Here is a 144,179-nt window from a genome sequence, read left to right as displayed (position 1 = left end):
GCTACAGAGCTGGAGAGATGGCGGTGAGGCCCAGAAGGCCCTGCAGGTGGGGGGAGAAGAGGCAGATGCAAACAAAGACACCAAGATGCAAACAAAGACACCAAGATGCAGAGAAACAGACACAAATGGACAGCGACAGAAGAGAGACATAAGATGTGGCAGAGAGAGAAGCCAGAGACACAGCCAGTGACAGAGGCAGATGGAAAGCGACGCAGATTGACAGAGACAAAAACAGAGAGAGATGACTGAAATAGGTAGAAACAGAGACACAGAGAATGGGCCAGAGAGGTGAATGCGGAAAAGAACAAAGAGACACAAAAGATTGTTGAGCTCCAGGGTGGAAGTAGGGATGTGTCCAGGGATGTGTGTGTGTGTGTGTGTGTGTGTGTGTGTGTATGTGTTACCATATAGCTCTGGTTTTTAAGCCACATTATCTTTCATTGAGATGGACACAGGAAAGTGAGTGCTGAGATATCTTGAAAGATAAGAAGAAGATGTGTCCCTTTTCAAGCAAGTGGCTGGGGGTTGAGGCTAGGCGGTAAGCTCAGGAAACTGGCAGGGGTTTCCTTGGAGATTTCTTATGCCGTGTGTTTGGCTCGATAGCATTGGCTCTGTCGGCTGGAGGAGACTGCAGGGTCTGAACTGTGAGCACATCCCCAGCTGCCTCCACCCCACCTGTGCTGCGTGCTCCAGCTCTGACCCTGGAGGGAAGAAAGAGGGGCAATGCAGCCCCTGCTCTGGGCAGGGGTGGAGGGTCCCAGGCTGAAAAGAGAGGCAAACTCCTGCCTTTGGGGAGCCCTGGGTTGGTGCCAGGCTCGGTGCCAGGACCTGGAGTCGCGGTTGAAGAGAAAAACCACGTGCTCCCTGCATAGGTTGTAGTCTAGTAGAGCAGAGAGACCCCAAACAAACGGCAGTTACATGATGACAAATCAGGTTAAATGCTACAAAAGAAAGGAGCGTCATACAAGAGGGAATGATGGTAATGGGGGCCTCCTTAGACCGTGTGCTCAGGAAATCTCTCCAATTGGGGGATATCGTGACCAAGACCTTCCCGGTGAGGAGCCGCCAAGAGGAAGCCTGGATGTGGCATGGGGTGGGGAGTGGGGAAGCAGGGCCCAGGAGGAGGGAACGGCCCCACAAAGGCCACAAAGCAACACCAAGCTTGGGCACTGTACCAAGTCCTAAGGAGGGCCTGAATGGCGGGAGCAGTGAGCCAGGGGGTGTCTTGAGTAAGATGGGCCAAGTGGGCAAGAGCCTGCAGGGCAAGCCCTCTGAGGAGTGTGGATTTTATTCTAAGGACAGTGGGAGAGACGTGGGTGAGTGGTATCCATCCACACGTGTCAGGCACTGAGCTCGGGGCTGGCACCCAGTGAAGGTGTCGGGATAGAAGTAAGAGGGCTGCAGAGCAGAGGAAACCAACACATCTGATCAGGTCACTCCTTTTCTCAACTCCCTTCAGTGGCCCCCACCACCCTCAGAAAAAGGTCCAGACTCCTTAGCAGGGCTGGCAAGACCTTCCCGCCCTGTCCCCCTCTTCCTCCCCATCTACTCCCCTCTGGCCATTCCTCTGCCTCAGACTCAACGCTCGGTGCTGTGTCCTCCACCTGGAACCCCCTCCCCGCTGCTCTCTCTCTCCACCTGCCCGACTCCCAGCCAGCCTTCAGGACGTAGTTCCAGCCTCCTGCCACGGGTGAAGCTTTGGCTGAGCCTGGCGCCCTCCTCAATGAAACTGGCCACTCCCACCCCTGTGGACCTCACAGCACAGGTGCCCAGGAACACTTCACTGCCCGCGGCTGCTTGTGGCCTGTATCCTGGATGGAGTCCTCAAGAGCAGGTCTGAGCTAGTCAGAATTCCCAGGTGAATGACCCACCCGTGGTCATGGAGCTGATTAGAGGTTGAGCTCTTGGTCCAGAGGGGCTGCTCCAGCTCCCCCTCTCCAACACCATCTCAGGGTAATCGGAGCTGAACCCCAATTGGTAGGGAGAAGAAACTGGAAACCAGAGTCTAGGAGGTTAGCCTAAGAAATCCTTCCAGCCTTTTGTTTTGTGGCATCCATGAAAATAAGCTGGGTCACCAGCAGCTCTCCTGGAGAAACTTTGGCCAGAGTTCTCACTGATGCCACAACTGCTCGAACCAGCATAGTCTGATCTGGAAATACAGCCTCAATATGTGCCAGGGTTTCTAGCTGTATGCAAAGGATGCAGGCATCATTAAGTTGGACAAAGTGATCCATTCAGCTCTTCATACATAAAATTTTAAAAACATTTTTTTGAGGACGTGAATACAGGTCAGAAATCAGAAGAAAGGGCAGGTAGGGGTCGGGGCTCCCAGCTGGGAGGGGGGTGACCGAGGGGCAGGGGTGTGCTGAGATAATTGAGGTAATTGAGGCAGGGACCTGGAGAGAAGGTCGGGGAGGGAAAATGCTGCCCACCAGCCCTCAGGTGTGGATAACTCAGGGCAGCGTCCCGGGTGGGCCAGCAGGAAAGTCTGCCTAATCCTAGGAAAGTGAATCTGCCACAGATAGATTCTTTTTATCCAATTTGCCTTCATCTCCTCCAGGACTGCATGTGTTACCAGGGCAAAGGCCAAGAAAAAGCCTGTCCCCCCAGGAGGTGACCTCTCTGAGACTCTTGCTGTGCTTCTATTTCAAGGAAGACATGGGCATCGGTGCCACAGCATCCCCTTGGGAGGACCTGGGGGTGGGCAGCGGGGCACAGAGATGAAAAGTCAGGCAGAGGCGGGGAGAGGTCAGGAGAAGCAAGGCAGGGGCTAAGTGAGCCTGGGAAGAAGGAAGTATCGCAGAAAATGGTGAAAATTCATGAGGCTCCCAGCCCACTACCACTGGGAGGCAGCACGAGGAGGGTCCATGGAGGGCCTGCCCCTGAAAGATGGAAAGCTGGGAGAGAGAGGATTTGGAGGCCAAGGCTAACTGCTCCCATGGCTGTTGGCTCCTCTCTCCCTGAGCACTATGGGGGGAAGGGGGGGTTTCTGAAATCCAGCGTGGTTTGGGTCTCCATAAACCAGTTCCCAGAGGACCACACAACTAAGCAAGAGCCCTAGATGGCCAGACCACCCCATCAGCATCTACTGAGTCTGGGACTGCACTTGGTACCTGGAAAGAAGGTCCCACTCTGCCCTGAGCCTGACAGCCAAGACAGCTGCCTTCAGCCCCATGTTGGACAGCAAGGCAAGCAGGCCTGAAGCGGGAGGCAGAAAGAGGGTCAGGGGGCCTGAATGGAACTGCCTGGCCTAGAGGGATGTGGCGACCTCACTTCCAGGCAGAAAGATGAACAGGAACAGAGAGAAGCCAGGGGGTGGGGTGAATAGAGGAAAACATAAGAGGCAATGGAAGCTGCTGTAACAAGCAAGTGCCCACATCTCAGTGGCCTGACCTATAAAAGTTCACTTCTCCCTCAGTCACAGTCTAATGCAAGTGCTGCTGTTGGGGTGGCCTGCTGCGTGACCAGCTGAGGCCCAGCCTCCGTCAATCTTGCGGCTCTGCCTTCCTTTAAGATCTCTGACTCCTCCCTGATCAGCCAACAGACAGGATAGACACTCAGGAAGGTGCACCCAATTTTTGATCTCTGCCTGGAGGGGCCCCTGCATGTGTTCCACTGGTGAGAACTAGAAACACTGCCCCACCCAAACACAAAAGGGGTCTGAAAAATGGGGTCACTGGCTGGGTAGCTGCTCCTCAGCCAAAAACTCCACACCATGGAAAGGGGGTCCTGAATTGTGGAAGATTGCAGGCCAGCTCTTCCTCCAGTACTAGTATTTCTTGGACAACTGTTTTGGGCCAGGCCTTTTATAAAGTGTGATTTATTCTATTCTTTATAACAACCCTTGAAAAGTAAAGACTGTTAGACCCATTTTATGCCAGGAGGGATGGAAGCTCATAGAAGTTAAGAGGCTTAGCCTGAGGGGGTGAGGTCTGGATTTTAACCCAGGTACTTGCAGGTCAGGGCCCACGCAAGACATTTCCTTTTGCTGCTCACCAAGCCAGTTATCTAGAAAATGACAGAGATGGAGACAGACAAAAAGGAGGAAGTTGGCGGGGGTGCGGGGGGGTGAGGACTAAAGGGAGGGAGGACAAGAAAGAGGGAGGTACAGATAAAAGGAGAAAACTGAGATTCCCACAGAGGGGGAGGAAGTAGGGAAGATTGAGATGAGAAAGAACTGGAAGGAGATCCAGGAGGGCCAGGCCCCTCCCCTCTTCATACCTCGTCTGGCTTCCGGACCACTCAAGGCCACCTGCTCTGTGAGCTTTCTCTGCAAGCGTCTGCTGTTCCCCATGGACATGCATTCGAATCCTGCCTCTGAGTGTTCTGGCACTAGATCTTGAATGGTTGATCGCTCAGTGAAGATGCAGTGCATGAAAGTGCTTTATAAACACTGACGGAAATGGTCCTGGGAGCGAGGCGAGGGGGCGGGGCGGGGGGGTCGGTTTTGCCCAAAGGAGCAACAGGGTGGGAAGAGGCCTGGGGACTGGGCAGCAGCACAAAGCCCGGCTGGAAGAGAGGGGAGGGTGGAAATAAGGCATGTAGAGGCCACAGTGTCTCCCTGTTGCCCTGTCAGGAGCAGCTTTCCTGACAGGGAGGGTGACTCATGAAATGAAAAGTGAATGGATTGCTGAACTGCTTTACTTCCCTGGCTGTGTCATCGCGGTTGGCATGGGGCTCTAATGAGGGACCATGCATCGCTTGACCCTCTCACCCCAGCAGATGATAGAGGGTGACTGCTCCCCACTTGCAGGCCCTGGAACAACCCGCCGCTGCGCGCTGCACAGCTTGTAAATTGTTATGGCCCATTGAAGAGCTCGCCCTTAAATGTCACTTACCCAGGAATTAAGGTGAAGACAGGCAGAGGGACCTGCCGTTGGCACAGCCCGAGGTGGGGGCTGATGGGGGGTTCAGCCTTTTCGGGAAGGACAGTTGGACACAAGGTCCGGGGTTAATCAAAAAATGCCCCCATCCGCCGGGGGATCATTATCTCCAATAATTATCCCTGCTCCTGGGGCAGGGAGCAGGGACAGGCTTGGAAGGCTATCATCTGAGTGGACTGGCTAAGAATATAGACCTGAACTGCGGTCCCGGAGTCCCCATCCCCATCCCCACCTGCCTCCTCTCTCTGTCTCTCTCCCCTCCCTCTCCCTCTCCCTCCTCCCTTTCCCCATCCCTCCCTCTCCTCCACCTCTTTCTTCCAATTTGCTCCCTCACTCCAGGTGTCTGTATGGCTCAAGGGTTTCTCTTTGTCCCACTGGACCCTGAGGGCAGAAGAGGAGGATCTTAATGAGTCTGACCCAGGCCAGAGGGCCCTGGTTGAGGGCACCACTCCAGAGGGATGGGCCAGCTTCACTTTCTAGCTTCACTTTCTAACTTTGGGGGCAAGGAGAGGTCAGCTTCCTGCTTCTCCCTGGAGGCCCTTCTCTGGAAGAAGGTAGACCATGAGACCTGAGACTGTGGTACCTCCCAGTGATGACCCTTCACACCTCTTCTCTCTCCTGTAATCTTTTTTTTTTTTTTCATTACAAAACAAATCCACATTCAGAAAAGGTCATGAGACAAATGTTCCACTTAACAAATTATTTTAAAGCAAACTCAAGGTAGCCACGGCCTCAGCCAAGGACCAGAATATGGCCAGCACCCAGTGACCCCATGGACCCTTCCCCATCCACCTTCCCCTACCCTCAGGTCCCAGGCAATCACTTCCTGTTTCTCTTTATAGTGTGTGAGCTCCTTCAACAATACGGTGTAGTTAGGCGTGTTTCTGAACTTTACATAAATAGAATCATATGTTATGTATTCTCTGCATCTGGCTTCTCCCAGCCGCCCTGATGGTGTTTGTGCGTCTCTTCCGTGTGGTTGGTGTGGTCACAGTTCATTCATTCTCATTGTCGTGGAGAGATTGTCGTTGGCTGTGTGCCCCAGCCCAGGTGTCCCCAGCTGCAGCACCTTATTGCTTTGGGGACAAGGCTGTGACAATCCTCACAGCAGCCTGAGGCCTGGTCACAGAGGGTCCTCTGCAGACAGATTGCATAGTGAGGAGTGCTGGGGCTGAACTGAACCTTAGCCTCCGGGCCACGCACCCAAGCTCTTACAACCTGCTGGGGGTGCTGCGTGCTAACAGGGAGCCTAGGGAGACTTGGCCCCCACAGAGAGAAGTCCTAATGGCATCCCAGGCATTGGCACCAGTAGCTGGTGAGAGAACTTGAAATAGCATTTGGTGCCCAATTGTTGCCTGGTAGATATTTGCTGAGTGAGCGAATGACCACCTTCCTGGGAGCCCTCAAACCAGGCTGTTAGGTGGCCAGCCCTTCTTGCCTTCCTCCCAGCTGCCAAGCAGCTAGCTCTTGGCACTTGCATCTCTTTCTGAGACTCTGCAGGCCAGCAGACCCCTCCCAGACTCATAACCTCCCTCCTGCCTTCCCTCTGGGTGAGATTAACTGCTCTACACTTACTAACTGCTCCCAGAGCCAGGAAGGAACGATATGGATGCCACCTGTCACCTGTTGCTCTCTCCCACCCCCTCCTGCCTGCAAGTTCCCCTTAGGTCTAATCTCCATCCCCACACCCGACTTTGCTGCTTTGCTGGCTCTGATGAAGTTGAGGGAGAGGAGAGGTACAGCAAAAATAACACATCAGTTGAGTTTGCAAGGCAGTTTTCAAGGGAAAAAGCATTTCCTAACACACTAATTGAGTGCGGATCGTTATTATCATCCTGTTCTAAGTATTTTACATTTTTAACTCATTTGACCCTCAGAACCACCCCTGCAGTAGGTACTATTATTTTATTTATTTATTTATTTTTATTATTTTTGGCTGTGTTGGGTCCTCGCTTCTGTGCGAGAGCTTTCTCTAGTTGCGGCAAGCAGGGGTCACTCCTCATCGCGGTGCGCGGGCCTCTCACTATCACGGCCTCTCTTGTTGTGGAGCACAAGCTCCAGACGCGCAGGCTCAGTAATTGTGGTTTACGGGCCCAGTTGCTCCGCGGCATGTGGGATCCTCCCAGACCAGGGCTCGAACCCGTGTCCCCTGCGTTGGCAGGCAGACTCTCAACCACTGCGCCACCAGGGAAGCCCAGTAGGTACTATTATTATCCCCACATTATAGAGAAGGGAGCTGAGAAGTTAAGGAGCTTGTCCAAGGTAGAGACGCCAGATAAAATACAGAATAAGCAGTTAAATTTGAATTTCAGATAAACAAGGAATGTTTAAAAGTATAAATATGTCCTGAATGTTGCATATTAAATTCAAATGGGCATCTTGTATTTTTGATTTGCTAAATCTGGCACCCCTAGTCCAAGGTCACTGAGCAAGTGATGGTGGAGTCAGGATTCAAACCCCAGCTTGCCATTGCCCTCCGCTCCTATGGGATCTGCACTAAGGCCTGACAGCTGGCAAGAGAAGCAGACGGATTTGAGGCTATTTAGTAAATCAAACCAGCAGGGCTAGGAAACAGATTTGACATGGAGGCTTTAAAAAGCCCAGTTTCTGGCTCCTGTAGAGTCAGAGAGGAGGCTTCTTGCCAGGGATCACTCCAGCAAGAGGAGGCAGAGCCTCCAGAGGCCGAGGCCAGGGGCAGGGTCCATGGGGGAGTCCAGGTCACCTGGCGGAGTGCCGATGGTCACACCCTCTAATCCCTGTTCTCCACCTAATCACCAAGGGGGTGGCCCAGCCTGGCTCAAACCCAGGCACCTCAGTCCTCCCAGCTCTCCAGTGGCCCCCATTTCCAGCCTTAAAACCCATACACAAACCACTTCATCTGACTGCCAGGATGTCACCAGGGCCTGGCCTCTGCCCTCTGCCCTCTGCCTTCCATCCTGCCCTCCCCCTCCCCCAGGGCTAATCGCCTTATTTAGATGTGATGTAGCCACAAGACTCCCCAACTGTAAAAATTGCAAAAATGAATGTGATGGTGTCTGAGGCTGCAGATGCGAATATAGGCTTTTATTTTGCACCAAATAACACATTTAATTACTTCTTGGAGGGGAAGCCTGTTTGGCAGATAGTGAAGGCAATGCTAATAATAGCACTTTGCACGGAGGGCCTCAAACACAGAGGAAGAGCCATGAAAGGGTCCCGTTTCTGTTCCAGACAACTTGAAAGCTCCACGAACACTCATGCCTCCTCAAGAGCAGAGGGAATTGTGAAGAAAATGCTGTGAGTTTTTGCTTTTAACTCACTGTTTTTTTGATCCTTTCCAGCCATCAGAATGTAGGAGCCCTGGAGAGACTGGGGTGGGGGTCATCGTCTGGTGGAAAGAGAGTGTGGAGGGGGGAGCACACTCCCTCTTCTCCGTCCTTCTACCCCATCTCAAAGGGCAGGGCCAGAGGGAGCCCCCCAAGATAACGCCTACCCTGGCTGGGGCACAATTTTGTGCGAAGAGCATAGAATAGTGAATCAGGAGAATCTGTTTTGCCAGTTTGGGCAAATTGCGCTCCATGTCCAGGCTTCGGTCCTGCTGTGGGGTGTTGGGCCTCATGTTCCCCACCTGTTAAATGGGGCCTTATGATGCCTACAGTACAGGGATGTTGTGAAGGTTAAGTCTAGGGTCACATCTACCATTAAAAATCTCCATGATTTAGGCGGCAGAATGCTCCCCTGAGCACCTGGGGCGCCACCACCCACAGACCATGTTCCTGGTGTGCCCGGCTTCTCAGCTGCCCAGGGCTATTCCCCGGGCAGGCTGCAGTCAGTCCCGGCCTGTCTGGGGGGTGCTGGGCTGCCATGCCTGCAGGCCTCACTGCAGCCAACGGGCCCAAGTGGGGTTGCCTCCCTCCCTGGCAAGGGGGTCAGCTGGAGCTTGAGAAGATGCTGGTCCCCAGGAAGATGTCCATCAGCATCCTGGAGAGCTGGCTGACGGCCCGCTACCTCCTGCCCAGACTGAATACTGGGGCCCCAGGGACTGTGTTTCCAGCCCAATTCTATGTGTATTTGCCTAGCCAGTGGGGGAAGGAGCCGAGCAGAGGGTCAAGGGTGTCCCAGATTCTATGCAAAAACTTACTAAACATCCACTGGAAGAATAATCACACACACACACACGCATACACGCATACACACACACACACACACACACACAATCTCTATGATTTAGATCTAGCTTCTACCACTCAAACATAGAACTAGAAGTTGCCTTAGAGCCCATCAGGTTTGACTAACACCCTAACCCATTTTACAGATGAGGAAACTGAGGCCCAGAGAAGGGGAGTGCCTTGTGAGTTGTACAGTGCTGGGACCCAAACTGGGCTGTCTGTCACCCATGCAGGGCACTTTTTCACATGTCTCCTGGCTTGCTGCTGTGTGCTCTTGGGGAAGTCGCTACACCTCTCCAGGCTCCGTTTTTGCCTTCACTGTAGAATGAAGGCCTGGGATTAGATGCCAAAACACTGTAGGGGAATGAGCCAGAGAGGCCTGGACATAAATCCTGGTTGTGTGACCTGGGAGAGTAATGTCAGCCCCCGAGCCTCAAACACCGTCACCCTCACCAACACTGTCACCCCAGCTAGGGCTTGCTGTGTGGAGACCCTATTTATTCTAAGTTGCTTTTCTTGGACAAACTCATTTATTCCTGACAACAACCCTGGGAAGTGAGTCCTATTATTATCACCAATTTATAGATGAGGCAACCGAGGCCCACAGGGGTTAAGTAACTTGCCCAAGGTCATGCACCTCTTAGGGGTGTCACTGGGAAGGATTTGATGTCCATTGTGTACACCAGTGGCCGGCACATAGTGGGCCAGGCACATGGTAAGTATCAGTGCCCCAACCCCACCTCCAATCTAGTCAGTACCTTCTAGGAGTCTGTCATTACAGCCAAGACTCACAAGAGTCAGGAGACCTTTTACACACCATATGGCTATAGAATTAAGTGTTGTAACCAAAGATTGGAAAAGAGATTAGGGTACTCAGCTCCTGGAGTGGAACTATTAAAAAAGAAAGAAGCCCCTCAGCTCTGCATTGGAGGAGTGGGAATGGGGCCCAGGCCTCCTCTTAGATGCTGGGCAAACACCAGGCAAGGGAGCATCCCTAACCAGCTCAGCGTGTCTGCTGTCGGCCATAAGGATGCAGATTATTGGCGCTGTGGTGACGGGAGAACCGAGGAGTAACAAAAGGACCTCTTTAGAGGGGGATAAGGAGGCAGGTTTATTACCCTCAGCAAAGAGGGATACTTGGAGCCGGCATACCCACCCTGATGACAGGTGACAGAGCCCACCTCACCAGGCCTCGGGGCTGCGACCCTCCACCAACCTTTGGTCACAGGTGAAGGGGATGAATCAGACTCAGCAGGGCCTTTGCTCCCCATCCTCGTCCTCCTGGGGACACGTCTACCACCCCCACCACAATAGCAGAGGTCAGAATGGACTTCCTGACCTCCATCCTCACCTATCCAGGCAGAACTGTTCCCACCTTCCTCTGTCTTTCCTGATGCAAGAGTTGACTGCCTGGGTTCAAATCCCATTTCTGCCTCTTGCTGGCTGTGTGATCTTCGGCAAGTTACTTCACCTCTCTGGGCTTCAATGTCATCATCTGTGAAATGGGTATAATGACAGAAGCCACCTCATGGGATTGGTGTGGGGATTACATGAGGCTTGTAAAGTGCTTAGTCCAGTGTGTGACACTGAGTAAGACCTCAATAAATGTTGCTTCTTATTATTATTAAGACCAGTTTGGCTCTTACCATATTATAATTTGATCATGAGTCTGTCTCCCCAACTAGACCTTGGGCTCTGGACCTCTCATGTCCTCCTAACAACCTCATAACATAGTTATTATTGTCACCATTTCAAAGATGATGACACAAGCTCGGAGATATTAACCAATCACACAACTGGTACCAGCCAGCGGGCAGATCTCAAAGTGGACTTTATGGCCCTTACACTTTGCTCTCAGGGCCTCAGCCTGGTGACCTCCAGGGGCTCCCAGTTCTGCTGTCTTAGCCTGTGGCTTTGTGCTGGCCTGTTAGGCAATAAATAATTAAAGATGCCACCCTGGACTTTAGGCAGGAAATAGTTAAAGAAAAGTAACCTCAGCTCCGGAGGGCACAGAGGCCAGAAGCTGGGTTTGCTGGGCTCTGGGATGTGGGGTGCCAGGAAGCTGAGATGATCTGAGTTGTGGAGGGCAGCTGCCGCCACTCAGACAGGAACACCAGCCCAAGGCCCTTCATCATCAGAAACATGCTGCTGCTGAGAGAGGTTGTGCACACACGGATCCAGAGACACACACAGACACACAGGCACACACACACAGAGTGATACACACACAGACACATGGGCACACACAAACACTCACACATGCCCACTGACTCCCATAAAGCTGTGTCAGAGGGAACCATTGTGTCTACTTTCTAAGGAGAGAGACTCAGTATTGTGATGGAGATGCCTGGGGGCGCCTTGTCATATAGGAGGGATTTAGGTGATCATGGAAAATACAACTCGAAGACTGGCACTACAGTGAGGGGAGGTGACGTCCCTAGAGTTTTCCTCAGCAGGAGTTCAATGTGAAAGGGTGAGGGGTCAGAGAATCTTAGGGTTAGCAGATCTGATCTCCCCTGACCGACGTCCATCCAAACAAGTCTATGTCCCCACCCTTCCCCTCCACCTGCAGAGGCTTCAGGTTTTAGTGGACATCAGATCCACCTGGAGGATTAACTTAAAAATTCAGATTCCTGGGCCACCCCACCAGAGATTATCATCCCCACTTAGCAGGTGTGGCAACTGAGGCCCAGAGAAGCTAGATAACTTGACCAGGACCATGCAGCAGAGCCAGAACTGGTCCAGGAGCCAAGCTCTGAACCACCATGCTAGGCTCTGTCTCAGGTACCTGTAGACCCAGGTGCGGGCATCATTTAATCCCTGCAATGAATCCCTTGGGGGAGCAAGATGGGGAGCAAGGGGCCAAGCTGGGCAAAAAGGGTCAGGACCCCAGGCTCAGAGGCAGGAGTTCCAGGCAGGGCTCTGTTTCCACTGGGGGCTGCAGACTCAGAGAAGAAACTGAGGCGCAGGTGCAGCTGTGTGGGCTGACTCGACCAGGCTGCAAGACAATTACCTGGTAGTCGAGGACACTGGCTCTGCAGTTCGCAGGGACTGTGTGACATTGGGCAAGCGACTTGGCCTCTCTGAACCTATAGAAAAACTGGGATAACAATGATCCCCACTACACAGGGCTGATATGAGGATTAAGTGAGCTAATGCACATATCCTAGCACCAGGGAGGGCTTGTTTCAATGGAAGTTTAGCCTCCTACAGACTCAGCCATGGGTGACCCCTCTGGCAGGGGCTGGGTGCACAGCCTAGAAGCTGCCTCCTGGCCCACCCTGGGTCACCTTGAAGCCAGCATGACTCACCTTCCTCTCCAGGAGGAGAGAAGAAAGGAGGCCAACCCTGGCTCCAGATGCAGCCAATCCAGAGCTGCTAATAGAGTTTCTTGCCCCCGCCCTGGGCTGCCATCTGTGCAGGGCTGGATGGACCTGCCAGTCTCAGAGGGTGGTTAATTTATGACCCTCCCTGCTCCTCCTCTACACCAAGCCAGAGGGGCCTCAAGCCCCAAACCTCAGCCTCTCAGCAGGAGAACCAGGGGAAACAGAATCTAAACAAGTTCCAGCTTGAATTCCTTCCTTCCCAGGGACAGTTAGCCAAAGGGACATGGAGGTGAGGCCTGCTTCCTTTGACTCCATCTACCAAAGCCTTGGCCTCACATCTACACCTCATTAATCCACACACTTTACCAGGAGACAGAAGGGCAAGCCAGCAAGGGCAGGGGCAGCCTGGGTCCAACCTCTGGTGCTTACAAGCTATGCAACCTTGGACAAATTGCTTGCCCTCTCTGTGCCTCTGTTTCCTCATCTATAAACTGGAGATAATAATAGAAACCACCTCCCAATGCTGTTGTAAGCATTAAATAATAATAGACAAAGATTTCAAACAATCCCAGGCACATGGTAAATGTCAGTTGTCATTATCAGCTGCTGGTCCTTCTGGTGTCCTTGTGGGCTCTGGAGGGTCTAGATATAAATAGTGAGGCAGAAGGACCACACAGTGGTGAAGGGGAGGAGCAGGGGGTGTCTGGAAGGAGCGGCGGCAGAAGTGGTGGGAGGTGGGGGGCCTTTCTAAGGGAGAGAAGTCTGGGCTGAGGTTGCCCAGCCTGGCTCCCGCTTCCCCTCCTTCATTCTGCACTTTCTTCGCACTCTGCTCCACTCCTGAGGGAGAAACAGACACAGAGAACTCATCTGCTGTCAGGTGTCCCCCCCTCACAAGGCCGCCGTCAGGCTACCACCATGCCTTTAAGGTCTCTGCCTCCTGGATGGGTTGGCCTAGGACTTCATCGGGACGGAGTGATCGCCGCTGTTGGGGAAAGTGGAGTGTGGAGTAGGAACCAGAAGGCTCTGTTGACTTCAGGAGTAGCCGGCAGGAGCCCCGATCGGAAGGCGTCTCGTCCTAACTCTACATGGGGGTGAGGCTCCCTCACATGTGGTGTCTCCCGACTCAAACTTCCAGCTCTCTGAAGAAATGGTCACTCTTCTCTCCCCTCATTCTGGGGCTCCCTGAGGCTGGGGCTGTGTCTCCCCTCAGTCTCCTTCCTGGGTGTCACCTCACTTATCTCCTGGAACAAGACTTTGGCCTCATGGCTGCTCTAGGGAGGGCATGATGGTGTTCCATTTACTCAAAAATTGCTTTCATCCTGTCTGGGTAGGTGGGCAGCAAGATAGAGAATTAAAGTCCTGGCAGGAAGTGGAGAGACCCAGTGAGAGCCACAGAGTCCGTGTTTCGGTGGTGAGGGCTGATGGAGGTCGTGTCCAGGCCACACCTTCTTTTCTGGTCCTGCCCCAGGCTCAGCCAGCAGCTTTCACAGGCCTGTCCCTGGCTTCAGGCGCAGGGAGGAGTGTGGATGGCTCCCCTACGCCCAGCCCAATCCCAAGTCCCAGAGGGAAGCTCCTGTGCCATGGGGGCCAGAAGGTCCATCTCTGCACACGAGCTACACTGCTTGCTTGAGATTGAGTTTCTGCCCAACTAGTGTTTGTTGAATGAATAATCGCAGACATGCCGGCCAGTTATTCCGCAGCCTAGATGGCTCACCTCTACCGGCCTCCATCTTTCCATGTCCTCCAAAGTCAGCCCACATTCCCAACCTGCTCAGCCGCAAACTCTCTCTACCTTCTCTGACCCCCTGTGGCACACAAGCGTGGCCCTTGAGTCCAGTCCCCAACCTTGGCACTTATTGGACTCACTAGAGGAGTTTTCTAAAACACTGATGCCTGGGCTCCACCACCAGGGATTCTGATTTAGTTGGCTGGGGGTGGGGCGGCAGGACATTGATTCTGTTTAATTCCCCGGGTCGTTCTGACGTGCCGCCACTGTTGAGAACCAAAGGACCAGGCTGTGGTCTCCTCCATAGAAAGGAGGAGCTGATTTTAACACTAAATCTCAGTGCCTAGCACTGTGCCTGGCTCATAGTAGGTGCTCTATAAATGTTTGTTAATAAACGATTTCGTGACAGGTGAGCCAGTTCCCTTTCTGGAGGTGTCTGAAGGTAAACAGGACTGGAGTCGGTCTTCCTCTCCAGCAGGTGAGGCAGTGATTAAGAGTTTATCTCTGTTGATTGATAGACTGAAAATTCTATCAATCAACACAGGTGGCCAAATTCTGCCACCTCTTTGGCCTTGGGCAAGTTGAACCTCAGTTTCCTCATCTGTAACTGGGGCTAATAACACCCTCTACCTCACAGAGCTCTTTTGAGGAGGATGGAGAGCAAATCCGTAAAGGCTAAGCTCAGGCTGTTTGTGCTCATCTGGGTCCTGGCAGGAAACAGATGGTTTATTCAAACCACTGAGGAGAGTTTACCAAAGCAGGTGTTTGCAGAGATATGCGCAGGGTTGAGGAAGGCAGCAAGGGGGTGGTGCAGACCCCCAGGGCTGGCAACACTAGGGCACTGTTAGCACCCCTAGGCCTAGAGGGGTACAGAGAGGAAGCAGGAACCCAGAGACAGAGCTACACTATAGGAGAGGGGCCAAGACAGGCGCCATGAGCACTGAAGGAGTGGCCCCTGCATCCTGAAATACCTACCTCAACCCCACTCTCTCCCCCCTTCATCTCCTAGTGGTGCCTCCCACTGGGCAATGCCAACAAGAGGAGTTCACTTCACAGGAAGCCTGGGGGATGCAATCCACAGAGGTAGCCTCCCAGGGCACAGGGCAGGGTGGCAGAGGGCAGAGAGTGCATTTGGAGGAGCAGACAAGATATCCAGCACCCTGACATATGGTAAGCGCTGACGAAATTTTATTACTGTTATTACTGTTCATGTGGCTCACGTGGACTATGGCATCCAACCTTGCTATTTAACAGTATTGTAGGTACGCGTTGGGTCTCCTGAGCATAGCAGATGGTCCAGGGGCCGGGCCCAGCCCCATCTGCACACAGCAGGTGCCCTGTACACACTGGAGGGAGGAAGGACCGAAGGAAGGAGTGACAGCACATCTCCATGTTCAGCCATGAGCTTCAGCTTGCTTGACAAGCCACAGAAATGGTTTTGCGATAGCAAGCTCCATTAAAATGGAAGCACGGCGCTCTAGTATGCAGATGGGGCCACTTTATTACTCTTTAATCCGTTTACAGAAAGCCCATATTTGGTGTACACCATTTTGCAAATAGTAACAAATGGGCATGTTTGCTGCCTCCAAAGCTGTGGAGTCCCTGGGTAAATAGGCCGAAACCGTGTCTGAACACTGCACTTGGTGACTCTTAATAGAAACTGACATGCTCCTCAAAATGTGTGGGAGGCTTGGAGGGAGGACCCAAAGTGTGGTGTGTGTGTGTGGTGTGTGATGTGTGTGTGTCTTTGGGTGACTCATACCCTCTCTGGACTCAGTTTCTTTTTTTTTTTTTAAAGACACAATTGTACTTGAACATTTGTTATTATTATTATATTTTAAATTTATTTATTTATTTATTTTTGGCTGTGTTGGGTCTTTGTTTCTGTGTGAGGGCTTTCTCTAGTTGCGGCAAGCGGGGGCCACTCTTCATCGCGGTGCGCGGGCCTCTCACTATCGCGGCCTCTCTTGTTGCAGAGCACAGGCTCCAGACGCGCAGGCTCAGTAGTTGTGGCTCATGGACCTAGTTGCTCTGCGGCATGTGGGATCCTCCCAGACCAGGGCTCGAACCCGTGTCCCCTGCATTAGCAGGCAGGTTCTCAACCACTGCGCCACCAGGGAAGCCCTGGACTCAGTTTCTTGATCTACACAATAAGTGACCTGGGCCAGATGGTCTCCACAGCATTTGCAGCTTTCCTATGCCACGGCTTTGTGATTTCTCTACCACCCTAGAAACTACAAACCTCTCTGAACCGCCAGCTTTCCAATTAATTCCCAAGGGAAACCCTCTTCACTAAATGAAATAAAACCTACAAATTACCAAATGCATTTTGAAAATGGGTCAAATCGAATGAAGAATACTTAATGGAGTGTAACTATTCCAGTGACAGTTCAGATAGTTACACTGTAGCCCCCAAAAGCAACAATATTCATAAATCCATCAGGACTCTCAAATCCCAGTTTCACTCGTTATTAGCTGTGAGATATTAGGAAAGTTACTTAACCTCTGTGCCTCAATTTCCTCATCTGTAAAGAGGGGATAACAATACCCTCCTCGTGGGGCTGTTGAAGGGATTAGATGATTCTTGCAAACCATTCAGGACGGGATGTGGCACCAGCAAACAGGGAATTGACCCGGCCCACAGCAGTGAAAGCACCAAGTCCTAACCATTAGGCCGCCAGGGAATTCCTGCCAGCTCACCCATTGTTAACTACTGTCATTCTTATTATGCACGGTAGTGTATTTCTATTAAAGAGAAAGAATTTAGGACAATCTCTGTTACATAAAGTTGCCCATGCAGCAGAATCTGTCCTGTCCTGAGGAAGTGACCTAGACCCCAAGTCACTCTCCATCACATCCACCTGGCTTACTTACCTCGCAGCACTCATCACAACCTAAATGTCCCTTCTCTCTCTCTTTTTTTTTTTTTGGCCACACCACGCGGCATGCAGGATCTTAGTTCCCCCACCAGGGATGGAACCTGTGCGCCCTGCAGTGGAAGCACAGAGTCTTAACCACTGAATGGCTGGATGGCCAGGGAAGTCTCTAAACTGCCCTTCTTATTTATCTCTCTGTTTATTATCTGTCTCTCCCCACCTAGGTGTGGGGTCCATGAGGGCACAGACCTTGTTGGTCTTATTCATGGCTGTCTCCCCAACGCCTAGAACAGCATCTGACTGATTCTCCTAAATTCTTCTTCAATGAACAACTACATTGTTCGTTGAAGTATTCTTCATTGAAGAAATTCTTCTTCAATGAACAACTACATTGGCAAAGCATGTGGTGTTGGCCAGATGTGAGGGTGAACTCTGGAAACCTTGGTCAAGGTCGGGTCCCAAGGGAATGCCACATACATGCATCGCATGTTTTAACACACATATCCAACCTCTAAAGTCTCAGTTCATGGAACTGTCCATTAACTGGATTTTTATTTTGACTTTAGGATAAAGCAAGATCAGAAAAGAACACAAAAAAGGAACAAAACAACATCCTGTTCCTTGGGGTAAAGTCCCAGGCCCAGCACCCTTTAGGCCATCTCCTGGGCCTCCCTTGGAAGGCCTGGGGTGGGGTGACTTCTTGTCTTGGAAATGGGCTCCCAGGGAGCAGAATCTCTCTGGTGAAGATGAGGCACCCTTTTGGGGGTCCAGGACTTTAGAGTTTACAAAGTTCTCTTGGAGCCCTCATCCCACCTGATCTCTCCTTGTGAGAAGGGAAAGCCCCAACTCCTGCCAGGTCTCATCCTTCCCCCCGCCACGCCCCATTTTACAGATGCAGAAGCCAGGGGTGGAGGCAGGACAGACTTGCCAGCCTCCCCACAGCCTAGCCGGGGCTCTTTCCAATAATACCTCAAGGCCTCCACAGAAAGAATATTCATCACCTTGCTGACTAAAGCAAGGAAACGGCTTTGTGCATTTCAAATAAATTTTCAACTACAAAGGGAATGAAACTAAAAGGAATGCGCTACTCTCTGTTAACCAGAATATTCTATTAACCAGGAACACACAGCCCACCCCCAACACTCTAGCTGGAAGCATAGATGGATGACCTTAAAGATCATCCTGTTCAGGGCTTCTCAGGATTTTAGAAGTTATGTTTCTAATTGATCATCTAGCAAAGATTCAGGACCCAGCATGAGAAAAACCAAGAGCCCACATTTCCTAAGAAGTGTTTAAAGGCATTCTGTTATTACAGTAATAATACCCAACACCTATCAGGTAGGCCTTTATTGTGCTCCAGACACTGTTCTAAGCCCTTCAGATCACAAACTTATGATATATCATGTTCTCCACTTCAGAGATGAGGAAACTGAGACACAGAGAGGTTAAGGAACACATTGAAGGTCACACAGCGGGTAAGTGGCAGAGCCAAGATTCACAGCCAAGTAGTCAGGCTCCTGAGCTCACACTCTTCACCATTACATCTTACTGTCTCTCCAAGGGGAAAAACATCTTAGTAAATGTTAAAGTAAAAAGATACAACAATATTGGTAGGAATCAATTTTGTTGACAAAGTTTGAAATCACAAAGATAATAGTTAGTAGTGAAAAATCATGATTATCCCATTGGGTGTAAAACTTTCCTTTTACATGATCTGTGTGAGACTGCAGCAGACAGCACATCACTTTGGCTGGTGGACATGGCAGAAAGTGTGTTTGGGTCACAGTGTGATCCACTGTGATTACTTCTGCATCCCAGGAATGCCACACTCATCTTGCCAATGTTTTCCTTTTATATATTAAAAAAAAACAAAACAAACAGAAGTCCAGAAACGTTAGGTGACTTGCCAGAGGTCACACAGCAAACTAGCAGGAGAACCTAACCTATTCAGTTCAGTGAACATTTGTATAACATCTGCCACATGATTGAGTTACGTTCTTTGCACCAGAAGCCAGAGAGGAAGCCAGAGGCCAGATCATGGTGGGCCAACTTGTCAGCCAGTCGAGGGCTAGAACCAGCTCCTTCCATCGCTCCAGCCACAGCTGGAGTCTATTTTCTGCCTAAGTGCAGCTGCCACAGTGGGGTAGTCACTCAAGGGTTTTAGCCCTTGGTTCTCCTCAGGTGAGGAAAAAGGAAAGGGCAGATGCCTACTGATCTTTTTATTTGGGGGCCAATGAATCCCTTTCACTTCTCAGAAACTTCCAAATAGCCCTCTCCCTTCCAGTAGTTCTAGGAGAATGAAAATTGACTTCCACCTGCTTCTCCTACCACCATTCAAGCAAATCACTCAGGGAGAGGCCAGGGATAGCATCTTTGTGTGCCTGTGGCTTCCTCCTCCCCCTCGTCCTCCTCACAGGCCCCGGGGATATTGATAATCCCCATCGGTGATGTCGTCGATGTCCCAGGACTGGGTCGGGAGGAGGCCAACTGTCCTGCAGGGAGACTTGAAGACGAGGTCTCCAGGTAGGTGGCCAGGAAGTGAAGAGAACAGAGGAAGGGGGCCAGGAGCCCCTCTGAGGGTCTGCGGTGGAGTCTTTCGAGTGAGGCGGTAGCAGTTATTACAGCTAATTTCCTTCCCCTTGCTAAAACTGCAAATCCACAGGGTTTTCACAGCATATTTGTGTATCTGGAACTTTCAGCTCGCCTCCCCTCGGGGACCATAAGAGACGCCAAGGAAAGAAACAACATGGTCCTCCGTAATCTCAAAGCCAGTTCCAGAGTTAATAATAAATTAAGAGCTGCAGGCGGGTGGAGGAGGAGTCAATAGGGAGGACCCACTCCGTGCTGGGGCAGATCGGCCCCTCCAGGAACATCTAGGAATCAAGAGAAATAATGGAGCACTGGGGTCTCAGATGCTGAGGAGGCTTCTCCAAGGCCACAGGCCCACTGACCCTAGATCTTTGTGGCACCAAAGCCAGTGGGTCCCCATCCCCCGACGATGGCTGGGTGGGGGAGGAGAAAATTGAAGAGCATTCTCTCCCACGGCTTCTTTCTCCCTCCCAGTGGAGGGTAGGGGCACTGAAACAGACCCTCTTGGAGAAAGGCAGGCAGCTGTTTTATTTTATTTTATTATTAATTAATTAATTTATTTTTGGCTGCATCAGGTCTTTGTTGCTGCGCTCAGGCTTCTCATTGTGGTGGCCTCTCCCGCCGCGGGGCACAGGCTCCAGGCACGCGGGCCTCAGTAGCCACGGCATGTTGGCTCAGTAGTTGTGGCGCACGGGCTTAGCTGCTGCGCGGCATGTGGGATCTTCCCGGACCAGGGCTCGAACCCGTGTCCCCTGCGTTGGCAGGCGGACTCTCAACCACTGCGCCACCAGGGAAGCCCCGAGGCAGCTGTTTTAGAATTGGTAAATTCCTCTCTCTGGCCGACTTGATGTACTCACCTCTGAGAAAATTTCTAGACCAGCAGCGATGCCAGTTGGAAATCCAACCATCCCAAATACCTGTGCCATTTTATTATTCATTGTTTTGGTCATAGGAAGACTATCTCCCAGATTGTAAGCTCCCTGAAGACCAGGGGCTCTGCCATCAGACTGGAAGCGTAATCAATTCTTGTCAGAGCTAAGATCGTAGGGGGACTCGGAAGCAACAGTGTGAGGAGGCCAGGAGGGTTTAGCCCCAAGAATATAGGGTGGGGTATGGACAAGATGACTGCCCTGAAGTATCAGAAGGGCTGTCCTGTGAATCCTGTAGAATCCACTCCTTGTATGTGCTGTTCCCAAGAAGAAGAGCTAGAATTAAGGGGAGATGATTAGGGGACTGGACTTTGGTTCCAGAAAAGGACGAACTTTCTAAGAGAGTGGATCGGTGAGAGATAGTGAGCCTCCTACTATGAGAAGAGAAGCTTCTGGGGAGGGCCCCGGAGCACCAGGTGGCCGCTGGACCGGGCAGCCTTTAAGATCCTTTCCAAACCCAAGAGGCAGTCAGTGATGGTGGATGTTCTAGTCTCCCCCACCTCCACAGTAGGGCTGCTCCTCCTAATAACCCCAGGGAAGGGCCAGAGGCAAATGAGCAGGAGGACACAGGGACCCAGCTCCAGCCAGGGAGGCCACTAAATCAATCAGACAGGCAAACAGCTGCAACAGAGAAGGGTGAGCACAGTGATGGCTGCTGCAGGCCTGCAAGACAGCCCCGATGCCTGCAGCTGAACAGACAAATAAGTAGAGAAGTAAGTCTTCCTTGCTGACCAGGGTAGTGTTCTGTCCTCACTGCAGCAGGGGGTCGAGGCCTCAGCTCACCCAGAGCACTGCAGGGGACCCACCCACTCTTCACAAGGGAACCTGGGTCGGGGCAGGGAGTGTGACTTGTTCACAGTCACACGGCTAGTGAGGGGCAGGGCCCGGAAAAGCCCTAGGGCTCCTCGCTCGCAAGCCAGAGCTCTTCCTCCCGCCCCTGGCGGCCCTCACAGCACCATCTGCTCCTGCAGCGGCTGGGATTCCTTTTAAAAATATGTTCATCTTAGGCAGGTCCCAAAGTGGACAGAGGTGATACGTATGTTCTCTGCTGGCCCAGGAAGAGCAGGCAGAATGAACGCCTGACATTTCTGGGATCTATCCCAGTCTTCACATTTCCTCTCACAGCCACATCCTCTCCCAAGCAATTTGGGAAGTATGGGCATCTGTTATCCACCTCCCTGTGCCCCTGTGCTTCCTTCCAGGAGCCCCTCCACACCCAGTTCCTCTAGCTGCTCGGGAAGGACTGAGAAACTCCTCTGCTAAAAGACAGTGGATATTCAAAGTATTGCCCCTCCCAGGAGAATCTGCATTTTAAGTCAGGCTCTGCAAGAGTAGAGAGGTGGGGCTTAATCTGGAATCTAGACATGGACATTAAGGACTTTCAGGCTGCTGGCGAGAGATGTGGGGCTTGGAGATGCTTTCCCAGGGCTCCTCAGCTACTCCTTGATGGGAGAGGAAGGTGGAAGTGGCGGGTTACGATCCAGGAGGGGAAGCAGATAACAAGGACCCTAGGCACACTTCACAGGGTTGGGGGCAGCCCCCTTCAACAGGTATGTCCTGAACCAGGCATGTCCTGCAGGGAACGATTACCTCTCCCTGTTTGTTAGTAAATCCTAGAGAACAGGAACTAGGATGTTGGCACTGATCCACATCTGGACAGATCAACCACCATGACCCACTGCAGACTGTCCACCACCCCACAAAACAGACACCCCCAGCTCACCAGTTTTGGTCTCCTCCTCCAGCTCATTAACCACACACTGTCTGGATTCCAGAGACTGGATGCACTGACCTCTGGGGGTCCCTACAGAAGGTTTCTGGCTCCATCAATCCCAAGGAGCTGGAAAGGCAGAGCAGATTCTCTGTAGGGGACTCCTACAGACACCAACAAACCGGAGCTCATTCACAGGCTCCTGAGCAGGACGGTGAGCAGGGCCCCCAGCTCCTGTCCCCTCCCCGCCAACACACACACACCCGGCCCAGGGCAATTTCCCCAGAAGTGCACTCATGCTGGGCCCTGCCAGCCTTGGCGCCAATTGACTGGATTTCAATCAGAAATCCATCTCCCTTAAGGACCGCTTTGGATAAAAGCAGAAGTAACCTGCAATCTAGATGCTGATGCCAAGCCATAACAGGGGAGCCGGAAGGAGGCCAGCTGCCCGAGCCCGCCCCCGGCCCCCAGCGAGGATGAAAGTGGGCCTCGGCTGCAGCAGACTCCGTTTCCAGGGACCTAGGGAAGGGGCGTAACCTGATCTCCTTCCCTCCCCACCACTGGCCGAGGGTTAAATAGCCAGCCTCCGAGAGCCAGCTGTGCGGTCTGGACGCGCCCTCCGCGCGGTTCCCAGGACGCACCCGACAAGGGCTCCTAGGACGGCTAAGAGGGACCAGGGGTGTCCTTCGGAGCAGGAGGAGCTCGGGGCTCAGCACTTCTCCCCGCTCACCCCCAACCTCATCGCCAGCTGCCATTTCTGTCACTCGTTCCTCTCCCGGCCTATACTGCGGTCAGAAAGTCGTCACTCGGAGAGAGGGTGGCTGCTCCATTCCTCTCCCCACCCAAGACCCTGCACCGTGCGAGCGGGGGCGGGGCTGCAGGGAAAGGAAAGACCCCGTGGAGCGCTGGCGGCTCTGGTGCGCAGCGCTGGCAGCCTCCCTGGTAAATAATGCACGCCTCCCTGTGCCGGTTGCTAGCAGGTAGTGTATCAAAGTAATATCGCGCCGCGAATTGCAGTGTAATCGCCGTAATTTAGGGCCCCGTGGGTGAGCCCGTTTCGGAAAGGCTGCGCGCCCGGACGGGCAAGGTGACTGGAGCGTCTGCGCCGGCTTTGACCTCTGGATTTCCTCCAAGCTAAGTGAGGCCATAAAAAATTCAGAAGCCCAGGCTGTCTCCTAGCAAATGGGGTGTTGGCAGAGAGATTGTATTATCTATCTAGAACCAGCGAGACGGATGCACCAGCCGGGAATAAAGCGATGTCGCTGTTCGCGCCTAGGTAGGCCGGCTGGGTGTCCGCGCGCAGCGCCCATCCTCTCCCAGGTGGCCGAGCGAGGCCCGGGCAGTGTGTTGGGGGCGCCCGGCCCAGAGCGAGGAGACGTTTTCATTAGGACTTGGGCGGCCCCTGCCGCGAGCCCGCGGATCCGTCCCTGCCGTGGGCTGCTCAGCAACCAGATCCTCCCAGGACCAGCTGAGCCGCCGTCGCTCCTCCCCGCTGCGCTAGGAAGTTGTTCGGGCATTAATATTCCTGCCCAGGTCCTCCTGAGGGGCCTGCTGCCCGCCTCCCCTCCCCCAGCCCCGCCAGGGAAAGTCGTTCTGGGGTGGAGAGATGATAACAGGAAATGCATTTGCAGGCTCCCTTCTAACTTCTTGATGGGAGCCAGCTGGAAGCGCGCGAGCTGTGCTGTCTCTCTGCGCTCCGCTCCTGGTGACCTGGAAGGTGATAATCATGAGCTTCTCTCAGGAAAGACAAAGAAATGGAAAAACCTATCGGGCCCTGCAGCCCTGTCACATTGCATTAGCAGAGAGCCTTGTGTCTGTGGCCCCAGCTCGGTGCCAGAGGGGCTGTTTTCTGTATCTTCAGAAGCTCTCCATCCCACGCCTTATTCTCGGGACCCAAGAGTTCTGTTTCCTCCTCACCCTTCTCCGAATCATTTTCATCTCTTAGTGAAGACATGTGACTCTTGCCGGGGCAGTGAACTTGGGAGCCAGTAGGGCCCTAGAAACCAGCAGTTCTGGTTAAACAAGCCATGGTGCATCCTGACAGCAGAACATTCTACAGCTGGCAAGAATGAAGGAGATTTGTGTGTGTGGAAAGATGTCCAGGATATATTGTTGAACAGAAAAAGCAAGTTGCAGAATAACATGTAGAGAAAGATCTCATTTGTGTTACATTTTAAATAAAGGCTATATATATTCACATGCTTGCATATGCAGAGAAAATGTCTGCGAAGATAAAAAAGAGACTGTTAATGGTTGCCCCACGGGATAAGGAGGAGAAAGGGACTTTAACCTCTCACTCTTAAATTTTGTTCTGTTAAAATTTTTTTTCAAAAACAATTACATTACTTTCATAATTTCAACATAAATCTTTTCCCCAAAAAAAAGAAGAAAAGAGAGAAAAGAAAAAGAAAAAGAGACCTCCAGTCCAATCACTTCACTTGAAACAGGGCCCAGTGAGGGAAAGGGACTTTCCCAGGTTGCACCATGCTCACAGTCTGGCCTCAGGCCCTGTCCTACATGTCCCTATACCAGGGTCCTTCCCAGGCACACAGCCCTGCCAGCCAGGCTCAACAGGCCCACAAGGGAATCATGGACCCCCTTCTCAGAGCAAGAAGGACCTCTGACAGGAGTGTGACCTGATCTGAGGGAGCAGTCTTTGATTCCAAAGACAGGAGTTGGAGGCAGATTTGGACACCTGGCTGGGTAGCACTTGTCCATGACCCTGCCCTCCTCCACGCCCCACAGGCCCAGTCTTCTGATACAGGTAGCTTCTCTTGGTCAGGCCTTAGGAGGGGTGGGGATTGAAGGGCCATGCCTGGGGTGACCAACCATTGTGATTTGTCCAGAACTGAGAAGGGTTCCCAGGATATGGCACTTTCAATGCTAAAATTACGACAGCCCCAGGCAAATTGGGACACGGTCACCCTTGCTGTGCCAGCCACGTCTGCAGCAACCAACGGACAGTTTGGCAAGGACACCCCTTGTCAACTCAAGGGTGAAGATTCTAGAAGGTTGTCTCAGGCAAGGACAGCTAGTCCCTGCTCTGACTTTTCTGAAAAGTATGAAGCTGCAAGGGTTAATTTACATCTTGTCAGTTATGATTTCCCCTCAGTCCAAGCACGCACACACGCACACACACCACACACCTCCTTACCTCTCTTAGTCTGTCTAAAGGCACGTCAGCCAGGGGCCAGCAATACCCCCCTGTGTCTCTGAGCAACATAATCTTCAAGAAATTCTAGAGCCTTTAATTACACACAGGGCTCATCGCAATTTCTCATCTCTCCCTCCCCACCTCAGGAGACAAAAAGGAAATTTCACACCCTAGTGAGCCCAGCTCATCTTTTCCTCTTTGATGCCAGCCTGGGGTTAAAAGTCAGGGACAAGCGACACACGCCTCCTCTGAGTTCTGATTCCTTCGCTGATTTTGAGATTCCAAGCATGCATCTTAAAGATCTAATCTGATTCTGCCATGCCCGCCTTACCAGCCGATTAATGGCCCCGTGGCATCCGCACTGCAGCACCCAGTATTCTGCAGAATGCCACCTTCCACACCCCTCCCACCTGCCTCTGGCCCCCTCCCCGAGACTGGTAGCCCAGAGGAGAAAGGGCTAAGGTTAAGAAGATGGGGGTTGGGGGGAGTGTCAGAGAAGGAACAAGAGATCCGAGTTCAAGTTTTTGTTCTGTCATTAGCTAGCTGTGTGACTTTGGACAGATTGCTTCTCCTCTCTGGGTTCCTTATCCATAAAATGAAGGCATTGACCTAAGTGGTCTCTAAAGTCCCTTTAGACCTAATAAACCAGACTTCCTCAGCTTAAATCCTGGCTCCCCCTTCTAGCTGGGTAAAACTAGGCAAGTTACTTAACCTTTCCATGCCCTGGTATCTTCACCTACCTCACTGAGTTGTAGTAAAGGATTAAATGAGTTAATTTGTAAAGTGCTTAAAACAGTGCCAAGCACGTGCTAAACCACTTGTGACAGAGACATTGGTGCCCCTGCCACATGCCCGCAGCACTCACTAGTCCCATGCGAAGCACTTGGACTTGCTCCAGCTCCGAGCACTGGTGTTTCTCTGCCTGACAGCTTTCTCCACCCACACACCCACTCCCAGCCTGCTTGACCTGAGCTCCAGGCAGGCTGGACGTGCAAGTGGTTTAAGTGCCCAGAGCAGCCTTCAACCGGTGATGGTAAGGAGTTGGCATATATATACCCCAGCAAGCTTGTCCCTGCTGGACCTCTGGGAGACTGTGTAGAATAACTGAGGCTTATTCTACAGTCTCCCAGAGGTCCAGCAGGACTGAGCCTGGGACCCAGGGTGGTAACTGCTCTTCAACACACCCTTTATTAGATTTCCTCCTTCCCTGTCTCCCTTGCCCAGGGCTTCCCAAGATCACCCTCCAAATAAACTACTTGCACTCAAATCCTGGCCTTAGTTATGACTCTGTGCTAGTGCACCTCAAAGACATTACCTTCACTCCTAGCAGCAACCTTATGAAGTGAGTGTGATCATTCCACGTCACAGATGTGGAAACTGAGGCCCACGGAGGCCAAGTGCCCTGCCCATGATCGCACAGTAGGCAAATGGCCCAGCTGGGATATGAACCCAAGTGTTCAACTCAAGTTGACTCCATGGGCTCTAGATCTCCATCTGCCTCCCACTTCTCCCTCTGAGAGGCTGAATCCTGCTTCAGAATGGACACCTCATTCCTTCAGAGCTACAGCCGCAACTCCTTTGCTGCAGGCAGGGAAAAGGGGTGCAGAACCAGACCATCTGTGAAATTGCCTCCCTGGCAGAACTGAGAGGCCACCCAAGGACTCCTCTTCCAATCACACGGGCGCCCACTGAGCCCTTGGGTGGCATGGTCCTGGGCAGAGCAATCAGCCTCTTGGTACCACAGCCTCAGTTTAAGTGCAAACATATGGGGACCCTTGGGGGAAAGTGGTCTCCCCAAGGTGCTGGGGATGTACCCAGACGTTGCCTGCCCTGAGGGGGCATCATCCTTCTGGGCCCCCAGCCGAGGCCCACCTCTAGGCCTCCAGAAGTGTGTGGTGCCAGCAAGAGCAAGGGGCCATATGCCTGAGACAGGGGAAGCTAAGCCTCACAGTCACCCCCAGAGGAGGATCTCACTTCAGACTTGGGCTCATTACGGTTCCTGATGTTTTAAGTCAGGTTTTATACTTATCAATAGCTTTTATAGACACATGGTTCCACATTCACAAAAGCCTTCCTCCCTTCTCTGCACCCTTCTTCCCCTCCCTGGAGAGAACAGCCACTGTCGCTGATTTACTGTGGATCCTTCCAGAGATAGTCTACGGATAGACACGCACACAAATATAGCCGTTACAGCACACCGTTCTTTTTTTCTCCAGAGCAATGTGTCTTGGAGATCCTTCTATAGGAGTATGTAAAAAACTTCCTTGTTCCTGTTTACAGCTGTCTCGTATTCCAGTGCATTTATGTCCCATAATTGATTTAACCAATCCCCACTGGATGGCTATTTTGAGTTATCCACAATCTTTCGTTAATACAAACCTTGTACATGTGTTATTTTGCACACTTGGAAGTATATCTATAGGAATAAATAGCTAGATATGGAATTGCTGGGACAAGGGGTATGTGCACTTATGATTTTGGAAATGCTGCCCAACTGACCTCCAAAGATGGTGAATCACTTAAACTTCCACCAGTTGTGTGCCCTGCAGAGAGCTAACTGTGCCAGGCATGTACATGCATTGCTGACTTTGACCTCCTGACAGCCTGGGGAGAGTCTTGTTTGATGAGAAAATTGGGAGAGATTCAATTTTGCCCAAGATGACCCAATAGACCTTTTATTGAACATTAATTACTTGCCAGGCTCTGTGCTAAGTGCTTTACATTTGTTATCTTATTTAACCCTCCCAATAACACTATGGGGTGGTTACTCTTACCACCATCATTCATTTTACAGATGAACGAAGTGTTGGAGTTCAGAGAGGCTGAGAAGCTTTCCCAGCATCACACAGCCGGTAAATGGCAGAGCCAGATTCGAAATTTCTCAGTGTGGCTCCAGAGCCTGGGCTGTGGCTGCTCCCGGGAGGCTCTCACGGACTCCCTGTTTACTGCCTTATCATGTGCCCCCAACTCCTCTAGGCACTGTGGGGACGGGGCACAAGCAGAGTCCCCTTGAGGCATTAGACCGATCCTTGAGGAGCCAGAGACTGATAGAAGGTCAGAGCTCGAAAGGACTACAAAAATGCTTTTCAAAAGGGGGTCTCTGCCCTGGGGCAGGAAGGGAGAGGTTGGAAATGTTAGGGGGTGGTTCTGGTTGCTTCGATGCCCGGGGGGCACTACTGGGATGCTAAACTGTCCCTCCCTGCATGGGAGGGTCTCACAAAGAATAGACCCCCTGAAAATGCCCACAGCGCCCGCATTGAAAAACTCTGGGACCTTTCATTCTTCAGATGAGGAAATAAAGGGAAGATCCACTTGGGGAAGAAAAAGGAGTAAGGCCAATCTGCTCGGAGGCAAAGTCAGGACTAGAAACTGCTCTGCTGACCCCCAGGCCAGGGCTCGGCACGCTGAATGCTGCATGGTGCTGCCTCCTGCACACACTTAAACAAAGAGAAGCTGACCAAGCAATTTAGTGTGGGGGTGGGAGGGAGGGGGGGGCCTCATTTATTAAGCACCTGCTGCATACACATAATCATTAAGTTCTATGATAACCCTGTCATCTTGCAGTCCCCAGCTGGAGGGTAGTGCTGGGAGTTGGAGAGCATGAAGGTCAGTGGAAGCAGCTTTGGGAGAAGCATGGACTGCAGTGAGCTAACAGGGCTGACTATCGGTTTTGAACCAGGATTAACTTGACCAAATTTGTGTTTTAGGATACTAACTCTGGTGGCAGTGCTTTGCACGTGCTGTTCCCCTTGCTGGAATGTCTTTCCCAGGCTTGCAAGCTCTCTGTGAAGCATTCCCTGACCCCTGGGAGTTTGACCAGGTGCATCCACACTCCTTTGTTGGATGGGAAATGCCCAAAGTCAGTGGCTGGATCTTTTTTTTTTAAATTAATTTACGTATTTATTTATTTTTGGCTGTGTTGCGTCTTCGTTGCTGTGCGTGGGCTTTTCTCTAGTTGCGGTGAGCGGGCTTCTCACAGCGGTGGCTTCTCTTGTTGCGGAGCACAGGCTCTAGACGCGCGGGCTTCAGTAGTTGTGGCACACGGGCTCAGTGGTTGTGGCTCGCAGGCTCTAGAGCGCAGGCTGACTAGTTGTGGCACACGGGCTTAGTTGCTCCGCGGCATGTGGGATCTTCCCGGACCAGGGATCAAACCCATGTCCCCTGCACTGGCAGGATGATTCTTAACCACTGCGCCACCAGGGAAGCCCCAGTGGCTGGGTCTTATCTTTGGATCCCCAGGCTCTGGTCCAGTGTCAGGTACATAGTGGGAGCTCCATAAATGCTTATGGAATGAATGAATGAATGAATGGACTGATGAAGGCCTGACTGAGACAGTGACAGCAGGCAGAAAAAGGAAATATGAAGGCAAATTGAAGGAAGATGGACAGGGCCTCTTGACTGGCTAGATATAAGAACAGCTTACATTTATATAGCACTTACTGTACAACAGGCACCATAAGGGAGGAACTATCTTTTATCCCCATTTGACAGATGAGGAAACTAAGGTTCAGTGAGATTATGCAGCCAGTAAGTGCTTGAGGTCACAGCTAGTTAGTGGAAGAGCCAAGCTTTTAAACTCAGACAGTCTGGCCGAGGGTGCATACTCTTAACTCCTCATCTGTTGATATTTTATATGACTTACAAGGGCTGAAACAAGTGAGTAAAGTTGAAACCATCCCTCCTGGTAAACTAGGATAATGATGCTCAGAGACCCCAGGTCTTCTGACCTGTAATCAGTGGCATTATCCCCGCCTGTTCACCTCCCTCCCATGCATCACCTCGAACATTCCAATAGGACCCAAGCTTCAGTCCCTACAAAAGGTACATCCTGCATGCACCTGAAACTATCACAACACTGTTAATTGGCTATACTCCAATATAAAATAAAAAGTTAAAAAAAAAAATGCCTGGACAAAAGGGACAGAGTCCTCACCTTTTCAAGACCCAGTGTGCAGAAATGGGGGCTGGGGAGCCTGCTGGAGTGCCAGCAGGAGTCAGAGCCCCCCCCCCCCAGTGGCTTTTTGCTGCCCCAGCAGGCTCTGGGCGGACAGCCAGTCCAGCCCGTTGTGCCATCTCTCTGCGGCGCCTCCTTCTTCACCCAAGACACACTCCACACGCTCAGGTTCCTTTGTGGTGGGGGTTTTGATTAATTTTATTCTAATTAATTCAGTAATCTCAAGCTGTTTGCAAAATCTGCACCGAGCGCTGCTCTGTGATGGATCTGCAGAAGGGGCTGCAGACAAACACACTATTCATTGCTCCATTGGTGCTATATATATCTTACGGCTGGGAGAGGGTGGGCTGGGGAAAGGAGCAGGAACGCTGCCTGCCTGCTGGCTCTCAATGTCACTTCCCAAATGCCCTCTCTTTCCCGGGCTGGGCTTGCTGACTATGGTCCCACTTCTGCCTCTTCTTTTTTTGTGGGGCCTCAGGTGGTTTGCTTAACCTCACCAACTCCAGCACCCTCACCTCAAAAATGGAGATGAAACACCTGCCCTGACTACCTCATAGGCGCTCAGAACCAGCTAGAGTATGGGGACAGGCTTGAGAAACTGTACAGAAAAGTGAAGGACTGCTGACGTCATTACTGGAGAGGAGAGGGTGACGGTTAAGGCTCAAACTAGATTTCCTGCCTCGACCTCTTTCTAGCTGCATACCTTGGAGAGGTTACATCACCTCTCTGTACCTCAGTTTCCCAATCTGTAAAATGGGGGTGAAAAATAGCACCCACCTCATAGGGTTCTTGTAAGGAGTAAATGAATCTGGGTTTTTAGAACAGTGCTTGGCATGGAGTCAAGCACTAAACAGAATATTATTACGGTTATCTTTGTCATCTTCATCCCTTTAAAATCTTCCCCATGCAACACAAATGCTCAGTTATGCAAGAAGCCTTTTCTGATTAACTTGTACCCCAGTCCCAAAGAATGCATCCTTCCCTCATTTCTCTGAATGTGTTGAAGTCTTCACCCATAATCTCTGTGTCTTCTTTAGGTGGTCCATTTTCCTTCTTCCTCAATGGAACACCCCAGGTTACAGGGCCCATCTTACCCTAAGTCTATAGCTCTTACCATGGTGGGATTAAAGAGGCTTGGTCGTTGGCTGTTTCAGAAGCCCCGTCCAAAGGGACTTAGATGCAGCAAGATGATTAGAAGGGAACTCATCCTAAAGCTGGGTTTGCTAAGTATACACAATGATTTTACTTTAAATCTAAATAAATATAGAAAGTTTTCTTAATTGAGGCAATGTCAATTTTCTATGTGAATGATGATTGTCTTTTATACAGAGGGACATATGGAAATGGTGGAGGAGGAGCCCTCCCCATGCACCCTTGGAATCTGTACTAGTACCGTGAAGAAGAAAACCAACCAACAAACCAACCAACCAACAAGGTGACGGAATGAGAAGGGAGGTGATGCTTTAGATGGGTGGTCAGAGAAGGCCTCTCTGAGAGGGTGTCATCTGAGCCAAGCCCTGAGAAATGAGAGAAAGCCCATTGTGTGACCATCTGGGCAACCAGCACTCCAGATAGAGGGCACAGCTGTGTAAAATCCTTGAGGCGGGAATGAGCTTGGGGTGTTTGGAAGAATGGGATAGTGGCTGAGGGAGACAGCAGGATAAATTAGAGAGGTGAGGCCACAGGTCCAGATCAAAAGGCCTCATAGGCCAGGGTAAGGAACTAGATTTCATTCTAAATGCGTTGGCAGCCCCGGGAAGGTTTTAAGCAGGAAAGTGACACAACCGTATTTATATTTTTAAAGGTCACATTAGCTGCCTTTCTAGAATTCATCTATCCATCCTTCCATCCATTCATTAACAAGATTTACTGCACACCTACTGTGTGCCAGTCTGTGCCAGGCACTGGTGGTTCAGAGTTAAGCAGGACATTCATTACCCTCCCCTCATCGAGCTCAGCTGATGAGAAAATGAACACAGACATGCTTTAAAGGCAGGGTGGCAAGTGCCACAGTAGAGCTGTGTACAGGGTTTGTCCCTGGAGGAATGGACTGGGGCTCTGGGATTGGGAACAGGAAAAGGTATTGGTTAGAGGAGTGGTTCTCCAAGTTGAATGGCATCAGAATCCCCTCCAGGGCTTGTTGAAAACAGATTGCTACTGCATGCACCCTCCCACCACAGATTCTGATGCATTAAGTCTGGGGTGGAGCCTGGGAATGTGCATTGCTAGCTGGTTTCCAGGTGGTGCTGGTGCTGGTCCAGGGACTGCACTTTGAGAACCACTGGGTAGGAGCCTTTTAGCTCCTGTGAACGAAAAGTGCTATTTCCAGGAATCTGTTTCAGCACTTGGGACCTAGACAGCTCCCAGCATCTCCCTTCAAAGTTTATCTTCCACCCATGCCTGAGACAAGGGAGCCCATTGAGAACAGCCATTTCCCCACCATCTCCCTCCACCTGTTGTCCCTTGGATTCCACTCACAACCCCTCTTTCCCCCTCTACCTCCTTGGGAGGCACGTCTTCAAAGTTTGTCCTGAAACTGAAGGAGGAATTTCACTCTCAGTTGCCTTCATTGATTCCTTTCAGGATACAGAAGACCTGTCACCACTGAACCCAGCTCCCAGCCAGCCAGCCAACAGCCCTCATCTCCCTCCTTCTCAAATCAGTGCCCTGGGCAAGTCCCCCAGCCTTCATCTTCTTGTCACAGTTATTCACCTCACACCCTGGTGGTCAGAGTCTCCCCACCCCCTTCCTCTCTTCCTGCCCCCTGCCTTTCTCTGTGCACTGAATGTCCCCTTCTCTCCCTCACCAGCCTCCACCTGTCCTCACCCCTTTGCCCATCCCCTCTGTGCTAAATTTGGCAAGCTCTCCCATGAAAACCTAAACAACCAGATTCCTGTTAACCTTAGCCTTTAGTCCGTCAAATTGACAGGACTGAGGCTTCTAATATCAATCAGAGCCCCTAATTTCAAAATTTACAAAAATTCCCCGATTGGAGGTTTTCCCAACTATCCTTCAAGACCAGGATTCTCCTTGGATTTTCAGCAGTCATCTGATCCCGCTCCCTTCTCCTGCACCAGATTGTAAACTCCCCAAGAGTGAGGAGCTTGGCTTGGCTACTCAACTCTGAGATAATGTGCTCAGCACAGTGCCCAGCACCGACTAAATGCTCAGTAAATGGCCCCGTTATTGTTACTGTTATCATGACTGCATTGTTGTTGTTATTGTCACCTACTCTCCTTGTGCCTTGCTCAATGCCTGGCACACAGGGTCTCAAAGTCGTCCAGGTAAACACATAACAGAATGCAGAGTTGCCATTCTCACCTCGCGGTCTCACCTCCTAGTGCCTCATTCGCCTGTGACAACTCCTCTCTCATTTGCCTTTTGTTTTTTTCTTACTGCCTCTGTGTTCCGAGCCGGAATATTTAAATGATTTTTGTGCCATAACTCACCACCCCGAACACCCAGATCTTGAAGGCCTGGGAGATTAGTGTCAGGAGATTTGGTGGGTAATGGGTTCTGGGCAGTAGAAAATGGCCCCCTTTACAGAGATACAATTATACAGGTTACACTTCCTTGGCTTCAGACACAGCCACGGACCTCAGGAAACCTGGCATCAGCACGGATGGTGCATAGGGCCACATTATATAGAATATTCTCCACTTGCTGTAAACAAGCTGTTGACAAATATATAAGAAACGAGATGGTTTTCTTTTCCTTCTTTTTTTTTTCCCACTTTAGCCAAACACTGCAGGCCCTCGTGAATCACAAAAGTTTTGAGATATTACTCAGGAATGTAGGAGGAAAACTCCATATTTTCCCCTGTCAAAGGTTTGGTTTTCTTTTTATTTACTAGCATGCCACTGGGTAAATTGAACCCTGAAAAACATTAAAAGGAAATAAACATATCTCTCAGCTGCTCACGGACCTAGCGCTCGCCAGGGAGCTGGGTTATCAACAAGCCTCCCCAGCCAGGGATAAACTTGCAGACTGGAGGTGGGGTGGGGTTCTGGGGGCCTGCAAAGCAGGGAGCCTTCAGGTCCTCCCTCCAGGCATGTTGGAGCTCCCTTCCCATCCACCGGCCTGCAAGACCCATGAAAAAACACCTGCATTCAGTGTCCACAGTAGCTCTGGGCAGGCAGAATGATTCCCTTTTATCCCCACCTTTCTAGTTCCTGTGCTTCTCACCAACCCATTATACACATACACACACACACACACACCCCAGCAATGACAAACAAACCAGAACCACAGGAGGAATGTCATCTCAGAGTCATAGCTGCATGGTTGAAATCAGAGTGTGGGTTGCCTGAGAGCATTCTTATGGCCTGTTTACAGTCACTGAGAATCAATACTTACTTTTGGGAAAGAAAAAAAATATATATATATATATGTATATACACACACATACACACATATATATATATCTGTGGTGGATGGAAGGATCTCTCTCACTCTGAAAACCATGACAGATGAGTTTTGTTCGGCCTTTTATGCATTTTAAAGGTGCATTTAAACTCACTAAATTAAAATCTGGGTCAGTGGTGGCACCCATCCAGCCCTGGCCTGGATGCCTTTCTTTCTCAGCATGGGGGCAGCCAACCAGGGCCTTGTTCAGAATTCAATCTCTCCTGAGTGGTGTGACTGCTTTTTTCTCTCTCTGCTCAGTTTCCATGATGAGAAAAACTGGGTCCTCTCCCCAGGGGAGCAACCTGGGCGAGGTGGGTTTATAGGGGTGAAGGCAGAGGCTCCACAGCCCTGTGGTCTTCAGAGGCCACAGCTCCACCACAGTTGTGACTCAAGGCTGATTGGGATCATGGCAAGCAGCCCACACAGGCTCCAGGAAAACAAAATATATTCTGACACTCATTCTCCGGCTCAAGAACATGCAGTGGCTCCCATTTACCCACAACAACTAAGTAGGCAGGGACTGCCTGGAGCTTTGGGTTGGAAAGGACTCTAAGGCCCCTGTGTGGCTCAGCAGGGAGAGTGCAGTGATTGACTAGTGATGTCTGCCATGAATAGAGGAAGGAGATTGGAGGCACCCATACTGAAGAGCTATCTTCCCTGTCTTACAGAATTAAGTAAATTCTGTAAGCAGCAGAATTTACTGCTGCTCTTCCAGACCTCTTCACTGTCAGGCTTCTCAGTTCCTCTCCAGGGTCATTGCCTACTCCTCTCCAACAAGGCCACTCTAGTCAAGCCAGGCCTCACATTGTACCTGGCATGTGCCACCTCAGTCCAGCCTCTGTGCCTCAAGCTGGTACCCCTTCTGCCATCTCTCCATCCTTTGTGTATGAGTTTAATTCCTACTACTTCTTAAGGTCCAGCTCAAATCCTTTTCTCCCATTAAGCTTTCTTAACTGCTTCGGTCCACACTGGCTCTCAAGGGCATTACCGTATATCGAAATGTTTGAGTGTTAGATGTGTTTCCTGTTTTCAAGAGCTCATCTCCCCAACCCGATTGGAACCACCCTTACCCCAACCACCATTGCCTCCAAATAAGAATCACATCTTAATTTCTTTTGCATTCCTCACAGCACTTCATGCGATGCTTGCCAGGACTCAGCCTGGCCACAAGCACTTGCTGATTACGAGGCCTTCCACAATTTTAACTAGGTGCTTTGAGATCTCTGGAGTCCTAGAAACCAAACCTATGGGGCCAATGATGGAGTCAAATGGGCCTGCCCTGGACCGGTTGTTCCCAAGATCCAAGTTCTATCCCTGACTCACTGTGTAATCTGTGGCTTGGGCATAGCTTAACTAAATTTCTGGGCCTTGATGTGCCCATCTGCAAAATGGGCAGCCACTTTCTGCCCACCAGACAAGGGGCAGAGTTTCACCCTCCATCCTGCCACCAACTAGCTGGTGACACAGGGTCAGGGACCAGGTCTCCTTGAGCCCCAGTGTCCTCCCCTTTAAAATAATATTCTCAGTGGGGAATAGGTGTCCAGGAAGGGTTTGTTCCTTTCTATTTGGTCCCTGAAGCACAGTAGAAGAAAGAGGTGAAGAAGGGGGAGATGGAGGAGATGCAAGCCCCAGCATCTTATCTTTGGTACCACTCCCCTTCCTCCAGAGCTCTTTTACTTTCTCCCCCCTCCCCCCAGACTAGGAAAGGGTTTGGGAGACAGACATGCTTTACAGAGCCCACAGGATGGGGGTTAGGGGGACCCCTTAAGCCCCCACTGGCTGAGGGGGGTAAATGCCTCTGAGGCCTGAAAGTCAGTCATAGGACAAGCCAAGGGAGATGAGGGAAGGCTCAAGGCCCAGCAGACTCCCTGAGGAGTAGAAAGGGGCTGAGAAGACAGCCCCTGTCTGGACCGTCAAAGAGGGACAGAGAGTAAAGGTCACCCAAGCCAGCGGGGCCCTAGGCCTGTTAGTCACAGGCCCCTCCCAGTCAGCTGCACACAGGGCCTCCTGACTCCTCACAGGGACCACAACCCCCTTCTCTCCCTCCATGCACACACACCACAGCTGCTCTGCCCCGCCCTCCCCCATGTGACCACCACAAATGGTGATTACAAAAATTACGGGGAGATATCTGTGGCACAATTCAGGGCAGAAAGCAGGACACGGCACAACATGTGCAGTAAGAGCACCATAGTGTAAGAAAAGCTGAGAGGCTGTAGCCAGTAGAGGCTGAGGGGACAGGCTCTGAAGCCAGACCACCTGGGTTTAAAGCCCAGCTCTGTCTCTTCTAACCTGTATGACCTAGACAAGTCATGTGACCTTACCATGCCTCAGTTTCCTCATCTGTAAAATAGAGATGACTAATATGGGTACCCCTTCGAGTGAGTTCATCTTCAGAAAGCATTTAGCACAGTGCTTCATATCACTACAGAAGCCACTGGGATGTAAGCTCAAAAGGGTGCAGACTTTTGCGTCTTTTATTCGCTGCTTTAGCCTGGCGCCTAGAATAACACCCAGCACATAGGAGGCATCAACAAACATGTGTGAATGAATGAATGGGGGTGGGGGAACAACACACAGATCAGTCAGAGGCTGCCACACACCCACTCTGCTGGGGGAGGCAAACACACACTGTGACTGTCTACGTGAGTCTGTCTTTCCATAAACGCTGAGCACTCGCTGAGCACACAGGGATGAAGGAAGCCCTATGGCAGAGACTGCTAGTTATTTTCCTTCCATTCTCCCCTTCCTTCCTAGTCCTGGAACTTCTGGCTGGTCACACAGCCAAACAGAATAAAGACTACATTTCCTAGCCTCTGTTGCAGCTAGACAGCCATGTGATTAAATTCTGACCCATAGTGTAACGGGAGGTGTCAAATGATAGCTTCCTCCTTGATAGCTGACACACACTCTTCCCCCAGTTGACTGGAAAGTAGATGTAATGGCTGGAGTTGGAGCAGCCATGTTAGACTGCAAGGGGACCTTGGTCATGAAAGTCACCCATCATAGAGCAACAAGATAGTAGAAGCCCGGGTCCCAGAGGACCATATGGAGCAGAGCCACCTTATCAGCCCTGGACTCCAGACTTTCAAGAGAGAAAGAAATAAAACTTCTAAATTGCATAAACCAATATTTGGGGGTTTACTATCACCTGCAGACCATCTCAGTCCTAACTGATATCGACCCCCTCCCTGGAAGCTCAGTCAGCTGGGGGAGGCACGGAAGGAAATAGACCAACTCTGCCGAGTGTGGAGGTAATGGATATGCACAGGGTACTGTAGGAAGAAGTTCAGAAGAGGGAGGACCAGGCCCCAACTGGGAGGGGGATGTGGGGATCCAAGAAGGCTTCCTGGAGGGAGTGACCCCTAAATCGAGTTCCAAAGAATGAGTAGGAATTTTCAAGATGGTGAGATGTAGGGGGAGAGGGGTGAATGTGCTGTAACTGAGACATAGCACATTCTCAGCATATATGCTGAGAGCTTGGGGAACTCTGGAGAGAGAGATAAATTTTGTCCTGAGAGACCAACAAAGGTTTTCCAGAGTGAGCGGAGCCAGACTCTGGTGAGAAGGACTTGGACAGGCCAAGGCTGGGAGGAAGGGCATTCCTGGCTGAGGGACAGCAAGTGCAAAGGCAAAGAGGCCATGACCGAAGGACAGGGATGGTCTGGTGTAGGTTGAGCACAGTGTGCACAGGAATGGGGGAGGAATAGTGGAAGATGTGTTGTGAGTGTTTTAAACCCTGTATGGGGTAAGACTCGGAAACTCTGTACAGATGCCTAGTGTGTAACATGTATAAACTTGCTTAACCTCACAACAGCCCTATGAGACAAGTACTCTTATTATCTCCTTTTGCAAATGCAGAAACCAGGCAAAGGTAGATTAAACCTCTTGCTCCAGGCTTCACAGCAGGGAATGTTGGGGCTGGGATTGGAGTCTGGGCAGTGGACTTCTCAGCCTGGTGCTCCCCTGAGACCCTATGCACTCTCGCAGGGCCGTGGCTTCACAGAAGCTACTCTCAGCCCTTTCCCTCTACCCCCCTGACCCCCACTTCCCTCCCCATCTGGTATCGTCTGCGGGCAATATTAGTGCCTGGCTGGCTTACAGCAGTACCAGGAGATTTTGATCTTGGTCCTGAAGGAAAGCAAAGAGAAGGGGCTCCAGGGAAGCCTAGGTAAGTCCAGAGCAGCCAAAGAGAAAGGCACATCTGAAAAGCAGACCCCAGATTCATTCAGACAGGGTCCTCCTTTCATTTTAGGGGTAAGATTTCCATCAGGAAACATCATGTGTCGAATCCTGTGTATATGATAGGAAGATAACAGATATCCATATATTAGTGTGTTTCTTATGTTGTCTTATTTATACCTCCCATCAATTCCATGAGGTTGACACGCTCACCCTCATTTTACAGATGAGACAAAGCACAGAGATGGTAAGTAACTTGCCTGGGTTTGCCCAGCTCATAAACGACGGAGCTGAGAATTGCGCCAGGTCTCTGTGACCCCCAAGCCCACACTCAGAGTCGCCTGGCTCTTACAAGTTGCCTGTCAGAGATCTTTATATCCATGACAGAATTCTGTTCAGGCACTGCTGCCTCTTCCCTCACTACCCTCCCCTCCCCCTACCATCATGCTACCACAATCTGTAGTCAACATAGGCCTTGAAAAGGCGACAAAGCCACAGACCTCCTCAGAGTTTTTTTAAAATGTAGTATTACTATGCAAGAGCTGAGAGTATTGTTGCTAGAAACACCTCTTGCTTTACTCAGTCCTGGCATGTTCAGAAAGCCCATCCTAAGACATAAATCTGAGTGACTTCGGGCACCAAAGACCTTGGACTGGTTCTCCTCCATCCCCTGCCTCTGGGAAGGGCGCCTCTTAAATACTGCTGAGCAGGAGAAGGGCCACTCCCGAGATGGAGATGTGCGCTTCCCTCCCTTTGGCCACGAGTCTATAATAACCTCTCCACAGGCAGAGGCCCAAAGCCGGAGTGCCATGCTGCACAACTCCAGGGGGCGCCATTCCCACAGAGAGCAGCGTGCCTCGGTCCCTGGGGCTGCTGCATCAGCCCACCTCCTCACGGACTGGCCTCGGCCTTCCAATGTCCCACTGTCCATCCCCTCAATCCTTCCGGGACTTTGTGCTGGTCCGAGGCCCGCCCACTCCAGGCTGTGTGGCATCTTTTTTTTTTTTTTTAACATCTTTATTGGAGTATAATTGCTTTACAATGGTGTGTTAGTTTCTGCTTTATAACAAAGTGAATCAGCTATACATATACATATAACCCCATATCTCCTCCCTCTTGCGTCTCCCTCCCTCCCACCCTCCCTATCCCACCCCCGTGTGGCAGCTTAAGCCCAAACTTGATTCTGACTGATGGCTGGATGCTGGGCAGCCCACACGTCTGGAGTTCTTCCCGGGAGAAGCCCCAAGTACAGCCCAGTAAATCAATAAACAAATTAATAAGCAAACACTGCTGTCTACTGAGCAGGACTGGGACTCCGGGCGAAAAGATTTCAAATCAACGACAGATGGCCACAGGGCATGCCGGGAACCAGGGCACCATTTCTCGGTGGAATTTTCAAAGCCCCCGTTGCTCCCAGGACTAGAAACAAGGTTGGGGGCAGAGGCCAGCAGGGAGCAGCAGGGGGACAGAGCCTGTTGTCAACAAAAATGCCTTTCCATCCTCAGCTTCATCTCTCATCCTCAGCTGCTCCAGTTCACTGTTTCCTGCCGAGAGCAGGGCTCCGTGCGCAGCTGGCAGGAGCTTTGATCTGGGTACCAGGAATGATGCTGTGGGTGACAAAGGAGCCACGAATCACACGAGGCACCAATTAAGGGCGTTGGCCCTTTATCGCTGACTTGCAAGTACACGGCAGCTTCTGCTCGCTTCTCTGCTGGTCTGGCAAGTGGAGGGAAGCCAGGTGGATGCAGGTGCCTGTGGTAGGGAACTGACCCCTGTGGATGCCACCCCCATCACCCCATTTGTGAGGGAGTGAGCAAGTAGAGTGCCCACGGCCTCAGATCGGGGCAGCCAGCACCGGGTTCTCTAGGCAGGGAGGTCCTAGAAGAAATCTCCATGCCAGCCCCCTCCCCCCGGGTATGCAGAGGCCCAGGGGCCAGGGTCAGATGTGAACAGAAATGCCTGGACAGCTGAAAATAGACTCAACCGGACCCCAGGAGAACCTCCAGCCAGGAGGCCTGTGGCGCCCTTTTCTGAGAGTCTCCTGAATGACCTCGTCATCTCTTTTGTGCTCACAAATGCCACCCAATCGCAGCGAGGGCAAACCCGCTGCAGCTGAATAATAAGGCAGAGAGAGTGTCTGCCTGGGGCCCTGGCCTCTGGGCTGCCTGCCAGGGCTGTCAGGCTGCCCAGACTTCAATACCAACAGAGTTAAGGGGCAAGAAAACAGCTCCGGTAAAGGCTTGGAAGCTGGGGAGGGAAGTGACCTGTCTTGTGAGGCGACAGAGTTCAGTTGCCCAGGGCTTTCCTACACGAGGCTGTCGTGGGGCCCATGCAGGCGGGCTCCCCCGCCGGCTGGGCACGCATGGTGCCTGTAGTCAGCAGAGCCAGCCTTGTGGCGCTGCCCTGTCAGGCTGCCCACGGCTTGTGCTGCTAAGGAGCCTGGGCCCACCATTTCCTTTGCGGTCATCGGGGAGGGGTCTTCCTGAGCTGCTGCAACTCTTGGCAAACACTCTTCAGAAAGGGGGGAAGATGCCCCCCTAAACGCTCCGGGACCCTTGGAGAATTCTGATCATGAAATGCACGTGCCAAAAAACCTCTGATGACCCATTGATGGCCCAAAACAATGTCAGAAGTCACGAAGAGCACTACGTTCCTTTGCTGATTCCAGCAATCCCTGGGTGCCTGCTCTGTCTGTCCCAAGCACCTTTGAGGAAGGTGTCCAGGTGGTGACAGTAAGCAAGACAGATGTGGTTCCTACCCTCTCTGGGCTGGCAGTGAGGAGGGGAGCCTGGCTCTGAGATTCAAAAAGTGGGCTAGAAAAAAAAAAAAAAAGTGGGCTAGGGTGGGCGGCGGGTTGGGGGGGGAGATACTCCCTAGAGGGATGGTGGGATCTCAACTGAGCCTGGAAGGCCAGCTGGGCTGGAGGCAGGAGTGCATTGCAGAGGGTGGGGAGGGGGCTGGCTGAGGGCAGAGGTCAGGAGGAGCCAGTCAGCCAGGGAGGGAGAAAAGGAGGCTGGCTTGCTGGAGGGAGAGGGTGTAGGGCAGACATGCACCTCTCCCTCTTCTAGGTTGGGTGAAGGCACAGAGGCCCAGCCCCAGGCCCTGACTGTGGCTTCCCAGGCCACTTGCCCTAAGGTGCTGCTAGTTTGTCACCCCCTCCCTCCCTCACCAATCACCACATGAGAGGAAATTGGAGAAAGTGAGAGAGAAAAAGAGATGAGCTTCGAGGGGACAGGCTGAGTCTGCTTCCTTCTTGGCCCCAGGGAAGCCAAGAGAAGCCACACAGCTTTGGGTCAGAGCACAGACCCTGGGGCTGAATCCTGGCTCTGCCCCTTACTAGCCGTGTGGCCTTGGGTGAGTCACGTCCCCTCTTTGTGCCTCTTGTGTTTCTCCATTTGGAAAAAAGAGGTAAAAATAGTACCAGTGTTCAGAGGGTTGTTGTGGGGATTAAATGAGTTAGTGCATATTAAGTGCCTTGAGCAGCTCCCAGCTCCTGGCAAGAGCCAGTAAGTGTGACTCATTTATTACCCTGAGAGAACAAGGTGTCAGCCTCCTCCAGAGGGAGGTGCCCTGGGCTGGGCCACTTCAGCTGGTACAGGGACCGGGAGACCCGAGTGAGAGGAGGAGAAAGGGAGAGAAGTAGCCCAGGAACAACAGGCTGCTCCAACCTCCTGAGCGAACGATGGAGAAAAGTGGGAACCCACGGGGCCCAGACGTGCATGTGTGTGTGTGTGAGATTTACACACAGGCAAATGCACTCATCTCAGGTGTCCAGCTTGATCAGTTTTTACACACTTCCATCACATCAGAATGTTCCTTCAGGGACATTGGTCCTCAACACGGTCTTCATCAAAGCAGGGAGCCCACACCTCCAAGGGGACAGGAAATAATCTATTGCGGCACAACTTCTATCTCTTCTATCTTGTCCTTTTCAATTTCCCTCCTTGTATGTACTTTATAATGTACGTAATATATTAGCACAGTTGTGCATGTTTAGAATTTATTAATAGATGAACATACATTTGCTGGGGATATGAGCTTACTGTTTCCTGCTTGTCCCTTCAGCCCGCCTCAGCCCAGCCCTCAGGATCCCTGCCCTGCGGAGTCGGGTGGGATTTGGCTAATGGGAGGGCTAATGGGAAGAGGAAAGTGCAGTTGGGGAATTTATTCCGATGGCTCCTTGCCTGCAGGGCCACTTCAGGTGGCTGTGTCCCTTACTGGGAAGCTCCTCACAGGTCGGCTGTCTCCCTCCAAATCTGGGTGTACCACTCTCTCCCCTCCCCTGTGGACCGAGGGGTGGTCACAGCTCTGCTTACTGCACTACCCCTTACGGTGCCTCTACACCCACACCTTTATAAAGAATCTTTTGTAAATAAACCTGCTTGAATTACCCTAACATAAACAGGACATCTGTTTCTTGCTGGGACCCTGACTGATATACGGGCACAATCTCAAATAGGTTTTACCCACAGGGGTGTGTGATCAAAATATTTGGAGATCACTGTTTACTGCACAGTATGGTGCCCATTTGTGGATCAGGACCCATCAGGGCAGTCTTCCTCTTCCTGGGGAAGAAGCAAAGGCAGCAGTTTTCAGAGTTTGCTCTCTCCTCCAAGTTTGGAAGCAGCAGGCATTTAGATAGTCTGCTTTACAGGGTGGAGTTGACTGGACTCCCACTTGTGGCTTACCAGGGATTCTTCCCTCTGGGAGACTGATGGCCAGGGGGTGGTGACAGCGCCCTCCTGTTCAATGAGGCTGTCTCTCTGGGTCCCGTTTCCTGTTGGGGATTCAGCTGACTCTCAACTGGCTGGTACTTGATTAGTTCGGCGTCTTGGGAGCAATGAGATGACAGCCTCACCCTGGATGACATGAGGAGAGTTTAATAAAGAGCTTGTTTGCAAAGGTGCAGGCAGGGTTTAGGGAAACTGGCAAGGGTGCTGCAGTACCCAGGGCTGGCGAGAGTGGGGAGCCCCTGAGAGAGCAGCAGTGTGGGAAGGGCTGCCTGATGGTGGGTAATCACGGGTAGAGGGACATGGCCAACCGGTGGTTACCTTGCAAGGAGGAAGCTGGGGTAATAAATTCCCTGTCCTCACTCCCCTCCCTTCCTTAAGCCCAACTGGAAGCCAGAGGGCAAGGGAGCCCTTAGATGCGTCCAGAGAGGCAGTCGTCCAGGCCTGGGAGCAAGGCGCTGAAAACTCACATCCCAGGGAGCACGAGGAAAGTCAGAGGAAGACGTCTGCGCTTCCCCCCCAGGCAGGGCAGGGTAGGCAGCTAAGCAGTGACCCGGCTAACTTCAGGCCCGAGCCACCAAAGGGAATCCAGGCAGGAGGCAGGAGGAGGGGTGCTCACTCTCTCTGAATCCTTACAACCTCAAAGAGAGGAGGCGAGGGAGACGGGAGGCCATACATAAAAACACTGGTGCCTCCAGCAAGCCATTTAGGAAGAGCTCCAAGCCTTGTTCACTGCAAAACACACCAATCAGGTTCTCGCTTCCTCCGGAGCAGGGGAGACCTGAATGAGAGGTGGAGCGAGGTGGGGAAGGGATGGGGGAAACGGGGGGAAGGGGTTCTCTCTCCCTCCTCCTTGGGAAAACTAAGAACCTGCAGACCCGGCTCTGCATCTGTCTAACTGAGCAGCTCTGAGCAGGATCCTGCGTTTCTCTGGGCCGCAGTGTCCTCCTCTGGAAAGTGGCAATAATAACACCCACTTCCTGGGGTTCTTGGAGAAGTGAATGTGACACACGTGTGAAAGCATATGTTCCTCACCAGAAGAAACGGCGGATGGTGGGCAAGTGCCATTTGATGGAATACCCAAAAGGAATACTCATCTCTAAATGTGTCTTGTTGAAATAGCAGGACATTTCCCTCGCCCCCTAAGGGTTTTCTGAACGTCTTCATGGGCACCCCGCCTTGTGGGCTCCTGGAGCACAGGAGGGGATGGAGGCTGGATGTTGGGTTGGAGATCAAACAAACACAGACATGAAACAACATGAGAACTCTGGGAGGGACAGGCAGGGTTTCGGGGTAGTATAGGAATTCCAAGAAGGGGGAAATAGGGCCAGGGGAGCCAGCATGGAAAAGGTCAGAATTCCAGGTGAGAGGAGTCACCAAGTAAAAGCAGGAGCCTGGAACAGGCAGGGCAGGGAGCTCTCTGTGTGCTGGGCAAGCTGGTGGGAAGGGCCAGATACGGGTCCTGGAGTCCCTGATCTCAAACACCACACCATGTGACTTGATAACCACAGATGTGGAGACCCTATCTCAGAGAATCCCCTCCAAACCTTTGCCCCTCCTGTTCCCTTTCTGCTGCCCGCTCTGAGCAAAACCCCATCCCTGAATCCATCTAGCCATCTGCTTTCACCCTCCAGCCTGCTGACGTCAGCAAGAGAAAATGATATTTTCTTGTCAGTCTTGGAGTCCCTACAAATAAATTTATCCATTCACTCATTCAACAAATATTTATTGGGCTTCCCTGGTGGCACAGTGGTTAAGAACCTGCCTGCCAATGCAGGGGACATGGATTCGAGCCCTGGTCCATGAAGATCCCACACGCCACAGAGCAACTAAGCCCATGCACCACAACTACTGGGCCTGCGCTCTAGAGCCCGCGAGCCACAACTACTGAGACCACGAGCCACAACTACTGAAGCCCACGTGCCTAGAGTCCATGCACCGCAACAAGAGAAGCCACTGCAATGAGAAGCCCGTGGACCACAATGAAGAGTAGCCCCCGCTCGCCGCAACTAGAGAAAGCCCGCACACAGCAACGAAGACCCAACGCAGCCAAAAATAAATAAATAAATTTATTTTTAAAATATATATATTTATTGAACATCACCTATTTATAGCCACTATTCTAGGCCCTGGGGGATACATCAGTGAATTCTGACCTTTCCAGTGCTGCCTCCCCCCACCCAATTTCCCAATTTTACGTTCTAGTATAGAGAGACAATAAACAAAACAAATAAGCAAAATACATAGTAAGTACTATGGAGGAAAAGGAAAGAGACTTGGGAGGGGGTTCGATTTAGAGAGAACAGCCAGAGAGGATCCCACCGAGAAGGTGACTTCTGAGTAAAGACCTAGAGGAGGTGAGAGGGAGCCATGCAGTCATCTGGAGGGAGAGCATTCCAGGCAGTGGGAACAGCAGGTACAAAGACCATGAGGTGGGAGCATGCCTGGCATGTTTGAGCAATAGCAAAAGGCCAGTGTGGCTGAGTCGATTGAGCAAGTGAGAGTAATATGAGGTGGGGGGGAACCCAGTTGTGGAGGTCCTTGTAGGCTGTCCCAAGATCCTCTTTCTCAGCTGAACCCTCAACACTGTATTTGGTTTACCTCTTTCAAGCCACACTGCAATTATTTCAAAATTTCAAATCCCCTATACTGATTAGGGTGCAATTGGCCACAAGTAATAGAAAAACCAACTGGCAGTGGCTCAAAACATAAGGACATATATTATGTACTGGACAAGTATCTGAAGGTAGCGGGTCCCAAAACTTGTTTAGCAGTTCACAGATGTCATCAAGGACCCAGAGGCTCTTCCTATTTTTTCATTCTGCCATCCTCAATGTGTCTCCTCAATGTGACATGATGGATGCTGCAGTTCCAAGCCTCACACCCCTTCCCAACAGCTTCCCAAATAGAAATGAAGGAGTCAGGCAGAGAAAAATGTATGTGTAGAATGAGAAGACAGGAAGACTTTCTTCACTCATATGTCTCTTATCATGGAAGAAAACAATTTCCTAGAAGTCCCAGCATATTATTCCTTATATCTCATTTTCAGAATGAGGTCACATGTCTACTCCTAAGCCAATTACTAGAAGAGAGAAACAGATGGTCATCATTGATTTGTACCAATCATGATTAATCTGGGGGCTGGACACATTGACTCCTGGAGAAAACTGGGCTCTCCTAGCAAAGGAGGAGGAATGCTGGGGGGTAGGTGATGGACAGTATCTGCCATGCCCATCCCAATTCCCACTGCTCCCCTCCCGGAGCACAAAGAAAACAAAGAACTTCAGGGTCCTTCAAACACCTGCCTGCCCTCCCACTCCATCTATCATCCCTCCAGCTACATCCTGGATCCCCGCTCCATTGAACTCACCACTGTTCTTCCAAAATCTGCCACTCTGCCTGGATTTCCTGTCCCAGCAAATGGCAACACCATCCATTTGTCTGAGGCAGAAAGGTGGGTGGCTTCCTAGACTCTCTCCCTCACTTACTTTCCACATTCCCTCTTCAATCACCTCCTTCATAACTCTTCAAGCTCCTTCCCATCCCTACTGTGACTGCTCTGGCTCAGGCCCTGGACCACTGCCACAGCCTCTTAACCTGGTCCCTGCCTCCAGTTTCACCCCCTTCCAGACCAGGGCTGGGAGTAAACTGAGGCAAGCAAGACACCTGGGGGGCAAGATACGTGGCAGCCCTGCTCCCCACCATCCTCCATACTGCAACCAGCTGACGCTTCTAAAACACAAATCTGATTACAGTGCCACTGACGCTCAGAACTGCCCAGGAACTCCTCTCTGCCTCAGTAAGGAATCAAACTCCTTAGAACGGTCCAAAGCCCACCTCCCCACCCCATCTTCCCAGCCTCCTCTCCCCATGCACTTCATGCTTCAGTCATTCTAGTCTTCCTCATGCCTCCATCATTGCATCCTGGGTCCTGGGCCTAGAACACCCTTCACCCATCTTCTGTGCTCCCCTAACTCTTTTTTTTTTCTTTTATGAAATATGCAAAACTTACATAAAAGGTATAAGTAATAATAAAATTAATACCCTTATATGACCAACATCACTCAGCTTGAGAGATAAAACATTACCAACACAGTAGAAACCCCCTGAGCACCTGTCCCCAGTCACATCCATCTCCCCAGTTATTGAGATAATCACTAGCCTTCTAGCAGCATGAGGGATCTTAGTTTCCAGACCAGGGATCAAACCCTCGCCCCCTGCAGTGGAAGCATAGAATCTTAACCACTGGACTGCCAGGGAAGTGCCTAGCCTGCTTTTGATGTTTACTATTTATACAGCATATGTTTAAGTAGTTAAGCAATATATAGTATTGTTTTGAATATTTTGCATGTTTTGAAACTTTAGGGAAATGGTATCATATGGTTTATGTTCCTCTGCAAATTGTTTTTTCAAACAACATTATGTTTGTGAGATTCATCCATGTTGATGTGCGTAGCTCTAGATCAGAGGTCGGCAAACTTTTCTGGAAGAGACAGGTAATAAATATTTTAAACTTTGCAGGCTCAACAGTCTGTTGCGACTACTCAACTCTGCCACTATAATGTGAAAACAGCCATAGACAACATGTAAATGAGTGAGCGTGACTGTGTTCCAATACAAGTGTAATTGCAAAAACTGTAATTACAAAAAAAAAAAAAAAAAAATCCAGCAGCAAGCTGGATTGGGCATAGTTTGCTTATCCCTGCTTTAGACCATCATTGCTGTATAATTTTTCATTGTATGACTACACTACAATTTATTGACCAATTTTTCTATTGATGGATATAGTTGATTGAATTATTGTTCCCAACGCTTTACTCCACGACTATATAGAACTACACATTTACATCCTTTGCCATGTAGAGTGGATGGAGAACATATCCCTGCTCCATTAACTTTGACCCAACGGAATTTAACCAACAGAATGCTAGAGAATGTGATGCATGTAGAGGTTATAAATGGTTTAGTTTGGCCTCCTGCCATTTGCCATGAGAAGAGCATGCTCCCAGCAAACTGTTATCCCTTCAGCCTGAGTCTCCAAATGACAGATACGTGGAGCAGATGCAAACCTAAGCAGAATCACCCCACCTGAAATCCTGTGAGCAAGAAGTAAATGTTTGTTGTTGTAAATCACTGAGATATTTTTAGGATTATTTGTTACACAGTATTATTGCAGCAGTAGCTGACTAATACCACAGACATTTAAGTTGTTTCCAATTCTTTGCTATTGCAACAATATACATGATTGTAGTATGTCAACTGGTGCACCAGTGCATCTTTAACTTTTCTAGTTAATGCTGATTTGTTTTCCAAAGTTTTGTATCAATTTACACTCCACCAGCAATGTATCAGAGTTTCCATGGCTCCGCATCCTGTCAACACTTGGTTTTGTCAGATGTCTGCAGAGTTGATGAGTGTGAAATTGCATTGCTTAACTCTTACTCATCTTTCCTTTTCTCTGAGCCTCCTTCCTTCACTCCCCAGTCTGAGCAAGGCCCACATTCTCAACTCATTTATAGCTCCTTATGCTTGCCTCTCTCACAGTGCTGAGAACATGGTATTGTATTTATCTTTTAGTCTGTCACCACACAGACAGCCCCTGTCCCCCAGCCCCAGTATAGAGCTCAGAACATAGTAGGCACTTAATAAATAATTGTTGAATGAAGGTTTGATGAGAAACTTTAATCAGGCTGGTCAGCTCTTGTCCTAGGGGAGTGTACGAGCTGAGACAACTAACTCATCACAGGTACAACACACACATCAATGTGTGTAAAAGGTCAGAGACTGATTGCTTTTCATGTGCGTATCTGACTTGGGCTTTGAATGCTACTTGTTTTTATGCTAAAAGTGTGATCAGACCAAGGTGGATCTCAGGGGACTAGCAGTGGCTAGAGAAGTGAGTGAAAGCTAAACCCTAAGGGTCTGGGAATGTTTTGTAAGCAAATGCAATCTAAAAAAGCAGGCTGCTTGCATAGTAAATAGCTAGCATTTGTTGTACACTATTCCAAGCACTCCATACATATATGGAGCCTTACCACAACCCCATGGGGGTAAATATCAGAGGAGGAAACTGAGAAAATCAACTTGCCCAAGGTACACAGCTAATGAGCAGAGGACCTGGATTGACTTGAACTCTGGCAGTCTGGCTTCAGGGCCTGAACTTTTAATCACCATCCTCTCCTGCTGTTCTGGAAACCATCACACACACACCCAAAGCAATTGCTCTAGAGATCAAGGGACGTGGCATCTCCCAGACACCCCTTCTCTGAACGCTGAGAACCCCTTTGGATGGCATGGCCAGAGTTCTGAGAGATCCTAGGGAAGGCATCTCTGCTGCCAGTTGGCGTGATGGAAAGAACACAGGTCTGGGAGCCAGGAGACTTAGGTTTTAATCAAAGTTTGAACACAGTCTTAGTTTAGTTTATTTTTTTGTTGTTGTAAGAAGAAAAAAAAAACATTCAAAACTCCCAAAATGAAGAGGAAAGATATAAGGGATGGGTGGTACTAGTAGAACACCCAAGGGGAGATAGATAGACTATTGATAGGACAATGCATTCATTCTGTTCCTTTCTCTCTGGGCTGAAATCAGCATCTCATACCAGGGTCAAATTCCTGGGAGATGAAATCTGGTTGGCTTAGCTTCAGTCAGGTGTTTTTTTTTCCCCCTGGTCCAATCAGCTATGACAAGGAAGGTGAGATCACGTAAACCTCAGAAAAGGGGGTGCTGCTGTGAGCTAGGCAGATACATCTAGGTGTCTAACAAAGTTACTAACTCACTGTAGACCTTAGGGAAACCATCTTCCTTCCTAGGACTTGGTTTTTCTCAGTTGTAAAATGAGAGATTTGATCTGTGTCTTGTTCACCATAACATCTACTATGCATGACACATAGTAGAAGTTTAACAAATGTTTGCTGAATGAACGGATGGACTCGAGCAATCTCTATATTACTTTCTGATTCTGGTAGTCTGTCTTCTAGAATTCTTATATGTGAGATGTGTGGGTGCTGGGAGCTGACGGGGAGGAAGAAGAGGAAGAAGAATATAGATAGACACTTGCTGGAGGTGACCAGGGAAGCCAACTTAAACAGTCTTTTCTGTGGGCATCTTTCCAGTGCCAATCCTCTGTCCTCAGCAAGCAGCCTCCCGGACAGAACTTGGCTTCGCTAATGGACTCTGTGCCTGGAGGGATAGTGCCCTTTATAAGCTGTTAAACTGGCTTCCTGACAATAGCCAGCACAGCACCACTTGGTAACATGGTCCAAAGGAGAGAACCCTGGATTTGACTCCAGTATCAAGAATCCAGACTTTTCCACTTATTATGTGGCCTGCATGGGTCACTTAACCCCTCTGAACATCAGAGTCTTCATCGGCCAAACGGATATGAGAATATTTGTTCTGCTTCATTCATAGAAGTTCTCAAGGGATAGTATGTGTAAAATTATCCAAAATACTTGAGCTACATTTATGGTGTACTAATGAGGTAGGAGGCACAGCATTATGTGCTGAAATGCATTATTTTAATATAATCTTCACAAGAATTTTATGAGGTGCCTACTATTTTATCCCCATTTTACAGATGAGGGATCTGAGACTCAGAGGTTAAGTAACTTGCCTAGGGTCACACAGTTGATGAGCGGCAGAGCCAGCTGCCACATTCTGAACCACTAAAGCTCTACTGCCTTCGTTTATGTTCCAGTGACAGATGCATGACAATGGGCTGGTAATTATTATTATTACTTCCCAGGGCCTAAGCTCCCTTGCATAAGCTAAACACTGAGATTTAAACATTGAGTGTCCAGTTGTGTGGACACAGGAGACCAAAATTTGGATTCCAGAAAAGCAGAACTTCAGGGTTCCCTCAGAAACAAAAACAAACTCAGTCTACAAACTATATGAATTCAGAAATCTCTAGGCTGTAAGTGAGAGAAACCCAGCTCAAACTAGCTTACTCAAAAAGGGGGATGTATTGGCCTCCATCCTGGGAGGGGCAAGGGTAAGGCACCTGGAACCTCAGCTCCAAACATCCACAAGGCACTCTCTCTCACCACCTCTCACAGCTGCTGCTTTATTCATGCTGCCGGCCTCCCCTTGTACTCCTCAGAAGCCTCTTTTCATGGAAGGGAGCACAGCTATCAGCAGTTCCAGGATCACATCTCAACAGCTCTGCAACCAGAGCTGAGATGAGGTTTCATTTCCCAGCTAGAGATTAAAAATCTCAGTGAAGAACTCCTATTGGCCCAGCTTGGGTCATGTGTTCTCCTGTCTGAACGAATCACTATGGCCAGGAGCATGTGGTTCTATGACTGGCTACCCTGCTTGAGTTATATGCCACCCATGTGACAGGTGGGAGTGGGTTTGTTATCAAAAGGCAGGGGGCAGTAGACATGGCAACACAGATATGGACTCTGGAGGAATCTCTGAAGCCAATGGTCACCCCAATTTGTGTCCTCTCCAGTGGTGACCTCCAACCTTTCCTCCTTCTCCATCTGCATGTCTAGAAAAAGGTCACCTAATGGGCTGTTTCATATTCCTGTCTCCTTCTTCAGAGGGGTTCCGGTGATCTTCTATACAGATGGAAGAGTGGGTTTGTCCTCTTCTGCAAACCATTTTATTCATGGATGTACCTCAGCTTCCTTGTCTGCAAAATGAGGGTGACTGAGCCTGCCCAACTTTCCTTACAGCTATGTGAGGACCCACAGAGCTAATGGATGTGAAAATTTGCCTTAGAAAGAACAAAGTGCCATATTTACAAACACAGGATGTATTTATTGATTTATTTATGCTCCTTTGTGTTCTAAAAAAGGATTTGAGGTAGTTTATCAAAATGCACACAATATACAGTGGGATAAAAATAGATAAAGTGATAGAGCAAAGTGAAAACAAGGGTAGAAAAAGAAAATAAAGCCAGGGAGAATGCTAGTACGTGGAAACCTCTGCTCAAAATCTTTGAACAGGTTCAGATCTGAGCTTCGTCATGAGCAAAAAAAGTGCGAAGCATGATCAGTTACAAAAGGTAGAGTAGCCATGAGGTAAAAACCTGTTAGCATACCAGGAAGAGCCACACAGCTTTTCTTGGTGCTAATATCTGATAGAAATTTCTTCTTATCAAGAAAATATTATGGGATGGAGTGATCTGCATATTCAACAATATTTAGATTTCTGTCCTTTTATTTTCACGATGTTCCCTGACATCTACTTCAGGGTGTCATGTGGGTTCATCATCTATTTATGATTTGATTTAATTTAGCTTAAATTACTGGATACCAACTAAGTAGGAAGCAAAAACATTATTTTCATCTATTTTGCTGTTTCTTCTATTTATGGGAAAATGAGGTTGGGTGCAGGAGTGGTACATGAGTTCCCCAGTGAAGTATGGGACAAAAAGTTCGAGCATCTTGGCTTAGCTGAAACATATAAAAACCACTAAGACATAAAACTGATCCAAGCAGGCCATAAAGACACGGCTGCCTTTGCCTCAGAACCTGGGCTATAATCTGCTGTCCTGGAACAAAATTCAAACTTAAATCAGCATCCACTGTATTTTTAACCACCTACGAAATTCTTCATTTCCTGCCTGAAATGCTTCTGACAGTGAATGATTCCATTCTCCCCTACTCCTGCTCTGAGAAGGTGCCCTCGGGGAAGTGGTAGGGGTCCAGGTCTGGGACCCATGGGTCAGGCAAGCCCAAGATGGGACAAGGGATGGAAAAATTGACCTAAGGGTCTCCATGACAAATAAGCCAGGGCTGTGGCTAGCCTATACAGTGTTTTCGTGCAAAGTTGAAAAGGGCGCCTCCTGTAGGCACAAGAAGCCCCTGGGTTCCCCTCTGGAGTGTCCTCTCCCCATCTTCACCTGACCCAATCTCGTCTATCCTCCAGGACCCATAGCCTCCACAAAGCCACCCCCAATACTCACAGCATTCTTTTTTTCCCCTGAGCTCCTAATGCATCAACAGTAAGTACCAGACAGCTGGGTTTTAATTATATGTTGTCTGGCATTCACTATTTCATGTTGTCAGTCTGTCTCTCTAACTAGACTGAAGATATCTCGAGGGTAATGATTTGTTCTTATTTTATATGTGTACCTTACAGCCAATGAGGGTGCCTGACATCTGGGCACTTTACAAATAACAAGGCCATTAAAAATAGAATCCTAGGGTATTTAAGCTGTCTAGTTTTCCCACTGTGCCCATTTCACAGACAAGGAAATTGAGAGCCAAAGAGGAGGCTTGACCTGACCAAGGTCATGCAGTGAGAACCTGGCCTAGCCAGGAATTAACCCATTTCTCCTGTCTGCCAGTTCAGTGCTCGATTTTCCTTAAAAACCTAGCTCTAAAACTCCCAGATAAACAGTTCAGGACCACAGTTCACTGGAGAAAAAAGACAGACAGACAGACAGCTGGCTCACCGTAACCCATCTGCGTGTGGGCAGAATTTACAGCACGAAGCCAGGCCAAGCTGCGTTAGGCTCAGCAAACAGCCCCCATGGGAATCAAAGCTGGTCTTTTATGTATCAGGGGATGAAAGTAATGCGGTGGGTTACCTAGGGCTCTTTCAGCCTCCCCAACACCATCGGGATCACCACCATCTGCAGTGTCTGGGCACGTGAAACCCAAAATCGATGGTCTCAGCAGGAAGGATGAGTAGAGAGGTGAAGAGGGCATCTCCTCTTTGCGGAGAGACACTTGTGTATGTTAGTGGCTGCCTTTTGCAGTAAACTACGCATCCTTGATAGCAGGAAACAACCCAAGTATTTGCCCCAAACTCCTAACGACAGATCGTTTACAATAATGTCAAAGCTGATAGAAACTGATATCAAAACAATAACAAAAAATATGAATGGCAACAACTGCTAAGCGAAACCCTGTAATGAAAAGCTGGCAGCAGGTGCATCAGTTCTGCTGAGTCTCTCCTGGTCACTCACAAGCCACAGTACCAACCACTTAGTAATTCTCACAATGACCCTATAAGTCTGACGCAATGAGCTTGTTTTAGTCATGGAAACCAAGGCTCAGCAAGTTTAAGTATCTTGCCCCAAATCACACCACTGCTAAGTGGCAGAGCTGGGACTGGAATCCGGGTCGGCCTCACTCCAACCCACGTAGGCTCTCATTCCAGCCCCACTTCAAGTATTTCGTCCCATTAGCAGAACCGTGGGACAAGGTTTGGCTTGGAGAATCCAAGGCTCTTTGGGGAGAAGGATGACAGCTCACACATCATTTCACAGGGAATGGGGAAGAGAGACAAGGGACTGACATGAGACGTACCCAGATCTACGTGGCTTTTTCTTGGTGCCAAACAAATGCAGAAGGAACCCCTTTTAAAAGAACATAGTGTTTTTCCTCCTCTTCTCACCTTCCCTGGGCCTGTGCCTGTGACAATTGGGAAGCACAGACTCTGGTTTTTCTGGATTAGAACCAATGCTATGAAGAGTGTTCTGACAATAAATGCTGTTGATTGACAGTTGATGGACAATGTTCTTGAGTAAGTTTTTTCTTGGGCTGGGTGTTAAGCTAAGAACTGCACTAAACAACTTCTCAGCAGCCTGCTTCCTGTTCGGACAGAATTTACTACACTTTCCTTCTGTGGCCTCAGTCAGGCGGCCAGGCGAGATGGTATCTCAGGTCCCCTCCTGCTCCATCATTCAATGACTCTATCAAGAAGAGAAAACAGGTCTGAAAACATTTTTTTTCCACCCAAACACTGCATCAGGGTTATTATTCACACACAGAAACACAGACTCCAACAGAGAGATAACTGGTCAGAAAATAAGGAGCTTCGATTCCCGTCTCATAGTCTTTGACCCCATAATTCCACTTGTGCGAATTTATCTTAAAGAAATAATTCAGATGGTTATCTGGCTGAAATAGGGGTAGGGAGCTGATGTGTAGTATTGCGTGAATGGGTGAGGATGGAAGAAGGTAAGGGGTTAACCAACAGGTAAAAAATATAGAAACTGTACTGAAAAAAATCTCAAAATGAAGAATATATTATTTATATGCTAATATTTATGTGTGTGATACATAATAGGCAAAGAGATTACATCTATGGACTAACAGTGTATCCATAATAAATGACAGTATAAAAGGCAAAAAGAATAATAATTCAGAAGGACAGAGCTATGTACACAAAGATGTTTGCTTTAGCATTATTTGGAGGTAACGTCCAATAAAATAATGTCCAATACAAGAATGGGATGTATTCACTTGGTGGCATATACAGCCTTCGCAAATGATTTCAAAACATGGGAACATGTTTATTCCAAATTGCAGTTCAATATCCATTAATGAGTCATGAAATAAAATTAATAGGTCTCCTGCCACCAAGTTTTTTTTTTTAATGAAATAGACTAGATTAGAAAATATTTGAGTGCATCAAAGGTGGTAAAGGTGTTTATGAGGAAAATTTGGTTTCAGTTATATGGGTAACTGGGTCATGATACAAAATTGTATTTTTTAATCATTGGATCACAGTCAAACCATTGCAAAGGACTACAGCATGCTGTACAGTAGGATTACAACAGTATAAAATACAATGTCTGAGACCAAGCCTGGGTCGGAATATACAGAAACAAATATGGGAACTGTATTAAGAACAGTAGGATAAAGGATGTTGCTTTTCACTTAAAAGTTTTCTGTGACGTTTGTAGGCTGTTTCTGTTACAAGGAAACAAGAAAAATAAGTAAGAACAGACAAAATGGAGGAATAACAACAGAAGGTCATGATCAGCTCCCAAAGGGCCAAGAGGCTCAAGATGGGGCTTCATGGAGGTTCAGTGCTTCAGGATGGCCCTTGAAGGTCGGAAAGAACTTGACAGACTTGAAGGGATGGGAGCTGGCGTCAAACTGGGCAGGATGGTCACAAAAAGGAAGAAGGGTACAGAAGAAGATGGGGTGAAGAAACAGCCTCTCTTTGCTGTAAAGTGCCTTTGAATTAGTAAGGAAAGGGCCAGCTCCACCCCTGGGTGGGCCATCGTTCCTCCCGGGCCAATCTAGTTATCCTCTTCCCACCACCCGCTAGGCTGAAGCCTCAAAAAGCGGTTGCCCCTCATAAACATGGCCGCGCCAAGCTGGCCACGCCCCTCAATTAGATGGACACCGCCATTAGTCCCACCTCCCGCCACCGCGGCGGCCAATGAGGGAGAATCACAGGTGTTTGCGCATGCGTGGCGCCGCCGGTGGGCGAGTCCAATAATGACTCCGGGAACCCGGCAAGTAACATGACCAAAAAGAAGCGGGAGAATGTGGGCGTCGCTCTAGAGGTGAGGCGGAGAAATGGGGGGTGGGCCACGTCGTGAACTGCCTTCTCCCCGCGGCGGGGTAGTGGGTCGGCCGGGCTGCAGGTTGGAGGAGGGAGTGAGGGGAGGAAGTGAGAGCGACGTGGGTTTGGGACACGGCCCGCTGGGGGAACCGAAGGTTGGAGAGCCCGAGGGGCCACGAGAGCTGGGAACAGAAGGCCAGGGGACCTCCAGAGAGGAAGAGACAGGCAGGTAAGGGGAGCACCAAAGAGGGCGTGACACCGAAATCTTGAGGCCCTGAGGGGAGACGTTTAAGTGAAGGGGACCCAAAAGGGTTGGGTACTCTCAGGTGAGGGGATCCCAAAGGGTTAGAGACCTGTAGATGAGGGCACCCCCAGAAGTGAGGGACCCCATACTGTTTAATGTATTACTGGTGGCTTAACTGTCCCTTGAGATGGGGAATTTTTCCTCCGGGGTACTAAAGCATGAAGCTTGAAAATTACTTTGGGAACCTGTGGGAATTTGTAGAGAATTCTGGAATGGTGATGTTCGCAAAGAGCTTACACATAATTGACTGCATATGGAAGGGAAAGAAAATTGATGCATATTGAGTAGCTGCCATTTGTTACTTTATTTGCGCTCACTACAAGCCTGTGAGATTTTTACAGATGGGGAACCTGAGGTTTCAAGTAGAGCCCAACCGTTGAGGCGCCGAGAATCAAACACAGGTGATTTGCCTTCTGGTGCATCTTGATTCTCCTGTGTTACTGTTCCCTTAGATCACCCTCCCTGGGGTTGCAAGAAAGATACTGGGTAATGGTCTTATTGAGCTTACTACCAGTTCAGTGGTTCTCAATCTTAAGAACGCATTAAGAATCATCTGTCTTAAAAATGGAGAGTTGAATTCTCCCCCACCCTGAGTAATTCAGTAGGACTTGGGTGTGTATTTTTAACAAAGAATCTGTATTTTTAACAAGCTACAGCAGTGTTTATGCAGGAGGTTTTAGTATCACCTCTTGAGAAATATTGGCCAACTTGGTAGGGAAAAAAACGATGGAAATGTGAATCTCCTTGTAAGAGAGACTATAGGTGCTAAAATGAGATGGCACTCTGAAATGGGACTAGCCTAGACTTTATAGCCTGTATGAGAACATGATAAGCTGCTATAACAGGGAAACCCCAAAATTCAGTGGCTTCAAGAACAAGAAAGTTGGTGTTTTTTTTAACAGGTTAGAGCAGGGGTCGGCAGATGTTGTCTATAAAGGATCAGATAGTAAATATTTCAGGCCTTGTGGACCATATGGTCTATGTTGCAACTACAGTTGATCCTCATTGTTCACAGATTCCGTATTTGCGCGTTTGTCTACTTGCTAACATGTATTTGTAACCCCCAAATCAGTCCTCGAAACGCTTTTGTAGTAATTAACAGGCTGACTCAAAGCGTCAAGATTTGATTCACCTGAGGCCCACGTGTCTGGTTAAGGTGGAACAAGGCAATGCTGTGTCTTATTTTTCAGCTCTTCAGTGTGCTGTAAACAAGTGTCCTTTTTCTGGTCTATTTACTGCCAAGTTTCCTGCATTTTTGTGCTTTTCTTGGTGATTTTGCTGTTTAAAATAGCCCTCGAGTGTAGTGCTGAAGTGCTATTTAGTCTTCCAAAGTGCAAGAAGGCTGTGACATGCCTTATGGAGAAAATGTGTGTTAGATAATCTTTCTCAGGCATGAGTTATAGTCCTGTTGGATGTGAGTTCAGTGTTAATTAATCAACAATATGTATTAAATAAGGTCTCTTTAAACAGAAACACACACAAAACAAGGTTTTGTATTGATCAGCTGATAAAAATGTGACCAGAGGCTCCCCAGAACCTAACTTGGTTCAGTATTTGCTAATTCATTGTTGGCAACCTTATAGAACATAACTACCACAAATAATGAGACTCAGCTGTACTCAGATAGGATGTCTTAGCACAAAAGCGGCCATAGGCAGTATATAAATTAATGAGAGTGTTCCAATAAAACTTTATTTACAAAAACAAGTCATGGACCGTATTTGGCCCACAGACCATTGTTTGTCAACCCCTGGTCTAGAGTACCAGGACAGTGTTGGTTCTGCCATATTCCTTCCATCTGCGGCTCTGCTGGGGGCCAGGGCCTGTTGTCACCTCATGAATGAAACTAGGTTGCACTCCATTGAGGTATCCACTGGTGGGAAAGAGAGAGTGGGGAAAGCACACCCACTGTCTTAAGAATTCTGGGCCCAGAGTGCCCACTTTCCATTGCCAAAGATGCAGCTAAGATGCAAGGCCTGCAAGGGGTAGCTGGGAAATGCATTCATCAGCTAGAAGGCCACGTGCCCAACTACGGCTCCATTGCTGTGGAAGAAGAGTATTTTAGTGGACAGCCCAATTCTCCTCAGCAGACTGCATCTTACCTCACAGTGTAGTTTTGAGGATTAAATAAGACAATATTTGTAAAGTGCCTAGCACGTGCGGCACAGGGTGGATAATCAACAAACAGTGCTTTCTTATCAGTAGGCTTCGTAGTTCTGTCGTGTCCTTCCGTCGTGGTTAAGTCAGGCCCCTTGTTTGGACTTTAGTTTCCTCATCTGTAACATGAAGGACTTGAATTTCACCAGGGGTTTTAGGCACAGACTTGCTGACTGTGGTCCACATAAAGATCATAGATGATCATAGATGCCTTTTGTTTGGCTGACACGGGTTTTAAAAGTGTTTTGAATTTGGTGGGGTACATGCTCTCCTAGTGCTGTATACCAGTCACCTTCACCCCCTTTTTTTTTTAACCTATCAATACCAATATAGATATTTATGTTGGCCATCTTGATGTCTAGGTTACCTTTTGCTTGTATATTCTAAGATTTGAGCTCTGCCACTGTGCACCTGAGAAAAAACTTGGCATCTAGCCATCTCCTCACATTGTTCCTCCTTTGCCCCCTGCGGATCTGAGTATTGAATGTGTGCTGGTGCTCAGTAGCAGTAGATACTGTCCTGTTATTAAAAGTCGTGTGCTCCGTCGTTGCTTTCTGGCATAAGATGTTCCAGGCTCACCTTGTACTTGTACTTTCCTTGCCTCATACCTGGAATCTTCCATTTCTCCCAGGAGACCTGGTTCCTTTTAATGGGAAATAAATTTCCCATTAAAAAGATATTCTGGATACAATTACAACAGGGATGTTACTTCTTCTAGGCCCCTTCAATTGAAAAAAAAAGTATTTATATATATATAAAGTATCTTAAAATCATGAGTTGATATTATTATGTACAATTGAAATCCAACACTATAGGTTTCTTTTTCTTTATCCTCTTCTTTGTGTCTCCTTATCCCTCAGTAAAAATCAGCTGAGATTTCCAAAAACAACAAAATATTTACTCATTAGTCCTATCCAACATACACTCAAAATAGTTTCAGAATTACAATACTATTACCAATAACTAACCTAGTAAGTAAAATTATAAAGTAATTTGCAGCGTCCTTATATATCTGACAAAAGTATACAATCTAGAGTGTGTGCTTAAATTACTTGAAGTTTTTGTCTATATGGATATGTATGGATATGTCTTTAATTTCACATACTGCTAAAGACATTTGTTTCTATTTGTATTTCATTTTAGTGCTTGATTTTTCACACTTTTTAATTGTTTTAGTTTTTTAAAATATACAACATTGACATGTTTGACAAGTCAAAGCTATATAAAAAGCTATAGTCAGCAAAGTCTCTCTCCAAATCTCCTCTACCTTGTTCCCACCATAGGTAGATAGGTAGATGGATAGATAGATAGATAGATAGATAGATAGATGTTCATATATATACTTAGGTCACCTTCTTTTTTGCACAGAAGGCAACATACTATATACATTCTTTTTTGTTGCTTTTTTTCACTTAACATTATATCCTGGAAATGATTCCTTATCAGTTTTTAGAGATCTGTCTCATTTTTTTCATAGCTACTATTGCTCCATTGTTTATTTAACCAGTATTTTATGGATGGGCATTTAGGTTGTTACAATATTTTGCTATTACAAATAATGCCACAATGAATAAACTTGTGTATCTGTTGTTTTGAAAAAAAAAAAAAAAAAAAGTCGTGTGCTCAAAGCCAATGAAGTGGTGATTTAATCAAAAATGTTTGTTAATCTGACGAGTGCAATAAAACTCCCACAAGTGAGTCATCTCAGCACCTGCAAACAGCCTCCACTTGTAATGAAGCAATTACTGAGCACTCCCCCTGAGGGTTGGCTGGGGCCAGCTGTACTGGGCAGTCACTTCCCAGGACACCAAGGCACCTCCCAGCCTTCCCAACTTGTGGCTCCTTTCAAGGCCTTTTTATCCAACTCATTTGCCACCTTGTGAGATCTCAGATTTGGGAAAAACTGGCTATGAGTTTTATTCTGAATAACAAGAGAGAATTATAATTCAGGTGAGAAATCACCAGCTCTGGTACTGATTTTCAAGTTGTGTGGGAGGAGGGAAAGGTTGTATTTCAGTCTAAACTGATAGGAGGATTCTGGCTGAGGGAAAGGATGCATTTCAGTCTAAACTGATAGGATTTTGGCTGGTATAAAACCTGTTTTTTAATTTCTGATAGTAATGAGCTGTTATTTGGTCATTGTACTTTTTTTCCTCCACAGCTGGACCATTCTTAGTGTCTTAAATGTTTCAACAGCCAGTTGGTCTTTAGTTAACAGATGTGCAGTGTCTTAGTTGACATCTTTAAGGGGATAACTTGGTTGGATCTGGTCCCTAGTACAAAAATCTGTCAGTTTGGAAAGCTTTTAGCTACAGGTTACAGAAAACTGACCTCAGTGACCTAATCAAACAAGAATATACTTTTTTTTCCCATCACAAGAAATTTGGAGGGAGGTGGCTACTGGCATTGGTTCAAAGGCTCAGCTATGTCAGGGCTGGTGTTTCTGCATTCTCTTAGCTGTTTCCTCTTAGTCACAAGATAGCTGCCACAGCTCCAGTCATCATATTCAACTTTAAGTCAGGGAAGAAAGAAAAAGGAACTATAACAATCTTTGTCCCTTTTATCAGCAAAGCATAAGCTCTCTCAGTCGTCTCCCAGCTGACTTCTGGAACGTCTCATTGGCCAGAACTGGGTCATGACCACCTCTGGCTGCATTGAGGCTGGGAAAGCATCTGTTGAGCTTTTCTTACTTCTATGGTGGAGGCAGGCAAAGGAGGAGGGGTTGGGAATCAATGTTGTGTTGGCCAACTAATAGTATCTGCTAGAGGGAATAAAAGTTAATGGGAGTCATTTAAAATTCACTGGAATTCTTATCAGAAAAAGGGGCCAGGATCAGTGACGATGAAGGGTAGGTGGTAGGTTGAGTGGAGAAAATGGCCAAGGCAGGATGAGCACCAGGAGGAGAGGAGCGTGGACACTTGTGATTGTGTAGTGTCTGCCAGCACTGTGAGCTCCCTGGGGGCAGGGAGGAGCACTAAGTGTGGAGGAAGACAGTCTCAGTTCTGGAACAGGCTGTTACAAGGCTGACAGGAACCTACCAATGTTCTGAGACAAGGGATGGAAGCAGCCTAGTAGACTATCAATAAATATTTACTGAATTGGTTTTGAGAGGCTAGAGGAGGCACTTGAACTCTCACCCCTGACTTCTGGGCCCAGTTGAGTGGTTCATTGGTGAGAGATCAGGAGGCCACAGTGGAGCAGGCGGCTGGACACTGTCTTGCTGGCGGCTGCCCAGTCAGGGCTGAGAGAAAGGCTTGAGGCCTGCAGACACAGTTCAAGGGCGGCTGACCATTAAATGAGCCTCACCTGCTGCCAGGCGCAAGCGACAGGTCGCCATTGGGCAGGTGATTTCTCTCAGCAGCCTGCGTCTGGCTCCACTCCATCTGATGGGGGTCAGGAGACTAAAACCTCATTACCTAACATGGCTGGATGTCAGCATGTGTGGAGTGGCTGTTTGCCAGCATCTTAATTAATGAATTCATAAGGCACGGGGTGGATGCCAGGTCTTGAAAAGTGCTTTGAGCCTTTCAGCGATGAAGAAGCTTTTGCTACTTTATCAAAAAATATATATTGGGGGAAAGAAGAGAAAGGAAACCCCAGACAACGTTCTGGCCCAGGGACAGCTGAAGGCTTCAGGTGAGGACTGACGTGGCTCCGCTTGCAGAGCCTCTCAGAGGCCAGAAGGCCTCGGAGCTTGCGCGGGCTTCAGGAGGACCTCCACGTTCCTGACCTGGGGCGGGAGGTGACTCTCCAGAGAAATGACAAGTCCCTTGGCTCTCTGCTTTTCCTGTAAGTTGTTCATTGAATAAAAACTGGGAAGGTTTACTGTCTTCATCTGCCCAGCCTGGGAGAGAAACTTCTGATGATTTGGGAGCCATGGCGGAGGTTTTTGTTTTCTGCCCTCACAGAGCCTCCTCCACAGAAGAACATCCCTTAAGCGGTATCAGGGTGATCGGTCCTTTGGGGTTTGAGGATAGTCACCTGGAAAATCAAGGCCCGTGACCCCCGTGTCACTTGGCTGTGTGGCCTCAAGGCCCCAGATGGGAAGCCCCTGCTCTCCTGCCAGAGACCATCTGGGCAGGCGGTCCGGCTTCTCTACCCATTATAATAAACGTTTTGGGGCTTCCCTGACATGTGAAAATGAGTGGATTTCCAGAAATCCGGTTCCCAGACTGCTGGGGCTGGAGCTGGAGCTGGAGCTGAAACAGCTGACACCACTCTCTGGGCTGTGAGTTATTAGCAAGTGAGAAGAAAGACTTTGGGGAAAGGAGGGTTTATCAGGCCCAACTAGCCCACCTTTTTCCTTCTCAAACCCGGGTCTGTTTTGTGTGTGTTTTGGAGGGTGCTTTGGCAGCATAGGCGGTTTGGAGGAGGGTGCCTGGGATGTCCGTGAAGCCCAGAGTTAGAGCGTAATTGGCTTCAATGTGAGGACAGATGCTGGGCTTGGAGACGCTCACTGTCTCCAAGCAAACAGATTTCAGTCAGGTTCTCCCCTCACAGTGAGTATCTGTTATGTGGACAGAAAGCAAGCAAAGCCCTTATACAAGATTATTCAGAGTAGAGAATCTGTTAAAGCCAGATCAACAAGCTTAGATGGGTTTCGATTGGGATGTGGAATGATTTTGTTCCACAGAACCCTTCTTTGTCATGAATGTTTTCATGAGAGATTTTGGAGAAAGAGCTTGAAGAGGTGGAAAGAGCATAAGCTCTGAAGCAGAAAAACCCAGATTCAGACCCCAATTCTGCCACTTCCCAGTGACACGACCTGGGGCAGGTTGCTTAAATTCTCCGTGTCGGAGTTTGCTCCTCTGTAAAAGCGAGACTGTAAAAAGTCCCTTCCTTGCTGAGTTGGTGCAGACATTGGGGAGCATACGGGAAGCTGCCCACAAACCGCATGGCCCAGGGTGTAAGGAGCGGAGTTTATGGCCAGGAGCTAAGAGTGGCTCCGGGCTGGTGCCTCTGAGCTTCCCCCACGTGTGCTGGTAGCTCACAGCACCGACTCCCACCGCCCGCTCCCCCGGGTACTGGCTGCGTGACCCTGGACAAGTTACTTCATCCCCACATGTGAGGGAGTCATGTGAGGTGCTTAGAGCAGTGCCTGGCACATATGCCTGCTACCGAAGTGTTGGCTGCTACTGGTATTATTGGGGACTTTGGGCATCCAGAGGCAGTTCTGACTTGTGTTCTCTGAAATAGGAAACATTATTATCTTTGTTTTACACATGAGTAAACTGAGGCACCAAATTAAGGAAGTCACCTAGACACACGGCAAGTGAACGGCCAGCTGAGGCATCTGATTACAGCCCACACTCCTTATTACCACACTTTTCAGGAACTACAATTTCAGGCTTCTGAGCACTTGGGCTCCCAACTGCTTGCCCAGTTCTGACCCTTATGCTTCCAGAATCTTCTTGACATTTGTCTCCTTATTCTGGTCCTAACCCGTGTTTTCTCTCCTGGTCCTGGCTATCTTGTCCTCTCTTGACTTCAGCCCAGTGGCGGAGAGGAAGCTAATCAAGGACTATAGATTTGTTTGGGGGAATCTGCGAAGTGCATTATCTATGTGCATGTCGTTGAGAGTTGACTGAAAAGCCAACTAGGGGCTTCTTTTAAGGCCCACTTCCTGGGTCCTCTCCCCTATTTCTGGGTCCATCTTGCTGGGCTAGCTTTGCTCTGTAGCCACCACTCCCGACCCCAGCCACAACTAAAAGATGCATCCTGACCCTCCCTCCCTGCCTTATCTGCGGCCAGTAGTTCACTAGAATGTTTGCACTCATTATTATAGCTGCTTGAGAACTGGCTTCTGCATCAACAAATGCTGCAGGGTGTTTAACTGCCAGTGGGGTCACCTTCTGAGGATGGGTCTGTGGCCTACTGAAGAGCCTCCTGACGGTCCCAGACTCCCCGTCACTCAGCCCATATCAAGCAGCTGGGTTATAAAGGAGGAGAACTTGATATTTAGAAGGGTATCAGAGAGAGCTGCAGCAGGACATAAATATTCATAGAGGGAGGTTAGAACTTGAGTCCCTAAAACCTTGATTTGTGTTAGTCTGTTTAAGCTCATTAAAAAGTGGTAAGTGAAAGTGGGGTATTCATGGAACTGCAGATAGATTGGGCTCGTTCAGATAAAGGCTTCTAGCTACCAGCTCCACAGGCCCTGCCCAGAGCATGACAGCAGACCAGCTTGGCCACTTGTGGTTTGCCAACCTCAATTTAAAGGTTTTGCTGAGCGTGAGTTCTTGGCCTCCCTCTGGCTCAGTTATCCCGTTTGGGCCCCTGGTAGCCTTGTAGAGGTGTTTAGGGATGGAAGTCCCCAAACTTCCTCCCCAGAATGACGTGCAAACCAGGGGCTGGCCGAAGGTGGGACAGGGAGAAATCTAACCTAGGACTAATACTTGCACTGGGTAATCCACAAAGTACATAATCTATGTGCACATACAGCTGCTTCTCCTAGCTTCTTCCAGCTTCTGTGGGCATGAGGGGAGGATTTTAGACTCCCGGTGCCACATGAGGCCCAGCCCCTGGGCCCCACCCACACCCAACCCTACTCATTCCTCCATGGCTACAAACACAAGGACTGCAGTGGGCCAGGCCTTCTAGGACAGGAGCTACAAAGTCAGGCATCCTTAGAGGCCAGGCAGTCACATACACAAGTGGCATGGGCCGATCTGGGCTAGACTTGACCACTGGGCTGCAGGTTTACATCATCTGCCCTAGGGGCTCCCAGACTTTGGCAAGATGAGGTTTGGACACATGTAGCTGGATGACACAATATGTGCTCAGCTTCACGAGAGAAGGCTTGGTTAATCAGCCAGGGGAAGGAGGCAGTACCTCTCCAGCCAAGGGCTTCATGGAGGAGATAGAGCATCAGGAATCAAGCTTTGTGTGGGACCCAGCGTGGAATTTGGTGCTCTGTTTGTGGTTTCTACACCGGGAAGTGGAAACAGCAAGTCTTAGGGTACTGAGGGGCTGGCTGTGTGTGTTGGGGGTACTGCTACGAAGGGCAGGCTTCATGGTGGCCTGAAGCACCTGCTCCTCCCGGCTCCGTCTCCACTAACCTTCACATCAGGCTGTTGCTGTTCCCTGAGTCTGGCTTCCCAGTGCTCATTTCCCTACAGCGCAGGTTCCAGCACGGCCTTTGGCCTCCCAGGCACAGGCCCCATCCTGTCCTGTTTCCCAGGACAGCCCTCCCTTTGGTGCCCGTTAGCAGAGAAGTGACACAATTAACCAAGCAGTTAACTGAAGGCTCTGCAGTTGCTCCCCCCCACCGGGCCCTGCTTCCAGAGCTGGAGTTGGCAGCAGGCTGGGGCTGCAGGGAAGGGGGTAGATGGTGTGTCCTTTGGGCTGGGCGTTGGGACGAGGGAAAGTAGCTGACCCAGAATGGCTGGGATGGGTACTGGCCAGGGGGAGGGGCAGAAGGCCCAGAGTCTTCAAGTGCGACTCTGACACTGGCCCCAGAACACTGGCCAGGGATGCTGGGATTCGTAGTTGCAGTCATTGATTACCGTCTGTCCAGGGGCCACTCCAGAAAAGATTGGAGCAGAGAACTGGCTGAGACCGATAAGGAAAGGAGTGTTCCACTCTGACTCCTCAGAAAAGTCATTCCATTTGGAGGACCCATTCTCCCATTTGTGAAATAGAGCTTGTATCGATATTTGCTATCCCTCCCAGGGATGTGGTGAGAATGAGTGAAGTCATATGGAAAATCAAGCATTAGCTGGACCCAAAGCAGTATTCAGTCAGCTGCCATGAGGGACACAGGGCCCTCTGAACTCCCACCCACTGAAATCTAGGCTCCCACCAGCAGGCAGAGGTTCAAGAAGAACAGGCCCGGGCCTAGAGAGGTGGCCGATTAGATAAACACCTGGAGACAGATGGACACAGATGAACTTTCAAAGCCAAATGCATGATACCAGGACCTTGGATGATCCAGTCCAGTATTTCATAAAACATTTCCCCATAACTCAAATTATTTCCCCAAGAACACATCTCTGAAACTATAATCAAAACAAATGGGAGAACTGGTACCTTTGGCATGCAGCCTTTCAGGAGCTTAGCTACTTTGCCCCATAAGTCACAGCTATCTTGATGATGGTCAATGCTTTTGCGCAAGAACCAAGTCAGAAATCAACAGAAGTGTTTTTGAGCTGTACTGTCAGTAACTTTTATTGAATCTCATGGAAATATGTATATTATTACAGCTTAGGTTACTTTAAGATGAAGTGTACCAACGTGAAAACATGCCTCTGCTTTTTGGCCCCTAGATGTCTAATCACGTGTGGAATGCTTTGGAAAGGCAGAGGCTTCCTGCATCGTCCGTTTCATTCTAGGAGCCGCCTGTGCCTGCCACATTCAGGGCTCTGGTTGCTCCTGCCGTGGGGCCCAACTGGGGCCTGTGCTGGGGAGACAGCTGACTGGGGGGGCTGCTCCTATCTGCCCCAACCCATGCTTGGCCCAGTGGGTCAGGGCAGCTTGGAGACCCTGAGCAACACTCAAAGCTGTTTCTAGCCACGTGGAGGTAGAGGACAGCAAAACATAGTTGCTAGTTCAAAGACTCCTAGAGGCTCCCTCCTCCCGATCCCAGGATCCCAGCTGTCTTGAAAACTGAAAGGCTCTGCCACCCATCTCTACCTGCTGGGTGTGCTGTGTCTTTCAGATGGATGGGCTGGAGAAGAAGCTGTCACGATGCTGGGGAGACCTGGAGGCTGTGAACTCCAGGCTCTATGGGGCGGAGCTGAGCTCAGAGGCCAGGTAATGCTCCTCCCGACCTCCCCAAGTCCTTCCTATCTGTCCCGGGGCCCCAGCCCTCAACTGCCACCCCTCCCATCCCCCTGCCACCAGAGACCTGGGCCCATGTTCCTCTTGTCTCCCTTGCTCTGGTGTGCCAGCTGCCCCTCAGGTGGGAAAAAGAAAAAGGGCTTGAGCCATTTTGACCACTTCCCCCTCACAGGAGTTCTCTGGAGAAGGAGAAAAGCAGCCTGATGAACAAAGCCTCCAGCTATGGTAAGAAAGCTCCCTGCCATTACCAGCCCCACCCTCGTGTCCCAGGATCAGGAAGGGTCAGACAGCCCAGGGAGCCCACAAAGTGATGGGGGTCAAGGGCATTCTTTGGGAGAGAGCCAGCCCCCAGGGGGTTGCAGGAACCAACTGAAGGCCCAGCATCCTGGAAGAGCCAAGTTTGTTCCTTTGTTCCAAGGGAGATGGAGAGTCCTGTGGGTCTGTTCTTCCCCTGTGGGATGAAGGGGTATGGCTGTGGCCAGGTGGAAAAGAGATCCTCACATCCACCCTGACTTGGGAGGTCTGTCCTCCCTGCCCCCTCCTCCCAGACCTCCACTCCCTCCCAGGAAAACCCTGCAATGGGAGCGATGGGAATAGGGTCTTTGGGGTCCAGGGTGGAGGATGAACCTCCCACTTGGGTGCTGTGAAGGGCTACTGTGAGTGGAGCAATGCTGCCACCTTCTGGGTGCTGGGCGCAGAGCCAGGTAGAGCCCAGACAGGGCAAGGAGCTAGAGGGTGGCTGCTGGGCGCTCCCCCCAGCAGCCTGGGAGGAAATGGGTCTGCAGAGGCTCCTCAGGCTTGTCTGTTCTATTCACCCTGAGGGGCCAGACCTGGCCAAGAATCAGCCCTAGAATAGTCCATATGGCAGGGAGCCTCCTGTAGGAACCAGGTTGAATCCACACTGTAAGCACGGTGCCTGTCACATACCCCTACCCGGGTCCCGTCTGGCCTGCCCAGAGCTGGTTTGCAGGTATCTCCCTGCTTCCTCACACAGGGAGGGATGGAACATCAGTTCCCTCTCAAACCTAGCAATTTTCACACAGAATTGTAGCATTTACCACTCACGTCATCCCTCACAGAATACTAACCACCTGTGTATCATATGAATGGATACACTGTGGCTGTAGCATAGCAGGGCTGGCTTCCTCTAGAGGCAGCCTGCCTGCCTTGTGGGCACAAACTACCTTGTCTTAGCATCCCTCGTTCCTGCTGAGCTGGGCATCCAGCAGGGCAGGGCTAGAAGCACTGGTGGTGTGGGCCCGCCCTGTCCCTACTCCAGTGTCAGGCCCCAGGAGGTCCCAGCTGCCCTCAGTCTCTAGTTGACCAGATGAGACACCCTGGCAGGAGGAGCACCACGGGGGCACCCAGTGACGGGCCAGAGGGCTCACCTGGTGAGGCCACGCCACCACCTAGCTTGGCTTTTGGGTGAGGCCTTTTTGTGACTCCGTCACATATTCCATCTTCAACTGCATTTGGAAAGAAATGGTTGAGCAGCATTGGGGGTTGGGGCTTTTTTGGGCCAGGATCTGTAGCCAAATCTGGGCAGATCGAGGAGGACAGTCATTTTTATGGATAAGGAGGCAGCTGGGAGGGAACACCTCTGCGCTCAGCAGTGTGTGTGCCCATTGGTGGGATAGGCGGAGGCAGATGAGAGTAGCAGATGGGCCCAGACCACCTGTCCACCACCCTTTTTCCTCCCAGAGAAGGAGCTGGAGTTGCTTCGGCAGGAGAACCGGAAGAACATGCTGCTGTCTGTGGCCATCTTCCTCCTCCTGACGCTTATCTACGCCTACTGGACCCTGTGAGCCTGAGATTTCTCCAGTCAGCACAGGCTTCCCCTCAGCTCCGTGGTCACAGCCAAGCAGGCCCTTCAAACCTCAAGAGGACCAAGGTACAAGGACTATTTCTCCCTGACCCAGACATCGGAGCAGGGCTTCCTGTCGGCCCAGCCCCTCTCACCTCCCATTCCTGCTGTGGGGCTTGAGTCTCCAGAAGGACTTTGTGTTGGCTTAGCCCAAGGGAAAGGCAATAAAGACCACCCTGGCTGCTTCTGTGTGCTGAGTAAATGTCATGATTGGTGGCAGCTGGGGGCAGTGGGGTGGCATTCAGGATGCAAGGGAGGAGAGGGGCCTGAAGGTAAGCCCCCAGCTTAGGTGGGGAATAAGGCGTTAGCAAAGTGCCTCCTAAGGCAAACCATGGTGGGCGCCATCTTGAGGACTTGGGCACTGCTGGGGCTGAGAGGCAGACCTTGCACCACTTGTCCGCCACCCCCCACCAAACCCTGGCTTGCCCTCTAGTCGGTGCCACTGCCTGTGATTATGGCAGAAAAAAATGCAGCCTGTGCAGCAAAGGGCAACTTGGGGACTTGAGGTGGTCGTGTGGTGGTCCCACGGGAGTGCGGAGTTAATCCATCTTCAAGAGGCTGCAAGTCTGGCGAGGTGTGGCAGAGCCAGTGGGCAGCCGGAGCCACGGTAATGACCAGACAGACTTACGGTGAGTGGCCAGTAAATCAGGCGGGGTTTGCAGGAGCGGCAAACACAGACGTTTTCCCCACCCCCCCACCCCGCCCCTGAGCACATCCCTCTACTCCCAGCACAGGGGCCAGGAGGGCTGGGAGTGGGAGGCTGGAGTACGGCTGAGTAGGGCAACCAAAAGGATGAAGGGGCTTGGAAGCCGAGATCACACCAAGTAAGTTAGTAAAAGCAAGGAAAGGAGTTGCCCTGGGAGCGAAACTAAGGCTGTGAAACGTTAAGGAAGGAATCTGGGGGCCCAGGTGAAGGAGCTAAGCAATGTGTAGGCAGCGGGCTCTAAGGGAGAACCTGCACCGGTGATGGGACTGGTGGAGAAATGCTAGCCTAGAGCAGAGAGGGAGAGGCGTCATCAGCACCTGCACGGTCTCCAGTGCAGACGCAGAACAGGGGAGGTTGGCGGGGTCAGCGAAACCATCTCTCCCTCCCTCCCTTCCCCCTGTCTAGTGGCACTAATTGGTCTAACGCCTCTGTTATTTTAGTCACACACACTGATCCTGGATTGTCACACTGCCCTGCTGGGCTGTAGGTCCATTCATTCTCTAATCCCTGCTTCTCACAGGAGCCACATAATTTTGACTCTTCCTTGGGCCCCTCTTTGGCAGCAAACAGCAGCCCTGAGCTTGGACAAGGCTCTGATTAAGCCAACCCTCTTTTCTCCCCTCTTGAGTACAGCTTCCTCCCCTTCCCCTCCAGCCCAAGCTGTTTCATTCACGCAAGTCCCAGACCACAAAGCACCGAAGGACAAGCCCCAGCACAGAGCCACACAGGCATTAAAAATATGTTTATCTTTAATGATCCAAGATTCTGCAAGACACACTGATACCCAGAATTGGGTGGAAATACAGCATCTCAGCGGTGCTGCTGACAGCCTGGGGGATGCTGGCCTGAGACCCCTGAGGTGGAGTCAATTTCAACCTCATGGGGCGCCTCAGTGCCCTCTATCTCCATGGAAACCAGTCTAGCACTGGGATGAGGCCCTAGGGAGCCCACAGGAGCATCTCTGAGAGGTATTTCCCATTAAAAACAAACAACCACAGGTTCCCTCCCCCAACCCAAAGCTACTGCCCAGCTTCCCACTCCACCCGCCAAGATAGAGGAAATGGAGTGACCACAAAAGGACAAACAAAAGCTACTGTGCCTCCTGCTGGGGATGAAAAAACAAAGGAGGGGGGAGGGTGGCAAGGTGGCTGGGACAAACGGGAGTGCCATGATTGCCAGAGGACTGGGTGCGACCCAACCCAACAGGACCTCTGTTACAGTGGGGCCACTACTGTTTGGCGCATAGAAAATGGCAGGTCTTCAAGGCTGCTTCCTCCCCTTCTAGAGCTGCCCGAGGTTTAGATCAAAAGGGTTGAGGCCCAGGAAGGCTCTACAACCCCAGGAAGCAGTCACACCCACCACCAGACAATGCTACCTGCATCCTGACGTGGTGTCAGAGATGTGGGGTCCACGTGCCCCCCTTCCCGGCCTGCGGGATGGTCAGAGGTTTGGGCTGGGGAGAACTCCAGGGAAGACCAGGAGAGGGTAGGGGGAGGAGACAAGAAAATCTCCAACTTGGCATCAAAACAGAGCAAGTTCAAAGAAACAAAATCTCGATTTATATAGCAGCTGCTCCTGGCCAGCTCACAACAGTGGGCCCCCTGCCTCTCAGGGTCGGCCCAATAAAAAGTTGGGCAAAGCAGAGGCATGGCCGCCCTCAGGGCACTGCGTGGAACTCAGAAAAGTGAGTCTACAGGATACAGGAAGGAATGGCAGAGCCGAAGCCCTGCTGCCCTCTGACACATCCTCCACTGGCCCCATGTGCCCTGGGCCCTGACCTCAAACGTGCTGTAGGAGCTGCATCCTTCAGGCTGAGTCCCGGCAGGGGAGACAGTTCCCAGGAAGGGCTCCGGGGAGGGAATTCCAAAAAGTGTCCCAGAAGGCCCCAACTGAGCTCTTCAGAGGAGGCCACCAACCTCATGGCCAGGCTCAGGGAACGACAGGGCATTCGGCAGGGGTGGGCATCCTCAGGCGCTGTGCGTCTGGATGAAGGAGAGGACGTCCTCCTTGGACAGCTTGTCTGGGTCCTGGGGCTTCTGGGAGTCATGCACACGGATGCCATCCCCCCACTCCCAGAAGAGCCGGCCATAGTAGCAGATGCTGGGGAGGAGAAGGGAGGTCAGAGGGCTGTACCCACGTGGAGCAGGTCCAAGAGCTCACCACCCACCCTGGCACCCGTGACTTCGGGGATGGGTGTTCTTAAGAGTGTGTGTGTGTGCGCTGGGGGCGGGGGGGGGGAGGGCAGGTCTCACTAATTGACTCCAATTGAGAGTCTCCCCTCTGGCAGCCAAATGTACCTAGTAGGCTCTGCTCCTCCCTGCCTTCCAGAACCAGCTTTTCTCAACACACAGCTTCTGCTGCTGCTAATTGCATCCTACTGGATCCTTTAATTACTGATATTCCTGGTTTATCTGTCTCTGCTGCTCTAATAGAACAGTATTAGTGTGGTGACACACTGGTGTCAGTGGCTAATTACAGGCACATCAGGGCTACTGGCTGCTGTCGAAACCTATGACCAACAATCCGGCAACACACTGGGTCCGAAGGCAAGACTGTGGACCTCAGCATTAGCCCACGCCCCGGCCAGGGTCGGGCCCTTCACACCCAGGACCCTCAACCAGCATGGCCATACCCTCATGGGAAGCCCCTGCATGGGCAGCAGTCAGTCTCAGGACCCGGTGTGCCCCGAGAGGTCAGGCTGGCATTCTAGCAGGAGTATCTGGGGCTGCAGGGGGCAGGCCTGAAAGAAGGCTACTTACTGAAATGGAGCAATGGCATCTGAAGGGAGGTCAAAGGTAGAGTTCTTGGTTTTCTTGTTGTAGAAGAACTTCCTCTTGAAGCTTTTGCTGAATCCCATAGTCCATGGCTCTGACAGGAGGAAAGGGGGAAGAAGCCCAGAAAGGACACAAAATACCCATGGGGGATAGGTCAGGCCAATGAAGGGCACGCCTTCCTTCACGCCCGTTCCTCCACTCCCCTCCCCCCAAGACAGCAGTGGAGAACAGCCTGTGAGGACACAGCCTTCATCACCCGCCCAAAGGGACTCCAGGAAGACGACTAAGATAATTCTCAACAACCCTCCCCAGTCCCGCCAACCTGCTACCAGGGCAACATCTCTCAGGCCCTGGCAGAGGGAGTAGGAGTCTGTTGGCCAGAGGGCACTAAGGAAAAAGGATTCTACAGGTGATACGAATGGCCAAGCTTGACTTTCTGGATCTGCTGTTGCCCACCGGGAAGGCCCTTCTCCTGCCATGAGGACACCACGCATGCATATACAAGTTGGGCTCCCCTCTCTCCAGCCCCAGCCCAACCCCCAGGATCCACCGAAGAACAGAAGCTCAGGGAACACAGTCGCCCTCAACATACACCTCAAAGAAATGCCCACCTCAGTAGGGAGCCCTTAGCTCTGGCTCAAGTAGGGTCTGGGCCAGTTGCCCTGGCTGAGGGAGTGGGGTTAGGGAACAGTGGCTCATCACCCACCATTCACTGTCCTGACGATGTAGAGGCCAGTGGGCACAAAGTGCCGGTCGTCCCGCCCTGTATAGCTGAGCTTTGGTGTGCCACTGGAGCCCTTGATGATCTTCATTTCTAACCTTGATTTTCCAGAGTAGGCATGCAAACAGGAAGCGTGAGCGTGTGTGAGAGAGAGAGAGAAAGCCCTAACGTTAGTCTCTGGCTAATGTCAAAATCAGCCAACCAACCACAGTACTTTACCTCAGTTCAACATGAGAAACTGAGGCAGAGACTTGAGTTGCTCCAGGCCACACAGCAAGTGAGAGCGGTGCTGGGTTTAGAACTCAGGCTCTGAACTCCCAACTAAGCAATAGAGTCAGGGAAGTGACACACGCCCCTGCTATGTTGCTGCTGTTTGCGGGGTGTCAGGGTGACACCGGTAAGGGTAAGATCTGAGACTACGAGTGCCACTGGCTCTTCAGTTCACCACCCATGGCATCAGTGTGGCTACCAAAGAGTTAATTCGGGAGCACTGAGACCCAGCCCAGCTCCAGTGGCCACAGGGGCACACCCAGGATGAGACCCTCAGATCTGAGCGCCCTGCACACCGCTAAGATTATGAGGAAGCAGTTACGCCCCCTCTACCCCTCCAGGCTCAATCTCTCTGTCAGCACCAGAAGCTGGGACTTACAGTGTTTCAAGCAGCTTGCTGCTCTGCCCCTAGCAGGGACAATCGTAACTGTTACAGCATCAACAAGCCAGCTGGTATTTCTGCCTGATGCACACACCCCTCGTAACTGTTACGGCATCAGGGAGCCCGTATTTCTGCCTGACGCACACCCGCCCTGCTCCCCTCCTGACACTGCTGAATCAGCTCTCAGCTGGGGGGCCCTTGGCTGCGGATGAGCCACGCAGGCAAAGGAGGTGGGGGGGGTAGAGGCAGCCACCAGGGCAACTCACCGCCGCACCCCTAACCCACCTCGACAGAAAAAGAGAACGAATCCTGGACACTGCCATGCCCCCCACCCCAACTCTTCTCAAATCCTGAGCTACCCTGGCTGAGTCACTCACCTGACAAAAATCTTCTCCATCTCCTCCAGCCTGTATACCTCCTTCACCCTGTGGACAGACGGACAGAGAGCTGACAAAGGATTCCTGGTGGGACACTTGTCTGGGCAGCAGCTGCTAGGCAGGAGGCTGTGCCTATCCTCACCTTCTGCCTCAGGCCCTGCACCACCCAACCCACCAAGAATGAGGACCCCTAGCCTGTCACTGCCGTCCTCCACAGACAAGCCCTAGGTTTCAGAGCTGCCAAGCACCCCCTGGAGCCTGCCCCAGGGCACCCGGGGAGTGCAGCTATGGTTCAGGAAGTCAGGAGGGGAAAAGAGGAAGGTCTGGCAGACGAAGATGTCCCTGTCAGCATTCCCATCCTGGGTCACCATCACCATCTCTAGAGGCCAGAACACCAAGGGCCAGGCTCTTGCCCAGGTCTGTCTACATGGATTTTAGGCCTTCCTGTAACAGAGTTGCTTCCAAATCGTCCTAATAGGCCTACTACCATTAGGGGTGAGGAGACACCCCTACCCAGGATACAGGGCTCCTGTTTGATGCCCAGCCCTCCACCTCTGGGGGCCCCTCAACACGCCTTTGGAACTGCTACTGAGTAAGGTGCCCAGAAACCAAGCAACCAAACCACCACAAGCAACAGAGGCAGGACCCCTGGAAGCTGCTTCTCAGGACCTGGCAGACAGGACATTTTAAAGTGCAAGAAGAAATTACTTTTAGACTTTCAGAAGACTTCTAAAAGTGCATTCCCACTGTTGGATTTAATCCTATGTAAATTTGTATTAAAAAGAATAATGAAAATGATTTTGATAAAATGTAAATAGATACCTCAGTCTCTAGTCACATTAAGCCCCAAAGATAACCTCAGACCTCAGCCCAGACTGGAAAAGTCTGTTCCATCTGTCTGCTCCCTGACTGTTACCCTCTCAAGGCCTAGAACTTTTTTTTTTTTAATTTTTATTTATTTACTTATTTATTTATGGCGGTGTTGGTTCTTCGTTTCTGTGCGAGGGCTTTCTCTAGTTGTGGCAAGTGGGGGCCGCTCTTCATCGCGGTGCGCGGGCCTCTCACTATCGCGGCCTCTCTCGTTACGGAGCACAGGCTCCAGACGCGCAAGCTCAGTAATTGTGGCTCACGGGCCCAGCTGCTCCGCGGCATGTAGGAACTTCCCAGACCAGGGCTCAAACCCGTGTCCCCTGCACTGGCAGGCAGATTCTCAACCACTGCGCCACCAGGGAAGCCCCAAGAACTTTTACGTTACCTAACGTGGCAACAAACCATGGCCTTCTTTCCATGCACCAAGGATCCCATTACCTCAAACCAACCTTTTCTTTTTCATGTTCAAAAACTCCCATTCCCTCACACCCTTTTCTTACCTGAAAAAAATGAAAAGGCCGGGATTGATATGCTAATGATACTCAAGCATGAATGTGTGGCTCACAAGGTGTGTTAGTGCTCTCAGAAGCACGTGTGTCTTAAATGAGGATGCCTTAACCCTGAGGAACGAACCTCTCCTGTGGAGGTTGGCCCACTGTGACAGGCAGGATGGGGGATACTCTGGGGCAAAGGAGTCACCTACCCAGCACCCCCCAAGCAAATCACTCAATGGCAGTCTGATCTCTAATGCCAGCCTGGCCTGGTCTCCTCCACTGAGCCCTCCCACCCCTCACAGGACAGGGAGGCAGGCACTGGCCAGAAAGAAGCAATGGGAGAGGAGGATTTGGGGGGAGAGATGATATGCTCACCTGATGGGATTCATGTCAGGCCGACTGGGCTTGGAAACAGCTTTCACAAATTTCTCAGCAAGCTGAATCCTACAATCCAAACAGAGTCTCTCAGAGGCAAGTAAGGGTATCCTTACAGCACCCACACCCCCAGGGCATTGTCATGGCACCAGTGGGAGTACACTCCTGAATCTGCAGCAAAACTGCTCCAAGAGGCAGCACTCATGTCTCCCAGGAAGCCCACCCTTGCCCTTCTCCAGTGATGTCATGATCGCCCTCTCCCCCACTCTGGATTCTGACCTCTACTTTCAATACATCTTGGTTGGTTTTCCTGAAGTGTAACTTCGGCTGTGCTCAGTCACCTCCACCAGAACTTCAAGCATCATCTTTATTCTGTACGTCGGCTCCTTCACCCCAAACCACAGATACCACAGTACACCCACTCAGATGAACCAACTTAGGAGTGACTTCAGCACCATGGCGGTGTAAGACGTCTCTCCTTTTTGTACCCCCCTTTTAAACAACTGATTAGGCATCTATCCATGAACAAAAGTACCTCTGTGGGAGTTGTGGGATCCAGATAAACTGACTTAAGTGGGACCACCAAGAACAGAACACATTCTTCAGAGGAGAAGACCCTCCCTCTTCCCCATAAGGCCACCCTCTTGCTCAACCTTAAAACAAACGTCACCTCTGATCTGAACAGCTGAGGCAAAATGGAGTGTGCTAGTATGTATGAAATCAAGGCCCAAGTCCTGGTAACCAGGAGTGCCAACACCAACTTCTCACCCTGCCCTTGGAACCAGCTAGTGGGTAGAAGAGGGAAACTCTAAGGATGCTCTTAAGCAGAGAAAGCCTGGGTGAGGGCCAAGCCACAGAGGCTGCCGCCACAGAGCTGCCCTGGCCCGCCCGGCCCACCTTCCCGCCCCCAGGGCCCAGCTCAGACCGTTGGTTAAAGTGCTGCTCCCGCACGTCGCTGCCATTCAGCACAAGGACATCGAGGATGTGGATGGCACTAATCTTCCGCTGGGCCTTCCCCTAGAAGGACAAGTACACTGCCCACCCTGCCAGGCATTGGCCTGGGGCTCACTCCGCCCACTGTGGCACGCTGGCCTCTGTTCTACGTATAGCCGGGGGAAGGGAAGGGCTCTAAACACAGGATCTTCCTCTCACCTCCCTCCCAGTTGATTCTCAGCACCAGACTGGCCCATGCTTCTGAGCAGACAGAGCCCTGAGGTGATGGGTGATGAGCCCCCTTGAATCTCAAACCCAGTGAGGCTGCCGCCATGGTGCTCCAGCAGGACCTGGCTTCCCACTCTGGCCAACTGTTCCCTCTGACTGTTCTGAAAGTTATCTGTATGGCTGTAATACCCAAAGCTCACGGGAAATAGAAGGTTGCTTCTTTCCCAAGGACTCCTTGGTCAATAACAATCAGCAGCTAAAAAATATGCAGCAGGTTCACCAGGGCCTTTTCTACACAGAGATGATCAAGATCTCCTAAACATAAGGAGACTGTGGTCCTTCCTACCTGAATATGCCATGGCTTAGAGCAACTACTCGAGGAGGAGGAATAATTACAAAGCATTCGCCAGGCCCTGGGCCCCGTCAGGCACCACATACACGTAACCCAGTTAACTCAGGGGGCATGGGGGCGAAGGGACAGGCCCAGCTGTTCCCCAGTTCCCCAGATGGCAGAGCCATACACGTGAGCAGAACCGCCTCTAACCTCCCCTTTCAGCTCATGGACAATCTCCACAGAGAGCAGAGTGTCCCGGGGTAGCTCTGTCTTCAGGTCCAGCTTGACCCAGCGGTCTGACTGGCGGCCATCCCATGTGTAGATCTGAGACTTCTATGGGCAGAGAGAAAGGGCCAGGTCAGGCAGACAAAGACATTGAGCGGTGAGAAGCTCAGCTCTCAAAAGGGCTTTTAGTTGGTGGCTACAAGCTGATGGGGCCGGGAAATGCCAGAAGAAAAGGTCTCGGAGAGATCAGTCAGTTATCCTTCGTACACTATAATGACAGTGCTGTCCTCCACTGCCTCAGTGGAAGAGGAGAGCTCTGACTCTGTCCCGCTGGGAGGGAACAGGCTCAGGGCACCATTCAAGAGGCCTGAGTTCATGATCAGAGGCCCTCAAGAAAGATCCAGCTTGGTGTATGTCTGAAGCAGGTTTGGTGAAGGGTCCAGAGAGCAGAGCAGAGAGAAAGTAAAAAGAGAAAAAGATAAAGTGTGAGAGGACACAGAGAAAGTAAGTGAGGAAGAAGAGGTAAAACTATAAAGACAACTCGGAGTGGAAAGAAAGAGCAATGAGGACTTTACCTAATTAAGACATAGAACTGCCAAGGTTTTCCCTCACCTCATTTTAGACAGGGGATGACATGGGATAGTGGTGGTGTTGCAAAGAAATAGCTGCATGGGCTCAAGCCAGCTTAGCCTACTGACCATCCTACTAGCCTAGGAAGCTCCACATTCCAAGAAAGGAGGCAGTGTTCCCTTTAGCGATGCATGGAGGTGAATAAGCAAATACATGGATAAATGAAAGACAGAAGGAATGAATGAATGATACTTGGCTAACTCAGAGGAAGAAAGGAAGTGAAGTTTCAAGAAATACCTTCCCTGCGGTCAAAGCTCCAGCTCCTTGGTGCCAAGAGAACGTGCACCAAGTGTGGCAGGCAGCTGTCCAGATTCCCCCAGACAGACAGCAAGCTTCCACCACCCAAGCTGGGTAGGAAGCCAGCTGCAGACTTACCCCCAGGCCGATGAGGAACTTCTGCTCACTGCCAGACACCATGCAGCGGTAGTCGAGCACTGGGCGGATCTTCTCCAGGGTTTTGGAAGTAAGCAGCGTGGGCTTATAGCTGAAGATGTCGATCTCAGTGCCCTGCAGCCCCGGGTCAGAGAAAACACGGCTGGGTTGGGGGAAGGGACAGGCGCTCAGTACGGGTGCCTGGGGGTGGGGGGTGGGGCAGGGGGTTAGGGCAGGCTGTGGGAGGGGAGGGACAGGAAGCCCTTGCTGTCTGAAACATGTCCCCTGCTCTACCTAGCCATGCACTAACTGGGATCTAATTCTGTCTGCTTGGAGTGCTCCTTTAGGACCTATTAGGAGAGCCTGGGAAAGGAAAGAACACCGAGCCCCCGAGTACAGATCGATTTACCAGAGCTATAAGGAAATGTCACCAGAATATAAAAGCCTCCCCTTCACTAAAACTGAAGGCAAAGACTTGCAAGCAGTTGGTTTGACAGCAGTTAAGTAATCTCTCTACCCATTCAGAAAAATTTACACATGCTATTTTTTTTTTGAGGCCATCCTGAACCTCATTCTCCAGTCCCTAACCCTACAAAACCAGCACAATGGCCCATGATCTGGGCCAGATTTAAATAAAGCCCAGGGAAAAGCTGGAAGTCAGGTGGTAGGAAAACGTAGGGCAGAAGAATTCTGAGGACCACTCACCAGAAACAGAACAGGGAGCCTAAGTTTAGGCCAGCTCCACTGTGAGCTCTCCTGGCAGCCCCTCCTGGCCCTCTGACCAGCTCCCCAGCCTAAGATCATCCCATACTTCATGTCTCCCCTGCAGGCACACTCACAGGACCCTAAACTTGCCAGGGAGTGAGAGCCAGCACCACCCTTTGGGCAGCGGGAATGCTGAACAGAACATATCTCAGGCCAAGAATCTTCAGGCAGCCTGATGGGCTCCCAGGGAACTCAACACCCTACACCAAAAGTTCCCATCTGTGGTGGCCTCAGCCCAGCCCCTGGGAACCCATGTGGTACCTGCACAAGCCCTCTGGAGGCCAGGCATCTGGGGGTCTCAGTGATACTACATCTAATTAGGCCTCTCTAACTTTTTATATTCACCAGATACCAAGCTTACCTGGATTAGCTCGAAGAACTTAGATTTTGGGTCTGTGGAAGAAGGAGCAACTCTAGCCTGGTCTGGGATCTAAAACAAGACAGCAAAGAGCTTTGGTTTTCAAACACACTTTTGACCAAGGCTGTGTGTGAGTCTACGCAGGCAAGGGCATAGGCTCAGGCTGGGCAAGAGGAAATGGCACACAACAAAGGAAGCTGGAAGGGGGGTGGCGGGGGAGTGGAGGTGGCTAATTCAGTCACTGCTCCCTTTCAGGCCCTGTGGTAGCACACCCCAAAGGCCACTTACCTTTCTCTGGGGCTCTCTGTGGTCAGTGTTGCTACCCAGGGCCACCAGCAGGAAAATGAGGCCTGTTTACCCACCACCCTTGTCCATTCTAACCAGCCTGCAGGGCTAAACGAGCAGTGAAAGGGCCAAGGAGGTTACTCCCAACAATGCTGAGACATCCAACTCTGGAGTGCTGTGAGGGTAGGCAGACCTTTTCATTGGGGCAGGGGCAGGGAACCCTAAGGTGACTGGGTCTGGAGTCAGTCCCATTCTTCTTTAAAGTTTCCCTGCCCTGGAGCAAAAACGGGCTGGGGAGACACTCACCCCCCAAAGCCGGAGGCACTCTTTCCGGATCTCTGCCTGCCGAGGCTCACTCAGGGTCCTGGGAAAATGAAGCCAGTAAATGACTAAAACCTCAAAGACACACAAGGAGTGTGCCTCCTGCGCACCCATCAGAACCCCAGAGAGAGGACGTCCGTGTGAATGAACGTGTACATGCACATGCGAGGCCAAGTTGCCATTACCCAGGGCGCTTATAAGACTCCCATGCCTCTGCCTCTTGGAGATGGGAGCTCAGATGTACACAAAATGAGATGACCTCCTTGTCCCACCACAAAGGGAAGGGAGGAGACCCTCCTGACCACCCTGGATGTCAGGGTCCCCACACACCCTTCTTCCATTTACCCATCGGCACATGCTGGCTCCTCTGACAAAGGCCACATTGAGTCCATCCCGGTGGATGTCACCACGTCCCAGAAAGCTGAATTAGCTTATGCTCACCCCCTACCAGAGGTTTTCCTTGACCAGTCCTACATCTCCTCTCTTGATCACTCTTTACTCTGTGTCCCCTGAACATTAGATACTCTACGCATGCTATGCCATTCTACATCCTCTGATGCACTGTTAACAACTTTCCTGTATCCTTTTCCTGGGTTACTCTTGTCTGTCCAAAGACAACATAATCTTTGAGGGCAAGGTTCATGCCATATGCTTCTTTGGCATCCTTCACAGACTACAGCAAAGTATGAGATAGAAAAAGTAGGTATTTTTAAATGTTTGTGTAAATGAAATAAACAAAGAGCTCAGGAGGAGGAACAAAACATAAAGATCTTCCCTTGAAATAGGTGAATTCTGGAAAGGGGCAACACTCACGTGTCTTGAACAAAGGCATGGATTTTGGCCAGAGCTTTGATCTGCAGACTACAATGGCTAGAAGAAAAAAAATGATTTTATCTCAGAAGGATTACCAGAAAAGACAGCCAACAGACATCAGGACAGAGAAGTTTAGCCAAAGCAGTGGCCATCTAAGTTTGAGGGAGGGGCTAGAGAGTTAAAAGAGAAACCCCTCGACCATACCCTTAAGGTACTTGATGAAGGCTTAGGGTAAAGCAGAAGAACTGAGTCAAACCCTCCAGACACTCAGATCCCAAGTCCAGCTAAAAGGAAGGTTCTGATAGCATCCTTAAAAATTTGAAAGTAGTAGTGAACTGATTCTTTTATTTTTTTAAAGAATCTTAGTTTTGCAGGATCTTAGTTCCCCAACCAGGGATCGAAACTGTGCCCCCTGCAGTGGAAGCGTGGAATCCTAACCACTGGACCACCAGGGAATTCTCTGAACTGATTCTAAATAAAGCAACAACAGAGCGCAGACCCAGTTCAACTACACACTAAACTGACTTACCTGCACTAACAGCCGCCCTTTCTACTTTAGGCTCCATGACTCTTTTAGACACAACGTCTGGCTTTTAATTTTAAAAGTGAGACGTGATAAAGCAAGAAAATGTGACCCACTGACAAGATGGAAAACAGTCCAATAGAACAAGACCCAGAGGTGATCCAAATGTTGGAATTATCAGACAGGACCTTTAAAATAACTGTGAAAAACATGTTAAAGGATCTAGTGGAAAAGGTGTAACATGCATAAAAGTGGAGAATATTGGCAGAGATATAAAAACTGTATTTTGGGGACTTCCCTGATGGTGCAGTGGTTAAGACTCCATGCTCCCAATGCAGGGGGCCCAGGTTTGATCCCTGGCCAAGGAACTAGATCCCACATGCATGCGCAACTAAGAGTTTGCATGCCACAACTCAGGAGCCCGCATGCCGCAACTAAGGAGGCCACCTGCCGCAACTAAGGAGGCCATGAGTCGCAACTAAGACCCGGCACAACCAAATAAATTAATTAATTAAATTAAATAAATAATAAAAACTGTACTTTTAAAAAGCAAATAAAAACTCTAGAAATGAAAAATGATATTAGCAATATTTTTTTTACTTATTTAATTTACTGACGTACAGTTGATTTACATTATGTTAGGTGCAGGTGTACAACATAGTGATTCAAAATTTTAATATATTACACTCTATTTAAAGTTATAAAATATTGGCTATATATCCCTGTAGCTTATATATTTTACACATAGTAGTTTGTACCTGTTAATCCCCTACCCCTATCTTGCCCCTCCCCTCCTCCCTCTCCCCACTGGCAACCACTAGTTTGTTCTCTAAATCTGTGAGTCTGTTTTATTGTTCATTCATTTATTTTTTAGATTCCACATATAAGTGATAACATACAGTATTTGTCTTTCTCTGACTGATTGCACTAAGGTCCATCACTCTAGGTTCATCCATATTGTTGCAAATGGCAGAATTTCATTCTTTTTATGACTAAGTAATAAATATTCCATTGTGTGTGTGTGTATCTATCTATCTATCTATCTATCTATCTATCTATATATATCTCACATCTTCTTTATCCATTCAGCTGTTGATGGACACTTAGGTTGCTTCCATATCTTGGCTGTTATAAATAATGCTGCTATGAACAGTGGGATGCAATCTTTTCAAATTAGTGTTTGTTTTCTCCATATATATACCCAGGAGTGGAATTGCTGGATCACATGCTGGATCAGTTTTTTGAGGAACCTCCACACTGTTTTCCACAGTAGCTGCACCAATTTACATTCTCACCAACAGTGTAGTAGGGTTTCCTTTTCTCCACATCCTCACCAGCATATGTTGTTTGATGATGGCCATTCTGACAAGTGCAAGGTGATCTCATTTGATTTGCATTTCTCTGATTATTAGTGATACTGAGCACCTTTTCATATGCCTGTTGGCCATCTGTATGTCTTCCTTGGGAAAATGTCTATTCAGGTCTTCTGCCCATTTTTTTAATTGGATGGTTTGTTTTTAATGATATTTGAATTATATGAACTGTTTCCATATTTTGGATATTAACCTTTTATCACTCATATCGTTTGCAAATATTTTCTCCCATTCGGTAGGTTGTCTTTTCATTTTGTTGGTTTCCTTTGCTGTGCAAAAGCTTTTAAGTTTAATTAGGTCGAATTTCTTTATTTTTGTTTCCTTTGCCTTAGGACCTGATTCCCCCCAGAATTTCTATACTTTATGTCAAAGAGTGTGCTGCCCTTGTTTTCTTCTAGTTTTATGGTTTCCGGTCTTACATGGGTCTTTAATCCATTTTGAGTTTATTTTTGTATATGGTGTGAGAAAACGTTCTAATTTCATTCTCTTACATGTAGCTGACCAGTTTTCCCAGCACCACTTATTGAAGAGACTGTCTTTCCTCCATTGTATATTCTTGTATATTCTTGCTTTGTCATAGATTAATTGACAAAATATAAAGGGAAAATCTAGAAAGCAGTCAGAGAAAAAAGGACACATGACATACAGAGAAACAATGATAAGAATAATGGCTGACTTCTCATCAAGAACAAGAAAGGCAGAGAATAGTGGAACAATATCTTTAAAGTGCTGAAAGAAAAATGCCTCAAATTCTAAATTCAATGAAAATATCCTTTGAAAGAGAAATAAATGTATTTTCAAAAGACAAAAGCTGAGGGAATTACTCTCCAGCAGACTTGCACTAAAAAAGTAATTCTAAAAGAAATTCTTTAGGCTTAGGGAAATATTCCATTTATGTATATACCACATTTTCTTTATCCATTCACCTGTCAATGGACATTTAGGTTGTTTCCAAATCTTGGTTATTGTGAATAATGCTGCAGTGAACATTGGTGTGGGGGAGGGGGGGCTCATATCTTTTTGTGATCCTAATTTCAGTTCTTTTGGATAAATACTCAGAAGTAGAATTGCTGGATCATATGGTAGTTGTTTTTTTCTTTATTGCACTGACTAGTTCCTCCAGTATAATATTGAATTGAAGTGGTGAAAACAGACATCTTCGCCTTATTCTTGATTTTAAGTATAAAGTATTTAACCATTAAGTATGATGTTAGAGCTGTAGGCAGGTTTCTTGTAGATGTCCTTTATCAGATTGACAAAGTTTTCTTCTATTCCTAGTTTGCTGAGAGTTTTTAATCATGAATGGATGTTTAATTTTGTCAAATAGTCTTTCTGTATCTATAAAAATTATTATATTATTTTTCTTCTTTATTCCTTTAATACAGTGAAGTACAATGAATGACTTTCAAGGTATACAGATCTTGCATTTTTAGATAAACTCCAGCTGGTCACGAGTATCACTCATATATATTGCTAAATTTGATTTACTAACATTTTATTAAGGATTTTTATGTCTATGTTCATGAGGGGTATTAATCTATAAATCTGTAGTCTCTTGAAGTTTTTGTCTTGTTTAAATATCTATATATTTAAATGCTATAAATTTCCCTTTATTAATCCCTTTTTAATTCCTTTAAATATATATATATATATAAAGGAATATATATATTTATCTAGTCATCTGTCAATGGACATTAAAAGGCATATAAATTGGAAAGGAAAGCATAAAATTATTTATTTGCAGAAGACATGGTTATATATGTAAAAAATCTTAATGAATCTACCAAACTACTAGAACTAATAAGTAAATTAAGCATTCACACAAAATACGTAGTCATATACAAAAATCAATTGTATTTCCATATACTAGCAATGAACAATTAGAAAAGGAAATTTTTAAAACACCATTTACAATAGCATCCAAACCCATAAAATTCTTAGAAATAAATTTAACAAAAGATGTATAATACCTCTATACTGAAAACTATAAAACTGCTGAGAAACATTAAAGAACCTAAATAAATGGTTATTTTTTGGTTCATGTATGGGGAGATTCAATATTGTTAAGATGTCAATTCTCCCCCAAACTGACCTATAAATTTAATGTAATCTCCATCAAAAATCCAGCAGGCCTACTGTAGAAATTGAAAAGCTGATTCTAAAATTTATATGGAAATGCAAAACAAGACAAAAAAAAACACCTGGACTAGCCAACACAATCTTGAAAAAGAAGAACAAAGATTGAGAACATATACTATCTGATCTCAAGATGACTTTTTTCAAGGTATAGTCATCAAGAAAACATAACAAAGGACAGACAAACAGATTAATGGAACAAAACAGAGTGCCCTGGATGAAATCACACATATACAGTCAAGTAATTTTCAACAAGGGTGCCAAAGCAATTAAATGGGAAAAGGAAAAGTATTTTCAACAAATGGTGCTAGAACTGGGTATCTATAAGGAAAAAAAGAACTTTGACCACTACATCGTACCATATACAAAAATTAATTTCAGATGGATTATGGACCTTAACATATAAGCTAAAACTATAAAACTTCTAGATGAAAACAGGAGAATATTTTCATGACTTTAGTATAAGTGAAAAATTTTTAGAGAGAAAACAAAAATCACCAACAAAAAGAAAAAACTGATAAACTGGATTTCAGCAGCAAAATTTAAAACTTCTAGGCAATTGAATTGAAAAGGAAGAAGTAAAATTATCTCAGTTCGCAGATGACAGACCTTTTATGCAAAAAACCCTGAAGATTCCACAATAAACTGTTATAATAATCAAATTTCAGCCAACTTTCAGGATACAAAATCAACAGACAAAAATCAGTCACATCTCTACACACTAACAATGAACAATCTGAAAATGAAATTAACAACTCTATCTCCAATAGCATCAAAAACAATAAAATACTGAGGAATAAAATCAAGGAAGTGAAAGACCTGTACACTGAAAGCTACATAATGCTGCTGAACGAAATGAAAAGAAACATAAATAAATGGAAGGACATGCTGTGTTCATGGACTGGAAGACTTAATATTGTTAACATGACAATACTACCCGAAGCAATCTACAGATTCAATACAATCCCTACCAAAATCCCAATGGCAGTTTCTGCAGAAATAGAAAAATCCATCCTAGAAATCATATGGAAACTCAGAGGACCCCAAATAGCCAAAACAATACTGCAAATGAAGAACAAAGCTGGGGACCTCATATATCCTGAATTCAAAAAAACTTACTACAACACTGCAGTAAAACAGTGTGGTACTGGTATCAAGACCAATGGAACAGAATAGAGAGCTCAGAAATAACCCTCACATATATGATCAAATGATTTTCAACAAGAGTGCCAAGGCATTCCATGGGGAATGGATAGTCTTTTCAACAAATGGTGCTGGGAAAACTGGATATCCACATGCAAAAGAATAAAGTTAGACTCTTACTTTACACCATCTATAAAAATCAATTCAAAATGGATCAAAGACCTAAACATAAGAGCTTAAACTATGAAACTCTCAGAAGAAAACACAGGGAAAAGCTTCATGACACTGGATTTAGCAATGGACTTGAAGCATAGGCAATAAAAGAAAAAAACAGATAAAATGGACTACATCAAAATTTAAAACTTCCGTGCATCAAAGGACACAATCAATATAGTAAAAAAAAACAACCCACAGAATGAGAGAAAATATTTTCAAATCATATATCTGATTAACGGATTAATACTCAGAATGTATAAAGAACTCCTATAACTCAACAACAAAAATCAAACAAACCAATTTAAAAATGGGCAGGGCTTCCCTGGTGGCGCAGTGGTTAAGAATCCGCCTGCCAATGCAGGGGACACGGGTTCGATCCCTGGCCTGGGAAGATTCCACATGCCGCAGAGCAACTAAGCCTGTGCACCACAACTACTGAGCCTGCACTCTAGAGCCCACAAGCCACAACTACTGAGCCCACGTGCCACAAATACTGAAGCCCACACGCCTAGAGTCTGTGCTCTGCAACAAGAGAAGCCACAACGAGAAGCCCGCGCACCGCAACGAAGAGTAGCCCCCAATCGCTGCAACTAGAGAAAGCCCGTGCATAGCAATGAAGACCCAACACAGCCAAAAATAAAAACAAATAAATAAATTTATTAAAAAAAATTTTTTTTCATTAAAGAATCTGCCTGCCAATGCAAGGGACATGGGTTTGAGCCCTGGTCTGGGAAGATCCCACATGCCGCGGAGCAACTAAGCCCGTGAGCCATAACTACTGAAGCCCACATACCTAGAGCCCGTGCTCCACAACAAGAGAAGCCACCGCAATGAGAAGCCCATGCACCACAACAAAGAGTAGCCCCCGCTCACCGCAGCTAGAGAAAGCCCGCACACAGCAATGAAAACCCAACGCAGCCAAAAAAAAAAAAAATACAATAAATTTATAAAAAAAGAAAAAAAAATGGGCAAAGGGAGGTGTGGTCACGATGGCAGAGTGGGAAGACCCTGAGCTCACCTCTTCACATAGGACACCAAAATTACAATTATTTAGAGAGCAACTGGCTATGAGAACAACCTGAAGACTACCAGAAGAGATTTTTTAGATATAAAGAAGAAACCACGATGAAATGGGTACTAGGGGTGGAGATGTGGTATAGTCAAGACCCACACCCCTGGGCAGGTAACTCACAAATGGAAGGATAATCACAACTGCCCAGGTTCTCCCCAAGGACTGAGGCATCTGAGCCCTGGATTGGATTCCCCAGCCCAGGGGCTTTGCACCAGGAAGATGAGCCCCATAATGCCTGGCTTTGAAGGCCAGTGGGGCTTACTTACAAGAGAGCTGGAGGGCTGTAGGAGACAGAGATTCCACTCTTAAAGGGCACATGCAAATTCTCACATACTCCCAAGTCCCAGCACTCAGGCAGTAATTGTAAAGGAGCCTGGGTGAGACCCAGTTGGTGATCTTGGAGAGTCTCCCAGAGAGACAGGAGGACACTGGGACTCCTCCTGGGGACACAGATGCTGGCAACAGCCATTTTGGGGGAGCTTATTCTACCATGAGGACAGTGGTGTGTGCAAGTGCCATTTTGGTGTCCTCCCTCTACCTATTAGTGCTGGGGGCTTGCCCGCCCACCAATGGGCTAGCACCAGTCCTGAGACCACCCCCCCCAGCCCCTTCTGACAGCTGCCCTACGACTCAGCCCCATCCACAAGCAGCCAGCACCAGCCCCTGGTCCCCCAGGGCCCCACCCACCAGAGGGTCAGCACCAGCCCCAGGACCCTCCTGGGACAGGCAGTCAGCCACAATGGGACCCAGTCCCGCCCATGAGCAAGCTGGTAACTACCACACAAGGTAGGGCCTGGCAGCCAACCGGGTCAGGGGTCCCCCCACCTAACAGCACACCCACAATAGTCAGCCCTGCCACAACCGAAGGGCCCATGCAGACCACAGCCCTAGAGCCCATACCTCTAGTGACCAGAGAGGAGTGTGTTGCTGGGCCCCATACGACATCTCCTATATAAGGCCACTTCTCCAAGGTCGGGAAACGTAACCAACCTACCTAATACACAGAAATAAACAGAGAATCAGGCAAAGTGAGGAATATATCCTGAATGAAGACATAAGGCAAAACCCCAGAAGAATTAAGCGAGGTGGAGATAAGCAATCTACCCAATCAAGGGTTCAAGGTAATAATCATAAGGAAGCTTAATGAACTCGGTGAATGGATGAACACAGTAAGAAGTTTAACGAAGAGTTTAAAAATATAAAGAAGAATCAAATGGAGCCGAAGAATATAATAACTTAAATAAAAAATACACTAGAAGGAATCAGCAGTGGATTAGATGATACAGAGAAACAGGTAAGTGAACTGGAAGACAGAATAGTATAAATCACCCCAGCTGAACAGAAAAAAGAAAAAAGAATTTTAAAAAATGAGGACAGTTTAAGAGAACTCTGGGACAACATCAATCATACTAACATTTGCATGATGGAGGTCCCAGAAGGAAAAAAGAGAGAAATGGGGGCAGAGAACTTATTTGAGGAGAAAATAGCTGAAAACGTCCGTAACCTAGGAAAGAAAACAGACATCCAGGAAACACAGAAGTCCAGGCAACACAGAGAGTCCCAAACAAGATGAACCCAAAGAGGTCAACACCAAGACACACTATAATTAAAATGGCAAAAATTAAAAGATAAAGACAGAATCTTAAAAGCTGCAAGAGAAGGACAACTAGTTACATACATGGGAACTCCCATAAGACTGTCAGCTGACTTTTCAACAGAAAATTTGCAGACCAGAAGGGAGTGGCATAATATATTCAAAGTGATGAAAGGGAAAAAAAATCTACAACCAAGAATACTCTACCTTCCAAGAATATCATTCAGATTCGAAGGAGAGATAAAGATTTTTATAAACAAGCAAAAGCGGAGAGAGTTCAGCAACACTAAACCAGCTTTACAAGAAATGTTTAAAGGGACTTCTCAAAGCAGAAAAGGCCACAACTATAAATACGAAAATTTAAAAAGGAAAAATCCCATTGTTAAAGGCAGATATACAGTAAAGTTAGCAAATCAGCCACTTATAAAGCTATTAGGAAGGGTTAAAGTCAAAAATAGTAAAATAATTTATATCCACAATAAGTAGTTAAGGGACACACAAACAGAAGTACATAAAATATGATGTCAAAAATGTTAAACGTGGGAGGGGGAAGAGGGAAGTACAAATGCAAGGTTTTTAGAACGCATTCAAACTTAAGAGATCATCAACTTAATAATCATGTATATATATATATAGATTGTTATGTATTAACCTCATAGTAACCACAAACCAAAACCTTTTATAAATACACACAAATGAGAAAGGAATCCAAACATAACACTAAAGACAGTCATCAAATCACAAGGTAAGAGAGCAAAAGAAAAAGAAAGGAACCAAAAAGAACTACAAAAACAACCAGAAAACAGTGAACAAAATGGCAATAAGTACATACCTATCAATAATTACTTTAAATGCAAATGATCTAAATGCTCCAATCAAAAGACATGCAGTGGCTGAATGGATAAAAAAACAAGACCCACATATATGCTTCCTGTAAGACTCACTTCAGATCTAAAGACACACAGAGACTGAACGTGAGGGGATGGAAAAGATACTCCATGCAAATGGAAACTAAAAGAAAGCTGGGGTAGCTATACCCGTATCAGACAAAATAGACTCTCAAACAAAAACTGTAACAAGAGACAGAGAAGGACATTATACAGTGATAAAGGGATCAACCCAACAGGAAGATATAACAATTGTAAATATATATGCATACAACATAGGAGCACCTAAATACATACAGCAAATATTAACAAACATAAAGGGAGATATTGACAGTAACACAATAACAGTAGGGGACTTTTAGCACCCCACTTACATCAATGGACAGATCATCCAGAAAGAAAATCAGTAAGGAAACACTGGCCTTATATAACACATTAGACCAGATTGACTCAATAGATATATACATAGAACATTCCATCCAAAAGCAGTAGAATACACATTATTTTCAGGTACACATGAAACATTCTCAGGATGGATCACATGCTAGGCCACAAACCGAGTCTCAATAAATTTATAAAGACTGAAATCATACCAAGCATTGTTTCCAACCACAAGGTATGAAACTGGAAATCAACTACATGAGAAAACTGCAAAAAACAAACACGTGGAGGCTAAACAGTATGCTACTAAACAACTAATGGGTCACTGAAGAAATCAAAGAGGAAATAAAAAATACCTAAAGACAAATGAAAATGGAAACACAATGATCCAAAAATCTATGGGACACAGCAAAAGCAGTTCTAAGGGGGAAATTTATAGCAATACAAGCCTACCTGAGGAAATAAGAAAAATACCAAACAATCTAACTGTACACCTCCTTTATGAACTAGAGAAAGAAGAAGAAACAAAACCCAAAGTTAGTAGAAAGAAGGAAAGATCAGAGCAGAAAGAAATGAAATAGAGGCTGAAGAAAACAATAGAAAAGATCAATGAAACTAAAAGCTAGTTCTTTGAAAAGATAAACAAAATTGATAAACTTTTAGCCAAATTCATCAAAAAAAAAGAGGGCCCAGATAAATAAAATCAGAAATGAAAGAGAAGTCACAACCGACACCACAGAAATACAAAGGAAATTTTAAAATTACTACAATTATATTGACAACCTAGGAAAAATGGATAAATTCCTAGAAATATACAATCTCTTAAGACTGAATTAAGAAGAAATAGAATCCATTGAATGAATGGATAAAGATGTGGTGTATATATATGTGTGTGTGTGTGTGTATATATATATGTATATATATATATATATAATGGAATATTACTCAGCCATTAAAAAGAATGAAATAATGCCATTTGCAGCAACACGGATGGACCTAGAGATTATCATACTAAGCGAAGTAAGTCAGAAAGAGAAAGACAAATGCCATATGATATTACTTATATGTGGAATCGAAAATACGACACAAATGAACATATCTATGAAACAAAAACTGACTCACAGACATAGAGAACAGACTTGTGGTTGCCGGGGGGGAGTGCGGAGGGAGAGAGAAGGATTGGGAGTTTGCAATTAGCAGGTGCAAACTATTATATATAGGATGGATAAACAACAAGGTTCTACTGTATAGCACAGGGAAATATATTCAAAATCCTATGATAAACCGTAATGGAAAAGAATATGAAAAAGAATATATATATGTGTAACTGAGTCACTTTACTGTATAGCAGAAATTAAACACAACACTGTAAATCAACTATACTTCAATAAAACTTTTTTAAAAAGAAGAAATAGAAAATATGAACAGAGTGATTACCAATGATAAAACTGAATCAGTAAAAACAAACAAACAAAAAACCTCCCAACAAACAAAAGTCCAGGACCAGACAGCTTCACAGGTGAATTCTAACAAACATTTAAAGAAGAGTTAACACCTATCTTTCTCAAACTACTCTAAAAAACTGAAGAGAAAGGAATGCTTCTGAACTCATTCTACTAGGCCAGCATCACCCTGCTACCAAAACCAAAGACACCACACACAAAAAAATTGCAGGCTAAATATCACTTATAAACACAGATGCAAAAATCCTCAACAAAATATTAGCAAACTGAACTCAACAATACTTTAAAAAGATTATGACCATGATCAAATGGAATTTATCCCAGGGGTGCAAGGATGGTTCAATATCTGCAAATCAATCAACATAATACACCACATCAACAAACTGAATAAAAATCATATGATCATCTCCACAGATAAAGTTTTTGATAAAACTCAACATCCATTTATGATGAAAAAAACTCTCAACAAAGTTGGTAGAGAGAACATATCTCAACATAATAAAGGCCATAGATGACAAACCTACAGCCGACATCATACCCAACAGTGAAAAGCTGTAAATCTTTCCTCTAAGATCAGGAACAAGACAAGAGTGCCCACTCTCGCCACTTTTACTCAACATCATCGTATTGGAAGTCCTAGCCACAGCAGTGAAACAAGAAAAAGAAATAAAAGGTATCCAGATTGGACAGGAAGAAGTAAAATTGTAACTGTTTGCAGATGACATGATACTATACACAGAAAATCCTACAGATGCCACCAAAATGTTATTAGAATAAATGAACTCAGTAAAGTTGTAGGATACAAAATTAATATACTGAAATCTGTTGCATTTCTATACACTAACAACAAACTATCAGAAAGAGAAATTAAGAAAATACTATTTACAACTGCATCAAAAAGATAAAATACCAGGCTTCCCTGGTGGCGCAGTGGTTGAGAATCTGCCTGCCAATGCAGGGGACACGGGTTCAAGCCCTGGTCTGGGAAGATCCCACATGCCACGGAGCAACTGGGCCTGTGAGCCGCAACTACTGAGCCTGCGCGTCTGGAGCCTGTGCTCCGCAACAAGAGAGGCCACGATAGTGAGAGGCCCGTGCACCGCGATGAAGAGTGGCCCCCGCTCGCCGCAACTAGAGAAAGCCCACGCACAGAAACGAAGACCCAACACAGCTAAAAATAAATAAATAAATAAATAAATAAATAAATAAATTTATATTAAAAAAAAAAAGATAAAATACCTACAAATAAATCTAACCAAGGAGGTAAAAAGACGTGTACTCAGAAAACTATAAGACATTGATTCATTCAAGAAACTGAAGATAACAAAACCAAATGGAAAGATATACTTTCCATTTGGATGGAAGAATATTGGATTGGAAGAATGGATTCCAATGGGTTGGAAGAATATTGTTAAAATGACCATACTACCCAAGGCAATCTACAGAGTCAGTGCAATCCCTATCAAAATACCAATGGCATTTTTCACAGAACTAGAACAAATAATTCTAAAATTTGTGTGAAACCGTAAAAGACCACAAATATCCAAAACAACCTTAGGAAGAAGAACAAAGCTGGAGGTGTCATACTCCCTAATTTCAAACTAGGGAAATAGGGTCAATTAATCTATGACAATGGAGGCAAGAATGTACAATGGGGAAAAAACAGCCTCTTCAATAAATGGTGTTGGGAAAACTGGATAGCTACATGCAAAAGAATCAAACTGGTCTACTTTCTCACTCCATACACAAAAATGAAGTCAAAATAGATTAAAGACTTAAATATAAGTAAGACTTGAAACCATAAAACTTCCAGAAGAAAACACAGGCAGTATGCTCTTTGATGTCAGTCTGAGCAATTTTTTTTTTGATATGTCTCGTTAGGCAAGGGAAACAAAAACAAAAATAAACAAATGGCACTACGTCAAAAGCTAAAAGGCTTTTGCACAGCAATGGGAGGGAGATATTTGCAAACAATATATCTGATAAGGGGTTATAATCCAAAATATACAAAGAACTCATACAACTCAACATCAAAAAAAAAAAAAAACTAGAATAATGGATAAAGAAGATGTGGTGTATATATATACATAATGGAATATTACTCAACTATAAAAAAAGAATAATGCCATTTGCAGCAACATGGATGGACCTAGAGATTATCATACTAAGTGAGGTAAGTCAAAGACAAATATCATACTATATCAATTATATGTGGAATCTAAAAAAATTATGCATACGTACTTGTTTACAAAACAGACTAACAGAAACAGACTCACAGACACTGAAAACAAATTTATGGTTACCCAAGAGGGAAGAGGAGGGAAGTGATAAATCAGGAGTTTGGGATTATCAAATATAAACTATATAAAATAAATAAACAACAAGGTCCTACTGTATAACACAGGAAACTATATTCAATGTCTTGTAATAAACTATAATGGAAAAGAATCTGAAAAACAATACACGTTTTATATATATATAAAACTGAATCACTTTGCTGTACACTAGAAACTAACACAACATTGTAAATCAACTATACTTCAATTAAAAAAAAAAAAACACCTGATTAAAAAACGGGCAGAAGATCTGAATAGACATTTTTCTGTGGAAGACATACAGATGAACAACAGACACATGAAAAGATCGTCACTAATCATCAAGAAAATGCAAATCAAAACCACAATGAGATATCACCTCCCCGTCAGAATAGCTGTTATTGAAAAGACAACAAATAAACAAGTGTTGGCAAGAATATGGAGAAAAAGGAACATTCGTGCACTATTGGTAGGAATGTAAATTGGTGCAGCCACTATGGAAAACAGTATGGAGGCTCCTCAAAAAATTAAAAATAGAACTACCATATGATCTAGCAATTCCACTTCTGGCTATTTTTCTGAAGAAAACATAAACACTAATTCAAAAAGATATATGCACCCCTATGTTCACTGCAGCCTTATTTACAACAGCCAATATACAGAAGCAGCCTAAGTGTCCATCAACAGATGAATAAAGAAGTCGTGGTATATATACACAAAGAAATATTACTCAGCCATAAAAAAAGAATGAAATCTTGCCATTCGCAACAACATGGATGGACCTAGAGAGTACTATGCTAAGTAAAATAAGTCAGAGAAAGATAAATACTGTATGACTTCACTTACGTGGAATCTAAAAAACAAAACAAATGAACAAACAGAACAGAAATAGACTCATAGATACAGAGAACAAACTGGTGGTTGCCAGAGGGGAGGGGAGTGGTGGGGGGATGAGTGAAATCAGAGAGGGAGATTAAGAGGTACACACTTCCAGTTATAAAATAAGTCACAAGATGCAATGTACAGCACAGAGAATATAGTCAATAATATAATAACTTTTTATGGTGACAGATGGTAACTAGACTTCGGTGAACATTTTGTAACGTATAAAAATATCAAACCACTATGTTGTACACCTAAAACTAATATGATATTGTAAGTCAATTATACTTCAATAAAAAATAAAATTTTAAAAATAAAAATGGGCAAAGGACTTGAATAGACATTTCTCCAAAGAAGATATACACACAGCCAATTTGCATATGAAAACATACTCAACATCATTACTCATTAGGCAAATGCAAACCAAAACTACAATGACCAGTTCAGACCCATTAGGATGGCTAAAGTGTTGGTGAAGATGTGAAGAAATTGGAACCCTGGTGCATTGCTGGTCAGAACGTAAAATGGTGCAGCAATCCCACTTCCAGAGGTATACCCAGACAAACTGAAAGCAGGTACACAAACAGTTACTTTGCACACCAATATTCATGGCAGTATTACTCTCAATAGCTAAAAGGTGGGGAAAACCCAAATGTCCATCAACAGCTGAATGGATAAACAAAATGTGGTATATACATATAAAGAATTATTAACTAGCCTTTAAAAAGGAATGAAATCCGGACACATGCTACAACATGATGAATCTTGAAAACATTATGCTAAGTGAAATAGCCAGACACAAAAGGACAATTATTGTATGAATGCACTTATATGACGTACCTGCAATAAGCAAATTCATAGAGATAGAAAATAACAGAGGGTACCAATGGCTGGGGATAAGGGGAATGGGAGTTATTGTTTCATAGGTACAGAGTTTCTGCTTTGGATGGTTAAAAAGTTCTGGAAATGCATTGTGGTGATGATTGCACAACAATGTGAATATACTTAATGCCACTGAATTATACATTTTAAAAAGGGTTAAAATGATAAATTTTATGTTATGTATGTATATTTTTAAATTTATTTATTTATTTATTTATTTATTTATTTTTGGCTGTGTTGGGTCTTCATTGCTGTACGCGGGCTTTCTCTAGTTGCAGTGAGGGGCGGCTACTCTTCATTGCGGTGTGCAGGCTTCTCGTTGTGGCTTCTCTTGTTGCAGAGCACGGGCTCTAGGCGCGCAGGCTTCAGTAGTTGTGGCACGTGGGCTCAGTAGTTGTGGCTTGCAGGCTCTAGAGCTCAGGCTCAGTAGTTGTGGTGCATGGGCTTAGTTGTTCCGCGGCATGTGGGATCTTCCCAGGCCAGGGCTCGAACCTGTGTCCCCTGCATTGGCAGGCAGATTCTTAACCACTGTGCCACCAGGGAAGCCCCCTGTTATGTATATTTTACAACTAAAAAAAGGACTCAAAAATTTTTTTAACTTCTGCTTATCAAAAGACACCATTAAGAAAATGAATAGGCAAACCACAGATTGGGGAAAGATATTCACAACACACCAGACTTGCATTCAGAGTATATAAATAATTCCTACAACTTAATAAAAATGCAAATCAATTTACAGGTTGCTTAAACACTCTGTGCAGTTGGGAGCATTGAGAAGTCCAGTTTTGCCATGCGTCCACACACACCCATATCAGATGGCAGCGTGGCTCAACAAAAAGAAGTCCAATTATTCAACATAGTTTTGGAAGATTTAGCCACAGCAATCAGAGAAGAAAAAGAAAAAAAAGGAATCCAAATCGGAAAAGAAGAAGTAAAGCTGTCACTGTTTGCAGATGACATGATGCTATACATAGAGAATCCTAAAGATGCTACCAGAAAACTACTAGAGCTAATCAATGAATCTGGTAAAGTAGCAGGATACAAAATTAATGCACAGAAATCTCTTGCATTCCTATACACTAATGATGAAAAATCTGAAAGAGAAATTAAGGAAACACTCCCATTTACCACTGCAACAAGAAGAATAAAATACCTAGGAATAAACCTACCTAAGGAGACAAAAGACCCGTATGCAGAAAACTATAAGACACTGATGAAAGAAATTAAAGATGATACAAACAGATGGAGAGACATACCATGTTCTTGGATTGGAAGAATCAACATTGTGAAAATGACTATACTACCCAAAGCAATCTACAGATTCAATGCAATCTCTATCAAACGACCAATGGCATCTTTCACAGAACTAGAACAAAAAATTTCACAATTTGTAAGGAAACACAAAAGACCCCGAATAGCCAAAGCAATCTTGGGAAGGAAAAATGGAGCTGGAGGAATCAGGCTCCCGGACTTCAGACTATACTACAAAGCTACAGTAATCAAGACAGTATGGGACTTCCCTGGTGGCACAGTAGTTAAGAATCCGCCTCCCACTGCAGGGGACACGGGTTTGAGCCCTGGTCCGGGAAGATCCCACATGCCACGGAGCAACTAAGCCCGTGCACCACAACTACTGAGCCTGTGCTCTAGAGCCCACAAGCCACAACTACTGAGCCCACGTGCTGCAACTACTGAAGCCCACGTGCTGCAACTACTGAAGCCCACGTGCCTAGAGCCCATGCTCCACAACAAGAGAAGCCACGACAATAAGAAGCCCGCACACTGCAATAAAGAGTAGCCCCCGCTCGCCACAACCAGAGAAAGCCCGCGCACAGCAACGAAGACCCAACACAGCCAAACACAAATTAAAAAAAAAAAGACAGTATGGTACTGGCACAAAAACAGAAATATAGATCAATGGAACAGGCTAGAAAGCCCAGAGATAAACCCACGCACATATGGTCACCTTATCTTTGATAAAGGAGGCAAGAATATACAATGGAGAAAAGACAGCCTCTTCAATAAGTGGTGCTGGGAAAACTGGACAGCTACGTGTAAAAGAATGAAATTAGAACACTCCCTAACACCATACACAAAAATAAACTCAAAATGGATTAAAGACCTAAATGTAAGGCCAGACACTATAAAACTCTTAGAGGAAAACATAGGCAGAACACTCTATGACATAAATCACAGCAAGGCCCTTTTTGACCCACCTCCTAGAGAAATGGAAATAAGAACAAAAATAAACAAATGGGACCTAATGAAACTTAAAAGCTTCTGCACAGCAAAGGAAACCATAAACAAGATGAAAAGACAACCCTCAGAATGGGAGAAAATATTTCCAAATAAAGCAAATGACAAAGGATTAATCTCCAAAATTTACAAGCAGCTCATGCAGCTCAATATCAAAAAGACAAACAACCCAATCCAAAAATGGGCAGAAGACCTAAATAGACATTTCTCCAAAGAAGATATACAGATTGCCAACAAACACATGAAAGGATGCTCAACATCACTAATCATTAGAGAAATGCAAATCAAAACTACAATGAGGTATCACCTCACACCAGTCAGAAAGAATGTCCATCATCAAAAAATCTACAAACAGTAAATGCTGGAGAGGGTGTGGAGAAAAGGGAACCCTCTTGCACTGTTGGTGGGAATGTAAATTGATACAGCCACTATGGAGAAGAGTATGGAGGTTCCTTTAAAAACTAAAAATAGAACTATTATATGACCCAGCAATCCCACTACTGGGCATATACCCTGAGAAAACCATAATTCAAAAAGAATCATGTACCACAATGTTCATTGCAGCTCTATTTACAATAGCCAGGACATGGAAGGAACTTCTCGGGGAGACTTGGGATTGGACTCTTAGAAATGACCTTTACAACACCTGTTTGGCCCTCCTAAGAAAGCACTTCTATTGATTCATTGCCACTATACAACTCTCCAACCTATCTAGAAAACTGTTCAATAAGGCTTGCCCACTTAGCAAACTGAGCCAACTGTCACAACTTTAAATTATCACCACTAACAGGGAAGGGGGAAAACAATTAATGAAGGTTAAAAAAAAAAAACAAAACACCGGTATTCACATGGCCTATTTGGGGAACTCATGGACTGGAAAAAGCTTTGGTAACAGAAATTTCCAAAGCACGTTATATACTTGCTTTCCAGCCGTCTCTTGCTTCCAACCAGGGGACTTCACAGGGCAACAAATTATGATGGCCTTTTACAAATGGAAGCAATTAAAGGGAAGTTACTCCATCCTCTGAGGACACAGAACAAGTCTGCTCTCTGTCAAGTTTCACTATCATACTCAGGCTCCCATGGGCAGGGGTATGCCAGCCAGGCTCCCACTGGCCACCCTTGTGACAGAGCATGGGAGCAGGATGAAAGTCCTCAAGGTACCCAAAGTCCCAGGGAGCCCTGGAATGAGCAGACCAATCCCCGTTACCAATTTTTCAAAATTAACAAAGTGATACCAAGAGCCGGTCATTCAGTCCTTCATTCTCTGGTCTTTCTTGATAGCCCAGTGGTGCCAGCAAAAAAAAAAAGAAACAAAGAAAAAAACACATTGGTTTGCTTACCTTTCGTTGGACCGTATCACGTAGTCAGTAAATTCATGGTCTCCCTTGATCACCTCCAAGGGGACCACAAGGTTGACGTCGGAATCGGTGTTCCGCAGCTGGTTGAGTTTAATATTGACTGAGAAGAGGTAATCCCGCACGTCATCGATGCCCACCTTCAGGCCCTTGCACACCACATACCTGGCAGGAGATACCCTGTCACTCCACTGGGCAAGGGCTTCCCTCACTTTTCCCTTCCCCAATCCCCTTGCTGAGTCATGAAGCTCTTGTCTATGCACAAAGAACAGCACAGTCTGTGTGTTGCAAAGTTCACCTCAAATCCTTTCTTTTTATGTTGGGCTGTATTTCTACTCTCTATGGCTGTGGTTCCCACAACTGCCCTGTGCCAGGTTGGCTGCATCACAGTCACCTGGGAAGTCTGTTAAGTTAAAGACGATCGGACTCTCCAGGGATAGGGCCCAGAAATCTGCATTTTTAACAAGCCACTTAGAAATTCGGATTGGCCACATCTTCTCTCACATCGTGTATGGACACTGTGTCCCACCTGGGATGCCAACAGTGACTCTGGTTAGTGGCCCACTTAGTTAGTCCCTCCAGGTGACCGTTCTATTGGTCTCCTTCTCCCTCCCAGGACAAGCCAAGGATCGCCCACGTAAGTGTGGTGAATAAGGTTTGTGGAAAAGGAGGCAGAGGCTGAACGGTACATCGAAGAACCATTAAAATCCAAATCCTGACTCCTCTTGGCTCCAATCACTTTTTTTAAGTCAAGGTTTTTAATGTAGCTTGAGTGGTCATGCCACGGATGCACCAGGATTTGCTGTTCTGACATTTAGCCAACTAGTCTGATTAAAGTGGAGAGGAAAGCCTCACCTCTCTGAGTTGGCAGGACGGCTGGTGATCGGCTTAAAGAGACATACTCGTTCAAAGCAGCAGTACAGCAGGTAGACGAGCCCCACACTGAAAGGTGTGAAGAGGTCAAAGGTTTTACAGATGAAGTGGCCTCCTAGATTAGAGAGAAAACACCAGTAGCAGTCAGCAGCTTCCATTCCAGAAGGTGGGTAAGGTAGTCTCAGGGAGCATGACAAAGTCAGGGACCCAGCAGCTGGGTCCATTAAAGTCACAGGCAATGTAAGGAAAAGACTCAGTTTTAGAGGGGACTTTGGGGATTCTATGGCACCTTTTCCCCTAAATTCCTCATTCAGCCACCTGTCACCTAATATAAGCAGATTGTTTTTTAACTTCCAAGCCAACCCCTATACATGCTCTTGTCCAACAGGGCCTCTAAGAGGTGGGTCCGGGTGGGGAGACAGCAGAGGCAGTGTCACCTGTCCGGACAACGGACAGCGCCATGAGGAACTGACAGAGCAGCAGCTGTTTGCTGAGGATCTCCTGCAGGTTCTCCTGTCCCTCCACTGAGAAACCCTGAAATGAGAGCACAAGGACCAGGGTAGAAAACAGAAGTGATGAGGACTGAAAAGAGTACTCCTACCTCATCTTCCCTGAGATTTCTTGAAGTGTTTTCATTGATCTCCACCATCTGACTGATAAAGATACAGCTTGGTGTTTAGATTCTTTGGCGTGGTCACATGGCTCACTGTGGTGAAGACAGCACCTGGGACCCAGGCCTGACTACTGAGCCAGGGCTGTTTTCCTGCTCTATCACTCCCGGGGATGGAACCAAGTCTGCTCCTCCAAGGAGATGGTCCAGAAAATTTTAAAACTCACGTGGGAATCCAAGGGCCTTGTCATCAACTGAAACAGAAGGTCTTCATATTCAAGATCAAAGTTGTGTTTAAAGCACCTACATTTAGGACCCAGTATCAATTTCTTAATAAGAACTGTTAACAAACTGTTAACAGTTAGCAGTACGGCAGAACAGAGGCAAAATACGCTAGTCACAGGCCAACTACAAGATAGGAAACTGAATGCCCTGGTGAATCCAATGAGACCCAGGGAGTACATGTGGCCTGAAACTCTGCAGGGGCTCGCTCAGTCGTGGGCTGACCACCGAACAGGCCCTAATCTAGTGACAGGAGAAAAGTTAGCATAACTCTGACAGTCACAGTAATCTCTCTTTCTCTGCGGACCAAGGATTTATTCACAAAACCCCCTTTCCTGTCCCAAGACCATGGAGCCTCTCCCTCCAGCTGGCAGTGTCTCTGGCCAGGGTGTTTGTTCAAAGAATGTACATTGCTATTCTTGGAGTGGTCTCCCTCTCTGTGAGATCCCAGCAGGGAGCAGACAGCCATGCTCACACAGAAGTGAAGGAGGCCAGGGGCTGTGATAGGAAGAGAGGGGAGTTGTTGTTTAATGGGTACAGAGTTTCAATTTTGCAAAATGAAAAAGTTTTGGAGATCTGTCTCACAATAGTGTGAATATATTTAACACTACTGAACTGTAAACTTAAAAACGGTTGCAATGGTAAATTTTACGTCATGTGTTTCTCATCACAATAATTAAGAAAAGTAAAGAGGCTGGCCTCCATTAAGCTGGGCCCAGCCTGGCCAGGTCTCCAGAATCAAAAATGTTTAGCAACGTCTTCCAGATTTACAGATGCTTCTTAAAATGCATGCCTGTTTATAGGGGAAACAGACAAACAAATAAACCAGCCACACAGGTCACCAGTCTAAGCTGCCTAAGCCAGAAGGACAATCCTTGAGTTTGCCACTCTAGCTGACAAACTGCAAGGCTGCCTGCCTCCCAAGCACTATGAGATCCCTCAAGCACAGGTGAAGCAGCCCCTCCCTCCCCTCCACCCAGGCCTGTCTGTCTGCTGTCCCCTGCTGTGCACAAAGCTTTGGTGAGTGAGGTGCATGTTCAGATCCTGTGCTGAGAGCCTAAACATTTCTTCACCTCCCCACAGGGCTACTGCTTGAAAGGCTACCCAAGGGGCTCCAGAGGCTCTTCTCAACTCTGGCCATGTGACCCTGGAGCAACTGCGACGTTCTCTGACCCTCCTCTACACTAATTTGTGGCTCATTCCAGAAAAGACTACCTGCAGCATCAGATTACTAGGTGAGAAAGCTGCAGGGGACTTGCCTCTATATATCAAATACCTGCCCGAGAAACAGGCGACTTGAATATTCACTTTAGCCCAGCGATTGACCGAGCCTCCTGTGGAGTCCCGGAGGACTCCTTTGAGCTGCTGCCTTTGGTTATGTGGTCACCTATTAGCCCATCCAGAGGCTTAGGAGTGGCCATGTGTAGACAGCCTCTACCAGGAGCAGCACCCAGGTGACAAATGACGGGAATGTTCTTCCCGGTCAGCTCTGCCTAGCTCATCTTAGTCCTGGCCCCCCTCTCAACATGTCTCATAGCCAACCAAGGCCCTTTGAAGAAGTGAGCTAAGAAGGTCCACTTGCTCCAAGCAAAGATGCCCACAACATCACAGGCTTGACAAAGTTACCACTGAAAAGATGCACAAAAAGAATAAAAACATACATCACACATCCCTACTATCTGCCCTTCCAGGGCAGCTAAAGGACCAAACCAAACAAAACAAAACCAGTTCTCAAGCCTCTAACATGATAAATCCCTAAAGCATCACCCTATGAAGAGCAGGTCACCTACCCCATCAGCCATCAGAAAGTGGACACCCTTGCGATCTGTGTTATCCAGGACAAAATTCCGAAAAGCAGTGATGTTCTCCGGGCGGGTGACGTCTCCATCTCCATCGATCCCACCCTCACCTGACAAGACACAAGATTCACATTTAGCTCATCTGCCCTGTGCATCCCTGGAGCAGGGACACAAGCTCTCTGGGGCTGTGAACACAGGTACCACGTGGACCTCGAGGCCCAGGAGAAAAGCCCCTGTGAGGAGCAACTCACTGAAGGACCCATCATACAAGGCTGCCTTGCAGTGATGGACAGGAGGCAAAAACAGTGCCCTGCTATAATAAAGCAGAGTTCAGAAGGAGCTGACCAGCCAAGAGTCATCAACTGAAACAGAAGGTCTTCATATTCAAGATCAAAGTTGTGTTTAAAGCACCTACATTAGGACCCAGTATCAATTTCTTAATAAGAACTGTTAACAAAGGACTTAGGATTTGCTGCCAAATCACAAAAAGCGAGACAGAGTGGAGGGAACTGCTGGAGGGTTGCTGAGCTGGCTGGAGATGGGTGTGGGTTTGTATGTGTTAATAACCCTGCCAGTTCTCAGCCGGAGATCAGGCAGTTTCATTATCTCCTGTCACCACAAGAGAAGAAAGGAGGAATTAATATGGCTCTGATGAGAGTTTGCCTAGTGGAGTATTTAACCTGTACCCACAGGCCTGGGGTAAAAAGGGACAGACTAGAGGGAACCGAGACCTTCATGACATTGGCTGGGGAACCCCAGACTCAGAGACCTGGGAAAGAAAACATGGCAAATGGATAATAACCACTTCTGACCTAAAGTCTCCAAAGAGAACTGGCTCTCATAGCCCCCGGTACCCTCCTCCACGTCCCTACCGTAGTAGGGTTCGAAGAGCTCACTGGAGGCCGAGTAGAAGTCTTCCAGCTTAAAATCGTTAGGACCCTTCAGAGTCATTCCAAAGCCCTTTGCGTGCCACTTCTTCCTCCACAGCACATACTCCGAGAAGCCACCTGGGCCTGCACAGACGTCAGCAAAGTATAGAAGCTCAGCTTCCCGGTCCTTCACCAGTGGTTTCTGCAAAGGCAAGTGGAAGTCAGGGGAGGAAGGGAAAAAAGATGGCTAAATGGGGAGCAGGAAAGAGAAGGCAGGGGGAGTAAAATAAGCCTTTCAGCAAGCACAATGCCGAGTTCCTGTGGCCAGAGCCACAAGCGCCCGGAAACGTGTCCTCTGTGATCACTGCCCTCCAAAGTTTTTGCCCATCCCCACCTCAAAACACCCCTGATGCCTTTCAACCCACCAGGCCTAGCTCAGACTCCTAATAAAAACATCTTAATGGGCATCTAAGTGTGCATTTTTTATTTCTCAGCATCTTTTCCTCACCATATCCTGCCTTACAAGAGTCCCACTGAGCAGAATAGATGTTCTAACCCCACATTACAGATAGGGAAAAAGGGACCCCAAGACACAAAGCGACTTGTTCACAGACAGTCCGCATCAAAGCTAAATCAGAATCCCATCAGCCTGACCATTAGATGCAGGCCTTCCTGTCCAACCAAAGTCTGAGGGGCTCTCACATCACCCTCTCCCAGCCACAGGGCCTATCTTTCCAGATCATAGCCTCTGCTTCCCTTCTCCCCTTCCTCTGAGGCTCTCCCTTTTTTTTTCCAATTAACTTTTTATCATGGAATAATTTTAGACTTATAGATAAGTTGCAAGAATAAAGTTCGCATATACCCTTCACCCAGTTTTATTAACATCTTACATTGTCATTTGTCAAAACTAAGAAACTGACACAGGTACATTACTATTAACTAAAGTCCAGACTTGATTCAGATCTCGCTAGAGCCCTTGTTCTGTTCCATGACCCCATCCAAGATACCACAGTGCATAGAGTCTCCTCCTTTTTAGCACCCCCTCCCTCTCCTGCCTTTGCTCCTCTGCTAGCCAGGGCCTGGGCGGTGCACAGCTGGGAGCTGACAAGGTAGAGAGAACAGGAGACAATGGTGTGCAGCTTCCGGGCAGCCATCAAAGCACCACCCACCTAAGGAATAACTAGTTTACAATAATCATTTGTATTGTTATTGGATTATAGTTTTGGCCACTTGAGTGGCTTTAACTCTTAATCTAAAATGTTGGGAGTTTCCTGGTGGCCTAGTGGTTAGGATTCCGGGTTTTCTCTGCTGTGGCCCAGGTTCGATCCCTGGTGGGGGAACTTAATCCCGCAAGCCATGCGGCACGGCCAAATAAATAAATAAAATAAAATGTATGCTGAATGCGGACCTAGATTGTGTGTTTACACTTCTCTTCTACACACCTGGGCCCTAGATGATGAATTCTACTTGTCCCAACCCTCCACAGCAGAGAGGATAAACCATCTGCACTGGTGACAAGACGTTGAGTTCTAGAGGGGGTGACTGCAGGGGACTCTCGTGAACATCCAGCAGAAAGGGGCTAAGGCAGCTCAGCCCTCTCTCTCTACAGGTTTGGCATGGCTGGGTGCTTGTCCAGAGCTCTGTAACTGCTAGATAAAGATCAGAAAGCTTCAGGGGAAACAGTTATAAGAAAGAAATGGAAACACTGATGCTCACGATCCAGTCACTCTCTAGGTGACAAGGGCCTTGCCTCTGACGATGGTTATCTACCTTTATCAAAACAGTGAAGAAGTCTCAGGAGAAAGTGACTTTATCTAAAAATAAACTTCATCATCCTGTGACAAGCCCATTCAGCATGCTGGGATATATCAGTTCTTTCTCCCCTACCCCTGCCACTCCACCCTAGCATTCTTTGTTCCTGAGCCATCAGTTTTCATATTTTTGGATTATATTCACTTGCACACACACAAAAAGACCTAATGGCATTTGCCGAGAATGTTACACAGCACTTCCCAGGCTGCAAAGTGGTAGTGAGGCAGGGGTCACAATTTTAAGGCCTGCACAGGCTAGAAAGAGTGAAAACATTGTTCCTCACCACTGGCCATGTCCTAGCCCCAGGCTCCAGCCTCTCTGGGTGAGCAGATGGCCCAAAGGAAGACTGGGAGGAGGAAGGCAAATGAATCAATGAAAGCATCTCACCTCCAAGAAGAGAGCATAAATATGATCTGTTCTGTGATTTCAAGATGTGTCACACCCTCACAGGCCACAGCCAGAAGGTCCTTTCATAGAAAGGACATCTGGGATTCTCACCTCTGCCATTTACGGGCTGTGCAGTCAAAGGCAAGTCCATAATTTATGTCTTTTAAGCTCGAGCTTCCTCAACTGTAAACTAGGACTAATGCAGGTTATTTTTTAAGGCTATTAGAGGATTAAATGAAGTACCATATGTCAAAGACCTTTAGAAACTGTACAATACTAAACAAACGTAAGATAACATTATATTCAACTAGATCAACTTCCTTAGAGTCAAAACTCTGGTCCCTTCCATCCTTTCGTCTTTGCAATGCCTAGCACTGTGCTCCACATGCAGCGGGCACTTCGTAAGTGCGGTCTAATTTCTTCTAAGACAGCACTGAAACTTAAAGATCTACATTCAGTTTTTGTCTCCTGTTACGTTTCACAGCCAATGTTTTCTTACCTCAACAATAACCTCAAGCACACAAGTCCCTCACATAACGTTTTGGTTTATAATATGCTTCCATATACCCAAAGAATCTAAATTACCTTCTTTCCCTTGTCCCTTCCAATTCTTGTTTATGATTTCTTTATTTCCCTACCCTAGCCTCTTTTCTCCTTTTTCCACAACCTGCAGAAGCAGAAACACACTGAAAAACCTCGGAGACCCTCCCTCTGGCTTCCCACCTCCAACCTCCTCACCCTTTCCCAAGCTTCAAGTTCTCCACACTCTTATTCTGTAATTTGCCTGATCCAAGAGCCACTGAGACCCTGGCAAACCTGGGCATGTGCCTGGGGCTTCCACCACTCCCAGCTCTAGAGTGTCTCGCCTGAAAAACACACCAAGCCTGCTGGGCTTGGCTGTCACTCTGGTCCTCGGGGGAAAACAGAGGTGAAAAGAGAGAAGAAAACACTAGGAGCTGAAGAGAAATCACTTTTTATAGTGGAGCGTAGAAGAACATCTCTGAAAGGGCAATTCTCCATGGCCACTATCAATCAATTCAAGTCAAGAAGCTGCCTGAAGCATCACAAACACGGCTGCTTTTTCCTATGTAACTAATATCTCCACCCTCGACCTGAATGGGACAACCCTGATGCCTACTTCATTTTCCTGACAGCCAAAGACAATAACCAGAAACCAGCTGCTGGAGGCGTTTAACATTCAAAAGCCCAAAGTGATGCTGTGACTTCCCAGCGGCTTAACAGAGTTCCTTTGCCAGGCAGGGGTTTAAAAGAAATCATTTGGAGCTCAAAAAATTAAATCAACATTACATCAACCTAATTTTCTCAAGATGCTAATTCCAAGAGCTCTTTTGTGCAGCTTGCTGGTACTGTAAAATGGGGAGGAAGACCTGGGAGAGAGAAATAACTAAAGACTGGAGGGGTCCACCTACCAGTTTCGCCAGCACTGAAGAAGCAGTCAGGTAGGTGAAGCCGAAACATTAAAGAACTTGGAAAACAAGTTTCTTTAAGCAGTGGATAATCGGGGCCTAGTAGAAGGAGGGTAAGTGAAGCAGAAACAGGTTCGGGAACAGCTGGCTCCTGGCCCCTTCACTGTCAGAGAGAACTGACTTTCTAGGACTGGGTAAAAATGCTTTGAAACCCTGAAGGGAATGTTAGAATGAAATTTCCTTTTTTCTTTCTCTATCATTATGGAGGGTCTGTGTTCAGAAAAATGACATGTAGCAAAGTAGAAAATCATTTTGCTCTACCACTTCTTGAGAAGGGCCAAAGACTGGTAATTATGATCCCACACAAAGCTTGTTCAGAGAGGCAGAAAGGGAAGTGGCCACATTTGAAATCACAGATTTTAGAGCTGGAACAAATCTTAAGAGTCTTTTGGTCCTACCCAAGCCCTCTGGCAGGTTAGTAGGGCTAATTTCAGAGATGAGACAGCTAACACCCAAAGAAGGTATGACCCTAAGCGACACCAGCTGCGACTAAGTGCTGCACTCCATGCCCGCCCTCAACCCTCACTGAACACAGCCTAGATCTTCAGACACAATATTGATTTTAAATAGACCAGTGAAAGAACCCAGATGCCCACATTTCATTCAACACTCAAACATCTCCCAGAGTACTGCCCTCTCATACCAGAAACAGCAACCAAATCAGATGAGGTCACAAGTTTCAATTTGGAACACTCACTGTAAGGACTGTATACAGTCATCCCGCAGCATCTGCAGGGGATTGGTTTCAGGACCCCTGCAGCCACCAAAATCTGCAGATGCTCAAGTCCTTTATATAAAATGGCAGTGTACAGTCGGCCCTCTGTATCCGTGGATGCAGAACCTACAGACACGGAGGGCTGACTGTACTCAGACTCTACCTCATCCATGGTAGGAAGAAGGCAGGGGAAAGCTCCCTGATGGCAACTGGCCTCCACACATCAATGAGCACAGAAAGGCTTTACAAACCCCCAACCCTGTACCCTTATCAGCTCTCAAGTCCACCAGAATTTCCAGAACACAAGCACCATGGGGAAAGGGATCACGTCTATCTCCTTCAAAATTATATTCCTGGTACTGTGCCTGGCAAAAAGTCGGGGTTTTGATAAATACACGTTTAATGAATGCAGGAGGGAGGCCTGTGCTCTAGCTCATGGCCTCCTCTCCCTGCCCCCTAGGCCTACAGATGCACAGATGCTGATTTTGTCAGGAATGCCCCTTCTCCACCCCTGCAAGCCCTGCTGCCTCCACTAAGAGTGAGCAGCAGGGTCTGCAGAGTTGGGGGGTGGGACTCAGGGCCCGAAGCCCTAGAGACAGCTGCTTACTGGGGCACTCCTGGGACCACAGGAAGCACTGTGGAACCCTACCTGAAGAGCTCAAAGCAAAATATATCTCTTTCACAAAATACATCTCTATCACCTAGCAGGAATACTCTCCTAGCACTGCACAAATGGCAATTTCTGAACCACTGAAGCTCAAGCTCATTTGGCACTATGAATTCAGAAGCAAAATCTTGTTCTCACCCCATAAGAGTCCCTCGGATTTGTAAACATGCGATCGAACACAAAATCCATGTTAGCCATCTTCATTGCCGCCCTGCAACAAAGCAAGACAGAAAAGTGTGCCTCAGTACCAGACATATGGAGAGCTAAGGCTCAAATGAAAAGGTAGAACAGTGTACATTCAGGTGGGGGGCGGGGGAAGAAATGTCAGCAAACCTGTTTAGGAAGAAGACTCCTCGGATCATCTCGTAGGGATTGGCCCGGGTCCGAGCTCGCCGCATCTCCTCCCCATCCAGGATATCAAACACATTCTGCCCAGAGAGAATCAGACCTGAAGGTGAGCATCACCCTTTGGGATGAAACAGGTGTCTTAACGAGCTTGAGGGGCCTGATTCACAGCCCTCTGAAGAGCTAGGCTCCTGCCATATCCCAGTTCTGAAACGACCAGATGTGTGACCCTAGACAAGTCACTCAATCACTCTGACCCTCAACTACCTCACCTGTAAAATGGTACAAAATAAAAGGGAAGTAAGCATGTGCCTGGCACATGGTAAGTGGTTAATAAATGGCACGGAGTCACCTCCTGGCACTGGTAATCCTCATAACAAATCTGCTTCTCCACTCCAGCAGCAACTTCCCAAGGGACCAGAGTTCTGACATGAAGGGTACCCAGAGAGTGGGTAGACAAACCAAGACCAGAGTTTTCTGAGGGCGCCTACCACACGGGAGGGAACCCTTCTCCGTTCTCTAATTTTCTCTCTGAAAAAAGAAAGCCTCACTTTACCTGAGTTCCAGTCACCTTAAGGATATTCCCAACACTCTGCCTGCCAGAAAAATAAGCTCTGTGAAGCTAGTCGGAGGTCTTGCCTTCTTCTCCAACCCACTTCCTCCTCAGAGTTTCCTTGGCTCATTCTGCCCCAGGCAATGCACTTCCTGACCCAAAGACAGGCCAAAAGACATCAAGGGGAGGGTAACACCAACTACTTTTAATTTTTACAACAACACTGGGAAGTGAGTATTTTCTCCCCAATTTATAGATGAGAAAACTCAAACTCAGAGAAGCTAAAGCAAGTGGCCCAAGGTCACACAGGAAAAAAAAAAAGCTGCTAAACTAGGATTTGAATTCAGCTCTATCTGATGCTACAGAATGATTCCGAACCTTTCACTATGCCAGGCCCCCTTCAGGATTACAATGAACTGACCCACTGAAATTAAGTGGTTCCTTTCCTGGCTACTGATCACAGGGATAGCACAACACTACAGGGCAGGAGAGCCACCAGGAAAAAGGACACCTCACAGAAATGTACCAAGCTACCTATCTGATCTCAAGGAAAAATCTTAGCTAAACTTCAGCCTCCCCACAACTGACTCAAAAGAACAAGAAAAGCCCAGCACAACCCCTCACACAAAATCTTCAACTCCAGCTCTAGCCACAAGTCCTTACCTTACATTGCAACACACTGTGAAGCAGCTCTTCCCCGCAAAACTCTGTTTCATCTTCAATAATCATCTTTCTCTACAGGGAGAAGAAACCAATTAATAATGACCACGTGTGACTGTATTTGGGGGGATGGATGGGGAAACTAAGGTTCTGAGTGAGTAGAGCAAAAGGGGCCAAAGAACATCAATCCCTGAGGGGCGGGAAAAAGAAAATCCCAAATCCCTCTGGCTCTAGTCCAGATGACTGTGAGATGAAGCAGCCCCCTGGGTACTCTGACTAGAGCACCATATGGATACAAGACTCATGAATGCTGAGGCTGAGAAAAGCAAACAGGAAGGAGACGTCCAAGCTGTCTGTCCCTAGAGTGTGGAGGCAGAAGGATGGGGAATGCCCCAAATGACAGAAGCCTTTCCCTCAACCAGGAAGCCTCTTGCTCTGTGATGAGTACGAAGGCAGGATCCCAGGCACTGACCTGGTAGTGTCACAGAAAACAAGGGTGAGGGAGCCCCATGGGGATGTCAAGTCCAACTTCATGTCTGAGTGAGGCTACCTCTAAATCAGTGATGCTCAAACTTGGCGTTCTCAGGTTTACACTCTTCAAGACCACTGAGGACCCCCAAAGAGCTTTTGTTTATGTAAGAGATATGTGTATATATATTAGAAGTTAAAACCGAGAAAATGTTTAAATATTTACTAATTTAGTTTAAAAGAAGATGGTATATTAACATAAATAACATTTTTATGAGAAAAAACTATATTTCCAAAAAAAAAATTTATTGAGAAGAGTGGCCCTGTTTTCCATTTTGCAAATCTCTCAATATCTGGCTTAATACACAGCAGCTAGATTCTCCTGTCCACATTTGCATTCAATTGGTCGTGATATCACATGTCATGGTCACTGGAAAACTCCACTGGACACTTGTGAGAGAATGAGAATGAAAAAGGCAAATAACTTTTTAGTATCATTATTAAAATAACTTTGACCTGGCAGACCCTGTGAAAGGGTCATGGAGATCCCTGGAGGTCCCTACACTTTGAGAACTGCTCTCCAGACCATGCTGACTTGGTATAGCTATCTACTTTATTCTTGTAATTTTCCAGAAGGAGATTAAACAAATTTCCTCCATAACAACTCCCTCAATACTTCCTGAGGACAGGGACAGTGCCTTTTTATCTACCTGGAACAGTGCCCAGCAGTGACCAGAATATACAGATGTATAATAAGCTACTCTAAAAAGCAACCAAGAGGAAGACAGAAGTTATGCATTTTGTGCTGCCCTGCAAGTTAAAGGAGGAAAAACCCTGTCTGCCTCATCTGCCACGGGCATATCCGTAAAGCCCTTGACACACCTCCTTGATGCAGAATGCTCAGATTCACATTTTTCTTAAACTGTGAGTACACAATGTACACACCTGACTTGAGGAGGAGAAAAGTCAGGAGATAAGTGCCAAGAATTCAGGGTACATTTTCCTGAAATCCTACCTTTCCCACAACCATCCAATCGCTCATTTCCTGAGTGTCAGGAATTTCAGTGGTACATTCTGGGAACCATGACACCTGCTCACAGGCACTGGGCTACAAACAAAAGAGAGGCAAGTAAGTCAGGTAAGACAGACCCTCAGGGATATGCCCCAACTCACCAGGGCTTCCCCAAAACAATCAAGAGGGACTCAGAGTGAAAAGGGTCCAGGAAGCTGAGGCCACTGGCAGTGTCAGACATTAGAACTAAGAGCCAGAATTCTAAAGTTTAACTTCTGAAGGCCAGGTCCAATTCTGGTTTGAATCCTAAGAAACTTCCCCAACTTACAAAGTTTCTTTCATTTATTCCAATATTATTTGATGAATACCTACTGTGGGCTAAGAGCTCAGAATGCAGAGTTAAAAAGATATGGTCGGCTTCCCTGGTGGCGCAGTGGTTGAGAGTCTGCCTGCCAATGTAGGGGACACGGGTTCGAGCCCTGGTCTGGGAAGATCCCACATGCCGCGGAGCAACTAAGCCCGTGAGCCACAATTACTGAGCCTGCGCGTCTGGAGTCTGTGCTCCGCAACAAGAGAGGCCGCGATAGTGAGAGGCCCGCGCACCGCGATGAAGAGTGGCCCCCGCTTGCCGCAACTGGAGAAAGCCCTCGCACAGAAACGAAGACCCAACACAGCCATAAATAAATAAATAAATAAATAATTAAAAAAAAAAAAAAAAAAAAAGATATGGTCCTTGGGACCTCCCTGGCAGTCCAGTGGTTAGGACTCCGCGTTTCCACTAGAGGGGGCACAGGTTTGATCCCTGGTTGGGAAGCCAAGATCCCGCATGCCATGCAACATGGCCAAAAAAAAAAAAAAAAGACATGGTCCTTAATTCAAGAGGCCTATAATCAGAGCAGTGGGGACACAGAGAAGTACACGTAGGATACAAGTCCATGATAAGGTAATTACATCAGGAAGACTCAGTGCAGTGAGTCTCACCTCCTGATGCCTTTCATTCCAAGACAGAGCAGAAACTGGCATCTCTAACGCTGCTTCCTCTTAATTTTTCAATTACTTTCCTTATCAAGCTAAAACAGTGGTTTTCATCCTGGCTATACATTAGGATCATCTGCAGACCTTTTAAAAAGTACTGATGCCTGGGCCCCACCCTCAGAGTATATGATTCTATTGGTCTGAGGTGGGGACTGGGTATAAGTATGTTTTTAGAAGTCTCCAAGTGATTCTAACATGCAGCCAGAACTAAGTTCACTGGGCTAGAAAGACATGGATTATAAAACCTAAACAGGTGGCTAACCTGCATTGGCAGCTCCACACATTCCCTCCAAGCAAGTGTGGAGAAGAGATTCACTACTGTGAATTGAAGCGATGAGATTAAAGGCAATATTACATGCTCTGAAAGGCATAAAATGGTACCACAATGCAAGGTCTTGAGGGCAAGCCAACCACCCTTAACAGAGAAAAAGTTTAAAAGAAAAATTACTGAAAACTTTGTCAATGAATCTGGCAGTGAATCATTGTTTCTCCCCTGGTCAAATCCACCCCCGTTACACATAAATAGTTGTGAATTATAACCTCTCAAAAGAAGCTCATATACACTTTGGAGGCCCCTTTGGAGAGGAAAAGCAGACTCAATCTCCCCATGGAAGTCTGAACATTAAGGCTACCCACAAAGTGGACTTTGAAGCGTCACACCTTGCACTCCATATTCCTGGGCTGCAGTGGCCACTGAGCACTCTCCGTGTGGTGACTCCAGGAACTGGGCATTCACCTCAGGCTGCCCAGACTCATCTACCTTAAAGAAGTGACCACCAAATAATAGTTGAGCCAAATTCTTAACCAAAAGACAGGACATCTTTTTTAAGAGAAAAAGTAAATTATGGTAAATGATAATTAGGACAGCCTTGCCTCAAAAAATTTTTTCATGGAATTCCCTGGTGGTCCAGTGGTTAGTACTCAGCACTTTCACTGCCACGGCCCAGGTTCAACCTCTGGTCAGGGGGAACTAAGATCCTGCAAGCCGTGTGCCACAGCCAGAAAAAAAAATCCTTTTTTCCCAATAGCCTGTCTACATTAAAAACAGAGATTTTATGAGCAAATTTCAGATTCTAAGTTTAGCAAAGTTAGTTCTAATTCTGCCCCATTGAGAGGATAGGGACTCTTCACTTGTTTTCACACAAATGAGGACATGGAAAGCACGAAGTACTTCTGAGGTAAAAACCTACATCTAGCCCCAGTTACAAATATTTGCCCTATTCTGCCTGTCTCGTCTCCTCATAACTACAAGGCAACACAGCAGGACCACCCCCAGAACCCATTAGCTCTTGGCTTGTTGGCATCTTACTCTGACACCTTATTAGGCTTTTATCATGCACAGGATCACAGGACTTCTTTCCTGAACTGGAACATCAGTTCAGGAGGCAAATAAAATATCAATTTTCCAGAGTTCAGACCCACATCTGAAGCTCAACTACAGCAACTATGTGGAAGGCTAGATATCTGTGCTCTATTTTCTCTAGTTTCAACTCTATAATGGTAATATTTTACCATTATTTTTAGGTGCTTTTATTATACCTACTTCAAATCCTCTGTGGAATAAGGTAGGGCATAAATAAATAAATAAAAATAAAACCTCAACATTACCTGTGTCATGAAAAGGGATAGAGCCTCCTTTGGTATTCAGGGTTAAAACAAACTCATACCCAAGGAGATAAGCAGACTAAACCCACAACAGAAAAGCTATATGGAATAAACAAACACCTATTTAATACCGAGATGTCATAAACCTGTGGAGGTGCAAGGACCTTGGAGGGCACCTAATCCAGTCATTCACACAATGGGAGAGTAGGTCCTCATTTGGCCCCATCTGAATCCTTTCAGCAAAGGGAGCTCACTACCTCATTAGGCACCTTCGTCACTGGTGGAAAGCTGTACCTATTTATTAAAGCTCTTTGTGGAGACACACTCTGCCTTCTTGCATCTTATACCCACTGGTCTTAGACAGTCCTATATGAAACAACAGGAAACAAATCCACATCCCACCATATCTCCCCCAGACTCCTGTTTTCCATTTTGGACACCCCAGTATCTTCCACATAAGAAACTAGTTCCAATCTCCACTAACCACCCTGATCATACTGCCTCTGGAGACTTCTAGTTTGTTAATGTTAATATGGCTTCATAAAGCCATGAATGGCTTTCCTGTCTCCTCCTCTCCATACCAGTTACCTCTGGCTCAGCTCGCCAGTCCACATTCAGCTCTTGGTCAAAGCCTTGCAGCGTCAGACCCAAGCCTCGTCGACCTTTCTGATTAGAGGCCTCAACGATGTCTTTCCGACCCTGGCTGTATTTACCCAATCCTTCACCTTCCTTGAAGCCCATCTTGGCCTGAAAAAGAGAAGTAATGGTGCATTTTATATAAATAAACAGACATTTATTTAGCCCTTATCATGTGCCAGACATGTTAAACCCTGAGAAATATAAATGAGTAAGGCCTAAGGTTTTCCTTCTAGCCTAATGAAAAGAAGCATAAATAAGTAACTGCAGTTTAACTGTGGGCCCAGTGGCTGCCTATCCTGGAGGTGAAACTCTAGGGCAACTATAAGTTGGATAAATGAGAAGGGACCTCATAGCTGTAATTAAAGGCACCAAGAGTATATAATGAATCTCATTGGACATTTGCACAACTACCCTTCCAGCTAATTTGTCTGATTAAGTGAGAAGTAGATCCAGGGTAAAGTTGATAAAGAGAACATAATTTAAAATGGAACCGCTTCAAGCGGCAACTTCTAAACCTTACCCTTAACCAGTCAAATGGCCTTACTAGGCAAGCACAATGAGGGCTTGTAGGAGCCCACTTAATCAAGAGATTAACTGAAAAATCACTTCATGTAAAACTGAGGTATGGGAGATACTATAAGACTCTGGACAGAAACATTTTTTTAAATGTCACAACTAACTAAAAAGCTTACATTAAACTCTAGAGTCACTGAGCCCAGTTACATACCCCCAAAACCAGAGACCCGAATCCCAATACCCACACACCCTTGTCTAATAAAAGAACTCCTATCCTAAGAAGATCTAATTTACCCTAGAAGGTCTATATTCCATACGGAAGGGGCATTACCAGCTCAGGAGCCAGATGAAATTCCTACAGTAGCCACAAATCTTTCCCCAGGTCAAAGAGTCTGACTGAGTCACAAACTTCCCCATCTTCCACTTCCCCAAAGTTTTTGGCCCCAACCCAGAATCCTGACTATGACTTCAGAAGTGGCAGTTCTCATTCTTAAATGAATCCAACAGAAAATGGAGAGGTCAACTATAATATTCTTGAAGCTAGACAGAAGACAAACTTGGATTTTCCTAACCTTTGCACATACACTAAAGTCTCATAAGGAAAGCAGCAGATCTTCCTTTTCACCTTCTTTCTTGTGGTATACCAATGGGGTACTGAAGTTAGGAAGGAAAACTAGGCCCTCTTTTGGAAGTAATACAGAAGACTACTACTCCCATTTATTTTAGGCACCTAGGAGTGAGCAGGATTTTAGTCATTTCTTTTGAGATCACTCACTAGAGCAAAAAATCTCAGCGTGAAGCCTCTTTATCCACCGACACACATTCATGTGTTCACATATGCTCACAAGAACTCAGCTCTGGACAGGACAGGAGCAGCCACTGCCCATGGATGATTCAAATGTGATACTTCTATCAAGAGGGGGTCACACTCTCTCTACTAAACTACAGCAGCTCTCTACTAAACTAAAGCAGAGGAAAAACTCATGCTCTCACTTTGCTTCTTCTCCAATACCAATACAATTTCCCTTCTCTCACTCTGCTAGTAGAGCTTCAGAAACCCAACACAACCTAACCCAAGCCCTGACATACCATAAGCTTCTGGGACACACTGTTATACATGGAATAGCGAGAGGAAGTTCCCTCCACGAGAGAGTCTGCTTTGAATGCATCATCAAAAGAGTCAGAGCTGCGTTGCTTCCCCTCAGTCTCACTGTCAGACCCACTTAGGCTTGTAGCAGATGCTGCAAAAGAAAAAAGGAAGATGTTTTGGTGCGTTTATGGCACAATTTGCCTCTAGAAGTCCAAGTTTCATTTATTCAACTAGTGTTTAGTATATGCACTGCACACATAAAGTTCATTAAATGACCCAGGTCAAATGTATTCTCTACCTTTTACAAACTGTGTAATCTTGGGCAAGTCACTGAGGTTCCTAATGGTACCTGACACACAACAGGAGTTCACAATATCAGTTTTCCTTTCCCATCCCTTACAAAACTGGGATGGTAATACCTTCCTCATAGGGTTGTTTGAAGATTAAGTGAAAAAATGTATTTGAAAGTACACTGTCAGATATAAAATGTATTTATTGATGATATGACTGTTATTTCTGCTGCTATTTATTATTTGAAAATCAATTTCCAAACACTGATACCTGGTTTCATTTTCAACAATTCTATCACAGGACTAACAGTTTCTGATTGTTTAACCTCCTAGTTTCCTGTTTTCATGGTCCTTCAAACTTGTAGGTGAGATGGTGGGTCTACAGCACAGCCCCAGAGAAGAGCGGCTCACAGGGGGAAAGTGGGGAAGAGAAAGGGAGAAGTGAAGGGGGAGGGGAAGACAGGAAAGGAAGGAAAAAGAGAAGAAAAGAGAGGACAGGGAAGAGGGGGTGCTCAGGCAGCAACACCAACAGAGGTGGAGAGTAGAGGAGCTGAACTTAAAGGCTCCAGGAGGGAGCTGCCGGCCTGAGTGAGCCAAGCCACTATCTTCATTGTCAGCAACTTTGTTGCCAAAGTATTCCAAATAAGACCCACCTTAGCAGCTGCCGGAAGTGGTGCGTTACCTGTCTCCTGGTCAAGTGGGATAATCCACAGTCTAGATAGTCACTGTAACTGGGTCTTTCCCTATCTTTTATAGATACGTGAACCTCTTAACTTAAAAGATATTTCAGGACTTCCCTGGTGGCGCAGTGGTTAAGAATCCTCCTGCCAATGCAGAGGACATGGGTTCTAGCCCTGGTCCAGGAAGCTCCCACATGCCACGGAGCAACTAAGCCCGTGTGTCACAACTACTGAGCCTGTGCTCTACAGCCCGCGAGCCACAACTACTGAGCCCACATGCCACAGCTACTGAAGCCCGCACGCCTAGAGCCTGTGCTCCACAACAAGAGAAGCCACCGCAATGAGAAGCCCGCGCACTGCAACTAACAGTAGCCCCTGCTCACCACAACTATAGAAAGCCCACGCACAGCAATGAAGACCCAATGCAGCCAAAAATTAATTAATTAAATAATTTTGAAAAAAAAAAAGATATTTCAGGGAATTCTCTGGCAGCCCAGTGGTTAGGACTCGGTGCTTCCACTGCCGGAGCCCAGGTTAGATCCCTGGTTGGGGAACTAAGATGCAGCAAGCCGCGCGGCGTGGCCAAAAAAAAAGATATTTCAACCCAATATAATTTTATTCAGGTAGTTCTTAAGGAAAACCCACCCAAATTTGGAAATAGATTGTATCTCAAAAATCTGGTAAACAGGGGACTTCCCTGGCCGTTCAATGGTTAAGATTCCACACTTCCACTGCAGGGGGCGAGGGTTCGATCCATAGTTGGGGAACTAAGATCCCGCATGCTGCTCTGCATGGCAAAAAAAAAAAAAAAAAGAAATATCTGGTAAACAATTTCTGCATATTCCCATTGAAAATGGTATTAAACTGCAAGCCAGGAGGAATGCAGAACAGGAAATAAGGGTGGTAGTATCCAATCTGATCCCAAGGTTTGAGAAGTTGTATAGTGCTCAACAGTATACAAATCTCATTAATAAGTAATTGTGCTTATTTAAGAATAAAATTTTTTTAATTCTTCAATTTATGAATATTATTCTTACAAACATCTATCAGTTGTTAGGATATAAATGCTTGTTATTTAGACCTAAATACTTAATAAACTAAACTGTTAGGTATTTCTTCTGGTATTTTTAGGGCATGGGGAGAAAAGTTAAGGCAGCACTAAGAGTGCCAAAAACCAAGAAAACTTGGGAACCTCCCTCTGTATTGAAATGCTGAGATCACCGAGACACATTGTCAACTGAATAATAGAAGACCTAGACCATATTCATGAGCATGGCATCCTAACTCTTGTATACTAAAGAGGGACAATAAAAATATAAATTTTTATTTCTGGTCATTGCAAATAGAGCTTTTGGAAGGAAAGATATAAAAGACCAATAAAAGTGATTATCCACACATGTGGGGTTGAGGCATGGAAAAAGAATACCAAAATGATTACTTGGAACGAGTGAAAGTGGAAGAAGTGAAACTTGATTTACATTTTTATATCACTAGAGTTTATATTGGCTATCATTTTATATTTTTGATTTATGAACCATGTGAATATATTATCTTAATTAAAAGATAATATTAATTATCTTAATTAAAATTTTAAATAAATGTAAAAAAAGAAAACTAACTTAGCAATGTAGCACAATTCCTTTAAGGAAGAAAGGAAGTCCCTGAGAAGAGATGTTGACTCAAAGTTTGGCTGCTTGTGGGAGGTATTTGCGGAAAGGCACGAAGGGCAGCCATGTAAAAAAATTATTTATATATACCCAAAATGGGCATTATACAGGTAATCATAACTTGAGGATTACATCCTAATTCTAAAGACTGTCTGCACTGATCCATCCATTTCCCAGTGAGAACACAAACTAAGGGTTGACATTCAGAGAAGAGCGAAGTCTTCCCCAGCACCCCAGGCCTTCTCCCTTCCACGGTGCTCCAGTAGCACCAGTATTCATACCATCAGCACAGCACTCATCACACTGCCTGAGAGCTAGTTGTCACATGCCACCCCACTGGACAGGATCACTCCTAGAGAGCAAGGACTCTGCCACAACCAACATTCTATCTCCAACACTTGGACTAAGGCTTTGCATTTAATAGAAATTAATTAACTGCTCACTGTAGTGAATTTAAAGAACTGTCACCCAGTTGTCATCTTTGCTAAGCACCCACTAAGTGTACCTCAGGATATTTCCTCTTACAACACCTCATACATGCAGTGCAAGACGTTCAGCCCTCAAAAATATAAGGAAGGGTACATGTCATTATATATTTGCCCAAACCCATGGAGTGTACAACATCAAGAGTGAACCACAATATAAACTATGAACTCTGGTTGATAATGTTGTGTCAGCACAGGTTCATCAATGTAACAAATGTAGCACTCTGGTAAGAGACGGTGCTAATGGGAGAGGCTGTGCATATAGGGGCAGGGTGTGTAGGAGATACCTTTGTACTTTCAATTTTGCTGTGAACCTTAAACTGCTCTAAAAAAAAAAAAGAAGTCTTTAAAAAAAGAGTTTTTTTAAAGGTTCAACAACAAAAACAACAAAAAGTTTAAGCATGAGGATGGAATACCTATATCCTAGCAGAGAACTGAGTCCCCCTTGGACTATCACTTAGCACCCTGCACCCCAGTAGGCTGAAAAAGGACATCTGATATTGTTTAACAGATCAGACAACAACTTTGGTTCAGGACCTGTTTTATAAACGGTCCATGCTATATACAATGGAGTACTATCCAAAAGTAACAACCTTACCCCCAGAGAGCTTAAAAATCCAATAGCTAAAATAAATATGCATTTTTAAGGATATAACATTTTGCAAAAGAAAGGCAGGTGAACATGTGTGAAAAAATTAGAATAAACTTAAAACCAAAATTCTGGCTCCTAAGGAGGAATTCTGGTTGAGAATATCCCTGAATGAGAGGCACCAAATCTGCCTTCGTCCTCTTAAAAAGGTGGCTGTTCAATTCCCTCAATAAGGAGCTGACTTGCTTACATGGACCAATGCAGCACACGTCACAGAGTGCCAGAGAGTGCCACTCAGAAGGAAAGACCCAGAACATTAACAATGAGTAACCATGGAAACTGAGAAGTGCGGTGATATTTATTTTGTTTTGCCTTTTCTGCATTTTCTGTGTGAGAAATAAGAATATGTTAGTTTGAAAATTAGGGTTTAAAAAAAAGCTATAAAGAAATAAAGTATCATTCTAAGCCTTGTGCAGAATTTGGTTCCTTTCCAGAAAAATCTTCAGAGGACAGCAGATATGAGGGGAAAGACCTTCTGAGTAGCTTAAAACTAAGCCTGGGCCTCTCATCTCTCATTGCCCACGTGGAGGAGAAATGTGCTCTGCAACAGAGCTCCCATATGCTAAAGAACTGTGCTTCCAAAGGTGCAGAGTCTCTTCACTCAGTTGCTTCCATGCCTCCAACCTGTACCGCTTAGTGCAGGAATGGGGGCACCTCCCTGAGCACTGCCCTAAAGTTTCCCTGGGCAGCCCAGGAATCCAGAGACTAACCTAGAAGCTACAATGTTAAATGAGCTATTATTTCTTTCACCAGCTATCTGGAGATTCACAGGTCTATCTATATAAATGTTAGGAAAACCTGATGTCCTTCTCAAAGGAGAGGGTGCCCTTGGTCCAGCTCTAGGGAGTTGCCAGGCTGTTAGGTTTGCTTAAGGATCCATCACTGGGCACCCATCAATGGTATGAATATCATTCCTGGGCATGCAGGGTTCCTGCCACCCTCAGATCTCAGAGGGAGATCTTTTGTTTTCTTTGTCCTCATGCCATTTTTGGACCAAAATGACACGAAGAACCAAATTTGGGTGCAGGGCTCATTGGGCAAATCCTTGGTGGCTCTGGTGCAATATTCCAGCCCCAGACTCTGGCACAAAGATCTTTCCACTCCATTCCTCTTCCTTAGCTGTCACCTAATGTACAGATACCTGTCTTGTCCAGGTTCTGAGAATGAGGTTGATGAGAGCTAAAATATCAACCTACTAGGCTTTTCTCTGTGAGATCAAAAAGTGTGCTGGATAAGCAGATAACCCTTACTTCTCTCTTTTATTTCATGTGCTATTTAAAGCCAATTCTCAGCCTGACATGATTTAAGACAAAGTTCCCTAGATTAGTCCTGATGTCCACAGACTGCCACAGTCACTACTCATTTTCACCCCTGGGCCTTTGGGGCCACTCTTTTCAGATGAAAAGAAGACAACTGTCTTGGCTACAGCAGGAACTAAAGAGGAAGTTCAGCCTCCCAAGACTGATAAGAATTTAGCAAACATTGAGCAGACAATCTTGTGATGAGGATATAAATTAACAGGAGTAATAAGGTCAGTCTATTAAAATCATGAGTTTCATTAAGAACTTGCCAAAATTGGGTGGCATTCCCATTTACCTCCCCAGGATCTCCCCTTCTAAAACCTACCAGAGAGCCCAAGACATTATTTAGAGCTTTCATTTAAGATTTCTTCTCTACCTGATAGAAATCATTACTCTTAAGTCAGTTTAAAGAAAACAGGTTCATTTTATAGAAGAATCAGAGATTTCCCAGCTACTGACAAAATTTTCCATAACAGAACAGTGGGTCAAACATGCCAAGATTAAAAATGACAGTGACAACACACAAGGAGGGACAGCTCTAACCACTAATGGCCAAGGTGAGCGGCACACAGATGCAGAAGAATAAATTATGGACTTTAATCAACACCACATCCTGCCTAACAACTGCTGTGGAGTACACTCATTCCTGGTTAAAGACTCAATTTCTCCTTCATGCCAGACAAATGGTAACTCGTTAAAGCAATTTAAACAGACACCAATAAAGGAAGTTTTTGATTAAGGTCATGAATCTGGGCTGACAGGAAATCGATGGTGTTTCAGGGAAAATGGCCTATTTAGCGAAGAATTAAACCTGACAGAGGGGAAGGCACTTTCAGTGTGGTGCCGGTGAAGGAGCCCAGCCACTTCCAAAGCAACACGCTGTGGGAGGGCCAGGAGCCCACACTAGATGCACAGCTGAAAAGAAAAGGAAATTGTCTTGGGGTCTAGACCACAGTTTCCCTGTGACAAACAACCAAAAAGAAAAAAACGACCTCCATCTGCCTCTCCTTGCTTCAAAACGTTATTTAATAGCAAATTTCCAAGAGTTTATTTAAAATACTCTAAAGAGTATACGATGCCCCAGTGGCCATGACAACAACATCCCTTTTCTTCTTTAGCCTGGTCAGATGTTAGACTCTGACTGGCAATGCAGCTACCCTGTCAATAATGTAAAATAAAAACCGATTAAACTAAATAGATCTATTAATGAGTCATCATATTGATCAAGCAGAGGAAGCACAAACAAGGCCCAGAGAGACAAAAATAGCAACTACTTTTTTTTTTTTCTATTTGTACTCCCTAAAGAGCATTTTTCAATCATCTGTTCAACAGTATGTCCGGGTAGAAGGGGTTGGAGCAAAAGGAAACACACCTGCTTTAAGGCAATGACTTGAATAGGAAAGCCGCATATAGATCTCAGGGGATATGTAGTTTCTGGCGAGACAGTTAACTACCAGGGCACAATGTCCAGGGGATGCCTAAGAGAAGCCAGCACAGAACAGAGATGATATAAATGTGATGTACTTAATGAAACGATCCTCTGTAGACTGGAGGAGGCATAGGCAAAATGAATGAGGCAAAGCATTTTATGCTTCTTGGAAAAGATACTACTGTTGCCTTCCATCAGTTCTATTCAGTAAATATTTACTGAGCATTTATTCCACGCCAGGCATGGGGTTGCAGGGGGTGGGGCACAGAGAGCAGTCTTGCTGATGAAGACACCAGACTCTAGCCCTCAGAGTTTTTTTGTCAATGTGGAGCTGCCCTTCCTAAAATTAGCTGACCCAGGGAAATCTAACAATGTTTGTTTGCCTCTGCCTCCTGCCTCATTTTTCTGCAAATGAAAGGGACCAAATGGCCTATTGCCAGACGCATACAAGGTACAGGCCACCTCTAGATTTCCATTCTGTACAAACAACAGCAACAGTCAATCCTGACTGAGTCATATGGTGCTACTTCTAGAAAAGGTTAAAGACATTTGGTACAATTAAAAGGAGTTTGTGGGAGGGTGGGAGGGAGGAGGAAAATCTCAATTCACAGTCACATTTTTAAAAGCTTGAAATTTAAATTAGACTGGTTCCCTTGAAAGATCCTTAACTATACACCTTCCTCTACCTGGGAGCCATTCTCTTGAGAGCAGATGTCCCCCAGGATCCGCTTAGAACCAGATACCTCCACCACCTAAGTATCATTTATTCCCCCAGGCACGCTCTCCCTTTCTTGCAGGCCATTTCTCCCACTACCCCAGAGCCCTGCCCAAGGAGACTCTACCTTCATCAAGTTGCTCAAATCCCAGGTGATAAGCAAAACTCCCTTTCCTCAACAGGCCCTAGAACCTATATGCCCAATATATTTTTGCCCTCCCACTTAGTAACCTCAATTACATACAGTCTTTCTCACCTACCCTGGAATCCACTGTGACAACTTTAAAGGCACACATATCTCCGCACACAAGGTTATAAGAGAGTCTCTTGATCCAGCCAGGATCACAGCCGCCCCAAAGGCTTCATTAGCTCTATGTAAGGCCAGTCAAGCTTCTCCTTTCTGGACCAGCTACTCAGTACAGCTGATGAATAACCGCCCTTCAATTAGCCAACCAGTTGAGAATAAACTGTATTTTCTATCACCCTCAAAGGATTCTTCACACTCTTTCAGTCACCAATCTGTCACCAAATTTCATTCCAATTTACCAGTGACCCAGCAGAGGATACAAAATGCAAGACTGCTGGTGTACTGGGTTAAATAGTGCCCAAAAGGTCATGTCCACCCAGCACCTGGGAACATGGCATTTGGAAATAGGGTCTTTGCAGATGTAATCAAATTAAGATGAAGTCGTACTGGATTAGGGTGGGCCCTCATCCAATGACTGATATCCTCATAAGAAGAGGGAAATTTGAACACAGACACACACAGAGGCAGAGACTGGAATTATGCTGCTACAAGCCAAGGAACACCAAGGATCACCAGCAATCACCAGAAACTAGAAAAGGCAAGGAAGGATTCTTCCCTAGAGCCTTGGGAGGGAGCATGGCCATGCTGGCACATTGATTTTAGACTTCTAGCCTCCAGAAGTGTGGAGAATAAATTTCTATTGTTTTAAGCTACCCAGTTTGTGGTACTTTGTTAGGAAATTAATACAGCTGGCAAGTAAAGATAAATGCAAATGGAGCTACTTCTAATTGTTTGGTATTTCAGGCAAGCTCAGAGACACTTCACAATTTCTCATAGAAAGCACCTGTGGAAACTGTGAACATCTGTAACCCTAAAAAATAGGCAAAGCAAAATGCTAGTTTCAACCAGATCAGTGAAGTCCTTAGAGCTTAATGTGAACAGTGAACACAGGGATGCTCCAATTCATTTGGGTGTTTCTGATCCTAACTGCTGAGGGAATTGAGGAAACAGAATGCAAAAACCTGAGGGGAATTAGGCCAGATTACTGCAGCAAAGAGCCCAGCCCTGTGAAAGAGCCCCAAGATCATTAACAGCTGAGAGCACAGGGCACTCAATGCTCACCACTACTTCCACCTGGTTTAAGGCAGCAAAAGAGTGCCACCTACTGAAGGACCACAACAGAACTAAGGCACACCTGTAAAACTTCCAATTTTTTAGTTAAAACAAGTTCCCAACTCCCAGGAGGAGAATGGCAAAAGAGAAGAGAGTCTACAACCAGTATCTCTCTGTAGAATTTGCCTAATTTTCCTCAAGAGGCACTTAACTGTATTCTGCCCAATTCAGGCATCAGTGATTCAAATAACCAGATGGTCAGTGGCCTCTGACCACACAGGCAAGCTTACCTTTTGCTGCATGATTGACAGAGGAGGGAGGTTCATCGTCAGATGTAGAGCTGAGGTTCAGGCCAAGCTCTGCAACTCTTTTCTTCTGTTTCTTGAGAGGGGCAGTGCATTCTGAATCATTTCTCCTCCTCATTGTTACTGCAACAACAAATCCAGATAGTCAGCTGCCCTTGTCAGAGATACTAGGATCACAGCAGGAATTCCAAAGAATGGGAATGAACCATTAATGGGATGAAAGTTGGCAACTCCAAACAGCTTCCATTGCCAGCACTTGAATAGCTTCTTCCTCAGAATGAGGTCCAGGAAGGGTGCTAGCCAAGCTCTGGTTTTCAATAACAGCTGTTAGTTTTACTGGAAAATGTGGTGCTCACAGACCCAGAGGCCTCTGGGCCATTGGTGTCAGATACCAAAAAGTCATGGATCAACTCCACGAGCCACAGGGGGAAAAACACCTTGCGTACTTGTTATTCTATAGTTTTGATGCAACACTGGCCATGTGTGACAACAATGAACACTAGAAATTAATTATGAAACCTGATGAATATCAACAAATATTTCCAAGGTGAAAAAATCATCCCAGAATGATTGCTACATCACCATTATTATTTCACCAGGACAATTAAGAGATTATACAGTATGATACAAATGTTGGTTTTTGGTTTACTTCAGGATGTTTGAAAACATGGGAGAAGTGGGCAAGTTTTTAAACGGAGTAAGGAATGGAAGCAGTGGTTGACTTAGGACTGAGAAAACAGAAGAGTGGGAAAGTTAGCAGGACCAGAGGTAGCCATATCACAGGACTCAGGTACAAAAACAATTTTAAGAACAAGAACCCACCTCCACAAAAAAGAATGGAAACAGGCAAGGCACCATGTCACCATCATCCATGCCCATGGGTAAGCATGAGAGGCAAGCATGAGGGGAAAAAAATGAGATGCAGTGAAGTGATTATGAGATTCCTGAAATCTTAAGGAATGATCAAATTAAAGAACAATTAAGAGTAGAAGTGAATACAGTGGGTTTACACACAACCGCTGGCTATAAGAGGACTCAGAAAAGAGAAAGTACTCAAAAATAGGAACAAACAGGTGGGTGCTCAGCTGGGCTGCAATTCCTTAGGCAAGGGGAGTTGCAGGTGCACAAGAACAGGCTTACAGTATGGGTCACAGCAGCAAGAGAGTGATGAAATCCAAAGATACCACTGATCCCCTCGTGATTCAAACTTGAATCACGTTTCACTTCTCTCCAGCTCAAGGATGAGGCAGCCTACCCAACACATAATCTCATCCTTCCTAAGGAGGCAGCCTCTTACTAGGCACAGGCAGGGGCTATCCTGAGGAAGTAGGAAGAACAGGAGACGCTGAACAAACAGAAAGCAAAACCAGGCTGAGCCACATTTCACTTTAAACTACGGTGTTAAATAACCCCTCAACCCAAAGGCCCATAACGTAAGCAAAAAGGGCCCTCTGATTCCTAGCGACTCCGGGGGAGACTGGAAGCAGAGGAAACTCAAGAACTGTGTTGAGGTAGGTGCCAAAAAAGGAGAGGAAATAGCGTCCGAAAGGCAGGAGATACAGATGCTCCTCCCCAAACCACCTCAGATTTGGGCCTTCCAAATCACCTCATTCAACCCTCTCCTTTTCCACTTAAAGAAACTGAGGCCCCAGAGGGGAAGGCCGCACAGCTAACCAGTGCCCAGCTCAAGTGACCTACACATCCAAAAGAATGTGCCCTGGCAGGGAACTTCTAAGTGGAAGGCAGAAGGCCTGGTTCTACCTGCTGCTCCCCCAGGGAAGGGGTTCAAATCCCCTCTCCAGTCTTCTCTCCCTGGGCCTCGGTTTCGCATTACCACCCCTATTCATAGAGGGAAGAGATGAGCTCACATCTCCGCGGGCCAGTCTTTTCATTTGTAGATAACGTGAGTGTGTGAATGTGTGCGCAGAGACGTTTGGCAGCGGCAGCTGGCGAACTGGGGATGCGGCGCGGGGAAGAAGGGTATAAAGGAGGAAGGGAGAGAGAAAGGACGGTGAGGGTCACGACCGCCCACGGGGGGCCGAGGGGAAGATACTGAGCCCGCGGGCCCGCCCGCTCGCTCCCCCCGGGCCGCGCGTCGGCACTCACGCTGAGGGAAGAGGGCGAGCTGCCAAGGAGCGGAGAGGGGGGGTATCAGGCCGCCGATGCCGCCGCCACCAGGCCTGGCCCTGCCGCTGCCAGAGCCGCCTCCTCCTCCCCCAGTTTCGCTTCCCGACAAGCCCGCCCCGGTCCGCTGGCCGCGTAGTCGCGCTCGGGTCCCGCCCTGCGGGCCGCGCAGCTTGATGACGTCAGGGCATCCAGCTCCCTCCACCCTCCCGGGCCCTGGCCCAGGGGCAGACCGCTCTAGTTCTGGCCCGCCCCACCCCCTGCCCCCGAGCAGCCCAGAGCGCCTGCGCAGAAGACCCAACGGAGAAAGGATACAAAAGCAAAAGTAACTAGGTATCTTCCGGGTTTGGGTACGAGAAAGAAGTATTAAAAACAAAAAAGGCCAGGTGCCATCACATCAACTCATCTCTCTTAATCTCATTATTATCTTAATTTTACAGATTAAGAACAAGTTTAGAGAGGGAATTCCCTGGCGGTCCAGTGGTTAGGACTCCACGCTTCCATTACTGGGGCACGGGTTCCATCCCTGGTTAGGGAACTAAGATCCCACAAGGCCCCCGGCGCGGCCAAAAAAAACAAAAGGAACAAGTTTAGAGAGGTAAACGGAAAACTGGTTGAGGGCAGAAACCCAGTCTTCTTGTTCGCTGCTGTATCCCCAACACGCAGCATACAGTACATTCTCTACAGATATTGAACTAAGGTCCAGAGGAAAGAAAGAAGGCCGCCTGTGGCATTTTACCATATGGACACGGATGGCTTCCTTTGCCAAACCCCTCTTCTGACCTTCAGACCAATATGGCCAAAAGTCTGCCCAACATCCTCACTCAGTCACTTCACACCCATAGATTCAAGTCTGACCTTATATTCTCCCATAAACCTGCTCTTTTTCCAATGAATTACACCACCATTGGTCCAACCAGAAATCTTCTCTCATTCCCCAGAGCCTCCAGTATATACTTTATTGCGTTTACCTACAAATTATCCCAAATCTATCCATTCTCCATCCACATTGCCACTAACCATGCACTCACCTTCTCTCATCAGGATTTCTCCAATAATCTCCAAATCATTGTCCCTGTCTCCAGTCGGGATCCCTCTAGTGCATTCTCTGCAAATCAAAGTGATTTAAAAAAAGAAAAAAAACTAATTTGATCCTGTTACAACACATCAATGATGAAAGCCCATCAATGGCTTCTCACTTCTCTTAGGATGAAGCCAATGTCCTTAGGATGGCATACAAGACCCTCCCATCTGACCCCTTCTGCAGTCATACTTTGAGCTACTGGTCCCTTAGTTCTCCCCATCGCGGTTTTCTCTTGGTTTCTCAACCATGCCATGACTCTCCAAAGAGTTCATCCCCTTTCCTGGATTGCTCTTCTCCCTCTCTTTGCTTGGGTAATGTCCACTTATCCTGAGGCCTGTTTAGTGTTATCTCTGGTAATCTTTCCTGACCCCACAAGTCTGAGTGGGGAGTCCCCCTAAGCTTCCATAGCCTTCTGTCCTTCACTATCAAAGCACTCACCAGTCTTGTATAATGACCCACTGACTCATCTGCCTCCCCACTCAGCTGTAAACTTTGTACAGGAAAGGTTATGTCTGTCTGTATTAAATCCATAAGATTTAATATTGTGGCTGGCAGTAGGTATGCAAGAAACCTTGCATATTGAATATATGGAAGTATGGAAAATGAATGAAGGTTAAGTGATGTGCCCCAGATCACAGAGCTGGGAAGCAACAAATGAGCATTTAAACCCAGGTTTCTTTGGTTCTAAAGCTGTATCTTTCCACCTCACCAGGGGTTCTTAGCATGGGTTAAGACATTATTCTTAACATGTATTGGATACCTTTGGTAATCTTGTAAAGCTTGTGAACCCATTCTCAAAATAATAATTTGAAGGGCATAATATACAATGTATAGGATTACAAAGGAAATCAATTATTGGAAATACAGTTACTTTTAAATTGTGATTTGTTTACTTTTAATGTAAAGTATTAAATAATGAGAGAATGCATTTAAAACATAGGAAAATTAATGATAAATTTACTTTTATATATATATGAGTAAATCCAGTGAATAATGCTGGAACAACCAGATACATATATAGGGGAAAGATGAATCTTGATTCCTACCTTACACCATATGTAAAATTAAATCAAAATGGATCAGACCTAAACAAAGAGCAAAAACAGAAAAGAAAAAAAAAGCTTATAAAAGAAAACATAGGTGACTATAGTTAGCAATAACGTATTGTATGTTTGAAAGTTATAACCATGTGAGGTGCTGGATGTTAACTTACTGTGGTAATCATTTTCCAGTATATACATATATCAAATTATTATGTTGTACACCTTGAACATACAATGTTATATCAATTATATCTCAATAAAACAGGGGAAAACAGAAGTTTAAAAAAAGAAAACATAGAAAAATATCTTTGCAGACTTGGAGTAGACAAAGATATTTTTTACAAAGGACCCAGAGAGCATTAATCAGAAGAAAAAATTGAGAAAAATAGACTTCACAAAATAAAAAGGCTTCTGCTCATCAAAAGACTCCATTAAGAAATTGAATAGGCAAGCCATGGACTGAAAGAAAAACATTCACAGTACAAATATTTGACAAATGACTTATTTCCAAAAAATATACATAATACCCAACAACAAAAAGAAAAACAGAAGTTTCCAATTCTTGTCAAAATGGAGAAAACACATTCCATGCCATTTCTTCCACTGAATGCAATTTATAACCTAGGCAGAATGCATGCAACACCTATCTGAGGATTATGAAGAGTAAATGGTAGCAGAATTCTTCTTTTTTTTAAAAATAAATTTATTTATTTTATTTATTTACTTTTGGCTGCGTTGGGTCTTTGTTGTTGCACACAGGCTTTCTCTAGTTGTGGCAAGCGGGGGCTACTCTTCGTTGTGGTGCACGAGCTCTAGGCGTGCAGGCTTCAGTAGCTGTGGCATGTGGGCTCAGTAGTTGTGGCTCCCGGGCTCCAGAGCGCAGGCTGAGTAGTTGTGGCACAACAGGTCCAGCTGCTCCGTGGCATGTGGGATCTTCCCGGACCAGGGCTCGAACCTGTGTCCCCTGCATTGGCAGGTGGATTCTTAACCACTGTCACCAGGGAAGCCCAGCAGAATTCTTGAGGAAGGAAAAACAGAAGTCAAAGAACCACCAAATCAGGGTGAGTTTCCCAGTTGTTCCCCCTCTGGTATCTCCTGGCCAGGACTGAAAGGCAGCCTGAAACCTGGAACGTGCAAGGGGTGCAGATGGAAAGAGCTCCAAGAAACCATCTATTTCTTATCCCAGAAGCAAGAAAGCAGTCCCTATAGATCAGAGAAACTGGAGGAAATCGTGTAGTTTTTGTTTTGTTTCTTTGATTCACTTAAGGTTCCTCCATGTCTTTTCATGGCTTGATAGCTTATTTCTTTATTTATTTATTTTTAGCTGCATTGGGTCTTTGCTGCGCATAGGCTTTCTCTAGTTGTGACGAGCGGGGGCTACTCTTCATTGTGGTGCATGGGCTTCTTATTGCGGTGGCTTCTCTTGTTGCGGAGCATGGGCTCTAGGCACGCGGGCTTCAGTAGTTGTGGCTCATGGGCTCTGGAGTGCAGGCTCAGTAGTTGTGGCGCATGGGCTTAGTTGCTTTGCAGCATGTGGGATCTTCCTGGACCAGGGATCAAACCTGTGTCCCCTGCATTGGCAGACAGATTCTTAACCACTGCGCAACCAGGGAAGTCCCAGCTTATTTCTTTTTAACACTGAATAATATTCCATTGTCTGGATGTATCCCAGTTTATTTATCCGTTCACATACTGAAGGACATCTTGGTTACTTCCAAATTTTAAACATTACAAATAAAGTTTCTATAAACATTCATATGCAGCTTTTTCTGTGGACATAATTTTTCAATACATTTGGGTAAATACCAAGGGGCACAATTACTGGATCATATGTTAAAAGTATGTTTAGTTTTATAAGAAACTGCCAAACTGTCTTCCAAAGTGGCTGTATCATTTTGCATTCCCACCAGCAATGTATGAGAGTTCCCATTTTTCCACATCCACACCAGCACTTAGGGTGGTCAATATTCCAAATTTTGGCCACTCTAGTATGGGTGTAGTGGTATCTCCTTCTAATTTGCCTTTCCCTGATGACCTATGATGTGGAACATCTTTTCATATACTTATTTATTATGTGTGTATCTTTGGTGAGGTCTGTTAAGGTCTTTGTCCCATTTTTTAATTAGGTTGTTTGTTATCTTATTATTATTATTATTATTATTTTTGGCTGCGTCGGGTCTTAGTTGCGGCACGTGGAATCTTTCATTGTGGTGCGAGGGCTCCAGAGCGCATGGGCTCTGTAGTTGCGGCACTCGGGCTCTCTAGTTGTGGCACGCTGGCTTAGTTGCCCCGCAGCATGTGGGATCTTAGTTCCTTGATCAGGGATTGAACCGGCATCCCTTGCATTGCAAGATGGATTCTTAACCACTGGACCACCAGGGAAGTCCCTTGTTATCTTATTATTAAGTTCTAAGAGTTTTAAGAGTGAATGTCCAGTTGTTCTGGTATCATTTTTTTTTCTCTCTCTAGTACCATTTTTTAAAAGACTATCTTTGCTCCATTGTACTGCCATTTTTCCTTTGTCAAAGATCAGTTGGCTATATATATGCAGGTCTATTTCTGGGCTCTATATTCTGCCCATTAATCTATTTGTCTATTCTTTTGCTATATCTTGATCAATATGGCCTTATAGTATGTCTTGAAGTTGAGTAATGTCAGTCCTCCAACTTTGTTCTTCTCCTTCAGTAATGTGTTGACTATTCTGGATCTTTTGCCTATCCACAGAAAATGTATTTTTTTTAATATTATTGCAAATATATTTTTGGGTTTTTTTATAGGGGTAAAATATACATAAAATTTTCCATTTTCATCATTTTAAGTGTACAATTCAATGGCATTAAGTGCATTCACATTGTTGTGCATTCAACTACATTTTTTCCCCATATACATGTATCTATTCTTTTTCAAATTCTTTTCTCATTTATGTTTTTACAGAGTATTGAGCAGAGTTCCCTGTGCTATACAGTAGGTCCTTGTTGGTTATCTATTTTAAATACAGAAGTGTGTACAGGTCAATCCCAAATTCCCACTCTATCCCTCCCCCCAACCCTTCCCCCCAGTAACCATAAGTTCATTCTCTGAGTCTGTGAGTCTGTTTCTGTTTTGTAAAGAAGTTCATTTGTATCATTTTTTTAATATTCCACATATAAGTGATATCATATTATATTTGTCTTTCTCTGTCTGACTTACTTCACTTAGTATGATAATCTCCAGGTCCATCCATGTTGCTGCAAATAGCATTATTTCATTCTTTTTAATGGCTGAGTAAAATTCTATTATATATATGTACCACATCTTCTTTATCCATTCATCTGTCCATGGACATTTAGGTTGTTTCCATGTCTTGGCTATTGTAAACAGTGCCGTAATGAACACTGGGGTGGATGTATCTTTTTGAACCATGTTTTTCTACAGATATATGCCCAGGAGTGGGATTGCTGGATCATATGGTAACTCTATTTTTAGTTTTTTAAGGTACCTCCATACTGTTCTCCATAGTGGCTGTACCAATTTACATTCCCACCAACAGTGCGGGAGAGTTCCCGTTTCTCCACACCCTCTCCAGCATTTATTATTTGTAGATTTTTTTTGATGGCCATTCTGACTGGTGTGAGGTGATATCTCACTGTAGTTTTGATTTGCATTTCTCTAATAATTAGTGATGTTGAGCATCTTTTCATGTGCTTCTTGGCCATCTATATGTCTTCTTTGGAGAAATGTCTACGTAGGTCTTCTGCACATTTTTTGATTGGGTTGTTTGGTTTTTTGATATTGAGCCGCATGAGCTGTTTGCAAATTTTGGAGACTAATCCCTTGTCAGTCGCATCATTTGCAAATATTTTCTCCCATTCTCTGGGTTGTTTTTTTGTTTTGTCAATGGTTTCCTTTGCTGTGCAAAAGCTTTTGCATTTACTTAGGTCCCATTTGTTTATTTTTGTTTTTATTTCCATTACTCTAGGAGACGGCTCAAAAAAGATATTGCTGCTATTTATGTCAAAGAGTGTTCTGCCTATGTTTTCCTCTAAGAGTTTTATAGTATCTGGTCTTACATTTAGGTCTTTAATCCATTTTGAGTTTATTTTTGTGTATGGTGTTAAAGAATGTTCTAATTTAACTTTTTTACATGTAGCTGACCAGTTTTCCCAGCATCATTTATTGAAGAGACTGTCTTTCCTCCATTGTATAGTCTTGCCTCCTTTGTCGTACATTAATTGACCATAGGTGGGTGGGTTTATTTCTGGGCTTTCTATCCTGTTCCATTGATCTATATTTCTGTTTTTGTGCTGGTACCATACTGTTTTGATGACTGTAGCTTTGTAGTACAGTAAGTCCCCTACATACGAACGAGTTCTGCTCTGAGAGTGTGTTTGTAAGTCCAATTTGTTCATAAGTCCAACAAAGTTAGCCTAGGTGCCCAACTAACACAATCAGCTATATACCACTGCTTTTACACTTGCTTCTGGACATCCTGGACTTGAAATAAAGATACTGTACTACTGTACTCTATACAGTACTGTACAACCACTTGTAGAGGATCCAGGCGTGTGACAATGTGTGCCAGACACATGAACTAACTTACATGATTGGACATGCGGACACACGTTTATATCTTTGAAAGTTCACAACTTGAAGGTTCGTGTGTAGGGGACTTACTGTACAGTCTGAAGTCAGGGAACCTAATTCCTCCAGCTCCATTTTTCTTTCTCAAGATTGCTTTGGCAAAAGACCCCGATTGCTTTGGGGTCTTTTGTGTCTCCATACAAATTTTAAGATTTTTTGCTCTAGTTCTGTGAAAAATGCCATTGGTAATTTGATAGGGATTGCATTGAATCTGTAGATTGCCTTGGGTGGTAGAGTCTTTTTGACAATATTGATTCTTCCATCCAAGAACATGGTATATTTTTCCATCTGTTTGTGTCATCTTCGATTTCTTTCATAAGCATCTTATAGTTTTTGGAGTACAGGTCTTTTGTCTCCCTAGGTAGGTTTATTCCTAGGTATTTTATTCTTTTTGATGCAATGGTAAATGGGATTGTTTCTTTAATTTCTCTTTCTTATCTTTCATTGTCAGTGTATAGAAGTGCAAGAGATTTCTGTGTATCAATATTGTATCCTGCAACTTTACCAAGTTCATTGATGAGCTCTAGTAGTTTTCTGGTAGCATCTTTAGGATTTTCTATGTATAGTATCATGTCATCTCAAAACAGTGACAGTTTTTCTTCTTCTTTCCCTATTTGGATTCCTTTTATTTCCTTTTCTTCTCTGATTGCTGTGGCTAGGACTTGCAAAACTATGTTGAATAAAAGTGGCGAGAGTGGGCATCCTTGTCTTGTTCCTGATATTAGAGGAAATGCTTTCAGCTTTTCACCATTGAGTATAATGTTAGCTGTAGGTTTGTCATATATGGCCTTTATTATGTTGAGGTATGTTCCCTCTATTCCCACTTTCCACATAAACTTTAGAATCAATTTGTCAATACCCACAAAATAACTTGCTGGATTTTGATTGGGATTGCACTGAATCTATAGATCAAGTTGGGAAGAACTGACGTCTTGACAATATTGAGAATTCCCTATCCATGAACATGGAATATCTCTCCATTTTATTTAATTCTTTGATTTAATTCATCAGAGTTTTACAGTTTTCCTCATATAGATCTTGTATATATATTTTTTTTGTTTAGGTTTTTTTTTTGTTTTTGGCTGCACTGTGTGGCATGCAGGATCTTAGTTCCCCAACCAGGGATCAAACCCATGCCCCCTGCAATGGAAGCACAGAGTCTTAACCACTGGACCACCAGGGAAGTCCCTTGTATGTATTTTGTTAGATTTATACCCAGGTGTTTCATTTTGGGGAATGCTAACATGAATAGTATTGCATTTTTTATTTCAAATTCCATTTGTTCATTTTTGGTATATACGAAAGCGATTGACTTTTGTATATTATCTTGTATCCTCCAAGACAAAGGTTTTTTTTAACAGATATTATACAATAACAACAATAAAAACAAATAGCCCAATTTAAAAATGGGCAAAAGAGTTGAATAGACATTTCTCCAAAGAAGTATAGAAATGGCCAACAACCATATGAAAATATGCTCAACATCACAAATCATTATAGAAATGCAAATCCAAAGTACAATGAGTTACCACCGCACACCCATTAGGATGACCACTATCAAAAAAACAAAACCAAAAAATAACAAGTGTTGAGAGGATGTGGAGAAATTGGAACACTGGTGCACTGTTGGTGGGAATGTCAAACGGTGCAGCCACTATGGAAAACAGTATGGAGTTTCCTCAAAAAAATAAAAATAGAATTACCATATGATTCAGCAACTCTCCTTCTGGGTATATATCCAAAAGAATTGAAAGAAGGGTCTCAAAGGGCTATTTGCATACCCATGTTCCCTAAGCATTACTTACAACAGTTAAGAGGTAGAAGTAACCCAAGTGTCCATCAAAGGATGAGTGAATATACAAAATGTAGTATATGCATACAATGGAATATTATTCAACCTTAAAAAATGAGGAACTTCTATCACATGCTATAACATAGATAAACCTTGAGGGCATTATGCTAAGTGAAATAAGCCAGTCACAAAAAGACAAATACTGTATGATTCCACTTATGTGCAGTATCTAAAGTATCTAAAGTAGTCAAACACATAGAAACAGAAAGTAGAATTGCCAAGGACTGGTGGAAGGAAGAAATGCGAAGCTGTTGTTCAATGGGTAAAGAGTTTCAGTTTTGCAATATGAAAAACTTCTGAAGATCTGTTGCACAACAATATGAATATAATTAACACTACTAAATTATGCACTTTAAATTTATTAAGATGGTGGACGTCCCTGGTGGTGCAGTGGTTAAGAATCTGCCTGCCAATGCGGGAGACACGAGTTTGATCCCTGGTCCAGGAAGATCCCACATGCTGTGGAGCAACTAAGCCCATGCACCACAACTACTGAGCCTGTGTTCTAGAGCCCGTGAGCCACAACTACCGAGCCCGTGCACCACAACTACTGAAGCCCGTGCGCCGTAGAGCCCATGCACCGCAACTACTGAGCCCGTGTGCTGCAACTACTGAAGCCCGCACGCCTAGAGCCCATGCTCCACAAGAGAAGCCACCACAATGAGAAGCCCACGTACCGCAACGAAGAGTAGCCCCTGCTCACCACAACTAGAGAAAGCCCGCGCGCAGTAACGAAGAACCAACGCAGCCTAAATAAATAAATAAAAATAAAATTATTAAGATGGTAAATTTTGTGTTATGTGTTTTTTTACCAAAATTGAAAAAAACAGCTATTATAATCATGATCTAATAGAAGGCCTGAAGACTCAACATGAATAGAAAGATAGTAAGCCTCACCAGAGAAAGAAAAGATTAAAAAATAACCAAATGGGAATTTTAGAATTGAAAAATATAGTAAGAGAAACAAAAATTTCACTAGATTGGATCAATAGCAGAATGGAGGTGGCAGAGGGAGAGTCATTGAACTTGAAGATAAATCAATAGAAACTATCCAATCTGAACAACAAAGAGAAAAAATGAGGGAAAAAATTGAACAGAGCTTCAGGGGCCTGTGGAGAAATACCAAAATGTCTAACACTCATGTCATCAGAGTCCCAGAATGAAAGGAGAAAGAAAAAATACTTGGTGCAGAAAAAATATTTTAAGAGATAATGACTGAAAACTTCCAAAAGATGGCAAAAGACATAAACTTACAGATTCCAGATGCCTAGAACTCTCTAAACAGGAAAGACGCAAAGAAATATATTCCCACACCTGTCATAATCACACTGCTGAAAACTAAAAGCAAAGACAATATCTTGAAAACAGGGAAAAACCATGTATCACATATAGGAGAACAACTGTAGATTTCACATCAGAAATCTCAGGAATGAAGGAAGAACAATAAAAATGGAAAATATCTAGGTAAATATAATAGACTGTTTTTCTTCTTTTAAGTTCTTTAAAGTTTATGTGAGAGTTGAAAGCAAAAAATATAACACTGTCTAATGTTTATGTATATAAACATACTATGTATGACAACTATAACATAAATAGGGGAGGGCAAAAGGACCTATACGGTGATAAGGTTTCTATATTCCACTGAAAGTTGTAAAATATTAATTCTAAATAGACTGTGAAAAGTTAAGTATGTATATTATAATCCCTAGAACAACTTCTTAAAAAAAGATTCAGGAATTCCAACTTCTGAAATGGCATAGTAAGGACCTCTGAAAATACAGTCCTTCAGAAAAGCAATGAAAACACAGGCAAATTTGTCAAAATCAACTTTTTCAGAACTCTGGAAATTAACCAAAGACTTGCAAAAATCCAAGGAGTGTTTCTTCAATAAAAATTGTTTCAGTAAGAACAATGCACTTTGTGGCATTTTAACTTGCCCCAATCCTATCTCCTTATTGCCAGCTCCATGGTAGACTTGAAAACCAACAGCCTTGTAACTATGGTGGCTGTGAAAACCAGCAACCTAGAAGCCACTGAAGAGAATAAAACAGGTTTGGAGCTCCCCAAAAGCCCTATCCCCAGAGAACTGTCACTATTTGACCTATCTGGCAGCTTGCTGAAAATCTCCATTCTCATGGCTTGTCTTATTTTACCTGACTCAGAGGTCACTCTGTGCAAACAGTTCTATTTGCAAGGCATTATCAAAAATAATCAGTGGCAATTGTTTAACATAGCAGCTGCCTGAAGCATCATTACCAGATGGAGATAACAAAAACCTTAAAAGGAATATCTGGAAATGAGTTGCCCATAGAGATCTCTGAAAAGCCCCAGAATATTCCTGGGTATCTAGAAGGCCACATGAATGTGCAGGGCTGTGCACATGCCCAGGAAAGACCTGAGAAGGCCCTAATCTCTCACCTCTGACTGACGGTGAGGCTCTATACAAGCAGGAGGTGAAGGCTAAGGCAGATTTGTAAACTGCCTATTAGTGCATTGAAGCCACATCCCAACAAAGGCTAGGAGATTTATTGGCTCCAAGCATTTAAGGAAACCTGTCCAGTCGTTAGCTGACCATTAAGCTAACCAAGCAGAGACTTCAGTGGCCATGCATGACAAAAAATACAGACTTTATAGAATTAGTTCAGGAAAATCACTGAAAAACAGCAACAAAAACAAACTGGGGAAGGGGGTGGGTGTCTTATATCCAGAGTTGCCACATTATTTTAAATATTCAGTTTCAACACACAAGGAAATGGTAAAGTATGACCCAAACACAGGGGGGTAGGAGGAAGCAGTCAATAGAAACCGTACCTGATAAAGCCCAGAAGTGGAACCTAGTAGACAATGACTTTAAATCAGCTATTATAATATGTTCAAAGAATCAAAGGAAACCATGTTTGAAGAATTAAAAGAAAGTATGAGGACAATGTCTCGCCAAATAGAAAACATCAATAAAGAGATTTTTTTTTTTTTAAGGGAACCAAATAGAAATTCTGGAGTTGAAAAATACAGTAACTGATATGAAAATTTCACTACTGAGGCTTGTATGGGAAGAATTGTGTCCCCCACAAAATTCATATGTTGAAGTCCTAACTCTCAATGATACTTATTTGGAGATGGGGCTTTTAGGAGGTGATTAAGGTTAAATGGAGTAATAGGGGATCCTCAATAAGTTTAACACCTGACTTCTCATCAGAAATCATGGAGGCCAGAAGGCACTAGAATGACATATTCAAAGTGCTGAAAGACAAAGACCGTCAACCAAGAATTCTATACCCAGCAAAACTATCCTGCAAAAAAAAAAAAAATCACTGTGTGGGGGTAGGAGGGTCATAAAGGAAAAATTAAGACATTCCCAGATAGGGACTTCCCAGGCAGTCCAGTGGTTAAGACTTCACCTTCCAATCCAGGGGGTGCAGGTTTGATCCCTGGCTGGGGAACTAAGATCCCACATGCCTTGTGGCCAATAAACCAAAAAAAGCATAAAACAGAAGCAATATTGTAACAAAGTCAATAAAGACTTTAAAAATGGTCCATGTTCAAAAAAAAGTCTAAAAAAAAGACATTCCCAGATAAACAAAATCAGATTATTTGTCATTATGAGAACTGCCTTACAGGCTACTGAAAGGAATCCTTCAAGCTGAAAGAAAGGACACCAGACAGTAAACTGAATCCACACAAAGAAATATATAACACCAGTAAAGTTTGCTTCAAATTCATTTTGGGAGTAGGCAAATGAAAACAGTAAAGAAATTACATTCAGAATTCTCTGTCTTATATTCCCTGCCACACTCATCCCTGTCTCCTAATCAGAAAACCAAGTCAGAGGTAACTTAAGAAGATGTATTTTTATTTCTTCCTTTAAAAATTAATAATATGAATTTTAAAAATATACAAAGAGATATAGTAAAAAACTCACTATATCAATTAAAATGGAATATTTTAAAATTTCAAATAATCCAAAAGAAGGCAGGAAAGGAGAAACAAGTATGAAAAACAGAGAGAATAAACAAAATTAATAAAATGGCAGACCTAAATCCAAACACATCAATAACTGTATTAAATGTCAATGGTCTAAGTAGACCAATTAAAAGAGATTGTCATAAAAGACTACAAAAATCAAGAACTAACTATATGCTGCCTTATAAAACTCCACTAAATATAAGGGTCAGTTAAAATTAAAAGGATTTTTAAAATAATATACCAAGAAAACACTGAACTGGGGGCTTCCCTGGTGGCGCAGTGGTTGAGAATCTGCCTGCTAATGCAGGGGACACGGGTTCGAGCCCTGGTCTGGGAAGATCCCACATGCCGCGGAGCAACTAGGCCCTTGAGCCACAACTACTGAGCCTGCGTGTCTGGAGGCTGTGCTCCGCAACAAGAGAGGCCACGATAGTGAGAGGTCTGCACACCGCAATGAAGAGTGGCCCCTGCTTGCCGCAACTAGAGGAAGGCCTCGCACAGAAACGAAGACCCAACACAGCGAAAAAATAAAATAAAAGAAATAAATAAATAATTTTTAAAAAGAAAGAAAGAAAACACTGATCAAAAGAAAGCTTAAAAATCTACAGTAGTATCAGTCAAAGTAGACTTCAGAGTGAGGAAAAACTATCAGGGAGAAAGAGGAACACTGAATAATGATAAAAGAGTAAACTCATCAAGAAGACATAACAACCTTAAATATGTATGTTAACAACAGAGCTTCGAAATAAAAGTGAAGACTGATAGAAATTAAAGGAAAAATGGACAACCCCAAAATTATGGTTGAAGAGTTCAACCCTCATCTCTCAGTAATCAATAGAACAGGAGACAGAAATCATCAAGGATATAGAAAAACAAACAACATCACTGGCCAATTGGATCTAATTGACACATATAGAACACTTCACCCAACAACAGCAGAATACACATTCAAGTACACATGTGTACCAAGATAGACTATATCCTGGATCATAAAACAACCTTAACAAATTTAAAATAATTGAAATCAAACAAAGTAAGTTCTCTGACTGTATAGCATTAAAGTAGAAATCAGTAACAGAAAGATACCTAAAAAATCTCCAATATTTGGAAATTATTCTAAATAATCCATGCATCAAAAAGAAATCTCAAAGGAAATTAGAGAATATTTTTAAGAAAATGAAAATAAAAGTACAACATATCAAAAATTGCAGAATGCAGCTAAATCATGCTTAGAAGTAAATGTTAATTGTATTAAATGATTCTATCAGAAAAGAAGAAAGGTCACAATTCAACAATCAAAGTTTCCACCTTAAGAAACTAGACAAGGAAGAGCAAATAAATTCAAAGTAAGCAGATGAAGGAAGTGATAAAGATAAAAGCAAAAATCAATGAAATTCAAAACAGAAAAATAAAGAAAACAAAAGCTGGTTCTTTGAAAAAGTAAGTAAAATTAATAAACTTCTTGCCATCCAGAGAAAAAAAAGGAGATACAAATGACCAATTTCAGGATGAAATGGGGAGTATCTTTATAGATGCTGCAAACATTAGAAAGATATAAGGAAATACTGAGAACATCTCTATACATATAAATGGACCAATTGATATGAACCAATTCCTTAAAAACTACAAAATACCAAAACTCACCCAGGAAGAAATAAATTACCTGAATAGTTCTATATCTGTTTTTTTAAATTGACTTCATAGTTTTAACTTTTTAAAAAAACTTCAAAAAAATTGAGGGTCAGATGGCTTCACTGTAGAATTCTACAAACATATAAAGAAGAAATTATACCAATTCTACACAATATCTTCCAGAAAATAAAAAAGAAAGGGACATTTTCCAAAGTGTTATATGAGGCCAGCATTATTCTGATACCAAAGCCAGAAAAGGTCAATAGAAGAAAATTGGGGAGTTCTCTGGCAGTCCAGTGGTTAGGACTCCACACTCTCACTGGCCAGGGTGCAGGTTTGATCCCTGGTTGGGGAACTAAGATCCTGCAAGCCACATGGCACGGGTGAAAGAAAGAAAAGAAAGGAAAGGAATAGAAAAGAAAATTGCAGTCCAACATCCCTCACGAACATTAGAAACAAAAGTCCTAGACAAAATACTAGTGAATCAAATCCAGCAATGTATAAAAAGAATTCTACACCTTGGCCAAGTAGTGTTTATCCCAGGAATGCAAGACTGGTTAAATATTAAAATATCAATGTAATTCCTATTAACAGACATAAAAATCAAACTTCATAATCACATTAATTGAAGCAGAAAAAGCATTTCACTAACAGACAAAAAAATCAAACTTCATAATCACATTAATTGAAGCAGAAAAAGCATTTCACAAAATTCAATACCCATTTATGATTAAAAACTAGTGATAAAAGGGAAGGGTATATATATTCATGTATTAATTATTACAATTAGTATAATATGTTTATATATACATACATACATGTATAAAATCCTACATAATGATGAAAGTCTGAATGCTTTCCCA

At 46.3% G+C, this 144,179-nt stretch overlaps 2 protein-coding genes across 5 annotated transcripts; one reads left to right on the top strand and one right to left on the bottom strand.

Annotated features, from left to right (window-relative positions):
• The first annotated feature begins 56,800 nt into the window (after window positions 1-56,800).
• CCDC167 (coiled-coil domain containing 167) lies at window positions 56,801-70,168 on the top strand. Of its 3 annotated transcripts, none has more exons than XM_068557966.1 (4): window positions 56,801-56,877; window positions 67,994-68,088; window positions 68,288-68,340; window positions 69,817-70,168. In XM_068557966.1, the coding sequence occupies exons 1-4, from the start codon at window positions 56,836-56,838 to the stop codon at window positions 69,918-69,920; spliced, it is 294 nt and encodes a 97-aa protein (XP_068414067.1). In that variant the 5' UTR covers window positions 56,801-56,835; the 3' UTR covers window positions 69,921-70,168. The 3 variants fall into 3 exon arrangements, with proteins under 3 accessions (XP_068414067.1, XP_068414068.1, XP_068414069.1); XM_068557967.1 differs by lacking the exon at window positions 56,801-56,877 and adding an exon at window positions 56,926-57,105; XM_068557968.1 differs by lacking the exon at window positions 56,801-56,877 and adding an exon at window positions 62,863-62,973.
• A 1,248-nt stretch (window positions 70,169-71,416) lies between these two features.
• CMTR1 (cap methyltransferase 1) lies at window positions 71,417-129,269 on the bottom strand. 2 transcript variants are annotated; one of them, XM_068557544.1, is made up of 24 exons: window positions 129,105-129,269; window positions 126,984-127,121; window positions 118,117-118,268; window positions 116,461-116,619; window positions 113,236-113,328; window positions 111,756-111,827; window positions 110,528-110,622; window positions 110,333-110,405; window positions 105,130-105,328; window positions 104,249-104,367; window positions 102,004-102,100; window positions 101,549-101,681; window positions 100,679-100,858; window positions 82,213-82,269; window positions 81,385-81,442; window positions 80,797-80,865; window positions 79,674-79,805; window positions 78,654-78,776; window positions 77,874-77,965; window positions 76,949-77,017; window positions 75,210-75,257; window positions 74,166-74,278; window positions 73,445-73,553; window positions 71,417-72,785 (listed from the first exon to the last, which is right to left on the bottom strand). In XM_068557544.1, the coding sequence occupies exons 2-24, from the start codon at window positions 127,114-127,116 to the stop codon at window positions 72,653-72,655; spliced, it is 2,508 nt and encodes an 835-aa protein (XP_068413645.1). In that variant the 5' UTR covers window positions 127,117-127,121; window positions 129,105-129,269; the 3' UTR covers window positions 71,417-72,652. The 2 variants fall into 2 exon arrangements, with proteins under 2 accessions (XP_068413645.1, XP_068413644.1); XM_068557543.1 differs by lacking the exon at window positions 129,105-129,269 and adding an exon at window positions 128,760-128,998.
• Window positions 129,270-144,179: the final 14,910 nt, after the last annotated feature.

This window comes from Eschrichtius robustus, chromosome 12, assembly GCF_028021215.1.
Source record: "Eschrichtius robustus isolate mEscRob2 chromosome 12, mEscRob2.pri, whole genome shotgun sequence".
In the NCBI taxonomy this organism is placed as follows: domain Eukaryota; kingdom Metazoa; phylum Chordata; class Mammalia; order Artiodactyla; family Eschrichtiidae; genus Eschrichtius; species Eschrichtius robustus.
The sequence above is the reverse complement of the archived record's forward strand: the minus strand, read 5'-3'. Positions and strand labels throughout refer to the sequence as shown.

Bases quoted from the DNA above. Each gene is read 5' to 3' on its own strand.
- CCDC167 (XM_068557966.1), top strand. From the start codon at position 56,836: ATGACCAAAAAGAAGCGGGAGAATGTGGGCGTCGCTCTAGAG. The intron at 56,878-67,993 runs GTGAGGCGGAGA...TGTGTCTTTCAG, and splicing joins ATGTGGGCGTCGCTCTAGAG to ATGGATGGGCTGGAGAAGAA. The intron at 68,341-69,816 runs GTAAGAAAGCTC...TTTTCCTCCCAG, and splicing joins GAACAAAGCCTCCAGCTATG to AGAAGGAGCTGGAGTTGCTT.
- CMTR1 (XM_068557543.1), bottom strand. From the start codon at position 128,829: ATGCGAAACCGAGGCCCAGGGAGAGAAGACTGGAGAGGGGATTTGAAC. The intron at 113,329-116,460 runs GTAACTGGTATG...TTTTGTTTGTAG, and splicing joins ACTGGCGAGCTGAGCCAGAG to CCCAGTGCCTGTGAGCAGGT. The intron at 74,279-75,209 runs GTGAGTGACTCA...TGGAAAATCAAG, and splicing joins ATGGAGAAGATTTTTGTCAG to GTTAGAAATGAAGATCATCA.